Source organism: Amblyomma americanum, chromosome 4 (assembly GCF_052857255.1).
Source record: "Amblyomma americanum isolate KBUSLIRL-KWMA chromosome 4, ASM5285725v1, whole genome shotgun sequence".
Classification (NCBI taxonomy): domain Eukaryota; kingdom Metazoa; phylum Arthropoda; class Arachnida; order Ixodida; family Ixodidae; genus Amblyomma; species Amblyomma americanum.
The window spans coordinates 164,827,126-164,956,682 of NC_135500.1; the positions used below are offsets into that span (position 1 = coordinate 164,827,126).

Below are 129,557 nucleotides of genomic sequence, written 5' to 3' on the forward strand. Positions count from 1 at the left end.
AATGTGAAATTCATACTGCTGTAGGATGAATGGCAGCGAATGTAGGAAATAGCATTAAAAGCAAGGAAGGAGCAAAACTGAACAGAAAAACTGCTTCGGCTGCTGTTTTTTTGTAAGGGTTCTAAGTAAAGCAAGGGTGAATTGTATTTGATTGAGACCAGTCGGTCAATGCTGCAGATATACTGACGTCTGTGTTGCAATTTTGTACATAGCACTTGCTAGCGACTAAATTTTCGTGCTTCTAACAGATAGCGACATTGCTCTTATAGTCTTTGCATGTAAGCACAGGTGGTGTACCCCATGACACAGATATCGTCGCTGTCCTTCATTTGTTCGTTCTGAGCTTCCAAATGCTCGGTGGCAGCTCCAGATGCAAAGGATGCATCACGTGACCGCAGACGAAGGTGGAAAGCAGCCGAACCACTCGGTAACGCCGGCTAAACTCTGCGTCACGTCAGCAGGGGAGCAACGCTAAGTGTGCTTTCCAGCTTGAAAGACCAGCCAGCGAAGACGACACGTACAACAGCCAGGTGTCCTCGCAGGGTCGAGAACTGTTGCTAGCTACATCTATGAGGTACGATTTTCGAGAGGACCTAGTTTTCGTGAATCGCATACAGCTCGTGAAAAATGAGTGATGTTTTGTATTTGTAACCTGAAGTGGAAAGCGCGCAGGAAATTCCGCCCAGCGGGTTCCCTTAACGAAGAGCGAGCGCTGTAGTTTCTAAATTTGACTTTCTGCACTTCTCACGGCTGGGTGCTGAAAAATCAGCTTATATAATTTTTTTTTCCATTGCTGAGGTCCTACTGAGAGTGGAACGCAATGTAGCATGAGAGCCATATACAGTACCTGCTTTGCAGCGTATGAGTTTCACCCGTCGGGTGATTAAGAGGAGTACTAAAGTGCCTGCTTCGCGAAATATTCAGCTCGTGAAAAGTGCGCTGTTTATAGTATGAGTTGCCATTGAATTTGTTACATCATGAATTTGCTATATGCTTCTGCCTACCCTCGAGAACGAGATTAGCTGAAGTTTTTTCTGTGTGTTTGTTGTTTCACGTACCCCAGCACAAGAAGAACATGTGCGGTCGCCGGGCATCCAGGGAGACGCAATGTTTGCTTTCTTGTTTCACTGCACTCCTACTCTGCAGCGCATGATCGAGTACGGGAGCCGAGCGAGATGCTCGCCCGTCAGTTCCTGCGGACGAGGCCACGACCCCGGCCAAGGACAAGATGAAGCCAGTATTTGTACAGCTGTCGCTGCAAAAAAAAAAAAATCCTCTTCAGTCGAGTAACGTCGAACGCACGGCAAAGGCATATCCCACACTGACTCGCCATCTGCCGCCACCGTATCCCGCATGTATCTGTCGGTAACGTTTTCCTAACATTGCAACCCACATCGTCACCCGAGAAAATGGCCATGCGGTTTTTCTGATATCTCTAAAAGGCGTTCGAAATGCTTTTAACACCTCGCGACTATGCAAAGAGCAGGTGGTTAGACACCTGCTCATTTCCAAAACAAAGGGCCTCGAGCGCGTCGCCATGTTCCTTGCTGCATTATTTTGCGCACCTACGACCGTTATGTATGGGTAGACACCGAATTTTTCGCAGCGCTGTTTTTTTTTTTTTTTTGCTCGGTGTTGACTGTGTCGGTGCATATAAGGGAATGATTACAGAACGTAACAGCAGCTGACGACAGACAGTGAGGCGTAGGAAGTGCGGTTAGCGCAGATCTAGACCACAAGTATGAAAGAACCAGAATAACATTAGGGTGGAGCCATTTGGCAGTTACTTTCAAATCGTGAATGGCTGTTCACCAGTGTTCCTCACGAGAAAAGTTACAACAGCTGTATGTTACCGGTACTCTCCTATGGAGTAGGCAGAAACGTGGTGGCTAACGATAAGGATTTAACTCGTATTAAGGACAACGCGGCGAGCTATGGAAAAAAAAAATAGGTACAAGTTCAATTAAAAACCAAGAAGTAACATATCGTAACAAAAGCAACATTGTTCTCGTCGTGTGTGCGTTACTTCTTCGTTTCTGCGGCTGCTGCTGTTTTTAATTGGTCATGTACCACTAGCTTAGCAGGCCACCTTAGTAGGTACAAGGTTAAGAAACTGAGCACAGTAGGTCAAGGAATAATTGAGCGCGGGTTTATGACATCCTAATTTAAATCAAGAGGGAGAAGTGGGCTTGGGCAGGGCATGTAATGCAAAGGCAAGATAACCGATGGTCCTTAAGGGTAATCGAGTGGATTCCAAGAGAAGACAAGCATAGCAGGGTGCGGCAGAAAGTTAGGTGAGCGGATGAGATCAAGAAGTTTGCGGGGGTAAGGTGGTCGCAGCTGGCAAAGGACCGGGTTAATCGGAGAGACCTTTGTCCTGTAGTAGGCCGGCTTCTGATGACGATGATGTGAATCGGAATAAACCTGATGACTACATGAATGAAAAACAGGTAAGCGGATCTAATGAAGCCAAGGACCCAGACCGATGATGGCGCCGGATTCTCATCGTTTTCAAACCCGGCCACACCGCACAGATTAGACGTTTGTCAAACATGGAGCAGAGCGCGGAAAAATTGGGTGCCTCCACCTCCTTAACTGGAAAACAAGTATTTCACAACTGCATCGTTGATCGGACGCCAAGCTCGCACCTCAGACGCGCCGAGCCAGGATAGTTTCGCGTTCCTTCAAGTCCAAGCGAACACGACAATCCAGGTAGCATCCCGGAAGATGCATCGGATAACGCCGATGATTTAGGTTACATAGACGTATTCAAGATATCTAAAAGGAGATATATTTGCCTCCAAAATACCGTCTGGAAAGTACGACGTGTGTTATCTGCTTTCTCGTAATCGAATTTCAGGTTTTCGGTACCCGCCGCGGTGGCTCAGTGGTTAGGCGCTCGGCTACTGATCCGGAGTTCCCGGGTTCGAACCCGAACGCGGCAACTGCGTTTTTATGGAGGCAAAACGCTAAGGCGCCCGTGTGCTGTGCGATGTCAGTGCACGTTGAAGATCCCCAGTTGGTCGAAATTATTCCGGAGCCCTCCACTACGGCACCTCTTCTTTCACTCCCACCTTTATCCCACCCCTTACGGCGCGGTTCAGGTGTCCAACGATATATGAGAGATACTGCGTCATTTCCTTTCCCAAAAAACCAATTCATATTATTATTATTATGGAGGCGAAATTCTAGAGGCCCGTGTGCTGTGCGATGTCAGTGCACGTAAAAGAACCCCAGGTGGTCGAAATTTCCGGAGCCCTTCACTACGGCGTCCCTCATAGCCTGAGTCGCTTTGGGACGTTAAATCCCCCATAAACCAAAACCATATTATTATTATTATTCCCAGCTGGAAGCCACGCGTGTGTTCTTTGTTTTGTTTTATTTTCAGATACGCATGCGCAGCCCACGCTGAAGGATGTCGCCTCACTAGCGGGATGCAGAATCGGCGATGCGCTTAATGCGGTCATAGTGGAAAGGTGCGGTGTTTTGTTCACAATAAAAGGTGGATACAGATGTCCGGAAAGCAGAATTCATTTGCTCTAGACTAACTGAAAGCATCAACTAATTTTTCCAATGGCCGCAGGCGTCGTGCTGACCCGCAGTGGAGGGCTCGCGATATGCAACTGGTTAGAACAGTTTGGTGATGTCACAAGCGCGGTCTTTCAGGCTATCGAAAAAAAAAAGACTTTAAAGCTTAGAGAGGAGCTGTTGTGCGAGAAAAAAAAATCTGTGCTTCATCCCATGCTCCTCAACGAAGCGCAAATAAAAGTTTGTTTGCATCGCGACAATGCCGGCGCGGTCACGCATGTTTTTACGCGTTGGAGTGTTGGTGGGGGGTATATATAGTGACGGAGCCAAGGGATGACGGGAGCCACGCCAAAAATTTTGCCGGGCCACGGCAAAAATTAGCCGAGTGCTTTTTTCAGACCACGACTTAAGGAACGTTTCCTAACGAGTATGCGAAGCTGTTGCTGCGGCATTTTGTTCATTTCATTTAATTTCATATTTATGAGCAGCAGTGCCACGCCTATCCGTAATCTGACTCTCCCCTGCTCCTCAGTCTTTTCTTCTTTCTTTTCTGCGCTCAACCCCACTTCGAATATCCTGGCGCTGTCTCTAGTTTTGAGTACAAGATCAGCGCGTCTTTGGTGGTTCCTACAGAGATTAGCTGCTTGATGTATAGTATAAACCGAACATGTCGAATTCGAAGAGAATCGCGAAATAGCTCGATATGTAGAACAAAGCAGTAGTTAAGCTTATATGGAACGTGCAAGCAAGAATACATTGCAACCACCCTAGTGACGCGCCTGTTGCAGCGACGAGCCGCCGGCCGGCGTGCTGACAGCGCACTTCTCGCTAGGCGTTGCCAACATTGGCGTAGCTGGGTACATCCAGCTTCTCGTCGAAGCAGCTGCAGACACTATAAATAATATAAATGCTCATTATGACCTACAGCTGCGAAGCACGCCACGCGAGGGCTGTTGCCAGGCCTTAGCTTGGTTGGCCTCACCGCATGATGGCAACGTGGCGTGGCCGACGGCCATGCTCAAGCACACCGCTCGTTCCCTTCGTCACGCGGTTTCACAGTGCTGCCAGCAGTTGTCCACGGCCGCTCAGCCGTACCGTCCCATTGCGAGTAGAGTGATCGAAGCGAGCTGATCGGAGAACCTTATACTGGCAGGGCCGCGGTGCGCAGTTCGATATATCGAACGGCCTGCGAGATTTCACTTCTATATATATTTACATATTGTATACAGCGCGACTTTCCTATACTTTTACACATTTTCAAGGGGATAATTTGTATGTTCGATATAGCTAATAATTCGAAATATATAGGTTCGATATATAACGGGCTCGACTGTATACATGTGTTCCGTGTGCACTAAAATCTTTTGGCGCATACACTGAAGACAGAAACCATGTGCACTGTTCTTCGCAGACTCAGTGTGTCACTAAAAGAAGCAGCTTTCATTCCACGGTTCCAGCATTGCACGCCTCATTTTTTTTATTTTTTTGTGCAGGATGCGTGTTTTGGAGTGACTTCATGCCCTGTTTGTGTTAAATTTTTGCCTCAGAATTTCCGGTGCAGTCAGCCTGACTATGCCTACTGCAGGGCAAAGGCCTCTCCCATGTCTCTCCAATTAACCCTGTCCTTTGCCAGCTGCGCCCATAGTATGGTCGAAAACTTCTTAATCTCATCCGCCCACCTAACTTTCTGTCGCCCCCTGCTACGCTTAAATGTATTTTTAAATGTTTTTTCGTTAAATGTATTTTTAATCACAAGTGCACCACATGCTGGAATAGTATGAGGAAATTCTCATGGCCCTTCTTATATTCCTGAACAATCATGGAAGTTGAGATGCGGAAGTCATTTCTTCAGTTGGTATGTAAACCAAGGTTAGTTCCGTTGCGAGATTTTGCAAGTCTTTCTCGTATCAGTTCGCAGCCAAGAATGGTAGAGCAGGGGGCCACTCAAGCACAAATTATCCCCTTCACTGCTGAGCGCCCGGCATACCACCTGTGGCCCGTTGCGCTCGTGCGCTGCTGCCTTTAAGAGCACGTCGATGTGTGCCGCGATGCCTGCTGTCTGCCATCCAAGGAATAGAACTCTTTCCCATCATCCTTCTCTCGGCGAACGTTTCGGCGGTCCTTTCTGTTCATATCATAACCTGCGCACACGAGACGTGCACGAACAAAAAGGGTAGTTTTCGAAACTATTTTACGGACCCGCTTCCAGAGTTGCCATCCACTGAGCTTGAATGGCTGGCGCCATGGCAGTAGATATCTCTTTGCCAGTGTCAATAGGGTACATTTGCTATTCGTGTTCTTGAGTGTCTATGCAGGTCACGCACAAGGCGAATTCCTCTAGAACCAGCTACTTAGGAGAACTGCCTTGCATATATGGAGTTCTGTGCCCCACTGTCGCGTAGGGCCCGAACCCGAGCGTAGGCAGTTCTCCTGAATAGCCGGTTTTTGAGGTTCGTCTTGTGCATGCAGGCGTGCTTGCGCATGTAAAGGTGGCGCAGGAGGTGATCCGCTCACGACGTCGGCAGATCTGGCTCAGGTTCAAAGACTTCAGCCGTTTTCATGAGGTGCTGCCGGTTCCTGGGGTTCTTCTGGCCCTGCCAGACCGTGGTGCAACTCAGCCATGAAGCTTTGCTGCGGGTACCAATTGTCCTCGCATGCTCTTGCGATATCTTCGCCACTGGAGGTCTGAACATCTTCCCGGACATTTGGGCTCAGTCTGCCATGGGGAGCTCGCTGGTTGCACGTCCATATATCTCAAAGGTGCCTTTCCCGTGCCAGCTAAACGATTCCAACCAAAAGTCCTCATTTGCATACTTCGTTCTCTTCAAGCCGCTCATTTACCTGGACTTCTTTTCCTGTCGAGGTTTACATTCAACCCTGAAAATCGCAGGGTGAAAACAATGCGAACGAAGTCGCATACATGCATGAAAATATCGGACTCACGCGATGTGAACCGCTGTCCTTTCGTGAAGCGGCACCAAATGGCGTTACATGAAGGGGCGAGGGGGAGCAACACAATATACACGTATATAGTGCTACTCTCTTCACTCGAAATGCCGCGCTTGTTGGCCGTTAATAACCGTATTATTACCTGTTATGCATTATTACGTAAAATGTGCATTCGTTAAGAGTGCGCCGGGCTGCCGCCATCCGTGCGCCTCCGCGGTACTGCGGGCTTTTTTTTAGAGTGCACAGAAAAATTTTCACAAGAACGCCGTCTTTTCAGAAAAACTGGCGTATAGACTTTCTTTTGCAGCTGTAAAACTTTTTAATCGAAAACGCTCGCGTACTTCAGCTCGTAAGGGTGTACATAAATTTAAAAAAACAATGAATTTGGTAACGAAGTAAAATGTTCCTGGTAGCACTATGGGTTACCGTCAGAAATAATACCGCCGAAACAGGTGGCGGTGGCGCCATCTTTTGCTGTGCAACGCGTTGCCTCGCTCGCACTTGGTCGCAGGCTGCGCAGAACGAAAAAGAGTCAAATGCATGTAGCAAACGCGCACCGCTTTTGTGTGCCGCGCAGTCACGGAACCACTTTGGATGCCGGCCGGCCCCAGTTGCGTTAAAATGGGTCTCGGCATGCTCAGTTCCTCCGTAACCCGCGACGCGATTTTACCCCGAGGCTCAGCAGGAATAAGCGCAGAATCCATAATCGCATTAGCCCTCCCTCGTCCGCGACCGCAGGGTCAGATCAATGACTGTAAGCGGGCCGCCGGTTCAAAACCTAAATGCGCGGCAGCGTGTAAGTGTGCACGCTGTGCCTATTGATTTGGCCGCAATCGCGCCAGCGGCCACGCCTTCGGCGAGGCCGCAGGAACGTGACAAAGTCTATCGAACGCTTTCGTTCGGAGCCGTTTCTGGACCTCGGGTGCACGTACAACCGAGCGAGAACCTCGCGAGCGGAGGTCCACACTTCTTTCCCAGCAGAGGAATGGCTTACCCCGGCGGGCAGGCGGATTGGTTCTACGGCGGTGCAGTTCGCCCCCGCAAGGGTATCCACGAAGTCTGGGCGTCGCAGAGGTGAGGCACGAACGATGCTGAACTATGGACACTGAAACATTTAGGCTACACAGTGGGGAAAATGACTGTTTGGTTATGGCTAAAGTCTGACAGCCCATTGGAGCGAAGGTAGTTTGAGATTTTTTTGTAGACTGTCTCTCATCTCCATTCTCTCTCTCTTTCACTCTCCTCTCGTTTCCGTTAATTTCCTGACAATCAATAAATCAATCAGTCGCCACGGAGTTGCAGGCCAGATGCTTGCATCGAAGGCCACCTTCACTGTCTTTAGCTCAGCAGATTCTTCAACAAGATAAGAGTTTTAGGCACGTACTCCCGTTTTCGTGTTTAACTTTTTGGTGTGTCCCTTCCAACAAGAGCGCCCGGCCGCCAATATATATAGACTATGCCGCCTTTACGCGAGGGTCAGAATAATGACAGCATCGACACAAATGTACATCGCTTTGTGCCCACATTATATTTCAGAATGTGAAATAAGGCAGTTTTTCTAGTGTTGGAAAGTTTGAAATAACGTCTCATTTAAGATGTTGCGGCTTCAGTGGTGACGAAATTGATGCGGTCGTTTAACTGCAGCCGCAAAGCAATGCAACGGGAAAGTGAAGAAATGCCTCCAATAGGCTGCTGAAAGGAGTTCTTGCCTCAAAGGTGTGCGCCGACCAAACACCATCGATTACTGTCTGTCAGCGAAACTGGTCGTTTTTCAATCGTTCACGGCGACTCGGGGTCAATGCCCAAGAACAATTCTGCGTTCGGAGCGGCTACGGCTGCCGCTTTTTCTCGCGCCCGACCTTTGACCTTAATAAATACGTCTTCCACACAGCTTTCCGTACAGTCACGTGGGCTACTTGTTGTCATGCATGCACCTAGTGTTGCTGTCTCCGCGCAAAATTCCGAGCTTGTCTGCCGTCGATGACTGCTCCAGGTTTAACAATTTATACAGGTGAAATTTTAGACTTTACGTGTGTATTTGTAACGAGAGCAATTGGTAATCAAACCGGAATTGTTGTGCATGAAGTAAAAAGGCGTTATTATGACCAGCAGGGTTGGACCTTGAAGTGAGCGCACTCATGGCAGTAGATTTAAAGCCACCTGTTCACAACACGAAAAGTCAGATGTGTCCACAGCTGAGAATATATCCAGTTTGCATGTTTACGCATAGTGACCAAATATAAAGCTGTTTGCAGACAGTAAACAGAAATATATCACAGTCGGTCGATACGCGACCTCATAACTATTGTGTGATCAAATAATCGAAGTCTGTATATTTAAAATTTTTTCCAGCATTTCACTTTTGCTACTTTTTATAAAGTTGAACACGTATTTTATTTTTCTAAAACTAAACTACAATTGTAAGTAAGACTTCTATAAACGCTCTCACGCCTGGCACTCCCTCAGCAGCTACAGCTATAGTAGATCACCTTTTCAATTATTTTTTTAGAGCGAAAGCTCTACTTCACGACCGAAGCTGGTTCGTCGCTGAAGCCTTGACCTTAAATAAATGAATAAATGGGCAAGTATTGCCCCGACTGGGTTTCAAACCCTCGGCGGCGGGAACAGATCAGCTTCGCAGGCCACTGCACGAGAGCACTATGCTGTCGCCGCAACTGATCACGCATCGTGTTAAACTGCAACACACTCTCGGGCTGTGCATTGGACATCATCGTCTTCGTCAACCTTCATCTGCGACGCGAACAGATCATATCAGCTTAACCTCAATCAGAGCTTAACCTGCGTCTAATATCGTCGCCAGACGTGCTGACGACCCAGGAAAGCAAAACAATGAGCCAGGCTGTATACATGCTTTCCCACGTCTACTCGGTTTAACTGCGTTAAAACCCCACTATTTTTTTTGCTGTCCAAATTTTTATTTTTATTGCCTAGTTCCTCATTACTTACTCTCAACTGATTTACGCCCATTGTGCCATGGGTGGGGAAGGCATGGCAATTTTTATTTTTTCTTGGCTGACAGCATCTAAAGAAGTCGGACGATAACAACTTTTGTTGGGTGCGTTTCTCCAGCAGGTATTATCAAATTTGAAAGAATTAGCCGGCACTTGCTGCTGACAACATTAGCTGCCTGCCCTCGCGGAATCTCATTTAGGCAAACAGCGACGTCGCTGAAACACGGCGTACATACTATAGAGAGAGCCGCATTTTTGTTCCGTATTTAAGCGAAAATTCTCAGGTGAAAATCTTCCCGACTGCATAGAGTTCATTTCTGAGAGGCACGAAAAACTGACAACATTTACACCCTGTTCTCTGCCGACAGCAATCATTCTACTGCTATGCAAATAAGAAAGAAATTCTAAACTTTGTGGTTTTCGTCACTCAAGGGCATCATGCATATATGACGAAGAAGCAAGTCAGATTCGAACCTCCTCTGAAGACAGCAGTGTTTTCTCTCTGTTACAGACGCCCATTCACTGCTTATGCATCGAAAGAGGGAGCATGTTTTCCGAGTTCTGCAACGCCACCGTTTTTCACTGCAAGCAGCGAATACCTTGGCCATGATTTTGCTGTGTGAGAAAGCGGGGAGCAGAACTTATGAACGATACATATTGCCCTTTTGTCTGTAACAGGAGTGTCCCCACTTGGTAAAGTCACTGCCCTTACAGTCTTATTTTCTCGCAGCGTTTAGTTAAGTTATTATTGCAGGGCTATTTGTTCGCTGTTCATCGGACCGCTTATGAAAGTTTCCCCAGCAGTAGATCAACGTAGTCGAAACATTAAGAGGTGATGTGGACAAAAGTACGAAACATAAAACGCGAAAGCATGATTATTATCTTCGTTAGCTCAAATGCGCGCACTGCAGGACAATGGCCTCTCCCAGTGAGCTTCAATTAACCTTTTCCCGCGAACACGAAAGAGCGAGGACGTAAATTGTTGCTAAAAAGGATAGATATAGGTACTAAAGTATATCCCGTCCTTGTTTGTATATTCACTTACTTAACTATGAGGGAAAAATACCAGTGGACTTGGGATTAGCTGCGACCAATGGTAAACAAGAAGAGTGAACCGCGCATGATTAATCCACTTTACTCGTCATACTGAAATGAAGTTACAGTTGCACTCATTGGTCCGACTCTGGCATTCTCAGATAGACGGGGGAAACCGGCAGGGGTGTTGCGATAGCTGGTCATTGCCTTGTGTATAGCGTTTGTTACGAAACATCAAATGCCAAGGCGCCAAGCGTTGGAGGTCCCATATCTCGAACGCTGTTAATATCGCCCAGACTGCCGGGCTCTCGTATTTCAGAACGTTAGTGTGCTGCAGGCAAACAGGGACGGACACATTCCGTCACATTTCGCTACATTCTTCATACCGTCTTAATTGAGCCGCGAGTGAAAGGATAGTATTTCAATAAGCTAGCGAACCTTAATTTGGGCCTTTGTGCACGAGCTTGACGTTAACTTGACTGAGTTATCACGCCAAAGCGAAGCAAACAATTTTACGTGGAAAGTTAAAAAGAGAAATAACCGAAAGGGCTCCGTGTCCTATCCTACACATTAATCCTCATGCCATTTCCTCACCTTTTTTTTTCACATTGCTGATAGTCCTCTGCCACTTTACGCACCTGTAAGGCCGCCGATCTACTGCACCCTCTGACCGTTGCAGACCGGAGAGTAGCGAAACGAAGGTGGCCACTAACCTTGACAAGGGTGAAAAATTATGTTTAGGAGCGCGAAGACGTCATTTTTTATCCTTGAGGTTGTCCACTGGCCTTAGCTTCGTTTTCCTTCGCTTTATTTCTATTTTTATTAGAATACCTCTCTTTTAACTAATGGTATGGCATGTTGGTATGTCGGATTTAATGTCTCAAAGCAGCAAATGAGTGACGCCGTAGTGGATGGCCATCAGCCGTATTGCGGGACAGCGCTCGACCAGAGCCGCTAAGCCAGGCGGCCTATCACTTTCGGTCTGCAGCCAGTCGGTCTTTCTTTTTTACATCACTGATGATGTCAAAACGCTATTTTTTTTAATGTCTACATCCATGCGCTACATGGTGGCAGCCAAGGGAACTAGAAGCGCTTGTCCCCACTAGCTGGTAACGTTCGGGCTAATATTTAGACGCGTAGCGCAACACACGCATTTCGTCCCTATCGAAACGGGGTCGCCTTGGTTGGGATTCGACCTCTAGTCTTCGGCGCAGCAGCCGAACGCCACAGCCACTTGGCTACCGCGGCGAGCTTTTCTTAGTTGAACTGACTTCTGAATACTAGAGCTTGTTCGGGCACATTACTACCAAATATTCCATCTCTTCCCGCAAACATGAGTTGATGTTAATCAAGCTGCTTCAAGTGTTCATTCGAAGTCTGACATTCAATCGATAAATAAATATTTTCTTATTTCGATAATTCATTAAAAGACAGATTTCATAGAAGGAGGCCCCATAGTCACAGGATGCGTCGGGACCTCCTCGGGAAGTGTTCAGGAGTTCTCGAGAAGGGAGCTGTGAACCTCGTTTCGCTGCAAGCGCTTTTTCGCAGATACTTTTTAACTGCATCCCAGCTTTTTCGCTGTACAATCGATTTTGGTTGCAAGGAGTGACAGCGCTATAGTGTCAGTCTATTTTTCCGAAAGAACGGTTCGGGTGGGTAGCGACGTTGATGTGTCAGTACAGCGATCTATGGCTCTCTATACTAGATGTGAAGCGTCGGCAGCCAGTAAGAAAAACACTCTTCTGTATTCTCAGTTCGTCTCATACTGAACCTTCACAATAAACCTAGGTACTACTACCAGCTGTCATTCAATGCGTCAAAGGCGTGACATTCCGGCAATGATAGGAGACAGAATATCGTGAGCCATGGGTGAAGAATTTTATTTCCTTCAGTCTCTTTTAGTTTAGTTAGGCCGGCTTCGTCACGATGTAAATAGGAACCGTGCTTCCTCGGACAGCTATTGAGAGCTTGTTCCTTCCTGTTTTTCTTGTCTCTCCTTTATAGTTTATATAGCTGTAGTAGCACAGACAAATCGGCGGTAATGGAAAATTAATAGAGCAACGGACTGACGGTGTATACGGTGGTAAAACACGCAGCAACCAGATCCAGGCGGCCCAGCAGCGCCGCCGGCGGCTGCTCCTGCGGTTCCGGTTGGCCGCGCGGCTGTGCCGGCTCAAGGCGCAGGAAAAACAGCCCCTGGAGAAGCTCAAGGAGCTGTTCGCCGAGTCCACGACCGGCATCGACCGCCTGGTGGTCATCGAGAACCGCTGGCGCTTCTGGATCTTCTGCACCGTCTACGTCGTCTTCTTCGTCGTCACCGTCATCAGCATCGGTCTGTGCACGATCCGGCGCTGCGGTCTCCCTGGGGGCTTGTCCTCGTACTCTGCGTTATACATGTATACATTATACGCGGCGTTTATTTTTACAGCGGCAGCTGTTAAAGTGTTAAATAAACAAAGTTAGTGAAGCTCTCGTCGGCGTGACCGGAGAGTCGTAAACACTCCGGAAGGGGGAGGCTCATCATGGAAAGAGGAGAGTAAACGAAGGGTAGTTGCCATGGGAACCACCCGGATGGTTACCGTGGAAGGAGGGGAGGGGGGGGGGGGTTGTATGGCGGGAGTGGAAGAATGTAGCATGTTCCGCCTGCGGCGGCTGCTGAGAAACACGCCTCCTGAGGAGAGGATCAGCGGCCGCGGCGCCGCATGCCTGGAGAGGCAGACCGGAGAGGTGTATTCTGGATACCAGGAGTGTGCGATGGGGAGCTAGTTACTGAAACATGAAGCGTTTTATAGTCAAATAACGACAATACATGTCGTTTTCAAGTTCAATTCCTCAAACATCGCGAAATGAAATACCTCAGCAGCCGTCGCCGAATCTCGCGTTACAAAATGGTAACCGTTCTGCCAGTTTTCTTCATCCTATAAGCTCCCCAACTCCCTTCTTCCGCCCGTTCCTGCAGCTTCCTCCGAACCATCTCCTCCCCAACAAGGTCATTCCTGGAAGCAGCGCTTGTCCTGTGTACCACCGCTTTGTGAGGCGTTTCTTATCTTCCGCTCCACAGCCTATAGTCGCCTCCCGCCCTCCCTCACTTTCTCGCTGCAGTATTTCCCTAGTTCCTAAGGCGTTTGTCTTAATTCTTAATCGCTTCATGAAGCAGGAAATGGCGTTTTGTGAATTGTGAACCGTCGAAGTCAACGCCATCGTTTTATTTACTTTGCGTAACATATTTCTCTGTCATCAGTGCCCAGGCTTCGCTTTCTTTGTTTGTTTGTTTCTTTATTTCTTTCTTTCCCTATTTCCTTCCTTTGTTATTTCTCTCTTTCTTTCTTCTTTTGTTATGAACTTCTTTCCTTCTCTCTTCCTTTTCCTCTTTCTTGATTCTTTCCTTGGCTGCTTTTATTTCATTAAAACGTCTCGTTCTCGGCCCACTTCTCTAGTAGGTACGCTATCTGTAGATGTCGGACCTTGTGTTGTAATTCCGCATGCATCAAGTAAAGATACTGCGCTCCCTAGGGCGCAGTTCTCCGCGGGCACACAATCTGGTGAGGGGTCAGACGACGACCATGACAGGGATAGGTTTCGCACCGCGACCCACCCATCTATCCGCCTTTCTCTATGAAAGCGCCCATTCCCGCGCCATGTAGTCATCACGGGGCCCGGACCTGCATGCATGATCACATTGGCCGGACATGACCGCAGACGGAATGCTCACATTGGGCGGTACTCTCACCGGACACACTCCAGACGTGCATCGCAATCATTGGTCAGGGATACAGTGAGGAGTCCGTGATCTGAGTTTGACGCTGGTTGTCGGTACACTGCCAGCAAAGACGTGACACAAGACAGACGTGACACCAGCTGAAAGGTGACACAAGAAAAGTGAAAGCAATCGTTCCGTCGCTTTCGCTTGCTTACTTTCGTCTTGTAAGTGCAGGTGCTGCAGGGCCTCCCACGGTGAGCAGTTTCAGCTTTTGCTCGCAGGAGTGATCATTGTGATGCACTTTCTTCTGTCATAGTAAGCGGTGTACAAATCATCATCACATAGTTAATTTTTCCTGTTTCCGGCAGTACTCATTCCTTGTATGTTTTACATCCGAAAAGTTATTTATGTCGGTGTGCTGCTTTGCAGGAAAAACGCTGCAGAACCACTTCGAGTACCGCGACATTGTGTCCATATCGATGACGGAGGGAAACAGCCTCCAGCTGCCTGCCGTCACGTTCTGCAACCTGAACCCGCTCAAAGCATCGGCCGTGTGCTCGCCTAACACGATCGACCTGATAAACGGCACCGTAAGGAGCATTCTCTGCGACCAGACAGGCCCTATGGTAAGTTGGCGCGTGGTGAATATTTCTGGAAGTAGCCACAAGTAACTGCTGTAATTTCGCTATACACCGTACAATATTTCTTTTGAAGTTGGTGGCACTCTTCAGTACTAATCGCGACATATTTTTCGCATTTTTTTTTTTGCAACCAGCAGATGAAAGCTATAAAACAAGACTCATACCTTGCAGAACCACAATTGGCCAAAAGCCTGAAACAAAAATGTTAGGACTTTCTTTTTTTTTTCTACGATCGGCGAATTTCATATTTAGGGTCGTATTAAGAAGGCTCTGTAACGGTACCTAACTGGAACACTTATAAAGCCGTTCGTACTAAGTCCGATATATAAGTCCATGTTGCAATAGCTTTTTACACCAGGAGGGAGCATTAGGTAACGTCGCCGACCTCTGCAAGCCAAGTTTTGACGCAGTTCCCTCTTTACTCTTTCTCTCTAGGTTGCACCAAAACTGCCCCCCCCCCCCCAAAAAAAAAAATAGACAAGACCGGGCCCTGGCCAATTAAACGCGCCATGGTCTGTGGCGTTGGGCTGACTCCCCAACCCCTCCCTATTATATTTTATGGCTAGACGTTGCGTGACGCTTCCTCGAGCTTTTCTTCCTCCATGTTTTTACATGGCGTTCGCTTGCTGTCTATAATTTGCGACGTACGCAGAAACGAGTGAAAGGAATGCTGTTACACTGTAAACTAATTAAGAGGAACGCAAAGCTAAACAAAACGGTGTAACTCAGTACCAGCAACATAAAGTAGATACGCCGGAAATATGATACCAACCTGCTTCTTACTTCTCAGAATAAGCTAGTAAGCGTGTAAGAATGTAACAAAGGCTCAGCAAAGCTTGGTTTTCGGAGTTTTAACGCTTACGTTTGCTCATGCTGCCTTGGCGTGACAATAAAAAGAAAACATTCGCAAACGTTGCGCGCCTAGAATAAAAAAAAAAGGTCGCAGCAGGATGGAAGTCCGCGGCTTATTTTCTGCCGCATTATTTGTCCAGCTTCATACTGTACGGTCTTCGTCTCGCACTGTATATGCCACAACTCCGTTTCTGCATCATCTGCCTGTACACCCTGTCAGGACATCAACGCAGTTCACAACTTCACTACGGAGGAGTTGTACCCTTTTCTGAACACAGCCCGAAAAGGCAACAACAGCCAGACGCTGCTCGCGCTGGGACACACCAAGCAAAGGATGGTCCTAAACTGCACCGTGAAGGGAGAGAGTTGCCTGGATGACAGGTGGGAACGAGATCAGTGTGGTATTTGTGAAGTACTGTTGCATGTCCTTTGAGCCAGAGGGAGTTGCTTTTTACTCCTTTTTAAGGGACACTGAGGACGAATTGAAGTTGGTCTGTATCGTTAGGGTACTGCGTTCTATAATAAGCCTATATGAGAGCAAAAAGGTAATAAGCTGACCACTAGCGCACTACCTCTGAGGGGCAGGGAAGGCTGCCCAAGTCCCGGAGTAGATTTCGATCACTAAATATGCGGAATGCTTACTCTTGGCTACGGAGGTACATTCCTACTGCAAAGCATAGTAACTTGGCACAGTTAGCAATAAAAGGAGGCTTTTAAACGCGGCAGCAGAGGTCTTAAGCTTACCAAATAGAGGAGATTAAAACCTCGTGTAAAATCTTCGTAACTGCTAGAACTTCGCATGGTTTTAATTTGTTTCCGTATCCAACCGTAAATATTCCGTATTCTTAGTGATAAAAATCTACCCCACGACTTTGGCAGAATACCCTGCCCCTAAACGGGAGTGCGCTTATTCCCCGGAGCTTACTCCCCTTCTTACTCCCTTATGTTTAGCGTGTATACTCTCGCCAGAAACGCAGCTTTTGTAAGGTTGAAAAGACCACAAAACGAAATGAAGGGTCGCTATCACCGGCCGATTTCGCAAGTTAAATGTATGCGTCGACGCCGATATTTTATCGCGGATCACAGAGGCTAGGCTACGCCGCCATTCGCTTCAGAACGGCGACAATCTGTCCTATTCGGTGTGGACGCCACGAGTTTCAGTGCAGTGGCTGGACTATATTTACATCCAATTTTCTCACTCATAAGTGCGTCTTTCTATGCAGGACAAACGTAAACACACCCAGAAAGATGCAGGGAAGCATTTTTTTACTGAGAACACTAATTGGGTGAAACTGTTCGCAATGTCCCTTAACGCCTAGTCTCATTGTCGCGACATTCCGAATGTACTTCCTACGCTCATTTGCATATATACTTTTGTGTCAACATTTTCCGCCAGATACCACTTGCAGACACACTGGCTGTAGCGAATGTTGGTCAGCTAAAGTTGAAAGCAAAAGTAGATAGAGCTCGCGGGCGAAGAAAAGAAGAGGACGCGCATATAAGGATAGCAGATATATTTTCCAAAGATGCGTCGCCGTGCCTCGAGCGTTTTGTGGAAACTCTTGCTGCAAGAATGAGGCGATGTTTGCGGCATGAAAAACTGATTTGCACACGCTAGGCCTTTGAAGCTTGCGTGGTGTGCACCCAGACACTAGAAAAGCATGTTTCTGGTGAATGCCTGATTGATTTCTGGTTTGTCGCCAATTCGTGGCAACGTAAATGTGTGCTACTCTACGTCGGTTCTTGAGCAAACATGCTGCAACGCATTGTGCTGGAAAAGATGGTTGCGTTTCTTGCGACAGTTTTTCGTTCTAGAAGCCCTTACGTTCCCAGTTGGCTGAGGGCTTGTCACTCTGTCGCCACCCTGTTTCGCCTGAAGGCAAGGTGACGACAACCTCCTTAGTGCTATCAACGATGAATACCCACGTCACACGTGCGCCCATCGAAGTGCTCATATTCTCTGGATTCTTACCGTATAGCAGCGAAAGTGCGGGCGAGGAGGACAGCAAGAAAATGCAGTCGCATTCTGTGCTTGAGATTTGCTACTGCAAGTGGACTGCTCCAAAAAACGTCACGTATTACAACTGTGGCAGGACGCCAGCAACTGAACTGCACTTGCGATCGACAAGTTTCTACGGCTGCAAATGCAATGTGCCATGTTCCACGGCCTTGCCGAACAATTTCTTGAACCAATTTTATCAAGCACAGACTGATATAGGAGCTGGTCGTTACAACTTGCTCAAAATGGACCAAGTACGAACCATCGCTAATTTATGGCAAATTGATTCGCATAATTGCGATGGTACTAATAAATTCATAAAGACCGTTTCAAAGTGTCTGGGGATTCTCTTTAGGTCAGCAGCGTCGGCATCGTAGTGCGTCATTACGTAAGCGCTGCCGTATTCACCTGCTGCCTCAGGGGTCCTCCATTATGCATTCAGTATGGTTTGCGAGGCGAAGAACCTGCCTGCGGTGGAAAGTTAATTGGAAAAACAGAACGATGCGTGGTTCTGCCGCAGTTTGCAGACATTGCTGAAGATATAATTGTACCTCTTGTTACTTTTGACAAATGGTCTCGTTTTAATGAGGAAATCGACTGAGTGGACGTGTACGGTCCAATTCATGAACAGTGGAGCCTTCATTTGCTGTTCTTTTTTAATGAGACACGTTGCAGTTGTAGAGCGTTCTTTGAGGCGCAGAATGCACTTTATAAAGTCGTAGTGTTTGCTGTTGACAACCCTCGCACTGTAAGTTTCAGCCACATAATTGGTACGCTTCATTTTAGGGTAAAATAAATATCTTCCAGCTCTTTTTATGCCCTTGGACGCGTTTGGGGCAAATAGGCCTGTATTGATTTGTGCTCGAAAATTTCGCGCTATGTCAATAACTTGCCGTTAGAATACAGTTTTGAATTTGTGGGTGGTCACGCCAACACGGGCTCAAGACAATTATGTTGGATGCATGCTTGTAACGCTCAGGGCCACAGTCACAAGCACGGCAGTCATTATGGACTCAAAGCATGTCTTGCTCGCATCTGTCCTACTGAAATGACGACGCAGTGAAAGCGTGCTATCAGTCATCCGTTGTCTGGCAAGCTTTTTTCGTGCTAGCTGCTTCTGGGCTGGAGCATTCCTGCTTTTTTTCTTCCGCTCCGTCTTTAGAAATAAGGAAAATTTCTGAAAAGGTTCCACTTTTTCTCATCATCTGGGGAACTCTTTTGAAAAAGGAACAGAATTCAAACGTATAGCTGCACGAAGTGGGCTTAAACATGAAAACATAATTATCTGAAGATAAGTCACATATCCTCGCTACAGGCTAAGGCCGGTTGGGGAGCGAAGTTTGGTCGCTATCTTGTCTTTGAGGAAACGAAGCGAAGATAAACGTTGCCCTTGTGCTTTTTGTTCATCAAGCAAATAGTGTCATCGCTATCACTCGACAAATACGTTGCTCACGTGGAAGTGGGGCAGTTCCGAGGTCAGTTTTTCGATCGCGTTTGTCATTGCTTTTGCTGCCGCTTGTTCCGACGTGCAAGTGCGCTTCTCTGATTTTCGTTGCTGTGAACCACTGGAGTCGCGCAACGTCGTGGTCTGTAAGCGGCGATAAGGCTAGAATTACCGCGAAGAATAAGAGTTTCCTAAGTAAAGCTGTGAGAACAATTATTTCTAGTGTGCGAGCAAAGAAAAGAAAATTTATTTTTTGAAGTTTTCATTCTTCAGTGCACGCTGTGGGGCGGCCTGATCTGCAACTGAAGGCGGGAATATCCAATGTCTGGGCGTCTGCGTAATATGCCTATACCTTACATGCGCATGTATGATTTCATTTTAAAATTCTACTTGTTATTTTACTTCGATGCAAGAATTACTGCGCGATTGCCACTTAACAGTTTGGTGTGAAAAGAAATTTATCCGGTTATTCGTATGTTGGATAAAGAAACATACTTGATCTTTAAGTTAGGCTTTCCCGCTTTGTGCGCACTATTTCTACCAATTGACTTGGAAGCACGGTGAACATCACAAGGCTATGCAATACAGCGTCCTGCTGCTTATTTGAAATTTATTCGAAAATTGTTCAATTCGTGTTCGTAAATAAATCGGCACCTTCGCTATTCGATTTTTATTCTGTTTGGTTTCAGAAGTTTCTTCTCAAAGACCGCAAGTACTTCAACCCAAGAAAGGAAAATAAGAAAGCAGGAATTATGAAAACTCGCACTTAGTCTGAATACCAATCAGAAAATGAAGCACAATTTTTGATGGCGTACGTAGGAAAAGTAAAAAAAAAATCCAAAAACGGAGGCGGACGAATGCAGCGCCATGCTGCTGTCATGACGGAAGCGCAGTGGGAACGGGCAGCTGTAAACTTTACGTATTTGCATTAACACACGCTAAATGTTCGGAGAAGGACCGTCGATTGCGAGCGTTTTTTTTTCTCTCTTTTTAAAATATAATTCACGCCGGGCGAAAACCTTTCGTTTCCTAGGCCAACGCTGCAAGGAAGCAGAAATATTTCTGGTGCCATTTTGCGCCTCCCCAGTACTTTCGGACCTTACGGTGGCAAATTTCAGACATAGCCGGAACGTATTGAAATAAAATTAAATTATAACCTCCGCATTTGGTAACAGTTTTTGTCTTGTCTAACTGTTTTTCTTTTCATCACTGGTGGATGCTCCGGTGACGTGAGGGCCGATGCACCTCGCGAGCAGTGCCGTTCACCTGATTTGCTATTGAAACCAGAATTACCAACCGTAAAGGGCCTGAAAAAAAGAATTAGAACGAAATGAAAAGAACACGAACAAAGATTGTTCGAAAATAGAGTTCAAATGCTAGTGCTGCAACATGATGGCTGGACGCACTGTAGACTGAGCACCACATATGTCGTCGACTATTGAAAGATTAAGCGACGTTGTCACATGGCACTGCTACAAGTACTTACACGATTCAAGGCGCACCATGATCACAGCCAGCCAGACCGGTTCCGAAGAGATGTGAAAACATCTGTAGTCACGTAACGATGGCGCGCCATTGGTCGTGTAAGGAATGACATCCGCATAAACTATCACTAATCATTGAAGCATATTGCTTGAGTGCCACCCGCATCGTGCGGCTTGGCTGTCGTCACCGGGGTTGAGAAGCATAGTGAGAGAGAGAGAGAGATTTTAATGAATACAGGAGAGGTCTGCCTGCAAAAGCATAACGCGGAGGCTCAGTTTGGTTATTTAGGCAGCACCAAATGAACACGGGGAGGCCGGAGAGGCCAGCGACTAACACTAACAATTCAACTTTTATTAGAATGAACGAAGACGGTTATTGGACGTAGCAGCCAGGTCGCGTTGCCCGCAGGCAAGCAGCATCATCTCTCGCGAGTGCCTCTCGTCGTATTATGAAACCGTTCACCAAAGCAACCACGACACCAACAGCTTGTACGTATGAGTGAGCACCTATAGGCCACGGCTGCCAGCTCAGTACGGGGCCGGGCCATCGCCAAGACGGACACGAGCGAGGCGGATGCGGGCGACGCAACCAGAGGGAGAGCGATTAGCGGCAACGAAGCGCATAGCGCCTGCGCAAGAACGAAACTCATCGAACCGCAGCGCAGAGGCGCCGGCTGGAGTCGTTTAGCGCCCCGCCGGCCAAATGGACGAAGGAGAAATTGCGTCACGCGCCGACAGCAGCGGACGACGAAAGTGAAGCAACGCCGAGTTAGACCCGAGAACCAAGCGACGCAGCGAGACATTTCTTGCGGAAAGACGGGGAAGGGATTGCTCATTTATTCATTTCCAAAAGCCCCAAGGTAGAATACGTTACGTGGGGGAGGGGGCAATAGTAGTCACTGAGAAAGAAAGAATAAACAGAAATCATCAAGGCGCGAAACAGTTAAAACAAACACAAGAACGCGGTCAATGTGTCAAGAATGCGCCCCATACCAGGGACCTTGGAGCTATCAAAAAAAGAAAATTGCAGCAAAATACAGCAGCAAAGAAAAAAAAAACGAAATTGATTTAGTACAAAGGCACGTTACTGCGTTAGTGAAATCACTTTAGAAAAGAATGATAGTTTATGTTTGGTGTGGATGTCGGTGGATTGTTCCACTCCAGGGAGAAGTGCAGATGACGATAATGGCAGTTTACTAGTACCTCGACGGGGCGGTTGGGCAAAAAGAGGGAAATGTGCTTTACATGCACAAAGCTTGAAGTACACTTGCTTTCCTGCAAACAAATTCTTCTTTTCACTTCACCGGGATGCATACGCCGAAACTTGGCGTAAAAGACGCCATACATTGAACAATTGCTGCATTGTGTGTTTCGCAATGACTGTGGCATGACGTAACTTTACTACGCCTGCAGACGATTTTAGAACCTTCTTCATGTCGCATGCAAATCTTTGAGTTATGTTGGAACTATAAAGCGCCGTTATTCTTGGTGCGTAACCATGGAGGTTGCTCTGAAACAGTGACGCGCGACACAGTGGCGCATAATACTTTACTGTTCTTGTGGTGGTGGTAGTGTAAATGTACTGGCGAGATTAGCCTTACAGGTGCCCGTCGGCAGCTGCTCCGCCTGGGTCATTGATTTAGACATCGTGTCTCGAACACTGTTCCATAAGGCCAGTATCCTCTAAAAACTTCAAGAGTGAATTGGCTTTCCTGATGACAAAAGAGATGGGCATTTTTACTCGTTAGCTTCATCTGAACCAACGAGCCCGCCAGAGCGTCCTACTTCAGTATATTTCTTGATGACACCGTTACTATATGACAAGGAAAGTGCTTGACCTTACGTGCAACCGCGTCTTTTTCATGATAACATTTTTTCACGGTCACTGACACCACTTCTGTGGAAGTGGTTCCGTGGAAGAAAAAAGAATTATGTCCTCTTAAACAGAGGTCAGTGGTGCACAGTTCTCGTTACGGAAAGCCACGAAAACACAAAAAATTCGCGTACCGCGATTCAGGTGGCTCCAATGCGACGTCGCTGACTTATAACGCGAAGTGAGCTTTTGGGGCGTAAAAGGGCATTCAGCAAAACAGCCATTAAGCACTGCAGCAGAAGTGTACGCGCAGTTCTGGTTCCGAAAAAGCACTGGAATCGTGAAGGGATATAGTTGTGTACTTCGGCTTAACCAGGACCCCCTGGCGTCGTCTAACGTGCTTATACAAGCCACAACACTTGACTTTTACAGACAGAGCTGTTAAGCACCTGTTCCCTGGGTGCGTGCCTGAAACGGCGGTCTAGAGACGAGTGCTAGTCGACGAACGAGTTTGCGTAAAATAGTGCTGTGCTCAATAACGATGCACATATGCATGTCGCCGTCAAACTTTTTGTCTAGATATGTCGCGAAATGAAAATACCTCTGCAGCTGTCGCTGAATCTCGCGTTACACAGCGGCAACCGCCCAGCGGTTTTTTTTTTTATGTCTCACTTCAGCGAAACGACGCCTTTTGCTCCCAGGGTCGAAATCAAGGCATTCGGTGCATCAGCAACAGCACGCTGCAGATGCGAGCCATTGAGCGAGGGTCAAGAGGAACGCTATCAGCACTCGCGGCTGTTGAATAAAAAAAAAATATAGAGAAGAGAGAGCAAAGATAGCAAGGCACCGACATCAGCATCGAGAGCCCGTCTAGCTGAGAGCAGGCAAAATGTTCCTTTTTTTTCAATTTGGAGGAGATATGCTATGCATACGGTCCTGATGTTTGTCTGAAGGAAGCAGCAAGCACAACAAAGAGAGGAAAGAAACGCTTCCACGATGTTCTCACAACAAAGGCAGCTTCACTATTTTACTGACTTCGACCTCGAGACTACGCGGCAAATGTTTGCATCAGAGCGTACGGCTGTTGACTGTTTTTTAAACGTGCGTATTAGAAACAATTCGTCTCTCGTAATGCCTTTTCTTGTTCCTTAATTCGTTAGAAGAAAATGTCCCTGTGCTTGGAATGGCTGAATGTTTAGACTTTTTTGTGTTTTTGTCAGCTGTCATGTCTTCCAACTTTCGTAGCATTTTCTCCTTACCAAAGCGCCTCGCTTTTTGTGCTGTTTCAGCATGTACGAACCGAGTACAAGCCCCACCTTCGGCCTGTGTTACTGCATATTCTGCTCAAACTTTAACGCCTCAAAGATCTCTTACCAAGCGAGCAACTTACCTGTGGACGGTAAGCCCATAAAAACTGTTTTATTCGCAACTACAATTCTGCTTTCAGGGGAACTGTTTTGCGAGTCCAAAGCTGTGTAACGAAAACAATACGCGCAGCAACACATTGCGCGCCTGTAAATTACACCGCCCATTCTCTGTGCCATTACCATGCACATCGCTTTCTTCCCATTGGCGACGATTACAATTGCGACATTGTACGAAGCAACGAAGCACTATAAATTAGGATGGGCGAGTAAAATAAATAAGAATATTATTGCCCAGCCCGCACCGCCTAAAGCTTTGCAAGAAGCAACAGACGACATTTGATCACACTGTGCATTGCGGCAAACACATGCAATTCATTCAATGAAACAAAATGTTCTATTCTAGACACCCCTCGCTATCTGTATGTCCTAGCAGAGCATGTGATAATTGTTTTGCACGTGATATGCACAATTAAATTAGGCCTTTGCTCAGGAGCGATTGGGACACCTATAGTAGTGCAAGTAAAACTGTGCGCCGTGGTTCATAGCGAAGTGCACTGCTGGACACAGAAGTTCACGAGCATAAATTAGGTGTCAGGGGTGAGTGTCCCGACGCTACGGTCGTCGGCGCAGGAAGCCGATAGAACAGTCCTGTAGCCTTCTTGTCGTTTTGTTTGTTTTTTTCTCCAGGTCTAACGCTCGTGCTCGATATCGAGAAGGACGAGTACCTGCGCTCGAGCAGCGAGATGGGCATAATCGTAATGGTGCACAGGCGGGGTGTGAGCCCCGACCCCAACGAGGATGGCATGTACCTGTCTCCCTACATGACCACCTACATAGGCATCGAGATGGTACGTCCCACTGCGCCACTTCACTGAACCGAGGGAAGAGACTTGAAAACGCACAGAGAAAACTCGGCTAAAAATCCCGTAGTCTATAGTTCGAATGTACAGCTTTTACAGGGACACTACACGCTGAATAAATGAGGACGGGGAAGTTTTGACTCCGGAGTGGTTCAAGTCTGGACAGCGATTGTGAGACAGTTTCCGCTGCAGTCAGGAAGCACCGTGGAAAAGACCGCGGTGAATCTAGGAAACTGCGTGTCTAACGTGTCCCAAGCACGAACGTTCATGTTGATCGTTACAGTGCTGTCGAGTAACCTAAAAGTCGTGCGGCAAAGCTTACTAACAGAACATCTAATGATGCGATCGCAGTTGTTGAAAACAAACTTTCCCATAGGAACTCAGAACAGTCCTGTTAAAGATAACGTATAGTATTCGATTTTAAATCGAAGCCAACGACTGGTTTAAGCGCTTGACTCAGCGTTTTGGACGAAGTCCATCATGTTGACGGTTAAGTCTACCGACTATAAACCCCATCCTTGCGGGAACTTACATTTGTAGTTATGCGACCTGCTAAACGTTTTTGCAGGTAAGCTCGCTTTTATCGCCGCATTTATCGTTTTTCAGGTCACGCTAACATAATAATAATAATAATAATAATAATAATAATAATAATAATAATAATAATAATAATAATAATAATAATAATAATAATAATAATAATAATAATAATAATAATTGTTTTTTTGGGGAAAGGAAATGGCGCAGTATCTGTCTCATATATCGTTGGACACCTGAACCGCGCCGTTAGGGAAGGGATAAGGGAGGGAGTGAAAGAAGAAAGGAAGAAGGAGGTGCCGTAGTGGAGGGCTCCGGAATAATTTCGATCACCTGGGGATCTTTAACGTGCACTGACATCGCACAGCACACGGGCGCCTTAGCGTTTTTCCTCCATAAAAACGCAGCCGCCGCGGTCGGGTTCGAACCCTGGAACTCCGGATCAGTAGTCGAGCGCCCTAACCACTGAGCCACCGCGGCGGGTCCGCTAGCACTTGTGGCTTGCTTTCTCAGACGCCAGTTGACTCCGCTGCCCTGTCAGCTCCGTTTGGACATTGAGAAAAGAAAAATAACGAAGATGACGGACATCTCATGGCCTAGTTTTCCGGCTGAACAAACTTAAAATTCTGCCATTTTATGCAGTAACAATACTTTCAACCTTTGTCTCATCCAAGCTCCATGAATTTCATTAGGTTTTCCATATTTATTCTATTTGCTGAATATGCAGTTTATTTCAGCTGGTCACTTGATGAGCATGCATACCCTATTGTAATTGCAAAGCATACCACGTTGTGATTAAGCCATTTCTACTTGTAATCAACTGTGTACAAGAGTATATCTATGCTAGAATCCAGCGTGAGCACTCCAGACCGGCGAGCTATTCGTTGAACCTGCAGTAGTCGGTAAGCGTGGCAAATTCTTGAAGTGACGAGGCTGTTGGCTACACGTTTTGAGTGGTGACAAAATTTTACCGCATAGTTTTAAGCGGGGTGAGGCTCCAGCATACACGTCTTGCCATGCCAGGTGTTTTCCGGCGCAACACATCTGGTTAAAGTCAGTCATTAGCCGTTGACTTCGAAATATTTGACCTCCCACTCGCCTGCGTGACCTGCACCCTATTATATTCTTCTTATTGGGCTCCGTAAAGGACAGATATCTTCAGGTAAATATTTAATCACATGCCAGTCTGAAGGGTCATATCCGGAGTGGTATCGCGCGCGTGCATGAAGGCGCTTCTATAGAAGTGCGCAGCGCAGCAGACTGTTGGCCTCTTTCTTAAGGTCTTGGACACATAATGGCGACTCTTTCGACAAGTTTTGTAGCCCGCCTGGCGTAGGGAGACGAATTTTTTTACATCGGGATATTATAGTTGGCATCATAACCACTCTAATCAACAAGGCTTGTACTGCAGGACAAAGGCTTACAGTGATATCCGATTAGGCTTCCATGCCCTGATCCAGCCGTAACCTCCTTAACCCGTTTAATTCCCTTATCCCCACTCCATATACTTGATTCCCTGTCGCCATCGTCTACGTTTTATTTCACTCTGTGCCTTAACAGATAACTGTTATCTGTTTTCAGCATTACGCGTCCTATTAAAGTCCATTTTCTCTTCTTAATTCCCCCTAGAATGTAACAAAATCGCCCATCTTCCCTAAATCACGCTGCCCTCTGTCTCTAAGCGTTATACTGTTTCATTATCCTTCCCATACCTCACTCTGGTGTCCTTAATCTCAATTCAAGCTTTTTTTGCTAGCCTAAAGCCCCACCAGCAGGTTTGGTGGGATACATCAGCTTTATATACTTTCCTTCATAGCGCTGTCTGTAAGCCCCCAAATACGTGCAGGGTATCCATCAAACATTTACGGTGCCTTCGAAAGAGTGTCATCAGTTCTCTGTCAATTCTCCCCAGACGTGCTCGCATAGTGTCTCATGCTTTTCTGATCGCTACTGTTCCCTCTAGGGTGGATTAAGCAGAATAATTTTAGTTATAACGACCATGTAGGTCTTGTAGGCATAGCCCAAGTTGAATGTTTACGTGACGAAATGACCATTTCTTGTAGCTACACAGCTTCAGCAATTTCTTAGAAGCCACCTATAACTGTTGGCTCACCAGTCAGCAACCACGTGACAAGCGTACCTTCAATGCCCCGCTAACTTCCTGCTCCTTCCTGGTCGCAGAGGATGATGGAACGCCTTCCGGCTCCCTACAAAGACCGCTGTGTCACAAAATGGCCCGCGAAGTGGCAGGGCTACGTCGCCACAGACCAGACGTACTTTCAGCAGGTCAGTTCCTCGCTTACGCACCTCGATACACGATCAACAACCGTTGATCGTGCACATGTACCTTGTATGCTGTTCTCGAGAAGGTGAGTCGTATTTTGCTCAGCATATCACGTATTGTACTATATCACGATTTGTTTGATTACGCGCTGATAACATGTGCTACGAGCATTTCATACTATTTGGTTTTTGTGGTTTCAACATTTTTTGCGTATGTTTTTCTTATTTTCCTGTTGTTAGGTTTAGTACCATGTTCTTCTTTCATGTCTTCATGTAATTTTGCTGTGTGCGACATTTTCTTTTCATATCGTTCGGTCTATTCTGTTAGAAAGTGTTCTAAATGTGACGGCCCCCTTACACAATGCCTTACAGGCCTATAGGGTAATTCAAATAAAAAAAATAAATATTTTTTTTGTTTTGAGGGGGGTGGGGGCACTTGCGCGTAAGCTCCACTTTTAAGGGTATGATGCGATAGATAATTAGTCGCAGCAGCAGCTCCTCTTGCCTGCACAGACACGGACACTGTTTTCATATTATGTGAAAGACCTCTCGATATACATATACAGCCCCGCTTTAACGAAGCTGTGTGAACGTGTGTACGTGGATTATATAGCAATAAAGGAGAAAAAAAAAAGCCTGCGTGGGCTATGGGCATAGCGTGTCTGGCTCACAAGGGCCAGGGGTTCGACTCTCGACTAATTACGTTAATTTTCCCTTCAACGCGATTCATTTACTTAGTATGCTTGCATGTCCTAATGACATTTGAGTCATGTTGCGACCTTCTAATAACCAGTTTTCTAATATTTTAATATCTTTTAAAATCCGCTGCTTCCAAGTCTGATGTTCGCATTTTTAGCTCGCAACAAACCACGCCGGATTTCCTGCAGAACGACACCCTTAAAGCTCTCGCTTTAAATGTAGACAATAATAATAATAATAATAATAATAATAATAATAATAATAATAATAATAATAATAATAATAATAATAATAATAATAATAATAATAATAATAATAATAATAATAATAATAATAATTGGTTTTGGGGGAAAGGAAATGGCGCAGTATCTGTCTCATATATCGTTGGACACCTGAACCGCGCCGTAAGGGAAGGGTAAAGGAGGGAGTGAAAGAAGAGAGGAAGAAAGGGGCGCCGTAGTGGAGGGCTCCGGAATAATTTCGACCACCTGGGGATCTTTAACGTGCACTGACATCGCACAGCACACGGGCGCCTTAGCGTTTTTCCTCCATCAAACAACGTTTCCAAGTACATAAAAGGGGGTACAAAAACTCCGTAATTTTCCTGACCCGTTACCAGAAGAGAGGAATCTGACGTAAATAATTTACTGTTTTTTAATCACTATATGTCCATGTTTTTATATTAATTTCACCAGGTACTTTCACCGAGCGTATGCCGTTAATCTCCCAATTCCAGAAACGGTTAGCCTGATATTAATTTTGTTAGAACATCCTGCAGTGTATATCGCTCTGATTGAAGTAAGTTACAGTCAGTCATGTAGGGGCTTTATGAGTCCAGTGTCATCTCGTTGGTGCATATGCCACTGGAACAAAAATAAAGAACTGAGCTTAGCTCTGCGCAAGTTGCCTATGAGCGTCACAGCCGCGGAGTGTATGCGTAAACGGGAAGAAGTACAGGTGGCATAGCACAGATAAACAGCCAAGCCTAGTCTAGACAAATTAGAAAAGAATGGGTCATCAGTAGGAGTTTAAGACTCGAATAAGCGTGATACTCGGATCACAGTTCCTGATATCTTCGTCTTCCCGAAGCACGTACCAGAAAACCATTGTCGCTACAACGGTTTATTCACCAGTTTGTGGTAACATGGATGTCGATAATAAAATTTCAAATTACAACTTTTTACTGACCATAGATTGCGGTTGCGCCTACCACAACTGGTTGATATGACTGACTGTCAGTCGATCAGTCAGTCATTAGTCAGTCAGGCAGTCGACTGATCGATCATCTAAGTGATTGATTGATTGATTGATTGATTGATTGATTGATTGATTGATTGATTGATTGGTCCATCCATTCATTCATGTACAGATTGACTGATGAGAGTTTGCTTCCTTTTCCAGATGTGCTTCTCAATATGCTCACAGGTTTTCATAATGAGCTCCTGCGGCTGCGTCAGCGAGGAGCTGCCGCAGGTTCGCAACGTCTCGGGTTCGCCGGACATGTGCAGGAATAGCGACAGCAGTAAGCGCCACGACTTAGGCGCTCGCCATATCCGCTATGCAAAGGGGTGCGCGCCCCCATCTGCACGTAACTAAAACACCGGAAACGTTGCATTCTTTCAGGAACCTGTGTTTTGTGCCTTCAATCGCGATGAGCCGGTTCTTTATTATCGCTGACTTGTTAAATTAAGATTAGACAGGGGAAGCAAAATACACAAAGGTTTAGTTTCTCTCGTCCAGTGTCAATAACGCTGGCTGTTTAATTTTTACAATCAGGTAAAACAGCTGAATATGATGGCAGCAGGGATGCACGCAGCCGCCTGTCTCATAAAAAGCGGTTAATAGTTAATTGGTTATTACGTGCCAAGGAAGCACTGATGACTAGCACGCACGTCGAGTATGGAACGGCTCCGGATTAATTTACACCAGATAATGTTGTTTAGATTTCATAGAGATTTCACCACGCTGGCGCTTTTGTGTTTCCGCCTCCATCGAAATGCGCGCCCGCCGCGGCCGGGAATCTGTCCCGCGTCCCTGGGCTAAACGGCCGAACGCTTCTCACAGAGCTACTGCGAAGTGAATATTAAGAGTAAAAAAATTGTACATTCGGGAGTTTAACGTCCCGAAGCGACACATGGGTTATGGGGACTCCGTAGTATAGGGCTCCGGATTAATTTAAACCACCTGGGGTTCTTTGCGCTTACATTGCACAGCACACGGCCGTTTTTGTATGTCGTCCCCATCGAAATACGGCCGCCGCTGCAGGGATCGAACCCGCGACCTCGGGATAAGCAAGTCGAACGCCAAACCCATTGAGAGAACGCAGCGGGTCGAAGATTAGAAATGCTTTCCAGAGAAATCGCTTTATCAAATGCTTCCCGCTACCATATAATATTTCGGCCCTGTTTTATCGATACATAGCTTGAAATGGAGAGATATTGTTCTCTTGCTGGAGTTTTGAGGACAGTGGAGAGGCACGATATATGGCTTCCCCCTTAGCAGGAAAAGTTCTTGGCTCATTTCCCAGCGCCGTTTTTCCTCTTCGATATAATGAGAGCTCTAATGAAACCGACTCAGATGAAGTGTCATGTACTCTGCTTAGTGTCAGCGACGAGAAATGTAGGCGAGCCGCTGTCCCATTAATGCAGGGGCTACTCTCGTCGAGGGGGGTTAACGAGAGGGGAGGGGGCAGTCTTTTTGGCACATGCATTTCTTGGACTTGTTTCGTCGTACATATAGGGTTCAGCGTGATTTTCCTATGGAATATATTTCACCTGGAGGGGAAGCGGTCTTAGCAGTGTCTCAGCTGGTCGTACAGTCGGTCGTACAGTTTGTAGCCAACCAAAAAGGTTGACTACTATGTTGCAGACAGCCAAAAGAACTACGTTAGGGTGAATACGGAACTGATCTTCTCTTTATTATTAAGCATACGCACATTTATTTGCCTCTTGAGGTAAAAAGTCGCCGTTTGAGCAGTCACTGTCACACGCAACTTTTTTGGTCTTCATTTGTGGCTACTGAACGGTAATTATGCACTTTATTCCATTTCCTGCCCTCGCGAACAGCTAGGGAATGCTCGGAAGCTATTCTAGCGGACACATCGTACAGAAGCCTCAAGAAATGCGACTGCCCTTTAAAGTGCAGGTGACGTCAGCAGCTTCACTTCTCAAGCTTGCTTCCCTTCTTCATGTTTGCCTGCTTCCTGTCTGCCTAACTGGTTGTATGGAGTTGTTTTGCCCAAATCGGGTGCGCACGACGCTTTTTGTTTCTTTTTTCTTATTTGAACTGCATATGTTCAGTGGTGGTTCTGATAAACTTTACTTTGTTGCTCATCTATATAACCTACCTACCTCCATAGTCGACAGAGACTGCGAAACTAAAACAAGTTACAACATCCGAAGACCTTGGAACCCATCTTGTTACCCAAAAAGTTCACTGAAATGTAATGAGAAATTATTCACCATCAACGTTCACCTGAGCAGAGTCTCTGGCATCGAGGAAAGCTACAAAAGGTTTTTGGTATGCATGTAGTTGAAAAAAAACTGCGTTTAACTGCTCTCAAAGTGATGTTTAAGGTAATTATTCTGCCGAAAGAACCATATAACACCTTGTAAGATCCCTTTCACTAAACTGGAGTAGCAGTTTCGTCTAAGAAAAGTGCGTCCACTTGAAGCCCACTTAATCCAGCCACCAGATATTCTACGCACCTCTTCTGGTGTAGCAGTCTTTGTCAAAGGTTTAGAGCCCAGGAGCGTTTTCTACAAAGCCGAGTGATGGGGCTCGTATAGCATCCGTTGAAGTCGTAACCTTCGGAGGCGGGAGGAGCACAGTTTCAACAGATATGGAACGCTGAGGATGCATAACGAACCACACAGCATATGGCCCAAAAGCAAATTCCCTGGGTTCTAAACTACTGACAAAGGATGTGCCTGTTCGTACGCTAAGGGGACGGAAATTCCTTCATCTATGCGCCTGTCAATGGTGAATTATCCAGCGTATTTCGCCTTCGATCGAACCCCGATCTATGTAACAGAAATGGCACGCGCTGATAATTACTTTGTGTAATCGGAATACTGTTAGACCGAAAATCACCATGAAAAATTTAGTTGCAAGATCTTTTCGCTGAAAACCTGCTTCGCGTTCACATGCTTGTCGCCGCCTACAAAGGTGGTGACACTTGTGCTCAGCAACAAAATTATCCGAAAACTTCGAGTGCCGACACCGTCGTTGTGGGCAGTTTTATTAAAACCATCGGGGTTCCTAGAAGTGTGCGTTGCCGCTCACGACAGCAGAAGAAAAAAAAACGTGATAATATTAACAGGAACACTTTGTGATGGGATCGTATTCGGAATTTCTTTTTCGGGTGAAAACGTCCTTGAAATCCGGACGGCAGTGGGAAAAGAGGGGGAGGAATTCAGATCGTCTTTATGAGATTACAAAGGCGTTAAGAACCTCTGAAAAAAAGTGCGCTAAAAAGTGCCTAAACCAAAACTTCACGAAATCAGTTTTCTTCATATCTAAATTGCATAGAACTTTCCTTTAACCCACAGTTGCTGCGCGGCGATATGCTCACAAAGTGCTTCCATTTCTGTTTTATCTTGGCAAACACATATGCTCTTATCGGGTGACCTCGTGCTGACCGCCCCATGTCGTCTGACCTGACTTTTTTCTGTTGCTCTCGCACAGTCAAGAAATTTACAAGACATCGATCTCGAGAACGGGATGGGCTCAGCGCCTTGTAAGTCTCTTCTTTGTCAGATTATACGTGCACACAACATTAGAGACTGCACGCATGATTTTCAGCTCGATCTGAGGGCCTTCACATTGCGCCCATATCATGTAGTCTCCTGTCATGTGATTTATCTCACTGATTATGCACGGTAATCAGCAAGCTGCAAACGCGAGAGATCAGCTCCTCTTCCTACGCACGACAGAATGATCTCAACCGGCTGAGGATGTGTATACTTTTTGTTATCCCGTCCTCCTTTTGAGTGCGAAAGCATTTTCCGATGGGTAAACCCCGAGCAAGATTTTGCGATATTTGTGGGTATGTGCCAAGTATATGAATAACTAAAAATGAATCAAATATATATATATATCGGGGACTGAGATTCGAACCCGTGGCGGCGCGAACAGATCAGCTCCACTGGCCACTGCTCCAGAGCACTAGGCTACCGCCGAAGCTAAGCACGCTTTGTGTTAAACTGCAACGCACTCTCACGCTGTGCATTTCAAATTATCTTCTTCATCAACTAATACTACTATCAAACTAATATTCGCGTTTTGAGCTATGTGGCGGCAGTGACAGAGAGACGTGCGGTGTGGCAGAAACACGGCACTAGAACAATACGCGTTGGAGTTTACAACATTGCTGCAGAAACGCGGCACTGAAGCATACGCTTCCGGCTTACATTGAGTAAATTGGCATTGACGATGAAAATGTTGAAGACGCGCGTAACTGCCTCCCTTTATGAGTGGACACCTCAACCGCGCTTTCAAGTACGTGGCGGTTGTGTCCATGCAAAAAACTGTGTTTTCGCACAATACTTCGTGCTTAGCCATGCTAAGCCCGCAGCCATTTTTGGTCCTTTTTTTTTCTTTAGAGAAGAATAAGGGGGAGGACGGCCTTCTCTAGAGCCGCTGCAAGCATTCAGGTCGTGCTCATTGCTATGGCGACGCACCGCGGGCTTGTCAAATTCACCTAGACCAAGGAATCTGGGCGCCGCCGTAATGCTCGCTTGACTGCTGTCTGCACCTGACGCTACCACTTCCATTGTGCTTATGCGCCAGATGCACACAGCAACTCAGCGAGCAGTAAGTTGCGCTTTGTAGCGCCAGACAGACTTAAACCAATTACCATCGCAACCTCCAATGAAAATATTGATCTTTTCGCTGCCTGCATGGTTTCGCGACCACTTCTGTTATATGTAGCGGTGTATAGCTCTCAGAAATGCAAGACAATAGCATACGTGACACGGTCTCTTCCATTATTTTTCAGAGGCCTGGACATCGTAAAGACAACATACAAAACAGGTAGGAAACATAAGACCTGGAATAAATGTAGGCCTAAATAACTATTTATATATCCCACAGTGATGTAATGCGTAATGCGCACAACGTTATATGCATATGTAATGCGTTCAACTGTTCCTTCTCTTGTCCCATTGTTGCCAGGGCACTTGTCAAGGCCGTCATCTACTTCGAGTCCATAATCGTGGAGAAAATCACGCAAGTTCCGGAGCTCAGCGTAAGTCTACGGCACAGCAGACTCTGGAATTCCGGCCGGGACAAGACCTCACTCTCTTCGCCTAATTGTGACAAGAGTACGGTACTTTAGCGTAGCGCGCTCATATGCGTGCTCTGTCGGGAGGAAAAGTGGCGCGTACAATTCAGCTTCGGTCAGACTTCACTGCCATGCAGCTTCCCTGCAGAACTTACAAGGAAGGTCACCGCGTTTATATAGAAAGATGTGAGGTTGCTCATTCATATTCTATTTGGAACACTCGTCGAAAAGCGATGAAGGAGCAGCTAGCCGTGCAACAGGGAGCTGTAGATGCCACCCAATAGATATTAAAACTCTATGGGCGTTCTGCGGACGTTCAGGACGTCTGCAGGACGTCCAGGGGAGTTCCAGAGCACACGCGCTAAAGTATATGTTGATGGACGCACTGTACTTTACAGCGCTCATCGTGACTTGCAACGCGTGTGCAGCGGTAGTTTCGTAGCGCCGTCTCGCGATGCGCCTCATCTAGCCTCTAAGACATCTGAGAGTGAAAAGGAGAGGGTTCTGCCATTCCACAATGAGCGTACGTGTCATATCCTGAGCTTTCTGTGTCGCCTCCTACTTTCATCTGAGGTGGACTTTGGCACACCCATGATCGTGCTGGTCGAGCTAATTCCTTTTGACTTGTGCTGAAAATCTGCATCTCGCTTTTGAAGTACCTTAATCGGTGGATTCGTCTCGTTGCAATGAAAAAAAAGAAAGCAAACATGCGACTACGTTGCCACGTTGCAGTAGAAAAGGATCGGCGAATGAAGCCGCACGCAGCGTCTTCTAATGCAGCAATGTGATCTAAAGAACGAACGTGCGAGAATTGCTGAACACTGCTTCAATTAGTTCTTGCACCTCGATATTGTCAGTATGGCTGGAGGATCTACGGAGATGCTGTACCCCCAAATGCATGTTTGCAGGAATGAAAGGTCGCTTTGCTATGGTCCTCAATATTGGGCCCGCGCTGGGCCAAAATTTTTACAGACCATGAGCAAAACTATGGCTCTCGTTGCGCTTCGCGCTGCATATAGCCTGATGTGCGCTTTGGCCTCCCTGACTGCAGCACCTGTCATCCCATCGACCCACCATTTCTTAGCCACGAAAAAAAAACTAAGTTTAATGAACGCGTAACTCATTATGTGCGCTTAGTAAAGGGTGTCAGAAGAGCTTCGCGTAGTAAACAAGTGATAGTATAACATTATCGGCTAGTTGGCTCACAAGTGACCTCGACGCAAGTGACCCGGCGCTGCGGTATAAGTGGCTCTTAGCTGTTTTACTCGTGTTTCCGTGACCTGCTAATTATTACCTATCCTGCTGAGATCATGCGCTAAAGTAAATAGCGGTGCTCAATTGGGCTGAATTACACGGGGAAACTTTTGTTAGAATTGCGACTGAGGAAAATATTAACGACGAGCATAAAGTTTGCGGCCTTGCTACAGGATAATATTTTATTTTATTTATCTTCAGCGGCCAGTAACAGCTGTGCAACAGTTCTCATCCGTTTGCTGCATTGGCCTAATGCAGTGACCTGGGTACGGCTTCTATCAATGATGCATTTCTCGCGGACCATTTTCTATCCTATTACGTTGTAGCTACTGCGTCGTTGCCTTGTATTTCCCCTTATCTTTCCGCTGCAAGGAAGCAAAGTCAGCTATTGACGTGCTTGAAAGTCGAGGAGCAGACCGGCCGTTATAACAAATCAAGACGCCGCGTCAACTCGACGTACGTATAGAAGCGTTGCAAGTGAAGCTGAGCGCGATAGTGTAATACGTATATGTACGCTTGTGTTTGGTGTGGCATAAAAGTAAATCTCAAGTTTTATCGGAACGCAAATTAATATACCTGCATGCCCACGTAAAGCATTATGCGCATGCGCAACACTCCCTTATATATTGGATTATTCCTTACGTTTCATTACAGCCACCTGAGAACATTTCGTGCACAAAAAAAAAAAAAAAACACTATTGTGAACTTTGCTTCAAGTTCCTATTTTTGTCTTCCGTCGATGCGTTTTTCGTAACCTTTTCTGCTGTCCGCTCCAGTGCTTCCTTCGTCGATAAGAGCCTCAAACTGTTAAAATTAACAGCAGCATCGCACCGAGCAGCAGCAAACTTTTCGTGTATAATCACAAAAAGTATATATGTGCTGTTCGTAGCACAGCGGGCCGCGAGCCGCTTGGTGTTGGCTGCTGTTGTGGTGTCTTGAGTGAGGTTCCTTCACGTCTGCCATTTCGCAGCGAACGTGCTGAAAGATAAGTACTGCACGCTTAGGCTTGCATGGATATCAGCAGTCGCACTGGGCGCGACCGCGCTTCGAAGTGACGGTCAAGAAAACGGAAGCAAGCATGCAATCCTTTATCTTCCATTTATCTCTCAGCGCCTCTCCTTCGACAAAACGAGGTTATGCGGAGGTCATTTGGTGTTTCCGTCTGGCCGCTATGGCCCTTTGCGTTTTGTCATGGTTGACTGTAGGCAGGTGTGTTGTAGGCAAAAGTAACGCTTTTGATTTGGCGCACTTTTTAGTACGCTAGCACTGGGACTTTGAATATATAAAAAAAAAAACGTTGTTGGAGTATCTGAAGCCAGCTAGGTCGGCAAGAAAATGGTAGCGACTGCACCACGCCTGGGTTCCGAACCTGCGGCGGCGCAAACAGGTCAGCTTCGCTGGCCACTGCACGAGAGCACTAGGCTATCGCCGTAACCGACTACCCCTCCTGTTAACTGCCACTAGCTTGTTGTTGTTGTTGTTAGCCTATCAAAAGATGGCACATACCCACACTGGGGGATCGGCCAAGAATCGGGTGGCTATTCACCTGAACGCAGTTAATAAAAAGGAAAAGCACGTGGGAGCGCAACACCGGTGAATTCTTCCTCATGAACAGAGAAGGGATGGGAGTTTTGATTTCAAAATTATAAGAATAATAATAAAGAGAAAGATTAAATAATAATGATTAAGTCAAAATGTAATAATTGATAGAAAAGAAAAATTTTGGAACACTTAGCAAGGCAGTCGGTGAGATTCTATCAGGAAATTTAGAACAGCGGTATATACAGATGTGTGGCTGAACCCAAATGTGGTGGCGCCAAATGATAGCAAGAGCGGGCTGCTCAAACTAAGGCCAAGATGCTGCAAGGGCTCCTCCAGCAACCTTTTTCTGAGAGAGTTGAATCGGCGACAATACAGCCAAAAATGTTCTAATTCGCTGTGCATTGCGCGTCGTCGTCTTCATCGACTTTCATCTTTGTGCAACGGATCCAGAATATATCGCTATCGCAGTGCTCTGTTAAGGGGCGTTAAGCGGTCCCAAAATTTTATAGTGCGCTGCCACTAAGGTCCCCAATAATCTATTTCGCCTATCTTTGTCTGAAATCTGACCTTGAAACTCTAGCCCCGTACAGAAAGCGAAGCGAAACGCGGCGTGCTTGGCCAAGTAAGCTAAATCGGCTTTAATTTTTTACCTACCTCTGGCATTTTGCTTATTTTTTCAGGCGTTACGTTTTGTCGCGTAAACGGGCGCACTCTTTAAACACTCTTAACGAGCACTGCCATAAGTAAAAAGCAATGTTTTCAGCGAAGTTAATCCGCTCAAACAGCGTGTCAGTCAAATCGAGCTCTGCTCCGGTCATTGCAGTGAGAAAGCAGACAGATACTCTAGAAAAAAACCCCCGCTTTGCGCCCTCCCATAACCAAGAAAAGAATAGAGCGAATGAGCTTTAAGAGACGTTCAGTGGCAAGGAATAAATTACGGCAAGAAGTTTCTGGCACGTCTTCTTAACGACACCATATTCGCATATTGGTAATTCAGGGCGGTCTTAGTAGCTCATAGAAAGTGCCTCTCACCCCCAGTTTCCTAAATGATCAATTATTAAACGCCCATTAAACCGCGTACTCATATTCCGTTCCATTAGGGCGGTGCGCCTAAGCGCGGGCTTTGCCTTCACCTTACTTCCCCTCGTACAAGCTTATATTTCTTTAATAACCAGTGAAACCACTTGATTATCTGGCCATCCATACAGTTTTTCACTCGGACTAATATCGGCTTCGCTCGGGACTCGGGTCAACGTACACGGCTGTCTTAGATTACTCAGATTAAGTGCCTCGAATGATGACGTTGTAGCTAGGGGCTCGAGTTTTCGATGTTTATATTTGTTAAAATTTGGCGACAGCTCAGTTCTCGTTTTTTTTCTTTTCAGCGAGTAATATTTTCTACGGGCGTATGACTGTTTTTTTCTTTTCTTTCGGTGATACAGTGTGGCATTCCTATGCGGTTAAGAGTCACCTTATCTCTGCCAGCACCAGCAGTCGACTTACATGTAAACAACGCACGTATGGTCGTACTTAATGGGCTTTTTCATGTAATTTCAGCAGAAAGTTAATCGCTAAGGGGCGGGCGCCCCCCACTTCCGTGTACGGTATATATAGCAGCAATTCCTCAAAACGCAAAACTACGCTAATCGTACGGTACCACCGTATCATCCCGCCCTAGCTTCGCAATTTGTTATTTTTCGCCTTTGATTGTAATGGCTACTCATTAGTCAATTAGCTGTGGCGAGGATGTCAATGATACTTATGTTTTTCGGTTAGAAGCGAATTTCTAAAATTGAATTCGGCGCATTTTGGTTACTTTTTTTTTCCTTTTCGTTTTAAACTGGGAAGTCCAATTTAGCTTAGAGGCTGGTCTTAGTTTTCTGTCGCTGTCGGCGTTCGCTTCGCGTGTTACTTGATTACCACGCTGAATTTACCTTTGTTGTGCGAATCTTACCGCCTATATGAACTATACTGCGGCAGTCAGATAAGCTGAGGTCGGGATACTGGCATAGGACAGGCAGTCAGGTATCGTGGAGACAAATAATTTCAGGTTGTGTAGAGTATGTGAGCCGTGGACAGAAAACGCACATAAAAGCAACGTGGAAATTGCCCCTTTCGGGGTGGACGTACCATCTTGATGCCAGTTGCTACAACGACGTGCAGCGTTAGCCGCGATGTTGGCAAACCATCAAGCTCAGCTTCTAAGTTTAGGATTGTTGGACATCAATTAAAAGTGTAAGGTGATCATCATGAGCCTGACTACGCTCACTGAAGGGCAAATGCCTCTCCTATGTCTCTCCAATTAACCCTATCCTTTGCCAGCTGCGGCCACCCTATCTCTGCAAACTTCTTCTCACCCACCCACCTAACTATCTGCCGACCCCTGCTTCCCTTGCCTTCTGGTGGAATCCACTCCGTTACCCTTAAGGACCAGCGGTTATCTTGCCTTCGCATTACACGCCCTGCCCAAGCCCATTTCTTCCTCTTGATTTCCACTGGGATGTCACTAACACGCGTTAGTTCCTTGGCCCATTCCACCCCCTTCCTATCATTTCTCATTTCTTGTAAGGTGCTGTTATGGAAATATGTGCTGTTAATGTTCCACTCTTTCGATGCGTAGTAAAATCTTTCTTTCTGAAGTTTGTCCATCGCTCGCACCGAAAAGTCTAGACTGCCACAGAAAACTAACGGGGAACGTTTTGACGACAGCAAAAACCTTAATAGAAAAAAAAGAAATGCAAGCCTGCCGAAGGAAGGTCTAGGGATATATTGTTTTATTGGAATCTTACGATATATGAAACAACTGCGTTCATAAACGACTTCCCGTTGAAAAATGCACTTGTTCAGGATTTCTGGGCATAACACCAACCTTTCGATTAAAGAGTAGAGGTGGTGGGAGGATCACTGTGATACGGTCTTACCCCCCTTAAACAATCATTACTGCTTGTAAAACACGACAGACGAGAGGGGGAATAGGCTGGAAACTGTCACCGTATGAGTCTCAATTCGCTTTCCAGCCTACCCCAGGACGGAACTTACATAAAAAAGGCGGCCTAAAGATAAGTTAGATTATTTATATTTTCATCTCGGCCTATCTCTTCGCTCAATAGCCAAGCACATTTCCATTACCGCTCGTTTCCGGCCGAAAACAATTCCAGCTAAACACCGCTGACCAGGACAGAGAACGTTTTTGCGTGCAGACAGCTCAGTGTTGAGAAACTGATTTAAGCAGCTCGGAATCGACCGCACCATTGCCTTGCACTTTCTTGCGTTGGGCAGAAGTCTGGTGGCACACAATGAAACGTGAGCCACATTATCTCGAGTAACGTTTAGGAAGGGACGCCGTATGGATTGAGCGTCGTTGGCGAATGTATGCCACATGGAGTACCACGTACCACACTTGTGCGTTGAGCGCGTGCAGCCTATACCTTCCAGCTTGCTGTCTCCGGCCAGCTTGCTGGTGCAGCTATAGCTTTAGGAACGAACATAAGCAGACCGCGCATTTTTCATGAACAGCTGAAGACATAATGGGCGAATAGATATAGGCGCTTGAAGCAGTTTATATATACCATCGTAATGAGCTGGTAATAGTAGACCTTATGCCCTCACTGTCGTATGAAGCACATTCATTGCTAACTGTCCACAGCCGCATAACACGCATGTCTCCTTATAACCACTTCTGACGCAGGATGCAACCACGCTGAGCAACGTCGGGGGCTTCATGGGAATGTACCTGGGCCTCTCATTCCTAGTCATCTTCGAGATCCTGGAGATATTCGTGCGGTGGTTCATCTACCTCTACCACAGGCGCCACGCCTCGGTAGCGCCGCAGCAAGAACACACGGAGCCAGCGCCATCCACGTGGCAGAGGCACATTGACAAGGCCGTCGAGGCCGCCCGAGGCTCCGGCCGCCAGGGTTGGCTCAGGCATCAGAAGCAACAGCAGCGGTCCTGCTGGGAGGTCATGAAGGACCCTCGAGCGAGCGGTGCCGGACTCGTGGCCGTCAAGAGGCACCCCGGTCCGCCGCAGTACGGCTACTTCGACTCTTCCGACTGGAAGAGCGCGGCCGAGGAGGTCCTCGGACCGTTAAACCCCACTTTCCTGCATCGAGGCCTCCGGCCGAGAGCGTTCTACTAATGAGCTGTGGTCTAGCGCGCCCAGCCTCAATTCGCAGCGCTCTTTGATATCGTTCTGATCATACCAGTTACACGGAACCTTCGTATGAAGATACGGCTGTCTGATTGGTCATAAACTTCGAGGTTACGATTGGATGGATGGAAGATAGGAGCGCGCTCCCTTTGAAACAGGGTAAAGGTAGTTGCCACCGCGCTAGTTGTTTTTCTTTACATTCTAGTTCTTTTAACTATATTTTAATTATCTGACTGTCCTGCCATCTTGCGGTGTTCAGATAACAGCTCGGCGCTGCTCAAAACATGGTTATGGTGACGAAAGGAAAGTGCAGGGAGCCATCAAAAAGCTAACTGACTCAATTCTCCCCTGCTCTGAAGTTGCTCAGAGCCACTGTATTCTGCGAGAGAACTGCTTAACACAGCATCAGTTCCTCCTCACTTACTAGGAATTATGGGGCCTTGGCTGCATGACAACGGGCTTGATGTTTTCCCTTTATAAAAGCTATAGCCACGACTTGTGGCCGGATTGTGATTCGTAGATTTGTCATTTTAATTATTTAAGAGCTATGCTGTTCTCACTCCGGCTGGCACCAAGATGGTTCTACCTGTTCTACGTTTGTGGATGGGCTGTAAGTTCAGCCTGCACATGCACAGTCCGGTGAGCATGCAAAGACCTGTGCGCACCACATCTAATTGGGCGAAAAGGAGGCTGTGCACCGGGCGCTAGTGCGCAAGCCTGGAACATAGTACAGAAAACGCGAAAACAGCACAGTCCGACATACAATATTGTATGTGGGTGTTGGTTCCGACAGCGTTTAGGGTTTCCAAAAATGGCTACTTTTGCAGTGCCCGGCATTGATGAGACACTAATACGAAGGCAGGCGATGAAAAAAAAAAAACCAACTGCACTGAAGGCGTATCGCAGCTCTTCTGAATCTTCCCTATGAAGAGCACCACTGTTGCCGAAAACAAAGTTGTATGTAAAGCTAACTCTTCATTAACTCCTGTGGTGGTGCATGTGGACATCTACCGCTCAAACCACCGCAAGACTGAGAATGTTGTGAAATGCTACACAAACATTTTTTTTGCTGCCACATGAATATGATCGTTTGCTGAGCAATTGCTTGCACATTGTCTCGTACTGCGCTAGCATATCAACCATTGCGTTGAGATGTCATTTATTTGGCGTGTCCATATATCAAGACCTGAAATCAGTGATGGTTAACCCTTGCAAGCTTGAACCAATCAACATGCAAATTTGCATGAGGTATGTGACGATATATCACTGAGCAAATGACTAGAGCACAATCGTGGACTGTTCATTTCTCCCTCACCTCATAAAGCGCGCCTCGATTTTGACCCATCTCAGGACACATTCTACAGGGTGCATGTAGCTCCATGACGCCGTCACTGTTGTTGGCAGTCATAAGTAAAAAACTCCAATTAAAAACCATACATTCTCTGTGAAGTCGTACTGAGATCCTCTTGAATATCAGTAAACTGTTTTTGTGAAAGCTGGAGTCCAGTCGTGTATGCACCACTGCAGCATGCATGATTTTGCAATGTATCTTTCCTCACAAACATTTCCACTTATTTATGGCGGAGACTTGAACATATTGGTACCGTTGTGTTCTTATGTATGATATGTAGCTGTCCTCCTTGGTAGAACAAGAAAACAAACAAGAAAGACGGTTGTCTCATTGTGCGTTGCGAAGAGATGAGATAAACGGAAGTGTTGTGAAAGGCACCCTCTGTACGCAGCAAATTATTCTCATGAGAAATTGTCGCCTTTCTTAGCGAACTAATACAGTGTCAGTTACTAGATTTTAAGCATTGACCCCACATTGGATGAAACCTGCATAGAAGGACGAAAAACCGAACTTTGTAGTTTCCCTAAAGGTGCCACCATTTTAAATATGCTCTTCTGCCATCTAAACAACGCAAAAACAATGGTATATCGTTGTCTCCACTTTCTAGCCATGTGTTGCTACTGTCATTGTTCAACTTTCCATTGTGCTCAGGTTGTCCTCCGCCGAGGCCACGTAGTACAATGCGATACTGTACACGAAATTGCTGCTGCACTCCGAACGCTGTTAGCGCGACCACTGGGACGAGCCCCCAAGTGATCTGTATAGCAGATGTCCCTGGGACATATCAGAGAGCGGCTATAGGTGAAAGGGAGAACTTTCACAGAGGAGAGAACAACAATCTTGTATCTCACTGAAACTCGCCGTTACAGAGAGTTGTGGAAGTGAACCAGGAAATCGGTATCGATGGTATATCCCAGAAATGTCGCACGGATATCGAAAGTTGGATTTCCAAGGCGCCGAGAAGAAATTTACATGGTTCAATACTGCTGCTGCTGTTGCTGATAGGAAGAAAGAAGAGGAAAGTGCATGGGCCTGCCTACTGGCTCAAGCCAAGCCACGCTCGCTGCCGCGTGCTGAAAGTGGGAGAGTTAAAGGATAGGAGAGCAAAGATAGAAAGAAAAGGCACGCGTTAATATGCCCCGGACCGATCCCGGAGGCAGTGCAATACCGGGCTGACCCGTGCCAGAGTGCTTCAAGCCGAGCACTCCGCATATTCCAAAAATAAGTTTAATATCTTGGGTCCAAGGACCCGCCGCAGAATAAGGCACAGGAAGGTACTGCTGCAGAACGGCGCACACAGCATTAAAGCGTGTAACTCCGGTATCGCCAGTGCAAAGAAGTCGAAGCTGTTTTCGCGACTGCACTGCACATCCACACTCGACTGTTCTGCACTTATCCGCAGCTTTTTTACCTCTCAAGTACATTCAACCCTAAAGACAACTTGTGAATCATTTCAACAGTGTAACTAGCACAAAATGAGGTAGAATTAATCTTTAACACAACTATCTAAGAGGAAACAAACGGCTCAAAAACGCCCGGTGAGAACCCGCTGCCAGCTCTCAGATGTCCTAAATTGATCATATAGCTCGGCTGACGCTTGCTTCAAACTGTGATGCAGAGTCCATAGTTTAGACGGTGTCAAAAAACGCCTAGTAATGGGCTACAGCAAGACTTTAGTAATATCCGAATACCGATAGTTCAGTATCTGCATTTAGGACGTCTAGCCGTCGCGGTGGCTCAGTGGTCATGGCGCTCGGCTTCTGACCCGAAAGACGCGGGTTTGATCTCGGCCGCGGTGGTCGAATTTCGATGCAGGCGAAATTCTAGAGGCCCGCGTACTAGTGCGATGTCAGTGAGCCGGCTGCAGGATGTCCTCTACGTCGACGCCGCAGAAGACGCGGAGAACCAGAACAAGTACTCTGTATCCGGAGTTACACACCCCAGTATTCAACCAGCAAGACTGGCTACGGAGGAGACGGTTTTCACCTCTGGACCGCTAGTCGCTGAGGAGGCCGCCATCGACGCGGCCATCGCCTTTACAGACGCTACTACCACAGTAAGCGGCTCGAGGTTGGAGATCAGCAACTTCGCTAGGGGTAGGATCTCTGGTCTCGCCGCGCATATACTCACAGAAATAGGAGACTCTCGTCTCTTGAGAGATATTGAACTCATATGGACCCCAACTAATAATAATAATTGGTTTTTGGGGAAAGGAAATGGCACACTATCTGTCTCGTATACCATTGGACACCTGAACCATGCCATAAGGGAAGGGATAAAGGAGGGAGTGAAAGAAGAAAGGAAGAAAGAGATGCCGTACTGGAGGGCTCCGGAATAACTTCGACCACCTGGGGATCTTTCACGTTCGCACAGCACATGGGCGCCTTAGCGTTTTTCCTCCATAAAGACACAGCCGCTGCGGTCGGGTTTGAACCCGGGAACTCCGGATCAGTAGCCGAGCGCCCTAACCACTGAGCCACCGTGGCGGGTTAAAAAAAAGACGTGGACCCCAACTCAAGCGGGGAATGAGGGAAATGAGGCTGCCCACCAACAAACTCAAGAATTAGCCGGCCAAGCGGTGGCGCAAAGTCAGGAACCGGAACCTTTCGGTGAGCCACTCATATCATACCACGAACTCAGCACATTACAAAGCATTGAGAAAAACACTCCCACCACCCAATAAAACACTGACCAGACAACAACAGGTCATGTGCAGACAACCACAGACGGGGACCCTCCCAAACCCAAACTACACATCTAAATTCATAAATAAGGATACTAATCCCTCCGGCCGCTTTTGTGGTGACAAAGATGACTTCGACCATATGATCTGGGCATGCCAAGTCCATAAGCCTCCCCCAGAACTCTTGCCTGATAACTCCAAAGAAGCATGGGATAAGCTAAGGTCCAGCGATGACGAGGACGGTTCAGTGATGACGAGATGAAGATCCGGCTGCCGGCCAGAACGGGCATTCCCCATGGGGCGGAGCTTCCAGGCCCATAGGGTTTGGGTTATAGGGGTTTAACGTCCCAAAGTGACTCAGGCTATGAGAGACGCAGTAGTGAAGGGCTCCGGAAATTTCGACCACCTGCGGTTGTTTAACGTGCACTGATATCACACAGTACACGGGCCTCTAGAATTTCGCCTCCAACGAAATTCGACCGCCGCGGCCGGGATCGAACCCGCGTCTTTCGGGCCAGCAGCCGAGCGCCATAACCACTCAGCCACCGCGGCGGCTTACAGGCCCATAGGAGCGACGCTGCTGACTGGCCACGATCACAGCTGCTGAGTGATATCTGAAGGAATCTAACCAATAGCCGCCTCTTAGCTGACATACGCAGACACGTGACATAGAGGAGACCAAGTTTCAAAATGTCACCGGAAAGGGCTCACCAACATTCACGTGGGATAGTGGGTTCTTCATATGTGTAGAAGTGTATTATTTGGCTCAGGTGTTCATGACAACACAAAGTAGTGTTTCAGCGAGTTTAAAGACTCTTCTGAGAAAATGTTTCGGGCGCCTTTAACATGCACTATTTGATTCATTAAGCGAATCGAGTAGAAAGATATTCGATTCGCTATTAAAAAATTCTGGATATTTACAAACTCCTAATTAAGAGAAAAATGCGCTAGGAAATGTGCCTAATATGCTTTGCATCATTTGCCGAATGCAAGCCCTGCCTGGCGTGCAACCTATGGCCATGTCCGGTCGTAAGAAAAAGTAGCCGACGCTTTCATTTCAGCTCTGGTCGAATAATGCTGTAATGCTAGAAGTCCATTTACTGCGAACTTCACGGTTGCAACTAACACAATCCCCATCAGCCACAGGTTCGTTTTTTTATTTCTTTTGTGCCGTTCTCAGAGATATCCTTCGCGGCCTCACCCACAAGGCTTCTGAGCTGCGAGGAAACGCCAACCTCTTGATGAGCCAAAGCGCTTGCCAGGCAAGAAAGGGTGTTTTGCAGACGTGGAGAGAAAACAGTGTGGTCCGTTGAAAACGAAGAGAAGGCAGTGACAGAGCCGTGGGGAATACGAAGGAGAAAAAAAAGGCCGAACGGGCACATAAATGTGCAGCACGGAACATGGAAACAGCGAGGCAAGAAGCCGGCATGGCGACAGCTGTTGCACTAAATGTCGCATGTGCTAAAGTGAGGGAGTTTCTCGCGGAATACTGCAGATTTTTTGTTTTCAGTTGGCGAAATTTAAAGGTTTCAGCCAAAGAAAACTAGGTGCCTTGAATATGGCTATAATGTTTAGCACCGCACCATAGTGCAAAACGACCAGTGGCAAAGCATAATCTGCTCAACATTACTCATGATTATGAGACAAGTGTGGAACTTTGACCCAAAATGGTTTTACCTAAGCATGGTTTACATAGTTTACTTGGGCTAAGCAGTTGAATGCACTGACAAATGTTGTATACAGCCAGCCGCCGTGGAACTACTGTCGTGCCTCTACACTAATAGAGCATTCCACTGTCTGTATCCAGTTACTGGCGAGCTCTCAGCTCCAATAAATGTGTGTTCACAGTAGCTCAAAGCACCCACACGTTTACTGTAAGCACATACATTAGCCCAAATCATGTAAGACAATAAGTGTAATAAAATGTCAACACATCAAAACTCTTTGCACGTGCAAAGAGCAACAACACACTACACTGGCAAACACCTAGTCAAAAAAGTAGCACTTTCAGTGAAAAATGGGCAAGGCACATGCCAGCATTTGCAATACTGAGAGGCAAAAAGCAATGCAACTCCTGGGTAAAACAGTACCTAATTTGCATTCCAAGTTTCCACATGGGTGGCACTTGGTGCCAAGCTTTAATACTTTATTTTTGAGCGGCATTTGTAGTGTTTCTCCAATATAGAACGAAGTATGCTGTTTACACTTACAGTGGCCCTAATAAAAGGTGCAGCATTTCAGATGAAGGGATGATGGCACCATCTCTAGTTAGGAATACCAAAGTACAGTCAGCAAGTTAGATGTGATTTACTTGCATCGTGACGACATGACATTGCACTACTACTGCTCCTCCCACAAAATTCTGCTTCTTTGGCTCAGCAATGCTGTAGAAAATACTTTAGTTTTAGTTAACTTAAAAACAAAGTAACTACATGTTTTAACCATAGTATAAATAAAAGCCATTACCAAATGCCACATCCATGTGAAACTTCAGTGTAAACAAGGCAGTGGTTTTGCCATGAGAAGTTCAACCAGCAGAAGTATATTTGTTGCGTAAACGCCACGCGGTAACCAAAGGCCAGCCACACTCAATGTTCTTATGGTACAAGGTCTTTGTCGAGTTGAGGTTTCGCACAATGACTGTCAAGCGCATAGGTGATGTCACATTCTGTAAATCACTCACGACCACAACAGAGCTTGAGTGACGCAACAAACTGGCACCAGAACACTCTGCTACTTGCAAGTCTACATGTATGTTGGGTGTGCAAGGTACAACAGCTGCGACTACCACCATGCTGTTGCAGAAAACTTCTTTCTCGCAAGAATATTCAATACGTAGGGTGTGCTCTGTGTCACCAATTGGAAATTCCGAGTTGGGTGGCAGACTGCTGATGAACCGCCAGAGCTCGTTGTTTTGGTCGTATACTTCGCTGTCCAAAATTGGATCGCTAAGGGAATGGTCACCTGGAATGTCGTACTTGACTACTGGGACTTGCATGCTAGCAAGCTTGTGCCTTTCAAAATCCTTCAAGCTCTGGAGAATCACCTCGTGAACACTGGCAGACTTGCCGACATGCTTGCTCAGGTGCTCCATAAAAAGACCGTTATGATGACCGGCCACTTCGACAGCAGAAGTGCTGGGCGACGTTGCGTAGACGACAATCGTGCTTCTTCGAACATGCTGCACTTTGCTTCCGTCGGTGCGAGACGGCGCCACTGTAGGCGCATTTGATTGTTCCCTGGTGTCCCTGCACGCATCCAGCATGATAAGGTTGAGGCTACACGGCGCAGCCCTTATTTCTTCTACAATCTCCTGGAAACACACGCACTCTCCCGCAGCAGCGCCGTCGTCGCAATCGACTGGTTGAATATAGTCCCTGCCTGCTTCCTTAAATCCGTGACCCGCGTAGTAGAACACGCTGTACGAGCCAGCTTTCAAGAACTGGCGGAAGATGTTCAAGGCGTACAGAGTGTCCTTTTTACGCAAATTCTTGAATGCTATAATGCGAAAGTTGAGCGCAGCAAGTGCCTTGCCCAAGCTCTCAGCGTCATTTTCTGTTAGAGGCAGTGTTTCGTCGTGCGGATAGCTAGAATTGCTGATGAGCAGGGCGACCTTATCGTGCGCGGAGAGGGGGGCTAGTTCTTTAGAAGCACTGTCGTGGGTGGCCGGAGACTTCACGATGACTTTACAAGGTTTAGAGAATGCTTCCGAGCCCCTTATGTTCCAGGCACGGCAGGTGTAGCTTCCCGAATGTGCAGGAGTCAAGCGGTGAATCTCTAGAACAGGACCAGTGCAAACCGAATGCTTGCTACTGAGCGGCTGACCATCGAGGAACCAGTGGTAATTTGGTGGAGGAAAAGACGACGCACGACACGTCAGCCGGAGCACCGCATCGGCACTAGCTTCCAATTCTAGTCGCGGCTGCGGATGCTCCTCAATGACGACAGGCTCATCAGGTTTGAGAAGAAGCAATGCGTCGAATGCGTTGACAAGTTCTAACCACCTTATAAGGTCAGCGACTGACACAAAACTGCTTTGCAAAGCAAGGACGAGGTCGTCAGGCGACGTTGGCGAGAACGTTGCGCTGAGGTAGTCTTCCGGAATAACTGATCGCAGGCTTCTCCACAGTTCGTTGGAACTTAACGCTCGTATAAGTTGGTACGTTAAAGGCTGGTTCAAAGACAGAACGTGACTCAGCAGAGATGACATGGTTTACAATACCACCAACACATGCATTTCTGAACTGATTTACCTGTGTCCACGAAAGGGACTCGAAATGCAGAGTGGGAAAACACGCAAAACCAAAACCACGCCTTGTCTTGCTTGTTGGCCTGGCTCGAGTTGGTTTCTGACACCAAATAGCGTTGGGGGCTTTAATTGCGGTAAATTTGGCTGTAACCTTCCTGCTTTCGTATATTATAGTAGAAAAAGTAGTACACAATAAATTGTGCAGACCGCGTTGAGAAGCACTTTTTACTGCTTCGAAAAGCATAGTTTCTTCGAAAAGTACTGATCCACTGATCTCCGACGTCCTGCCAATGACGAGCGACGCTATTCGCGGGAAAGCATTGTCGGTTTCGTTTGGTGGCGGGGTTTGGGCGCTTTGGTGACTTCGAGTTAGCAGAATGTCTGGCGACGTTGTTGGAGACTTTCTCGACTCAGGTGATCGAGATGATTCTTCGAAAGATCACAAAGAAGTGTTTCTTGACGAACTAGGAGTCTTTGGAGTGGAGGAAATCTCTCCGAGTTGTATATCGAAAAGTGAGTGCATGGCATCGTGGTCCTTATTCAGTCATCCCCCCCGCAGACTGTTGAATACGTTTTGTGTATATTATGCACTTTGTTTATTTCATACATTTCGCCTTCGCAGTGAGCGAGTTCTGCTTAGTTTATCAAGCCGCCCCGGAGACAATCGCGTCGTCATGGATTGCTTTCAGCATTAAAAAAGGCATCCACGTCGGTGACATTACTGTGCCCCTGCTGGAGCAAATGGAACAGGAGGTAGACAAATTTTAGTTACTATTTGGCACCTTTTCTACTTCGGTAGTTAAACAGCGTTGGCCGTTTTGTACGATTCAACATTTTCTTTGCACTGCATATTAGGTTTTGGCCAAGGACAGCTCGAAGTCTTCTGCTAAGACACCTGTTTCGAAAAAGACTGCACCAAGAATATTTTCTGCGAACTCAAGCAAGTATGTGCCTTGATAATTGTAACTAGGCATGCCTTTGAAACCGGTGAAACATTTCAGTACAATGAAACTATCCAGTATATACTAACCGTAGCGATTGAGTGTGTAAATAGTATGGTATCCAGTCGCTCATGTGCACTTCGGAGTGACAAGCGAACGTACCACACGAGAGCTTGCGGGAAACTACCCATTGTTCGCAACCTGGCTGTTGCAGCTGATAGGGAAATGTTGTGGTTGTGTTGGAATATGTGTAATTAATTCTGGCCCTGTGGCCATTTCCGTCAGCTAGATATTTCGATGGTGGTCAAAAGGGCGAAATAAATGCATGAGTGTGCGTATAAAAGAGTGCATACTACCCGAATAATGTTCCCTGATCCATAGTCCAACTCCAGCCTAGCTGTTTCTAGCTGCATTGCCATTCTCAGTCCCCTCTACATGCAAAGAAGCTGGTATGGTCACAACAGCACATACAGGACCGGAAGGAATTAAGAACAATTTCTCTCATAAGCTTTGGGGTTATGTTCGCAGCATGATATTCTGTATTTCCTCTGTAAATTCCCCAGAGAATAACTCCCTAGGAATATTGCACATCATTTTAAAATTCCCATGAAATAACTGTGCGAGCATTTGCAAGAGATCATCTGTTAGTAGACATCCACTTCACTTGAATTTTGGTGCATGATCAGAATGTTACATTGGGCACATTAGTGAGACGGCAACAGGTGACTCTGTAAACGTTTACAATTAAACAAATTAGGCAGGCTTGCTGTACGATCACAAGGATAGAATTATTCATCTGCATGTGGCTCGTAAATCTATTCAAATAACGTGTGCGGCAGGGAATGTATCAAAGAAGCTCCTTGAATGCAAAGGCACATCCCTCAGAAGCACAATCATTACTACCCAATGCATCTGCATAATGTTTGTGCAAAGACAGTTGGGTGGACTAATATGGTTTTTCTAATAAATGGTATTGCCAACATGATGCGCTCACTTGGATTTCTTGTTTTTGCTGTTACAGGCTCAATTGAACCAAATAATTTTGTTCAACAGGCCAAGCATCACTAGTACTAACTGGAGGACCTCATCTATGGGATATATAAGCTTGGCGATAGTCACTGTTTTGTGGGTGCAGAATTAGCGTGTAGATATTGCACGGCCTCTTTTACTTCATGGTGTTGCTGTAACATAGTGTGTTGCGAGTGTTGATCATTTCACTTTGCTACTGTGCTAATTGTCTCCACTTTAGTCACCAGTTATAAAAAAATATTTTGCTTCACCTTTGCAGAAGATGTAAATAAGGTTTTAAAATATTTGTCGCATGTTTGTGTGTAGCATATTTGCCGACAGGATTCCCGTGTGAAAAAACTGACTGAGTGATATTCTGTAGATGTCCATTCTGAGGCAATGGAGATATCCACTTTGCATAGAATGGATGAAATGTGGGTATATGCAGAGATATCTCCTATACACTAAATATTTCGGGAGGTACATTCTGTAAATATCTCCTGGATGTAAAGTGGTTGTGTGCTTCATAACACGTCTATGAGAGAGAGACAAATGCATGGATGTTGGTCCCTTGTTTCTTGGAGAAGCGGGCAGTCCTATCCAATAGGTAATGATTATTATTATTATCTGAACTACCTTCAGAAGATTTACTTCTGAAGAACACCATAAAAAAACAGCGCAATCCTATTAAAGCTGTCTTGAAATAAAATGCCTTTAAACAATGGTGTAAATGCACCTTAGAACCGTAAGGAAACGGGAGATCTTTTTGTTCTTAAATGCATGCATTCACACACTTCTTATTTCTTGCTGTGAGCTATTTGCTTCTCAAGCTTGCGATTCTCAGACTTTAGTGGAGGACCATAACTGTGTCCTTCTCACTCTTTTTCATCCATAGCTATGATGCTGGGGACGATATTTTGGAGAGCTATGGTGCCAAGAAAGAGGTTCGTGAGTAGCTCCGCCTGACTTGTGTAATAAGTTGTGCAACAATACGCACAAATTTGAATGGGCCCACGTGCACTTCTTTACAGGGCTTGAAGAAACAGCAAACTACTCCCGAACTTCCAGCTAGCAAGCGCTTTGTGTCATCGAAGGGAAGTCCCTCGGTCGTCTTCTCGCCATCATCATTCTCCCCCAAATGGTGACCTACTTATTATGCTGTTAAACGTGCTAACTACTTGAGAAATTTAGAAAATTGGATTTAAAGAAATAAAGCTGTTTGCTTGGTTGCACATGTCATGTTATGTGCATGCCACTTATGTTCCTAGGAAAAGATTATGGGGCATTTAAGGTGATAAACCGGAAAAATTGAAGCTGGCCTCTATCGGATGATTACAAGATTCTAAGGATAAAAAGGCCATTTTACTGAAAGTAGAGCTTTTATACGCTAGAAACAGGCAAAAATTGAAGCTGATATCGCATCCACCATAATTTCTCAAGCAAACTGCAATGATGTCAATGCCAATTTTTGGTTGTGGATCTCTGATGCTAGGCTGCACCATCATTTACTGTGAAATGTTGATCATGGAGTCCTTTTCATTATTGACATTATAAACCTGATTCAACTAGTGAGAAAAAAAAAATTCCATCTTTAAATCTTATTTTCAGCAACAAATGCAACTTTGGCTGGTGAACAGAGATCAACATAGGCACAAAGAGCCATAGTATCAATTTTTACTGAGCTCGAATATTAGATGAAGTTGTCCTCTCAGTGCATGCTGTCTCATTACAACTTTACATGACTCTGACAGGATTTGGTTGAGTTTACAAAACAGTTTGCATGCAAGAATGACCATGAAAATTTGTCTCATGAATAGCTGACACTGCATGTGTCAGTCATAAGTTTCTGTAATACAAAGGCAAGTGAAGAAGAATGATGAGAAGGCTTCATCAAACCTGATTCTCTTCTATATATAAAAAAGCCATCATTCACTGAGACCAAGGAAATTAGAATGGAATATAACTTCCTTTCCTGGTGGTTTCATAGGATGGGGAATTAATTGCACAGTCATTTAGGCAGCAGATAATTTCATAGAAAGAAAAGACAACCATGCCGGTGGTGGTGTCTATGAAACTTCTCTCAAATTATTTTCTGTCAACGATTATTTGCTCAAAATAACTTCTTACCCTAATCAATGCCACTATGAAAAAATAATGTTCCCCTTTGCCTTCCTTGGTTTTAATGACTATTGACTTCACTATGTAATATCCTAAGGAGCGAGCCACTGCGGCAGCTCAGTGGTTTGGTGCTCGGCTGCTGACCCGAAAGACGCAGGTTCGACCCCAGCCGCGGCGGTCACATTTCAATGGAGGCGAAATGCTAGAGGCCTGTATAATCTGCGATGACCGTGCATATTAAAAAACCCCAGGTGGTTGAAATTATCCAGAGCCCTCCACTACTGTGTCCCTCATAGCCTGAGTCTCTTTGGGATGTTGAACCCTGATAAAACCAAAACCAGCATCCTAAGAAGGTCCTTAGGATAGAAACGTAGCTCCTTGCCTGATTCTGATAAAAGCACTTGCATCGCTCCAGGAAATATGCAGACTCCATGCCAAAGTTTGATTCCTTTTCTTTTTTTTTTCCCTACAGCATAAACCAGTCTGCAAAATACTCCTCACGTTCTACTTCTGGTGACGTCATTGCGCACTTGAGAAACCAGGAGAACCCAGTCTGGACGTGCAGCAGTGATCTTGACTTGCGAGTTGGTCTGGCCCACACTGGTTCTGTCTGCAAGCCTGACGTTATGTACATGTTTGAAAAGCTCCAGGTCAAAGCTGGTTGCCTGCTTGATTCAGCCACAGATCTGGCTGAATACTACCAGAAAGAGGAGATGGACGAAAACGAAGCTTTTGTTAACATTTCTGAGCTGATTTTGGTAAGTCCATCTAGCCATGCCAGTAAATTGCTGTAATGTTGCGAGCTGAAATGGCAACTCCAAAAGATTTTTGCACATTTTCAGTTAATGGTCAAATCATATTTGTTGGACCTCCTTCTTTGAGTTGCGATCGATAAATGTTCTTTCTATTCTGGAAGCCCATTTGGGGCTTAATAAAAAAGCCCAAAGCTGTTTCAAGTAGAAATAGCCCACTGATGGGCTGCTTTGGGCCTTCTATTTTCTCATTATTTTATTAGTAAAACACTTGTAGAAGAAAAGCAGGAACCCAAAACCAAAACAGGCTTTTGATCAACACATGACATCACGAATGACTAGCAAATGATATTACAGATAGTGTCAAGAAAGCTACTGTGTGAACATTGAAGGCCTTAACTGGTGACTGTAAGTGATAAATACATTCATTAGATCTGTGAAATAGCCAAACACAAGCTTGAAATTTTTTTACTCATCAAACAGAGCAAATACCAGTGGGTGGGTAGCCCACAATGCCACAAATACAAGGTTGCCCATGCGAATCGCCCCACATAATGGGGAATTTAAAATTAAATTTTATATGCTTCCAGGCTTCAAAATTTTATACAGAAGGCCAGAAGACTGTGGAGAACTTAAGTAAAAGTTTTCGTAAAATGTGTGGACCTTGGAAAAAACCTGCAGTTGCCCTTTAACCCCTTATAAAATGCTAGCTGTATGCATGTCTCACTTGCATACATATGGTAGAATTACACTAAGATTGACATCACATTCAACTTGTTTCACCGGTAAGTTTTGTAGAAAAAAAAAAAAGACTTCTTAAGAAGACCTGAAATGTGGTATGGTATATGTGTCTTAGTCCTTTCTGCACATCAAAAAAGTTGTATTAGCATTGAAAATTGCTTCAGTAAGTATATTGAAGCAGTTGTCTAAAGGAAAGGGCTCAAAAGCTCAATAATTTTTCAAATTTATTTTTCCTTCCAAACTTGGCTGTGTTGAACTGTACACCCGCGTTTCTAAAAACACCAACACCAAGCAGGCCTAATAGCGAAAGATAAAAACATGCTGAACGGTTTGTTTGATAGTCTGTTAGTATTCAGCACACAAAAATATGGTACCCAGGCGCACTATTTTCCATTTGTTGGCACTTGAAGCAAGTGGGATCACATGCATCCCGCTGTCCTAAAAAGGGTTAAGTGATTTCTTTCTTTTCACATCATTGACACTCAAACCATAAGGCTGCTAACTTAAAATCTTTGTGCAATTGACTCTCGTTGATTTGAATTCGTTTGATTTGAATGACAAGTTTATCCAAACTAGCACTTCAAACCAGTCAACATCAAATGTTTTTGAAAGGCTGGCTTTAATTTCAACTAGGTATAATTTGAACAAATTTCATTTCTTGTTAAAGTTATCGAAAGTTGACTACATTTTATAGCAATTATCCCTTGATATGATGGTCTGCCCCAGGGCCCTTTGTTTCCAGCTATTGCTATTGTTTTCTTTCAAAATTTGGGGAATAAAAATAGGGCTGTATTTTTTAGTTGAATATCGGGTACAAATTAGGCTCTCCTAAAAACCCTTTTGTAATCTGTTTTTCTGGATTATTTTTGCCTGTGGGAATTAATAACCAGATTGTTTATTATAGGGCAGGATATAAAATTCTTTATTCATTGTTGGTTACGCTCATTAAAAATGCTATTAATCTCAGATCACACATTAGAGATATTTGTCAAAGTGCACTGCCTCCTTTCTTTTCGTTGATTGGAGTCATTTTGTCATAGAATTATTCTTTATCTGTGCTATGGTACATATTCTCACCTTTGCCTTTGCTTTGAAAAAATATTCTAACACCACAGCTGCTACGCAAAAAACAGCAATAAATTGGGGCATTGTTAGTTGGGTAGAACTTGGTACAAACGTAATGGTGTCAGAAAGATGATGGATTAGTACCTGTGTGTTATGTTTTTCATTCTAACCAGTATATGTACCTTTCAAATTTATGCTGAAGTGAAACCGTGTTGTTGATGACACATCTCGAATGAATCAAATACATATGCTAGCCTTTGCATGATACTTTGTGCTGTTTACACTGCTAAGCTACATTTTCATGAAGGTGGCTATACATAGGTCGTCCTTAACGCAGTCTTTTACAAAATCTGCTTAGAGAGCAAATATCAGGGGAAGGTAGGTTTTGCCCGATAGCACAGGACCCTATGTATGCCCAACTGGCAAGATTCTGTGTCTGCTAAGCTACTGCCCACCTGACTCTCTGTCGCCCTCTGCTATGTTTGCCTTCTCTTGGAATCTGCTCCGTTACCCCAAAGGACCGTCGGCCATTTCTTCTCTCATGTTCATCTCTTCTTGTTTTCAGCTAGGATATCATTAATCCACATTTTTTTCCTAACCCATTCTGCTCTCTTCCTCTCTCCTAATTTTTCCCCTATCATTTTCTTTTTATAGCTCGCTGAGCTACACTCAATTTAATTTGGAGCCTTTTTTGTCAACCACCAATTTAATAAAGAGGGTCGAATTTAAACAGACTAGCAAATTGTATGTATCAACAAATTTCTGAACACATTGAGTTGATGCTCTTTCTTTACAAAAAGAAAAGCATGCAGTCATCTCGCAATCTGACGCTTGTTCCTGCATGTTTCAGGAGGATAGCTTTGTCACTGGACGGGTCCTCTGTGACAGCTGTGGGAAGATGAATGCGAGCTCACTGATCCTTGAAGGTAGCGAGAGCAGTGGTGGCCAATCGGTCAAGCTGGACGTCTCCAAGCTCAAGCAGTACTCTCTGTTCCCTGGCCAGGTAATGCGGAGATCTTGTGTTGTGCTGAAAAACTGCGGTCTTGTAAACAGGTGGCAGTTTAAGAGGACACTGAGTACTGTGTACAATTTTTGTTCTTGGTAAAAATTCATTCTTTGGCTCTTTGTGACTATGTTGGATGTTCATTCAGCAGTAATAGAAGCATTTACTGCCGAGAAAGTTGGACTGAAAAATGGAGCTTTATTTTTTTTCTTGCCACTAGATTCAAACTTATTACGTCAATAATGAAAATGACTCTGGGATCACTATCTGGAGTAGTGGAATTTTGGGTGAATGGCTAACTTCGAATATCTGTAGCCAAACTAAATACTATTGACGTCTTTGCAGTTTCCTTGTGGAAATGGCTGTCGGTAATAATACTGTTATTTCGTTTTTTGCCCTTTTCTGGCTCATAAACCTCCAGTAGTCTTTTTGTCATTAGACTATGGTAATCTAATGGTGCAGGCCAACTTGCAGATTGCCCTCAATGATCCTTTAAGACACAACCTGACAGTGCAGGTGCTTTTTAGTGTAGGGTAAAAAAATTCACTTGCAAGGACATGACTGTGAATTTGATGCTGGGCATCTTAGACCTAGGAATTTAGCTGGGGCAGACATTTTTATTTAAGAAGAAATTCTCGTGAAGAGAGATTGAACAGTATTGATTTCTTGTGATCTTTGCAAAGGAAAAACAAATGGAAGATGCTTAGATATTGCATTGCTAGAGCTAAAGGTTTGTGCATGCAGTGTAATGTAGCATAATGACACTGACGTTATGCAAAGAACTTAAGAGATGCTCTTGTTGGCACAGTCCCATCAGAGTTATATTACTGCAGGACGCTGGTATCGTTGGGTGATACTTGTGGGATTGTTCCTGGAATCTTGGGCGCAGTTATTTTTGTTTTGCAGTGTGGGCCAGACATTTCCTTAATGCGGGGTCATTTAGTTTAATTAAATTTACTTCTAGAAGTCTGCAGAGCAATATTTCATGCTTGAAGGCTACATATGTTTTTATTCTGCTTCATTTGTTTATTTGTCTTTGTGTTAATATATGGCTGCGCATTATTTCTGCATTTATGTTAATATATGGCTGCGCATTATTTCTGCAGGTCATTGTTGGCAAGGGGACAAATCCAACCCAGGAAACAGTTGTTTTGAAGGAACTCCTTGATGTAAGCTTCTTCAGAATTACAAAAAGTGTGGCATTATTTTATGCAGCTGACTAATGACTCATTGTTTTTTTGGGGGAGGTTTGTGTGTTTTGTTCTGATGTTATTCATACGTTTATCTCTTCCGAAGGGAAAAATGTTGCCGTTCCCGAGCCAGTCACCCAACCTAAAAGGTACGCATCTCTCCTATTTAGTCTCGTGATCATCAGAATTCCTTCCATGGTAAACGGGACTCGAAATAATCTGTACTGGAAGGGAATTTGTGGTTTCTCGATGGGCAGAGGTCACTAGCTACTGTAGGTTCAAGCTTCTTGCGGGCTGAAGGCCCCGACCAGCTGTGGCATTCAAAATTTGTTTCAATTTTATGCAACTCGAATAAACTAGGGCCTTTTTGATGCTTTTGACATTGATGGGGCCAAAGCGTCACTTCGAATAAACAGGATGTTCAAATTTAATGGGCCAGTGTTAACGAAGTTTCACTGTAATAGTCATCAGTGTAGAATGTATATAAAAGAAGCCAATAGTCGCTGAAACCAGTGGAAGCATAAGGGAATATTTTTGTATGTGTTGGTGTTAATTAGAGGGAGAAAATTATTGCATGATCATTTTATACAGGACATAATTTTTCAGAAGTTCTGTGTGACATTTATGGCATAACAGGATGTTTTAACTCCTTTGTCTACTGTAAAGACCTGTACTCTTGTAAAATACACTAATCCTTTTCTACTGTAAAAAATTATAGCCTTAAAATGCGGCGACATCTGTGCTAGATAATGCTTAGGTGCAATTTATTGCAAAGGAAGCTTTTGATCTGTTGAATGAAGCTTGAATTTTTATATTTATTTCAGAGCCTCTTCATCTGGTAGTTGCTGCAGGGCCATACACTACGTCTGACACGCTAAGCTTTGAGCCATTGGCTGATTTCACAGCCTACATCATGAAACATCAACCTCACGTTTGCATTATGGTACGCAAAGTTTGGAATGAACCACTGTTTGTGCCAAATAGTAGTACTAAATAGTGAAACTTGTTCACATAAATGCTAAATGGTTAACATTGTAAAAAATAGTTGCATATAGCCCATATTCTGCAAAACAGTGTTAAACAGGGAGAGTTATGTGCTATCACAACAAATGAAATGTGAACAGGATATAGGTCCTGGTAGCGCGAGCACAAGGATACAAAAGTATTAGCTGCCGGAGAAGAAATACAGACAGGCTGCGTTAACGCTTCACGAAGTGGTCTTCGCGTCATTGAAGTGAAAATAAAGTGCACTAGCATTCAGAGTCCCTGATCTAAAATCGTATCGTTTTGCTGTTTTGTTTCAGTTGTCTTGTTCACGCTTCATTTGTTGCTGATAGTACATCCACCTTCAAAATTTATGGAATACAAATTTGGTGAAGAAATTCAGCTCCTTTTGATTAAGAATGCATTGCCTGAGGTTTAATTGTGCAGTGTGTGTAACTTGCATTCGTAGAATTATTTGGCATATGTTAATTACAAGCTGTGTGCAAGCATAGTGATGATACTAGTAATTTTCTTCTCTAACATTGCGTTCCAGAAACTTGACTATGGGGACTATGGGTGTACAAGTTGCAAAAATTGTATTTAAAAAACGCTCTGAAGGGGAAAGTTTTTGGTTAGCACTTAATTAAAAAAAGAGAACGTAGGGTATGCATTTTTTGTTTTAATTAATGCTTGGTTTTGTTTTATTTTCAATTTGATCCACACAGGTGATGGGTAAACATTGCACATAAGCAACTAAAGGTGTTGTGCACCAAACGAAGGGTGAACACTTACGTTCTGTCGTAATATATATTTTTTATTTTTGTTGTTCCTGTGTGTTCATGGCAGAGCGCTGAGTTTTTTATGTTTATGGATGAGAACTTTCAAAGAGCTTTGTGGCGTTCGTCTTGGCCTTGCTTTCTCTTGACTTTTTTTTTTTATCAAGGTACGAAGGCTGGAGTGTTTTTCCAAACTTTTTGGCCATTAGGGACTCGCCAGTGTTTAAAAAGTGCTGAGCCCTGGCATCTTTGGCGCCAGGCACATGTAGATTATGCATGGCTCTTAAGAAATCAATCAAATCATTGTTGGTGTTCGACCAGTACTTATCCCGCAGCATTAAAATAATCACTTGTACTGAAATGCAGAAACAGACTGCAATGTCAGCTGCAAGGATCCGTGAGCGCTTTGCCTGCATTTTGCTTTATGGGGTGCTGGGTCAGCGTGGGCTTATAGAAGGGAATGGGAAAGTGCATTAATTGCTACAGTGCATTAAAGGGACACTGCTGACAAATTGAAGTAGGCCTGCATCGATAATTACTATGCTCCAATGACAGAGGCAACTTTCACTGAAAACGGAGTTCTGATAAGCTAAAAAAGGTGCAAAAATTGAAACACCAGTATTGCTGCCGCCAGCCATTTTGTGCAGGCAAACTGCAATGGCGTCAAAAGCAATTTGTGGATGCCAATCTCTGAGGCTGGCATATGCTGCCGTTCACTCCGAAATGGCAATTACATAGTCGTTTTTCAGTCTTGATGCCATGAATTTGGAACAACAGGGGGGAATTCTGTTTTAAGTGCAATTTTCTTAGCAATAAATGCATCTTTTGCTGCCCAAACAAACATCAACATAGCCACAAAGAGCCGGACAATTTATTTTTACTAAAAAAAAAATTGGGTTCTCAGTGTCCCCCGAAATAGCAAGATAGTTCACACAAGTAATTTGGTACTGAAAGGCATTCCAACATGCTTTTTGACAGCCTTCATTGCTGTGCTAGTTATTTTTTCAATTGCTGTAAGCTGCAGAGCGCATCTGCTAAGTTGTAGCAGATGTCATCAGCTTCTTGTAATTATTCTGTTACATTCTTTATTTCCTGTAACTACTAAACTATTGCATAGTTGAATCTTCAGATTCTTTATATTAACTTTCAGATGGGACCATTTGTGGACTGCCGTCATGAACTGATTCAGGTTGGTATACTTGCCCATGATGGGCTGTCCTCGACTTTCTCCTTTCTATTATTTTACATTACCAGCCATTATGCAAGCACAACCTGTGTGTTGATATGTACCTGAACAGCTTCTAGATTCCTCTTGCATATTATACTCATATACTGCACAGGAGTTCTTAAACTGGGTTCTGGGGAACCTTTGGGTTCCTTGGAATGCTTTTTGTGTTCCCTAAGCACCTAAATCCATGCATGCCTCAGCCCCTACCTTTCCTTTACCCACTTTGTTTTGGGACTAATCATACTGTAATTGCCAAGAGCAGATTGGTTCTGTGTAAAACTTCCGATTTGAATGCAGTAATGATGTCGTTAGTCAAGAATTCAACATAAATCATATAATTCAATTGATCTGTAAAATAAGGTGGACTGAATTGGATTAATGGATAAACCACCTGCCTGTATGGCTGTGAGATATTTAACCATTTGATTAAACTGTTCCAATTAACTGAGAAATTTTTTAAACTGGGCTTTGTTATATATGGTGGTTTAAGCTTAGCTTGGCAGTTGGTTGAGTTAGAGACATGCTTATTAGTGAATTTCTGTTTTAGTGTTTTACTGTGCCATTTTAAAACCATTGCTTTTCATCTTTTTCCCATCTTGTTCATTTCAGAAAGGGAACCTTCCTGATACATATGAAACAATATTCCAAAACCAAATTGATGCCCTAGCTAATGCATTACAAAAGTAAGTAACTTTGTTTGTGCGCTTGGAGCATTTTAAGCATGAAATGTTCTTAGCTCCTATTCGCTGCAAACTCAGGCGAACGTTATCCAGAAACTGGGCAGCAGAGTGCTCAGCAAGAAAAGCAGTAGCCAAATATGGTGGCGCATAAGGCACCAAAAGCGGTGAGGAAAGCTGAGCATGTTGTCCAGCTAAGGGAAAGCGGCTAATGGTGGTATCTCTTCAAGTCGTGAAAGCAGCCAGTGAGAAGTGGGGGGCTACCATCGTTAATGATCAATCTTAAAATATGCTATGCCATTCCTGCAAAGCATTTCGTGGTTCATGTAAGCTTGATGACGATATAGACTACAAATTTTTGTCTACACGTAAGCAGGATAGTCCACAGTATTAGCTTTCGGTGTGTCCTTCTCTTTTTATGCTATTGTGTAAAGGTTCCATGTCCAAGAAAACCTGGCATTGGTGACGTGAGCAAAAATCCTCTTTGCTTGACATAGCATCGTGACGACGACATGTGGCAGTCATCGGAAAAGCCCCGCGATTTGATGTACACTGCTGTCTCAACAGATGGCATGCGAGCAGTATAAAGTCTTCGTTTGATCTAGATGTGGAACCTGCAAAGTGTGGTTACTGTGTCATTGTGAATAAAGAAGAGTTTCCGTGTCTATGTGTCTGTGAGCAGTGTCTATGCATGCAGTGTTAATGTTATTCCATCATGCCATTGACGGCGGAGCTTAAGTGCCACCAATTTTTTGTGTTTTTGCAGATGTGTATTTTTTATGTTCACGTACTGAACAGCTGTGTTGCAATCAAGCAATTATGCTACAAAGAACCTGTCTAATTCCTCTTTGTCGTTGCATGAAAGGGGATGGAAAAAGAGAGAGAAAGTATGGGGAAGGCTGCTGGAAACCATAGAACCATAGATTTTCTTAAAGAGTGTTCTGTTATTTACTTTTGAATTTTTGTTTACAGAGCAAGAACACAGGTTGTTCTGGTGCCTTCAAACCAAGATGTGCACCATGACTATGTTTACCCGACTCCGCCATTCAGGCTCGGAAAAAAATATGAGGTATGCACACAAGTTCTGCTAGCATATTCATTGCGTGTTCATGTCTCCTGCATAAAAATGGAGATACTAATTGGAGGCGCTAATGGAAAAGCACTTTTCCAGTTCAGTTGCATTTCTAGCGGGAGTGGCTGGAAGCAGTGTTTCTCTTTCCACCTCCAGCTGGAAGTGTAAATTTTCCTGTTGAAGGCATGAAACCTTCCTGCTGGACATGATTCCCGGCTCCATAACCCAGCCGGAAATACTAGTAGTATTTTTCAGCTGGAAGCAGAAGACATTCAAGCTGGGATTTAATGGTTTCCCAATGGAAGGGAATGATTTCCAGTTCCATAATGCAGCTGGAAATTGAAACTTTTTTCATTTGTCTTGTCATATTAAGCACTGTGCAGCACTGAATATGCCATGTTACGCAGGCAATTTAAATTCGACAGTCAAGTTGAGGGCTTTCTAGATTCTAAACAGATATCAAACTATTTACTTATGCAGCTGCTAGACGGCAAACAGTCAGCCTGCAAATGTAACCTACCAAGTTTAAAACAAAATGCTTGTTTTTAAAAATCTCAGTTGCTTCAACGACAACTCTATTGTTTTGACTAGCATTAGTGCATTATTCATCGAGCACTGCCAGGGGTTTGTGTATGTCTGGCAGCATTAAAATTCTGCATGCTGAAGCGGTTTTGTTGCCAGGCCTTTTTTTAATTTCTACAGAATGGGCATATTTCTCAGTTCATTAATTTTTCAGCCATTACCTACTGCTATATCTTTTTTCATCAGTATGTACCGTATTTACACACTTATAATTCGACTCGAATGTAACTCGACCCCCCCACATCACATTTCTGGAAAAAACAAAACAACTTTGATGTCGTTTACACATGGTCATTCATAGCAGAACGCAATAGCACTATCCTGTGGTCTCCGCTTATTGCCAGCCGCTATCGGCTGCCGTGCGCGGGCGCGCCCATGGGCACATTCTAAAACGAAAATGTATTAGTCACTGGACTACTCGTCCTCGCTTGCGCCATAGTCCTCACTAGCGCTGCCGTCGTGATCGCTGCTGCGGTCCCTCAGCTCGTCGTTCTAACATCGTCGTGCAGCGAAATCCCGCACTTCGCAAACAGCCACATCGCGTGGAATAGCTGAAAATTTTGCCCAGCTGCAGCTGCCACACCTGTATCACCCGTTGGGAACGTCGAACTTGCGGCCCGGCGTGCAGTTGTTCGTTTCTTCGGCGTAAAGAACGACAGCAATCCTGCATGTAGCCATGAACAAGCACTTGTCGCTTACCGGACCTGGAGCACAAATGATGCACATTAAAAACTTGTGAAACGTAGCCGGCAGTAGTCAAATGCATCAGAGCCAAAAAGAAACTACGCGTGAGCGGCGTCGGCTCTTCCGTCAGCTATCGACACTCCCTGGCACGCTGCAGTTACGAGTGGGGGTGCTGCCACGATTGAAACAGCGGCCCTTCCATCAACTATTGACGCTCCCTAAGCACTGAGTGCGTGGCTGAAAGTAAAAAAAAAAGCTTGGACGGCACCAATTAAGAGTAGACTGCGAATGCATTATAGGGCCGCCGTCGCTTATCAGTACCCGCAATCTGCGGCCATGCCACGTGTGGAGAGTGGGCTGGTGCCGTGGTTTGCAGCTTATCGACAGCCACCATTGGCCGCCGCGCGCGGGGTGGGAATGGTGGTTTTGCTCGCTGACATAGCAGCTGCTAAAGGCCAGCACCAAGAGCGATGCGACGGAGCCGTGCAGCAAAAAATTGGCGGTGGTTTAGCTCTGGTTAAACCTAGAGTGACGCGATAGCTACAGCTGGCCGAGTGGAACTTGGTCACATGACCAACCACGTGATCAGCCATGGCGCTGCGCCGCTGGCAGCTGCTCCGCACCACGTGACAGCGTGGCGGCGCAGCCACAGTATGGCGGGGCCGCCATGCTGAAGGCTCGAAATGCTACTGTAATGTAGCTATCACTACAAAATGCAACCACGCTGTAGCATACTTGATATCTTGTTTGTCTTGCCTTTATTTATGGTGCGATGCTTTGGTTTCAATTTTAAGTTGACCCCCCACTTCGGATTTTCAAATTTTGAAAAATAGGTTGACTTACAATCGTGTAAACACGATAGCTACTACGACACCATGTTCTGAGAGTGCAGGCTGCCACCACTCAAAGGCTGTGCACCTCAAAATAGAGTTTTGAACTATGCCATTGACTCGATAGAAACATGATTCACATATGGATTGTTCACATATAATGCGACTGATTAATGGCTACACATCTATATAACACGACTAATCTGCTGTGCCTAATGCCATATAGCACAAAGCTTTGTTATTCTGTATTTAATATGCTTACTCTCTGCAGTGAGGCTTTTGCTGAAACTCTGGAAAGATGACCCTGTTGCATTTCTTCATGCTGTTTCTTCTTCCTCATTGCCGTTATTACTTTTTTCAGAACATAACTTGTGCTCCAGACCCTTGCCTTCTTGACATTGGTGGCTACATTGTCGGCGCTACCAGCGTAGATGTCCTCATGCACCTGGGCAGAGAAGAGATATCTTTGTAAGTTGTGCCATATAGTTAAGGCTTACTATACACAGTTATACTATGTATACATAGTTGGTACTGGAAGGAATATTACTTATACTCGTCACGGTGGCTCAGTGGTGAGAGCGTTCGGCTGCTGAGCAAGGATGCAGGATCAAAGTCTGGCCGCAGTGGCTATGTTTCGATATGGTGAAACGCTTAAGACGCATGTGTGTCAGGGCAAGGGCACGTTAACCTTTAAAATTAAGTTTGCGATATATATTGTTTGCACACTGTGTACTCATTACTACTTGGAGCTTGCATGCAAAGTTTGATGTCAAAGTTTGATTTTCTCAGCAGCCATTGCTTTCTGAACAAAATGTTTGGCATCACTGTGAGGAAGGTGTGTGAAGAAAATAGGGGCACGAATGTACGGTTGCCAGCCAGTGTTCTACAGCTCCTTGGTTTTCATTTTCTGACAATTTTTGCAAGTAAAATAAAAAGACATTTGTTGGATGAGAAATTGTCTATTGTCCCTGGCCCGTCAAATTAGTTCAAGGCCTTTGAGTTGGTTATTTACTAGGGGCGTGTGAATATTCGATAATTTCTGACGTTTGGTCGAATAGTAAAGTATTTGGTATTCAAATTGATGAATCTTCGGCATTTGAAGTCTCAAAGTATTTGACTCGAGCGAATAACGTTTGTGGAACACTTGTTTTGAGTGTTTTCGGTTCGGTGTAATTCCTCAGAGATGCTATTGTGGCATGCAAACAGCCAAAGCCCTGACTCCATGGACACCTGCCATGCATATGCACCACGTGCCTGCGCATCCGTACGTATGCCGGGGTCGGTCTGCACATGCGCATGGCAGCAGATGCGAGCAGGCTTCAGTGCAGCGCCCACATCTGCACCTGCCAGGTGTCTGCGCTCGTGTTACCCACATCAAGTGGAAGACGCGTGGCTCCCTCATCTTCCACGGGACGAGTCTGAGTTGACTGTAGCTGCTGCAACAGTCAACAGTCAGTTGCTGCAGCTGCCCTTTTCTGCGTGAAATTTGCTAATCAAGCGAGATGGTATGAGCACCAAAGGGGAACTAGCATGAGACACATGGAGATGGGCATTGGGCGCACGGTACGCCTAACGTTGTCCATGGAGTCACTGCTAAAACGCAACAGCTGCGCAACGGCGCAGTTGCAGTCAAGAGCAGCAGTTGGAGGTCCCGTAATAGGTCTCACATCCCACAAAGACACTGCACGTTGGTCAACTCCCTCAATTTCCGATGGCCATTTTGCAGAAAGTTAGCACAGCTTCACTGTACTCTCTCTTTTCATTTAATGGCCCTGTGTGTTAGAAAAAAACTTGATTTTAAAAATTCTTATTGTGCCGTTCAATCTTTCTTGTGTGGCAGAAGTATTTGAACCTATATTTACACAACTCGGAGCAGCTGCACAAAATGGACACAATACCCATTTTTTTGAATTTGGAACATACCAGTTTCTCACATTTTATCAGCATTGAGAAATTTTTGGTGCTACTAGTATTAGCTTTTGAATGTGGGTGCATTGTTAACCTAATATGGAGGTAATAATTCTTTACTTAGATTCCTTCATAATTTGGGCATTGAAGCATTAAAAGAAACCTAGGAACTTGAAATTATTCCAGAGCGCTGTACTACACTGCCTGTTTCTCTCTTCCTTTTTCCACTCCCTTCATCCTTTCCCTCATGGTCTTTTTCAGGTGTCTACTGAGACAGTTACTGCACCTTCCCTTTCCTCATAACCAGTTAATATTATTATTATGTTGAAATTATACTTTGTGTTAGGTTTTAACTAGGGGACCCCTTTCTTCTTTCACTCCCTGCTTTATCCCTTCCCTTACAGCACAGTTCAGGTGTCCCCCCATATGTGAGACAGATACTGGGCCATTTCTTTTCCTCAAAAAACCAATTTACCAATTTTTGGCTTTCTACTGGGAGCTGAGTAGCAGTTTCCAAGAGTTGTTGCAACTGACAAGTTGCAGGTTTGGACTGTTTTTCAGGTGCTCTAAGTGGATACTCGAGAAAAAGCCTCCCCTTAATTCAGATTCCGCATTCATATTGAACAAATCTTCAGTCTGCTTTGAATTCGAATCATCGATGGTCGACTATACTAGTAATGGCTGTGTTTACTTTCTCGGATGAAATGTCTGTGCTGCAACCATTAATGACGAGAGTTTGGAATAGTAATTATTCTTGCACTTCCTTCGCATGAGATATGTATGTTTGAAATCCTGTTCATGTTACGGTGTTCACTTTTCAGCTCTCCAAAGTTGACTGACCGGCTGTCTCGTCTCGCAAAGCACGTCCTAACCCATCACAGGTGAGAAAGCTTTAATGATTTGGAATGAGGAGTTGGCGAACTAAACCAGTCAGATGATTAATTTTATGATTATGAGTTGGGCGTCTGTTTGCTGTGTGCTTTATAGCCTCATTTATTCATGGGTGAATACATGCATTGTTTAGTCTAACTAGACATGACTAGAAGCTGTGGATTATATTTCTTTTTAGGATAGCTGTTTAATTTTGTTGAGGCAGTAGTTCTCGTGTGGCTGTCTACAAAAGGATAGGATTTGCTGACCGCTACTCTTTGAAAATTTAGAATGTCGAATTGCATATTCTCTTATTTGATCATTCAAATGAACCAAACAGTGTACATGTCAAAATCAATTGATTGTGTGCTCAACTTTTTGAATATTTACAGATTACATGCATGAAGTTTGAATAAGGCCCACTGTATTTTTCTTCTATAACTGTCCCAAACAGGCTGACACTGATGCCGCGTACCATCTTGCTGCGATCAATATGTGCAGGATGAAGGGTTCAGTGCCACGATGCAGTCCATCTTTGTGGCAGCGTTCATATATAATGCTCATACATGGCCTATAAGACTGGATAGTGCGGCAGGGCTCAGGCAAGTTTAGCAAACCCTGTCTCGATGTCCGATCTCGGAGGCCATGGCTCATACGTAGCTGTCACCCGCCGCGTGTCTTCGATTGTGGTTCTAATTCATTCTCTTTTGTCATCAATAGCCAAAGGTAAATTTCCTGTACGTATAACTTGAGGGCCATGGCATTGATATACTGACTTCGTGTTGCGACCCCTTAGTGGAGATTAGTGTTGTGTCTTTTAACAGCTTTAGCGTTAACTCCATTAGTTATAGGCCCGTCTAATGTGCGATGTCAGTGCACGTTAAAGAACCCCAGCAGGTCAAAATTTCCAGAGCCCTCAACTGAGGCGTCCCTCATAGCCTGGGTCGCTTTGGGACTTTAAACCTCCATAAACCATAAACCAGTTACAGCCCCATACCCCAGCGCCACCGCTGGTGCTTCAGTGTTTTGCATCATTGCTCATTTGTACGAATATTCACACAAGTGGCAAATATTAGCGCAAATATCTGATTCGTATTCTTCTATTCATATTCAATCCGGTTTGGAAAAAGCACTATTCGCACACCCCTACAAATGAATGGTATGAATTGTACATGAGTTCGTGAAGCCAGGTTTAGTAAGTTTGAGGTCTAGCCATTTACATACTAATACAGTTTGACACAGTAAATGTGTCCAGTCACTTTTGCATAGGACACGAAAAGTCTTTCAAGTTTGCACAGCATTCATTTCCGAAGCTTGGATGCATGGTGTGCTATAACTGTGGATTGGCTCAGTGATTATCAATTGTTAAAAAAACTCGCAGCACATTTACCAGGCAGTAATGCGAGTGTCCAGCTCTAGATTGTGCAGGGGAAGGCAGGAATTTTAAAAAATGGGGTTTAGTTTGAGAAAGGTTTTGTTTTGGGACATGGCGATGGTTCGTCTGGGCGGGTGGCTCTTGCGAGTGTGGGGAAGAGAATCTGTTTGTCTGTGGATAACCACCATAAAACCAGCATAAGAGCTAATAACAGCTAATGGTGTAAAAAGAAAGAAAGAAACAACACGAAGTTTTAAGACTGCGGCTGGAAATGCCTCAAAACCAACTGGAACTTTCATGTTCTCAGTCTGTTTTATATCTCCAGTTCCAGTTGCTTCTTGAATTGTGGGTGACATTATTCAGCATGCATAGTAACGAGAACGTTCCCCTAAGTTCGAGTCACTTGTTTCTCACACAGCTTTTACCCGCTGTACCCTCCATCCGAGGACATCAATGCCGACCTGTCTCACCTCGATGACAGCGGCCGTCTGACCATGACTCCACACCTTCTCGTGCTACCTTCCGACCTCCGGGGCTTTGTCAAGGTAAGTATGAAAAGTAGAGCCCTCGATGCAATCTTCATAAAAACTGTGAAGCTGCTACTTACTGTGCGTCATGTGTGTCAGGCTGCTAGCATCGAGATTGTATGCTGCAGAGAAAGCTGCCCGCCTTGGCGATCCCAAGCCTTGGAAGTTATCAACTGATAATGTTGTCAACTAACACAACTGACAAGGATTGTAAATACTCTCAAACTCCATACCTCTGTCACATTTCTTTTTTTACTCTCTCTGACATCCATCCGCTGCTCCAAAAGCTGTAACTATGAAAATTCCACTAAGCAGAGAAAACATATTTCTGCCTGTTGATATTGTATTGTATACAGTAAAATGTCCTTAAGTACCTTGTGGGACCATGAAAAAAAGTGGCAGTACACCCTAACCGAAAACAGCTGAAATAAATCCACTGACCTGGCAAAGGATGATACATGAGGTATTCCGTGGAGGAAGGAGCACACAAAGCTTTTATTCGTGTAAGACTACAGAAATCCGTTCAATAAGTCAACTGTTGAGGTGGCCTCACAGCTACTAGTGCACCCTCAAAAGCACTTAAACTAAGTCCAAACTGCTTTGTAAGGCTCCATATCTGGGCACACAGGCAAAGCACGTTTAGCTTGCACGCAGTTTCGCCAACAGTTGGGCCTAGGCTGTCTATTGCTTCCTTGCTGGAATCGCTTGCACTGGATGATGTTTTGCCATTGATAGAGGCAAGAATGTTACTATACGACCAAGCAGGAGAAGTCTCAATTGCACTGTCTATGTCTTCAAACTTGCAAAAGGGGAGTTTCCACAGTGCCTTCCCGCTGCAAAACTCCTGTGAAGAGCCCTTCACAGGCGGCGTTGTTGGCAGTGGTCAATACTTGGAGCTTCGCTTTGATGCTAAAATGCGTTGGGTAGTGATGCCACTTGGCAAGCACCCGATGCATGATACCATCAATAATGCAACAATGCAGTGAAGTGGGCCCAAATCACAGCTATGTAATGACATTGGTCAGCCAGCAATGTAGCTGTGGCGGCTACGGCTCATGGAGGAAAATGAAAGCTTGCTGGGGCCAGCTTAAATTGGAGGGCAACCAGGGCAAATGTGTTCCAGATAGGCCCAAATCACATGACAATAAATGACGGCCATGGCGATGGGCACGTGCTTGCAGCTCAGATCGTGACTCGGGCACCGGTGACGGAGAAGCGGGTGCTGTCTCCGAGCGTGTCAGCAGCTGCAGGGGCACTCATCGCATGTGCGCTGTACAAGTATCAACGAGCCGCCGTGATATAGAAGTTAGGAGTAGCATTGAAGTTACTTTGCAGTTGCGCAGCATAGTTCATGCCTGCTTTACAAGATACCCCTTCAGCCTCGTATTCAATGATAGGTATGTGCTAACCGAGACGTTCGTGATATGCCACTAAGCCAGGCACCAAATGTATCTGGTTCAATGGAAGCCGAGTTGGGGATTTCATGCAACTGTGTCCTAAGAGGAAGAGCCGTTTAAGCGAGTAAGCCATAATGACGTTTCATTGTACATTGTGCTGCCTTCATTATGGTCACAGTGACAGCAATCAACATTTGCTCAATTCAAGCTTTCAAGCTTTTGAAACCTGTTAGCCGATTATTGCAGGAATTGATCCAGTCTTTTGTAGCAACATACCTCCTATGTGGTCCTTTTTTTCGGCACTTAAAGAAAGCCTGTGAAATATGAAAAAAAAAAAAAACTACATGACAGAGCTCATACGCTACTATATTCCAGTGCTCCCAACCGTGTTTTGAATGAACGAAACATGCGTGTTGAGCGTGCCCAAGTGAGCAGTTGCCGCTCAGTTCGATAGGCTGCAAAATGATAATAATAGTAATAATACTAATAATAATAATAATAAAAAGGATGCTACTTTGAAATTTGCGAATTCACTGCTTTCCCTTCCTTTTTTGTTTTGTCTATGCAATGGCCCGATAGAAGCTCCATCTGAGTTGGCAGTCAGTGGCCTGCTTCTCTCTTATTGCAGATCACAGCGCGAGGTTTCCATGTTCAGGAACAATGTGCTGACGCACTTTCAAGACTATGCTAGGAGTGGCATCGGCCACTCACTTCGAGGAGGTTAAAGGGACACTGAGGAGAAATTGAAGTTGGCTTGTATCGATAGAATACCAGCTCCCAATCACAAAAACGCCACTCTTACTGAAAACAAAGCTCTTGTAAGGTAGAAAATAGCAAGAACCAAAATACAGGTATCGCCGCCACAGGCCAATCTCGCAAGTACAAGCGTGGTGACACCATAGGACAAGAGGCTCCACCTTGGAGGAATTTTCCTTCCTACATGGATGCATGAATCTCTGAGGCTGACAAAGGACGGTTGCGCGGTTCAATATTGAAGTAAGTTTTGTTTTAAAACCGATAGTGCACTTTTGTCACACAAGGAAGGCAGACAAAAGACAACCTGAATATTGGAAGCAAAGAAAACCGATGCTTGGCGGCGCCATAGGCGGCCAGGAGAGTTTCGGTTTGTTATGGCGCTTCGCGTCTATGAGCTTAGCGTGCCCCGTGGTTTTGTTTTTGACGCGCCTCGATTTACAAGCGCCGAACAGCAGAGGAACTCCAAGTGCCGCTTCAAGTGCTAGTTAACCTTTGGAGGAGCCTGTTAAGCCTTGTCAGATGATCGCCACGGTCGATGAAAAACTATGATGGCACGACGGTCGGTGATAGTACAAGGCAGCACTTGTGTATTGGCACGCTCGCCCGGCGAAACATTCCCGGCTGTGCCAGTCAACTTCAAACTAACGGAAATCGTTTATTAGGGACGGGAGACAAGGTAGAAGGCAGTTCAGAAAAATTGCTGATGGCCTAGCTCTGTTAGGCCAGGATATACCTAGCGAAAGCGTAGAGATTTCTGCATCCGAAGAGTGCATTCATTAGATGCGCCTTCATTGGTGGTTGCAACTTGAGCCGTCGTGGCGGAATGGTAGCGTCTCCGCCTCAAACGCCAAAGGCCCTGGTTCGATTCTGAACCTTGGCACAGGATTTCTTTTTTTATTAGTGAGTGGGTTGGGGGTTTCAGTGGCTCCCATAGATGCCGCCACCGAATACGTTGGTTAGCGATTAAGCGCAGGCTCTGTTAAGGCGCGTTTATGCTCCGGCGTAACGCGCACGCGCTGCACGGCAACGTCATGTCGGCCAAATTGACCGCCGACGCGTTCGGCGGCTTCGGCGCACTCTGACCCCACTGGCGGGGAGACTTAGAGCATGTCTCTATTTCGCGCAGAGTGCACCAGCCGCCGCTGGCCCGGCCAGACTGATTCGGCTCCGCGGCGAGGTGCGCGTTGTGTTGTAATTCAATAGCTGCGGCAGTTGGGCGGAGCTGTTCTTTTCGAGCTCGGCTAATTTAATCCATTCATAGTACATATCTAAAGGTACATGCAAGTGGGCGAGGGAGCCCGATCCAGTGGACCCGTTGGACCTAGCGGAAACCGTTGAAGCGTCGTGCGCCGGCTTTAGTTTCAAGCCGCCAACTTTAAACGAGACCGCTCTTGAGCACCCATCCGTTTTTTGTGGCAAGAAAATAAATAAATAACTTGGCCCTTGCAACCGTGGGAGACCTCGACGCCGCCTGCTGCGCCGTGCAACCGCGTCGTTCAAGGAATCACAATCCGTTGGCTCCAAAGCCCCGGCCAGCCTCCGATGGGCGCAAGGCGCCGACCTTGTCCTGGCCCCTCGCGACTCCCCGCACTGGGGTTATGATATTTAGTTTGCAACGGCTGCTCATTGAGGAAGGCGGAACGACCCACCGGCGCCTAACCTAATCCTACTCTCTCAAAAGCATCGCACGCTCTGTGGGGCTGAGGTTGCTGAAATGCAGGCTGGAGTTTTTGCGAGAACTACGTCGTCGGGTTTGGGAACGGGATCCATCGTAACGCTGGCAAGACGCCGGTGCAAACGTAAATGAAGCAACGGTAGCGACCCCCGATAGATGCCTTCAACGTGAGGCGGCGGTAGCTTTCATTTCGGCAGCTGCTAGACCGCACCGCTAGCTGCCAGAAATCACGGAGTTCTCGTTTACGTCATGTTTCACGTCACTCCGTCCTGTGACATCATAAGAGTTCTCCGTGACGTCATAAGATTTCTTGAGTTTGAATCGGAGCGGCGGGAAAAACTTTTTAAACTTCGAATCCAAATTTCTTTGAAATAAATGCATCTTTCGCTCCCGGACAAGCGGCAACAAAGCCATAAAATGCCGAACTATCAGATTTTGCTAATAAAAAAAATTTGATAAGGTTCTCCTCAGTGTCCCTTTAACACGCACGCTTCGTTCACTCACGACGTGCTTGGCAGCACTAAAATATGGTAGTGCGAGTGTGCAATCACTTTTTTTTCATATTTTGCTGGCTTTTTTTAATGCTGGAAAAATGACCACGCAGAAGATACATCGCTACAAAAAATATATCAGTTGTTTCGCAACACCTTTACAACATAACGAAATGCACGTGGTCCTAAAGTGAATATTAAAATCTGTGCATAATTAATTTAGGCTAATTAATTAGGCTTTTAAAAAATAATCTGAGCAACGGCACACGACGGGAAACAATATGCCGTTGGTTTCACCCAGCTACAATGTGCCACTTTTTTTCCCTTCATTCAAGTTACTTGAAACGCTCTGTCTATATAAGTACCTAGTGTCTGTGGAGATTAATTTGGTATTCCATCTTTTCACCATTTATATTTGTGCGGTGAACACTTGCTAGCCTGGCGGCATTGCTTACCTTGAAGCTTTTCTTTTTTTATGACCGTTTGAATATAAGAAAAGCAATGAAAGACCCAATTTGGCAGAGCATGAAGCCAATCACGTGTGACCTTCCTCTCATTCTTTCAGGACGTGGAAGGCTGCATCTGCGTTAACCCCGAGCACCTGACAAAAGGTGTTGTAGGTGGTTGCTTTGCCCGTATCCTGGTGCAACCAGTTGACCAAGAGGCATACACGGGAAGCATGGCAGCAAAGACGACGGTGGAAGTGGTTCGGATATGAAGCTCCTATTGGTTTATTCCCCTCTCAAAACATGTTTTACAAACGATTTTGAAAAAAAAAAACTGCTTTTGCACATAGTTTGTGTATTTTGGTACAGAACACGTGGTCACATCACTAGATCAGCAGCAGCTTTAAGAAGCATGCAATCAGTGGGACAGAAATAAGCAAAGAGAAGGGAATAAGTTTTTTTGTGCTGTTTGCAATAGGTGATTCTTGTAGACTTCCTCTGTCTTGCATTTTACTGGATTAGGTTACATTAATAAAGTAAGATTGTTAATTCCACTCGCAATCATATTTTCTTGCTTTCTCTATTACCACACATACTGCTCGAAACCTCGTCTCAGTCTGCTGAAATCGCCACTTCGTCTGCACTGATTGCATGTGAACCAGATATTGTACTATAGCAGGACACAACTTAAAAAAAAACAGCAGTTGCTAACACTTGGCCACGGTCCACGACGTCTTGTATTACTCCGCTAGCCAATCACAGCAGTAAACAAAATCGGCTTTTAATGTTTGACTTTATTAAACGAGGCAGGTATCAAAATCCTAGAGCTTTTAATTTTTCTTCTGATTAGTTTTTGTTTAGGTAACGAGAAAAGTTTTAACTACAGACTACTTTTTTTTGTCATGGAAGAGTTCTGTGCGGAGGTCCAGAATGTGGGCGGAGCTTCACTGCAGAGTTAAGTTGTATCCGACTATAGTTCAAAGCGTATGCTACCAGACAGAAGCAGGAATCAAAAGATTTGGCAATGTAGAAGATATGAAGCTTGATAGTAACCAATTTTCAACTGCCAATCTTAAATGGTGCTTTGGAGGCTCACATTTGCAACATGTGGCCTGTATACACTATCATGGACAAAAGTAACCGGCCCCCTCCAAGTTCTGAACCATGCCACACTGCATACGGGCGCCATGCGCCAATCTCGACACCAGGAGTGCATTGTCAGGAGGCACCCGAATGCAGTGTGGCATGGTTCGGGGAGTTGGTGGGGGGTCAGTTACTCTTGTTATCGGCAGTACACTTGCCTCTCGCCCTACTTTAAGGACTTAATTGCAAATGGACCAAAATATGTGCCTTCCAAGCTTCCAAGTTGCACTTTCCTGCTTTGAAGAGTTAATTTTACACCACTTCGATATGGCTAGTTTTTGCTACAATGAGGTAAGAGCGAAGAGCTTAACCTCCTGTCCTAGTTGTAACGAGTCTGGCCCACACAACAGCCAAACATACTGGGCCAATGAATGATTTATTACACAGTTTTAACATGTACTCCAAGACTAAGTTAACATGTACTACGTGAAATTGTTGCGAAGCACAGTTTAGCTTGGTAAAGTTTGGTTAATTTTCGCTTGTGTACCAGGATGAATGAAAGGAATTGTCTATTTAGAGGCAGTGAGATGGGCTTTAGTGTTCACGAGGGACATATGCAAGAGTAGGACAAACTTGTGTTTAACCACTAAGCATCCTGGTACAAACACTGGCTACGAGACTAGAGCTTGTGGGATGGACTAGCTGGTTTTTAAACAGTGAAGCTTCGCTGCATAGGTTCTACAAACAACGAAAAATGGGCAAGACATGCAGCCACAAGCACAATAAAGCATCATGTTAGCTTTATTGTTTACTGACTGAATGTTATGTTCCTGTGCTTCGTTCTATGTTTTTCACAAAGTAATGAATTCAAATCGTGAAAATGGAAATTGAAACACAGTTTTGGTTTCGATTAGCACCGGTCCTCTTTGATGAGAGATGTTTGTCTGCTTGTGCCACCCGTATGTGCCGGCAAGCAGGCTGTCGGCTTCTGCATCACAGTCTTTGGTAGACAGACACATAGACGACACTTTTTTTGTTCTGCTCGAACTACATGTCACTCAGTGTTGATTTCTGTACAGATGGAAACTTCAAGGCAGCTCACTGGCAAACATTTAAAATCAGACTAAATGACTTTCCAATCAATGCCTGTATTGAGACTTGCTGGGTGGCATCCCTATATGCTGAAGAAACAAATTACCGTATTTGCTTGAATGTAACAAGAGTTTATTTTACTGAAAATAGAAATGAAAAGTCACCTCCCGGGTTATGGTCGAATATTCATATTAAAATTGAATATTACACGGTGACAAAACCACGATATGCTGTATTTACTCAAATATTGGTTGATGCATTGTGCAGGCCGGCCCCCTAACTTCGGGAAACGTAAAAAACATAGTGAGAAGGCCACATTAGTTGACTAATGAAAGCTCCGAGCCGAAAGTATCGATCAACACATATCAGAGTAGCAGCCAAGCAGTCGGAAACTCCTCGCTGGAGATGATGTGTTTGCGTAATGAGCACGGATTTCATCCCTATTTTTTTAAATTTGAAAATCCGAAGTGGGGGGTCGAATTACAATCGAAACGAAAACATCGCACCATAATAAAGGACGAGACAAACGAGATGTCAGGCATGCTACAGCGTGGTTGCATCGCTCTTGGTGCTGGCCTTGAGCAGCTGCTATGTCAACGCGCAGAACTGCATCCCCTCCCCGCGCGCGGGCGGTGGCCGATGGCGGCTATCGATAAGCAGCAAAACTGGCACCCCATTCTCCCCACACCTGGCTGCTGACTGCGGTTGCTGATAAGCGACGGCGGCCCGATAACGCAATCGCAATCTAAGGGAAGCTCAAGCGTCCAACAAGTTTTCTTTTAACTTTCAAATGCGCGCTCGGCGCTCAAGGGAGTGTTGATAGTTAATGGAAGGGCCGCTGTTCCAACTGAGGCGGCACCCCCACTTGGAACGGCAGCGGTGCCGAGGAGTGTTGGTAGCCGACGGAAGAGCCGACGCCATTCACGCGTAGTTTCTCTTTGGCTCTGACCAGCGCCTCCTATAGAAAGTATAGAGGAGACGCTGCTCTGGCGCATTTGACTACTGCCGGCCGCGTACCGGCGGCCTCCGATCTAGAGTTCTCATGGGAGCGCATTGCATTCATGCATTCACGCTCGCGCTATCATCAAGTTCACACAAACCCCTCCTGTACCCTCTGCCACCACCCCAAAGCCACTCTCAGTCATATCCTTTTCCTCTGCCCGGTGGATTCTCCCCCGCGGGGCCTGGAGCACCTTACCACTTGGGAGGCATGGGAGACCACACTGCGCTCCGAGGACCCGGCCAAGCAAGCAATCGCCACAGGCTGGGCTGCCAGCATCATGAGCCTTCAGGAAATGTACATTTGAGTGCAGTGGGGCCGTGTGGGGGCCCAAGGACCTGCGTGTCCTAAACTCCCCTGTGTCTATTAAAGTTTTCACCACCACCACCATCGCATTTCACAAGTTTTTAATGTAGTGCTTCGTCAGTCATCATTTGTGCTCCAGGTCTGGCAAGCGACCAGCGCTCGTTCACGGCTACATTCAAGATGGCTGCCACTTTTTACGCCGAAGAAACGAACAGCCGTGCGCCGGGCCGCAAGTTCGACTTTCACAATGGGTGATAGAGGTGTGGCAGCTGCAGCAAGGAAATTTTCAGCTGTTCCACGCGATGTCGTGATGTGGCTATTTGCGAACTGCGGGATTTCGCTGGACGACAACATTAGAACGAAGTGCTGCGAGACCGCAGCAGCGATCATGACGGCAGCGCTAGCGATGGCGCAAGTGTGCACGAGTAGTCCAGTGACATACATTTCAGTCTTGGAACGTGGCTGCGGGCGGCAGCCGATAGCGGCTGATGATAAGCAGTGGCGGCCGGATAATGCTATCGCGTTCTACTGTTAAAGGTCAAGCTTAAACAACCTCGGAAGTCTGTCGCTACTTTCCTTGGTATCACTATCTGACGCACCTTTAATGCAACAGCATTAAGGGTCCTGTTCAATGGCAAACCTGGCGTTGGTAGGGTGTCGAGAAAGCAGGTGGCTCACCTTCCACCCAAGTCATGTGACCTCGTGACATCATCACAACCTGCCCGTGAAGTTCTGAGCAAACTGCCCACCGTGGCAGGTGGCAGTTAAATTAATGATTGGTCGTGACAGGTTGCTCGGGAAATGCAATCTGGCTCTCCCAAGCCCCACGGCGGTGGTGTATTTGAAATAGCCACCTGCTGGGGCCGTGGCTCGTCACTTAACTGCTGCATCACTGCACCAGGTGTGGTATGAGAACGCGCCACGATCCATGAATGTAGAGTAGAGAATGACCAATTTCGCATATATGGGCTAGCTGGCAGAACCTAGGCAAAAGATAGAGAGTACTTGCATGGGAGGGATCTCTGACGCTATTGCAATGTACTCTTAAGGGTATGTTAAGCATGAGGTGATGGTGAAAGAAAGAACAATGTCCATGTCTGTGAAGTGACAAGCAAAGAGGACCGCAGGCCACTGAAGGAACCCATTAACACTATCACATCATAACCTTTAGGCGTAGCTTAAGTGTGCTCTCAGTCTTTCAGCGACATCAAAGCGTCTGAATTTCCCAACGGCTCCGTGCAAAACAACGACTCATTTAAATGCTGCTGAGGACGCCCATAGACTTTCGAGAGGCATGACATGCTGCTCGGTTCAGCGACTGGGTTCAGCGACCAACTATCTTAAAGTGCACATTCAACGTGGTCATGGTGCGGTGGGACTCCATGCTTATCTTTGCATCGATCTTATCTGATAATCTCTTGTGCAGCTCCTTTGAAACAGAAAGGGCACCTGAAAGCCATTTGTTTAGACAATTTTGTTCATAAACTTTTACTCATCTTTGCTGCAAGGTTCCTCAAGTTACATTTATTATCTTTAGATTTTTTCCTTTACGCACTCATAGAATTACACCTCGCGTTACGGTCATCCCTTATGGTACATCCTTTGCCGGCCTTTGAAATTTCGTGTGCCTACCACCTCCATGGTGGCTTCACACACTGCAACACATCACGTGTGATCTTCAAAGTTCCATGCATAGAATGAAGACAGTCAATCTTTTACAAACTTTTTAACATGCCTAGAAGGACATACACAGATGCACATCAAGGAAGCAGATGGAGACAACTGCGATTCGGATCAAGCAATGCACAAAGATAATGTAAAAAAATACAAAGAACATGGATGTGTGTGTGTAGCAGGCAGTGATTTACAAAGCCATCATGCTCGTGACAAAGCTGAGATCTATCTTTGAAAACATATGTATACAAAAAAATGAAAATCCAGTGCATGGATGTAAACAAGACTGACTCAGCAAATCAAAAATTTCACTTGTGATAGCCACATACAAACTTGCATACAAAAACAAAAAACAACTGTGTTGCCTCACTACCTTTTCACGCTGCTCCTATTAAGTTATGAGTTGCTGTATAAAGGTGCTGTTTGCCATTTTTTCAAGTAGTAAATTACGGTTCATGCGCAGCCTTGCAACACATAAGCCTCAAATTAGATCACTAAAGGTCGGTCAGATATAAAGTCAGTGAAGTCAAGAGAATGAAATGGCGAGTGTTCGGTAATTTTTATTAAAAAAAAAAACTGATGCAAAAAGCAGTCATTCTCATGAACAAGTCTCTAGGGTGGTGAGGATCACTTCATAAGCGTTTGCACAGGGCCAGAGACACGCACTACCAGCACTCAAGCGAAAATGCTAGCGAATCATGCCGCGGTGGCGGAAAAACCTGTTCAGTGTTGTCGTGGCAAAGAGCGGCGAGGTTCCAACAAGTTAGAAATTTTCGCTGCGACGCACCGCTCAATCGCTTAGTCGCTTGCATGTGAACCAGCGTTCAGAAGGAAACTGAGGAAAACTCTGCCCAGTTTTCATTCTCAGCAAAATCTATTTTTTTTTTCTCTTTGTGGCTATGCTGACATTTGTTCGGCAGGAAGATGCATTTATAGCCGAGAAAATTGGATTTAAATAGGGCACATACCCCCCCCCCCCCCTCCCCCGGTGCCTGTTAAATACTTCCAAGAAGTTTAGTGCAAGTATAGGCAGCACAGGGTACAAAACATTTCTGTACTGAACCACTGCTTTGGTTAAAATCGTTGTAAAACTTTGGCTCAGCAAACGACACAGGGTGCTTGAAACTGTGCTGAATAAGAAAAACAAACAGAGAACTATCCTCATTCAGCCGTCCACTATGTGGAAGCCTAGTCATGCAATCTTCACAGTGAGAACAGCACAATATCATTATTCACGAAGTTGTACACAAATGCGATTCCTTGTGTCATTCCTATTACTGAGGAAGCCAAACACTTCTCTTACAGGCATGCGTTTTTTAAAGCACAACTGTGCTTTCACATTAAAAGCACTAAACTTAATATCACTCCCCTTGCACTTCATTCAAGCACATGCCATAACAGTACCTGCAGGCGAGTCTCACAGAACAGCTACAGAGAGGAAAAGGACTGGGTTGGGGGTGAGGGGATTGCTCAACCCAGTTTGCTCATTAAGTAAAACCATGAAATAAGAACATCAAATGAGCATTTCACTCATCTTGCCTTCGCAGAGCTGACCCTACCACTTCTAGCAGCTGTGGTTTTATCGCACTGCATTTGAACAATTGCCAACAAAATACAAAACGTAAAAGTGGTAAAAGCAGCATTTGCACTCAACACATTGATAATGCTAAATACAGAGTGCTGTCATTGCATGTGAGCACATACATCTGAGTTCCCAAGTTCAGCAGCATCTACAACAACCTAGCACCTCTCGTCATGGCTACATGGGCACATTAACAGCTATTTGCAGGTCTGCATCGCTGACAAGCTTCTTCAGCTTCTCTCTGCATGGGCTGACGTATGTGGAGAGCCACTCTTCGACCGTGCTCTGATAGTAGATGTCGGACAGTTCCTTTGTGATGTCTCGGTAGAGGGACTCGATGTTGCCTAGAAGCCTGAGAGTTTGCACGGAGAAAAACCTAGCAGGTTTCCACTGGAACCAAAACTACCCTATCCAATCGCACTTTGCTAGAGTGTAGTGAAATACGTACTTTCGACTTGTGTTGACAAACTGGTCGACGTGAAGCGGGTTTGTCCTGTTGTGAGCCACCAAAAACTCGTGGAATCCACCCTGAACACTAGGTGAAGAAAAATGTTACTGATGATTTGCTTGAACAAACTAGACAGTAATTCATGTCGGACATCAATGTGGCAGTGATATGTTTTGGTTCTTGAGAATATGGCTTAACGTGCACTAAATTTGTGCCCGTGCCTGTTTCAAATTAAGATGGGTGCAAGACTGCACAGTACTATTACAGTTTATCAAATCCCTTTTGCCGCTTATTAAATAAAGTCCCTGTTTTACTAAGAACTGTGTAGCTAGTGCAATAGTAATGCATCTTTAAATGCTTAATTCTCTGCACTTCTTTGTCGAGCATCTGATGAACCTCATCATCACCACCAGTGTTACTACACGGTTACCAAGTGAACAGATGCGTCTTACAGACTGTCACCCGAAAATATGGTAAGTAAATGTTGAAATTTCATTCATATTTCTTTCCTTTTTCCGCAATCTTCATCTATATAAAGCTCGTAGCTTTTACTTTATAGGCAGTGCAGTTGCCTTACAGCTAGAGAGCCCTTTTAACGTTTGCATGCATTCGGATTGTCCTCTTTGATAATTTAAAAATAACAAAGTGGCAGTGCGCAATTCTCTAGTATCTGCAAATATGTTGTTCGTAATCTTGTATTTTTGGCTGCTTTATTTCTGTATAACCCGTCAGAAATGCCAGCAGTGAAAAGTGGTGAGGGTGAGTGACAAGTGTTATAACCATGGCAAACGCACAAAGAATCGAGTGAACTGCGTCTGTCAGCATCGGTGCAATAGCAGTGCACCTCAGCCTCAATGATTCGCAGCAGCATGTTGCTGATAACTAAAGTGCAGAGGCTTGAAGTGAGAGAATTGCCATGCTTGTGGGTAAGGATTGAAGCACATGCACTGAGTGCAGGTCTCAATACAAGGTGCCCTGCTGCGAGAGCACACGACCAAGTGCACTCAGGCCTGCTCCGGCCATCGTGCACCATGGTCCAGAGACTTTTGTCCCTGCCAGTATAACAGTTAAGGGGAGTCACCAGCAGCATAAACTGTGAGTGTGGAAAGGATAACGTGTAAAGGATAAAAGTGACCTAGTGATATAAGTAATGCATGAATATTATGCTAATTTGCATGAACAAACCAAGACTTGACTTACCTTGGATTTAACAGCACCTGCTCCAGTTCGGCTATCACATTTGTCAAGTGTAACACAGACACGTACAACTTGCCCCCGGGGAAGTTTGGAACTGGAGGCACTGACTGCGGTCTGGAAATTAATCGATGTACTATTCTGTAGCCGTTGCCTTCATAACAAGGCTACTTTAATGTTACCAGATGAATAATTTTAATATTACCAGACAATCATTTTGAACTTGTAACAGTACGGCAGAAAAGCGTAATAGTACTTCGGCTATCAGCGCTGGGAGAGAACAGGGGAAATAAGCAAAACGAATTGAGATGCCCTTGAAGTAGATGTGTGGAAATAGTTTTAAAATACGAATTGAATAAATTTGTTATTTGGTTCACAGTCATTTGAAAAATTGATATTCAAGAATTTACCAATATTTGGCAGTGATCGAACACTGTGCCAACTTTTATACATCAGACCGTGGCAAGACCACAATATCCATGCAAATTATCCAGGGAATGAGTTTAAAAAACTCTGAAAATATGTCCCCTTTGGACTGGTCCCTTCCAACTGCTGATAGGCTTGGACTTGTGCGAAATTCCGCAGGTGTGCTTTCCCACATATCACACGTGATGAGAACGATTAAGATGGCTGCCCACCTGCTTTGAACAATCACTACATGAAAGTGCACATTTTTTTTTCTGTTTGATCCTTCCATAATGTGCTATATACTTAAGGTCCACACCCATGGCACTTGTCCTGTCACCTTTACAACTCTTCTAATGTGAGCTTCGCCACATCGTTTTGATCAACTATGATATGTGGGAAAGCAAGCCCATTTGCGGAATTTCGCATGGGGCTTCCTAAGTGTCTAGTGCCAAGGTAAGCAACAAGTAAAAATCCTGCCTACTGCATGGGCACCTCTGACATGGTAGGCGTGATGATGATATGAGGGCCCTGGTCACTAGGCCAAAAGTCAACTTCGCCGCATAGTTTTGGTTGCCGAGCTTCTCCGCCAACCCATAGGCGAGGTGGCTATCGGTCACCAGCCATTTGAATACAGCTGCGCGCCGCTTTCAGATGCCGACTGGTGCGTCACCAGTTACTTCGGTTTCTCTTTAAAAGCAGTCTTGCCATTCCGATGCCGATATGTGCTCTACTCGCTTACGCCTGGGTTGTTCTTCCAGCACCCCGAAACTGTGCACATGTTACGGCCTTTCTGCTGTATGTATGATGGAACCTCCTCGCAAGGCTTCACTGCATTTTCAAATTTTTGGCATTTCTTTTTTCGGGGACAGGCATATAATAACTCGCCCTCGGATAAATCGGATAAAGGGGGATCTCTTCTGGTCCCTTCAAGCCATAATTAAAGAGGCTTTACTACCCATCATGTTTTTAGTTGACGGACATTTATCATTGATGAATTTCATTTTGTTCCTCATTTTGCATGACCACAGTACGGGCTGCATACTGCTGTGCTGTCTAATAAAAAAGTACACATTTCTGTGTAAGTTGCGTTTTTTTCTTCTATGATTCCAAGTCAGTCTAGGTCTGTTTATTTTGGTTATAAGGACCATATACAATAGATTGAAAAAAAAAAAATAAGGACAACATCTGCCTATTATCTTTTCCTGAATTTTTTTGTTTCAATTGAATATTCAGTCATTTTTATTCATATTCGTTTTAGAAAATTTTAATATTTGCATACCCCTGTCTTGAACTAATAAAAAATATGCCAATAAATGCGTGAAAGAAAACGTGGGAAAAATTTCGCAATTTTAATCGTATAGTTATTCTCTGACCTTTGCAACAGCACATAACTCGAGAAACAAATCAAGTAGCATGATATTGCATGGTACCATAGTATAATAGTGGTAAATATCGGCGGTTGGCTCGAGAGGTGCGCTCGGGCTAGGCCTAGCTCTAGGATTAAAAGGACCAACCTCATTCTTGGGTTCTCTCCTACGCCTACCTGCACGGCTCTCCTTGGTTGTGACTATATATACTACTGTATATGAAAATAGAAAAACAACAAACAACATAAACCAGAAGTATGCTAAATTATGTAGCATGATATTGCATTTCTATACTGCATAACTGACCCTGACACAGGCATGCTCATGTTGAAGTAGTATGATGGCATGAAGTTTTGGCGATGTAAAGAAAACGCCGACATTTTGAGATTGGCAGAGTGAACCAAGCTTTCTAGAGTACTAATAATTTACAGTAAAGGCGCAATGTTCTGCATGATGGACTACTACACTCGGAATCTACTAAAAGCTACGCCTTGAAGCCAGCCTTGAAGCTACGCCTTGAAGCAAGAGAAGCCACAACACCTTGGGAAGACTTCCATTTCAATGTTGCCAAAATAGCCTATCGATTGGGACACCTCTGCATGGGCTTCAGATGTCAGACCTGAAACGGAAAAAAAGAATGGCACTAGCTCTAAGAGCATGGACAAGGCCTGCGGTAGTATGGCATACATAGCCCTACATTTGTGTATGCCACGAGAGGCCATCATTTTCGCTACGCAAGCCTATATTTAGATAGTCGGCAGCAAAAGTTTGTGGGACGTGCGTGCTCAGTAACAAATTAATTGCAGTTATTCCTTGCGACCCAGTTGTCTTGTAGTAATACAAACAGATGGAGCATGCAAATGCTCCTGCACCCCCCATAAACAATTTTTTTTTTGTGTGTGCTAACTATGAAAATGAGCTGTTTGGTTATTTGAAGCACACAAAAGAAGCTTGAACATAAAAAAAGGGGCAGAGACAGGCTTCAAATGGACATTAAAAAATTAGCAATATTTAAGCTATGTCACATAGGGCACTAAACTTAGCAAGAGCTGTGTAGATTTTTGTGTGAATTTATGAGCACAGACTGAATTTATGAGCACAGACTTGCAGATATTTTTGGTCAACATCCTAGCGCGTGCTCCCTGTGTTCATCCTGCCGAATGTTTGCGGGATCTCGCCTCCCGGATGCATGCAGCGTCTGAGAGTCGTTTCCGAGCATTTCGCAGCATCTTTTGACCATGTGTCCCGCCTGATAATGACAAATGTTGCACAAAGTATGAGGTTCAGAGTGTGTGTCGTGGCGGTGATGTTACATAAAGATGGGTGGGTGTGTGCATCGGTTGAAGACGACAAATACTGCTCTAAGCTTCCACCCTCATCCATTTTCCATGGGCAGACTTTTACGCACATTCCAGAGGATGTCATGCCTATACAGATCTCGCTGAAAAAGTCACTGTTAAGATGCAGCTGAGTCATGTTCCTAAAATGGCAATAACACAAGACGCCATTTCTTCACATACCATTCTTCTGGTTCTTTTTGATCACTGGCACAGTGTATTTAGTTTTGAAAAGGATTATGCTTATTTACTGCCTGCCATGGCAAGATGGAATCCCTAAAATCTCTACCTACTCATGTTTTAGTACGTTCAAACCCTGCAGCTTTATTTGAAATTTGTGGGGTACACATGTACCCCGTTTCTTGCACCAGCTAGTGGTGAGTATGGATGCCGCAAGGCGACATGCTCGAGACTTCCAGGTTCGGAGAAGGGCATGTCTGCTTCTCCCATTTCTAGATGCTACTGCAACTTTGGTGCACTGTTCCAGGGAAGAGCAAACAACTGCCATCCCAAGCGGTGATCAGCAAAGAGCTAAATATGCCGACTGCCCTGAAAGATAAACAAACAAACCGCGATGTTATCAGCAGTGGGCAACATCTTGGCACGTTGCCAAGGTCTTTCTGCAGAGGGCGCAAAAACTGGGGAACCTGCTGCAAAAAGCTAGAGGCTGAAAAAAAACAACAACTAAATTCTGACCGACAAAAGTGGGGGGGGCGGGTTCATTATGCAAGTGGGTTCATTACGCGAGTATATATACAGTATCTTATTAAATAACAGTTAAAATAGGCTGTAAACAGGTTCAATTTGTGAAAGCTACATTCAACCAGAATCTGCTAGGTTGGCACAAAATTTTTCAACTTCAGGACACTGTACCATAGACGCTGAACTTCATACTCACAAATGCAGAAAAGAATCTTGCAAGTACTGCTAAGTGATTATGTTTGGAAACCATTCATTATGTTTCCCAATTCAACTTATCTGGCATTGCTACCACATGCAACCTGCCCTTTGATGCCAGCTTTGCTCTTTGACAAATATACATTACTGCCTGTGAAAAACAAGGAAACCGATGTATACATGCTGTCAAAAGTTTATGGAACAGAGCCTGCACAAAAAACTTAATTCAATTAAAATTTGTTGCTGGGCTAGTTGGTGCATGGTTTTGGTAATAAGAAAGCGCAACATGAAACGGACATAAGAGCACGTCGTCCTGTACACCTCTCTTGTGTCTTATGTTTCACTTTCTTGTTGCCAAAAGAATGCATAGCCTAGCTATAATTTAATTATGCTCTGAGTAATTAGCAAACTCAAAATTAGGCTACATATAGCTATTCCAGGCTGCATGCAAGGATGGTGATGAAATCAGTTTTCTTTCATTGATACTGTGTTCCACAAACTTGACAGCGACGTACAAGTCACATGAGATTTCCTGGAAAACAGCAGTTTTCATAAGTCAAATGCTAATAGCAACTCTGGTAACTGCCCTGTGCTTAAGGCAGGGCAGCAGGCATGAAGATGTTGCTTTCATAGTTCTTTTTTTCCAGTGCTAAGAGGCAGCATTCTGCAGATTTCAGAGGGTTAATTTACTAATTAAAAGGACACTAAAAACAACTCCATGCAAGTTTTGTTCTTAGTAAAAATAGATGGTTTGTCTCTTTTGGTGTTTATTAGACAGCAAAAGATGCATTTATTGCTAAAAAAATTTAAGTTAAGAAGGGGACATAAGTAATTTTCTCCTTCCGCTTGGTCCAAGCTCGTGATATAATGATTGCTATATGCGAGTGAACGGCAAGCCTAGTCTCGGAGATCCGTGTGGAAGAAAAGCTGTCTTGACTTCAATGCAGTTTGTTTGTGAAAACAGCCATCGGTGGCAATACCTGTATTTCATTTTCCGGTCTTTTCCAGCTTAAAAAAAAGATCCGTTTTCAGCAAAAGTAGGCTCTGTTATCATTAAAACCCAACAGCCTCTCAATCCTAATGTTAACAGTGCAGAACATATACAGGACACGAGAACAGAAGCACACACATTCTGCGCTGTTAACATCAGGATGGAAAACCAACAAGCCCAAGCTGCTGTCCAGCCTCTCGGTACAGGCCAACTTCAATTTGACTGACTTCTGTGTCCCTTTAAACAGATGTGCACAGTTCACCACATTGGCAAATAGTGTTAGGTTGCTGGTTAGCGGAGACAATTTAATGACCCAAAACTCCATGTGGGCCATGAGAGACACTTTAGTGACGGCGCTGGAAAAATTCCGGCCTCTTTGGATTCTTCAACATGCACTGACATCGCACAGCACACGGGTGTGCTATCGAAGACAGACTGGCATTTTTTTCTTTATTTAAAGTTATTTTTTACCTTTACCCTGAATTTTCCAGGAGCTTCGGAGCAACAATTCCCAAAGTTACTCACAGTCACGAACTATACATTTCTAGGCTAAAAAAAAGGCATACAAAGGCGTGTACTGCTATACAAGAAAGAGTTGAAAATGCAAGGGTCGCACTTGGTCAGCTCATGTTGCCCCGAAGTTTGGTTTGGTTCATTCAGGTGGGTCGACGAGGCTAGAAAGATTGCATGGATAGGGTGGCTGCAGCCGGGATAGGAAAAAGTTAACTGCAGGTTAATGGAAGGAAGAGGCCTTTGTCCTGCAGTGTATGTAGTTCAGCTGATGATGGTGATAAGTCAACACTTGCCTGTTTTTGCCATGATAGTCTGGAGGCAGAGTGCCAAGCAAGGTAGAGCCACTGGCAATAGCTCACACAGGACAGTGAAGTGATCAAACCTAGAGAGAAAGAGAGAGTGAAAGATGTGAAATTGTGCCTTAGTCAGATTGCACATGCACAGTAAGCCAAGAATTAAATAAGGCCCCGCTCAACAGTTTAACGCTTTTGTTGAACCTGCAGTTCCCATGCAGGTTTTCCATTGTGAAGTCTGCGGTCACTGCAACGTAAAAGAGGGGCACTGAAGACAACTTCGTCCAATTTTTGTTCCCGGTAAAGATCAATCCTGTGGTTCTTTCTAGCCATGTTGATGTTTGGCAGCAAAAAATGCATTGAATAAAATTGGGTTTGAAAATTTTTCTGCTCATTGTTTTAGGTGCATTTTAGTAGCCTTCACATCACAAGCAGAAAGACTGTGAATGGAAACTAGTAAATGTTGTAAATAATATTTTAGAAAACTGTGATTTTATAGCACACGTCGTGCATTTTCATGCAGATTGATTTGCGACCAGCAATAATATCAATATTTTTTCTGAATTTCTAGTCACAAGCATCTTTGAAACAGAAAGTATTCCACGACTCCTACATGTTTATTTGACACATACTGGCCTTTCCATGTTACAATTTTCAACCATTGTGGCACTTTGTACGAAATTTTGTACTTGCTGTAAATAAGCTACCGTTGGCATCTTGCATTGTAAAACTAGCCAATTAGCTTTTAATTAGCTCTGGAGGCCCCATCATGAAAAAAAACTGTCTGGTGTAGGCACTGTTCTCCGGCAGGAGTGAGAGAGGAGATGCGGTGGACAGGGGTGGGCGCAGCGGGGAAGGGGGAGAGGGTAAAGAGCAGAGCGCAGTGGCCAAGGAGAGAGGCAGAGAGGAGGCAAAGGGCATGACGGACGCGTACCTGCAGCGATGCAGCGCCTGCTTAGCGGCTTTTCTTTGCAAAGACGATAACAGGATCATGCAGCATGCTGTAGAAAACTAATGCTAACACACAATGCCATATGAATCTCATTGGTCACCAGTAAATTTCTTATAAGCTTGGATATACTATTTATGTGAAAAAATGTTTGTTCTGAACTGAAATAGCAAGCTGCAGCTCAAATTCATAAAAACTACGTGCGTGTAACAGACGAGCGGGAGGAATCTGCACCTTCAGTACAATCAAAGCTCCTGTTTAGAGAGCACAAATTTTTCCTCTGGGCGCAAAACAGAAGGCACCAGTTTGCAGGTAGAAACACAGGATGCTATGGGTATGTTAGGTTGAAGTTGGAAGAAAAGCAACTATCAAACAATAAGTCTAGAGGAGGCATTCTTAATCTTAGCCTCAAGGAACTCCCAACAGCTTTCGAAAGGTGCTGAGGAACTCCATGTCTCTTGGCTTCCATCCTTTCTTGCCTCACATGGATGCAAAAAAAAAAGATTATGCAGATGGAGAGACCTTAAAAATAAACCCAAATAAATTAATAATGACTAGCTGCATAGTTAAATAACCTGTTGTAACTGTATTCCTAATTAACCCCATGAAAAATGAAGTAAAAGAAAGGTTGGGGTCGAGGCATGCGTGGATTGAAGTATTTTGGGAACGCAGAAAGCACACTCCAAGGAACCCATTGATTTCACAGAATCTACAACCTTTGTCCGTAAAGTTCCAAGACTGAGTCCATTGAAAAAAAAATGCGTTTAACATTGAAATTATTTGTGCAGTGCCCCTCCGAAATAGTCTCTCTTGCAGTCTATACACAGCTTCCAATGCTTCTTGAGGTCTTGGAAACAGTTGGAAAACGCTCCTTCTAGCAGGGCTGTCAGCTCCTTTGTCGAGGCGTTTTGAATAGCCTCCACGCTCCACTTCCAGCGGCCTTTTAGAGCTCTCTTCACACGAGGAAACAGGAGAAAATCGCATGGGGAGAGGTCAGGTGAGTATGGCGGATGGGGAAGTACAGTAATGCTATGCTTGGCGAGAAATTTTGTCACGCTGAGAGCAGTGTGTGGCCTTGCATTATCGTGAAGAAGGCTCCATTATCCAGATGCCCACAAGTCAAGGCAATGGCGTCGCAGTGCATCACACGTGTTGGAGCACGCGGATATAAAACTCCTGATTCACCGTCCGCCCTTGCGAGACGAACTCGTGGTGTATGACACCTCTGGCATCGAAAAAAACTATCAGCATCGTCTTTGTTTTGGTCCTCTGTCGCCGCACCTTTCTCGATGCCAGAGAGCTTGTGGACCGCCATTCGGCGCTCTGCCTCTCTGTTTGAGGATCGTATTGAAAACACCATGTTTTGTCTTCAGCAATGATGCAGTCGACGAATGCAGGATCCTTCTCTGCCTCGGAGAGCAAATCAGCGCTCATTGATGTCCGCGTATCCTTCTGGCCCTGTGTGAGGGAGTGCGGCCCAACTCTGGCATTCAGCTTTCGTTTCCCCAAGTTCTCACACAAAATTTGGTGGCATGTTGTCGTATTAATGTCAAGAGCATCTGATAGCATGCGGACTGTAATGGTGCGGTCTTGCTGTACGATTTCCCAGACGTTGTTTTCATTCCGTGATGTTGAAGGGCGCCCCTGCCTTGTGTCGTCTTCCACCGACATTCTCTTCGGAACAAACCTCTTGTGCCACCCGGAAACTCGCGTCCACGACAATGTCTCATTGCCGTAAGCGTCACGAAGGAGCTCATACGTCTGTGTGGCTGTCTTGCGAAGCTTCACATAGAATTTTATGTTTACACGCTGTTCGAGGCGGACGCCCATCTCTCCACATTCAGTCACAGTAGAATGTGCAGACGACTAGTGACACCGTATTTTTTTACATGTAGTGCCATCTAGCGGCCGCCACAGAAATTAACATAAATAGCTCAGGTTAGCCCGAAAAGACGGCACTACACACACGTACCATTTGTTTCGGAGAATCATTTCTAGAGAACAAAATAAATCAGTCTTGAAACTTTACGGACAAAGGTTGTAGAAAGCTTGGCCTGGACAGTTGTTAACCTGAAGAGGCACTCAGCCGTTACAGTTTGCTCAATAGTAAAAAAACAGTCCCATCATTACGAATGTAAACCAAGCTAATATACCACTGTAGGGCAAAGGCCTCTCCCATTTTATTCACCTCCAATCAGCCTTATCTTCAGCTTTTTTTTACATGTCAATGAGAATACTGCTATAAAGTATTGCTTGCTCGAAGGCTTCAGTAGCTTCCTTCTTTCTCTGCTGTGTTTCATTATGCCTATTGCTGTCTTCCAAGCACTCCTTCTAGCTTTTATTAAATTTCTGCATAACTTCATCTTTAATGATCTCACTAAAATGATAAAGTTAGCTGAAATTAATGCTTTTTCATCTCTGAAGAGAGAGCATTATTGCCACAAGCAAAACAAAATATCTGCTGTTTCTCTCCAGCTCAGTCATTATTTCTGTCGCCATGCCACCACGCAGATACCATGCCACACACAGCATGCAGTGTGCGACTGGTGACTAGGGCTCAACATGCTGCTGTGAGGGATAAAGGGCAGCGTGGGGTGGCTTAAGGGTGACCTGCCCTGAAGGAGAGGTGCAGACATCAAGGCACCCTAGAGGTGTACATGTTGCTGCACCATTTGTGGAAAGACAGATGACCTAACAGGAACTCTGGCACATTCCGGCCTCGGCTCTTTCTTTAATCACGGAGGCGGGCAGTACACATTTGCCGGCTAGTTCCCAAAAAACAGTTGTATTGCAAAATAAACTCTGCTAATAGTATGTGGTTTCACAGCGATGAGAGACAAGGCCTCACCGCTGCCAGCCAGTGAGTGCAATGCCTCTGAAGGAGCTCGCGTGCTGAATGTTGTCCATGAGAACCTTGTTCCAGGCCTCATGGTTGCTGATGTGGAAAGACGTGGGCGTTAGCACCTGGTTGATCTTGGTGGCTCCCTTGAAGGCACTCGCAATCCACACATTTGGGAATATTGACAGGTACTTGTCCCACATGCCTGGAATGGGATAGAGCCTACACTGGCGAGAGCACAGCATCTTTCAGCGGTCCAAGAAAGTGCGCACCTGCCATTATCCTAATTTTGCACTCTTGGTCTGCCTGGATATGCAATGTGCTTTTCCTTCACAAGTAGCAGAATGAGGCAATTACTTGCCAAGTATGGTTTAGTTTATGGGGCTTAACATTCCAAAGCAACTCGGGCTATGAGGGACACTGTAGTGGAGGATACCGGAAATTTCGACCAACTGGGATTCTTTAACATGCAATGACATCGCACAGTACACAAGCCTCTAGCATTTCGCCTCCATCGAAATGTGACCCCCTGCAGTCTGCGTCCTTCGGGTCAGCAGCCGAGCGCCATAACCACTGAGCCACAGCAATGGCTCCTTGCCAAGTATGAATGAGAAACATAAACCGATGTTATTTTTTCTTAGTAGTTTAGAACTAGAATTCCTTTGATGACTTTTTAGGTCTTATACAAACGTTAAGATAAGTATGGCTCAACACATAGAACACCACATTTAGCTTCAATGCAGACTTGCAGATATTCTTCTAGGTTATGCACTTAATTTTCCAGCTATACTAGACAAGCAGCAACACTTTATCAGGCATGAAACCAATACATAATAGAGAACGAAAGTCCCACCCGCAATTTTTTTTATTCATATAAGAAATCATCTAGATCTACGACAATATGCAAGAATGGCCTATAATCTGTTAATTAAGATTGAAAACTTTTACAACCAAGATTTGTAGGTAGTAGTACTGTTTCGTTTTATATTATGATGTATACAGTCAGTGACACACATAATGTACATCATAGACAATGACATCATGAGAAGCTATTCACTAAATTGCCCAAGCTGCTAAAATTTTATTATGCCTCACATCAACCAGCCTAATCTGCTATGCTGATATAATGTGTTGCCTGTCTACGACCAAGAGAAAGAAGTTCACTGCAGCTGCCCGCCACTACTAAAGAGCACTTATGTTACCAGAGGAAAGGCCCAACATTCCAATTTTTGAATAATATAGCGCAGTATGTAAATAAGCAAGCATTCATAAATAGTTAGGATCTTAGAAAAGTGTTGACATTCAGGGTAGATGACACTTACAGGTTAATATAATGTTAGTTTCTTTGCTGCACAAATCGCAAATGATTCTTGAGATATCCAACTTTTCTTGTGATGTCTTTAACAGGTATTAGATTGGAGCCAACAAATGCTATAGAAGTACTTCTTAGAATGAATACTTCAAGGGGGCCAATTTGTAGTGACAAGGTGTCAAACACTTATTCCTGCTTGCACGACTCAGGGTCATGTACCACAGCAAGCTTGAAAACTGGTTTCTGGTTTCACTTGTTGATACTAAAAAATAGCATCAACACTTGATATTGCAACACCCTTTTCCCGACTACATCAAATCTATCCTTTTTCCATAAACATAACCAAATTTTCCACATGCTCATAGACAATCTCCTTTTAAATAACCAGTAGAAAATAGCTATTATTTGCCCTTTCGTGCATATGTATGACCATGGAACACCCTTGTATTCCCTTCCCCCTTATTCAATGTCCCTGAGGGGACCTTTAGGGGTTAATAAACGATGATGATTTGTGACAGATAAGAACTTGAAAGGACCAAGAAAATTGGTTCATCTTAACAGAAGTGCCCCCAAAAAAAATATGTGAGCATGCAAAATATATGTTACATGAGAAGAATGAATAAAATTACCTTGCAGTGCTAAGACAATGGTAAGGTTTGGTTTATGGGGGTTTAACGTCCCAAAGCGACTCAGGCTATGAGGGACGCCGTAGTGAAGGGCTCCGGAAATTTCGACCACCTGGGGTTCTTTAACGTGCACTGACATCGCACAGTACACGGGCCTCTTGAATTTCGCCTCCATCGAAATTCGACCGCCGCGGTCGGGATCGAACCCACGTCTTTCGGGCCAGCAGCCGAGCGCCACAACCATTCAGCCACCGCGGCGGCCAAGACAATGGTAAGGAAAGAATTAGGTATGAGGTGAGCTCTCTGAAGAGTGAGTGTATAAAAAAAATCTCACCCCATCCTGCTCACACCATCCTTCTTGAAAACAGCACTAGTCTAGTTTCTTTTTTTTTTTGTTCTCTTTCTTTCCCTTCTGCAGTGACCATTATTTGTGTCTTTTGCTGTTTTTTTGTTTTCCCAATGGCTTCAAGCATACTCTGAAAGCTTATGATCATATATTTTTATTAGGATTGTGAGCATTGTACGTCTTCCAAACCAAACCGATACGAATTGAATATTTGTGCTAATATTCACTACTTCAGGGAATATTTGTACAAAAAATAGGAATCGTGTGAAACATTGGAGCACTAGCAGTGGTGCTGCAGTAAGATGCTATAACTTATGGAGTTAAAGTTATAGCTAATAAAAACTCAACACTAATTTCCACTAGGGGTCGTAACATGAAGTCAGTATATTAACTCTATGACTGTTATACATATGAGAAAATGACCTTTTGCTATTGCCGACAAAAGAGAATAAACTATAGAGCCACATCTAAGGACATGAGGCAGGTGACAGCTATGTATTTGCCATGGCCTCTGATATCAGGTGTCAAGATAAGGTTTGCTGAACTTTACAGGACAGGGTCCCTGCAAAAGGTTTTTTTTTTTGGCAGGGCTCAAGTTAAAAATTCCTGAGCTCTGAGAGTGCGTCGTGACGTTGAACCCTTCACCCAGCACTTACAAGTCGTGGCAGGGTGATATACGCGGCATTGGTGTTGGCAATCGTTTTGGAACAGTCGCCAAAGAAAAATGTGGCACGCTTTATTCAATGCTCGTGCCAATTATTCGTAAAGCATATGAACAATTGAGAACACATTTGATTCGCTGAAACAATCGAATAGGAGAATATTCGATTGGTTACTGGAACTTTTCAAACATTCGCACACCTCTATCTCTCATCCCACTCCTTTTGCAGGGAGGCTGTTATCAAGAATATGAGCAGGTGCGCTTCACGTATTTCCATCCGCCACAGGCGATGTGGACTTGGCACTGACAACTGGCCATGTGATAACTCTGTGCCATGAAAACACTGGTTGTAACAGTGCGTCAGTTTAAAATTTGGCTTCCATCTTGTTGCGTAAGCGCGAAGTCAACTAGTAGGTGTACTCTGTGCCTACACGCCTTTTCGCCCTGAGTATGCAACTTGCATTAAGCGATGTGCACACGATGCCGAGGTCCATGCAGGATCGCTTCACTGCGTGCAGACAGGCGTGAAGGAACCTTGCCTTCCATACCTGCACCTGATGGAACGCTTCCTTGCTTTTTTATGTGAAGGCACAGGGAAGCTACCTTGTTAGGGGGAGTTAAAGACGCAGAGAAGCTCTCTTGCGGGGTACGTTTTTCTGGCAAGGAAACATTAATTTTTTTTTCCCCAAGCTTGCCTTAAGAGTGCCTTGCAAACGTTCTGCGAGTACAGTTGCATGAAGCTGCCAAGAGGCACGGCCGCTGCGAAAGTTCGTCTTAACCGAGGAACACACGAAACAGTTCATCCCGAGTGGATTTTTTGTATATTGAGTCTATGGGAACCAAACATAATGTTCTCGCACTGTTCACCTTGTAAGGGAATTCATTCTGACCAAGTTCTTCATAACAAGAGTCTACTATACTGCTCTTCACGCTTGTCAGTGGCGCAAATGCCTCATGCGCGAATATTTTTCTTTCTTTATTACTTCGCTACTTTCTCTCCTTCTTTCTTTCTTTTTTTCCTACTTATTGTCTTGAGCACCCCACCGATGTCATGCCATCATATAAGCAAGCTTTCTTGTGCTGATGAAGACTCCATCCACAAATTATATTCCTCTCTCCTAAACTACTACTGCACAAGCCTTGTAATAACACTACTCACAGCTCATTCCCAAAAGCAGTAACACAAATAGTCTGCATCTGAAACAAGGTACACATACTGCACTGCAATAAATAACAGGTAACAGAGATAACTGTTCCTGGCACTGGCAAACAAAGGGCCTCTCTTCCTATGCGGTGGAATATAATCCCGAACTGCAGTTATTAGTTTTCTTCTAAAGCATGGTACAGTGGTAGTACTAGCGATTTAAGGCATATGTCTAATATAACTACCAACTTTTAACATTGCAGAGTTAAGGCAAAAATGGTTTCCTTGATTACAACAAATCTGCTAGGCACGTCTTTTTACAGGAATCTTCCATAGATGATGCCGGCTACCTAGGGAGCAAAGCAACCACATACGGACTGATGCACCAGGTGGACAAACTATTTGGCAGAGTGAGACGGTCCACAGACATACCGCCTCTTTAGCCTTCCCTACATGGCCCAGAAAAGTTGTCACCACGTGTACCTCCCGTTTATAAAAAAGAAGCTCAACGGCCCACTACACTAAAGTTCTAATCATTAAAAAGTCAATATACATCACATTAAGAAGGCAGGCAAGAAGAAAAGCATCAGTCTAGTAAGGATCACACGCTAGCCTTATTCAGTGTGTCTGAATGCACAATAACAAGAACATCCACATATGAAAACACATGTAAGCACATGTAACTGTCAAAAATTTCATTCTTAACAGCATAACTTACTTTGCTTTAGCCGAAACTCGGACTGGGGAAAGTAATGCCAAACCATCGGCTCCACAAGGAGATGCAATCCTGCACCTTAGAATGGGAAAAACAACAGTGCTTGGCATCCTGATCTGGTAATTCCAGTACAATTCACTGTCAGAGGTCTCATGAAAAATGTCTGTGTATTAGTTATAAGCATATCACAAAGTACACGAAATGGCATGGAAAAAATGCCAGAGTTTGGCATCCTTATCTGGTAATTTTGGCATAGCCCACTTTTAGCTCACTGTCCATGTATTAGTTATAAGCAGAGCACAATTTCTTAAAAATTTAGCAACAACAAAAATGAACAAAAAATAAAAAAAACATCTGCAACAAGGGCAATATAAAAGTAACAGAAACACATTCAGACAAGCTTTTCTTTTAATATAAAAGTAACAGAAACACATTCAGACAAGCTTTTCTTTTAAGCGACGTTTATTTCCTCATGGCATAAAGGGGCTACGTAATGATCGATGAAAGAAAAGGATGTTTAAATTAATGAAAAAAGGTTGGCCGATATAATGAAGTCAATGAAGTCGAGGAGTGAGCAGTGATGGAGTAAGTCCATGAACACAATGCTTTAGGTTAAGGAGGATTTTAGAGTACAGTTGGGGGAGAATGATAGTCAAATTTTTTTATCTCATGATAAGATAAATGAAATGAAAAGGAAGAAACAAGTGGAAAGGCGGCACAGTTCGGCTCAGGGGAAACTGTGCACGAACCAGTGATTACTTGCGGGTCCATATCACGCATCATGTCGTCCCAGATGATGAACTTGAGCAGTGGGTACTTTTTGTGTAGGTTGCTCACAATGCGTGATAGGTAGTCCACGAACAGGTGGTCCTTGCCCCACTGCTTGTCCACCATGATTGAACGGCAGCGGTTGCACTGGCCCAGGTGCCACACCTGGACAGACACGGCCACGACGTAATGCCACCACCAAGACAGCTAATGCGGTCTGCTGCAACCTGCTGTGCTCATCATCGTCGTCAGCCTAGCTATGTCTACTAACAGGACAAAGTCCTTTCCCACTAATCATCCCTTGGTCCTGTCCTGTGCCAGCTCAAGCCACCATATCCCCACAAATTCCCTGCTCTTACCCACCCATCCGACTCCCTGCTGCCCCCTGCTAAATTTACCCTCAGAATCCAATTTGTTATCATAAGGGCCATTGCCTACCTGTTCTCTACATTATATGCCCTGCTTATGATTATTTCCTACCAATTTCTACAAGGACATCATGAATTTGCGTTTGCTCTCTAATCCACATACTCTGCTCTCTTCCAGTCTCTCAATTCTACCCATATCAGTTTCCTATCTGTAGCTTGCTGCATTGCCTTAAAATTAACTTCAGGCCTTTTTTTCAAGAGCTTCCAGGTTTCAGCCCCACAGGTTGGCACTGGAAAGATATAATTGTTTCATAGTGTCCCTCTATATATACATATCTTCTATGGCTGGGCAATTTTCTTGAAAGCACAGGCGTTTTCATTTAGGACATACTGTGATGCCAACACTGTTTAATTACTCTGTGTATGCTTCATGTGGCAACTATTGCTGCAAAAAAAAATTAAACATACGCGTGTTGCACAGAAATAGGCGTAGTACTATCTATAAATAGGAAGCCGAATAATACGAGAAAAAATCGCACCTTTACGGAAGAACAAGAGATATCCACGTACCTCGTCAGCGCCCAAGTGAAACCACTGTGCGTCTGAATGAAGCTGCATAACTTGCGAAACCATTTCTTCGATTAAAGACAATGACCCTGGAAGGAGGTGAGAGTACGTGCACGATATTTGAGACTGGTCGTCAGTGAGCATTACAAAAGAGAAAACCTGTCGACACAGGCTTCCTTACCTGGGTGAGATGGGCAGAGCACATTGGGATACCGGGCGATTTCTCTGAATTCGAAGAACTTCGAGCGCTTTAAAACAAACTGAAAAACGATGCTAAGGGTGTGAGCAGTACTTTCGTAACAAGGTTACAGCATGAACACAAAGCATTTCTGAAAGCGTCACGAAGAGACGCAACACAAAACAGCTTGCTTTAGTGACACTCGTAATTATTTGCACTCACACATCACTGAATCAATTAATTAAACACGCAGGTTCCTGCTGCAAATCCGAAAGGAGGATATAAATAAAAAAATATTTAAAACGACCTAATCCTTCTGCGTTATGAGTATACATACCTCTAAGTGGCCGAACGTCTGGACTAGAGGTACGACTAAAAGGTTTGAAAGCTTGGCTATTTGCGCTATCTGCATGATGCATTCTTGAGAATACGCTTCTGGGTGCTTCAGGTCTGCGAGGTCGCCAGCATAAGGGAATGTGTCCTCGTACTCGATCACGACCCCAGTGGCTCCAATCCTGGCAATGAGCGGTAGCAACTGCGGAGTAAGTACAAGTACGTGAGTAAACATCTTTCCAGCAGCGGGATTCTAGGCTCACTACTGAGTAACCGACCGCAATGCTGACCTGCTCATAGTATGAGACCTTGAAGGCAGCACCTTTGAGATCGAGGTGAACGAACCTGAAAAGCGTCACCGACGAGAGTTATGCGCCAGGAGCGATAACAGGATCGCCCGATCAGCGAGTTTTTTAAGAAGATGCGAATGAGGCTCAGAAGGCAGAAAAGTAGAAGTGCATACCTGTGGAAAAATGCTTTACGTTCGTCCATTTTCGTTCTTCCCTGTGCTCAACGGAGCGTAGAGAACGAGACCACTTAATCAACAAGCGTAGTGGTCTGCTGACTGCTGTTTGTAAACAGCACGACGTGAAGACTGGCTTGGCTGGCCTTGGTTGTGTCCTGGCTGCTAAAGGTTTCCGCAGCTGACTTGAAATCCGGTGACAGTTACCTGTCAGGCGCTTAATAAGGCTTCAAAAAAACTTTTTTCAATGTTAGTGTGAAAATTAATTTTGTGTTCTATAAGTAAAATATAAATTTGTTGAAATTCTAGCTGCTATTTGAACGTTGAAGAAGCGCGCCAGATTCAAACTTCACAGCACTGTGCTTCAGCGACCTGCAGCCACTGTACTGACTGTATCATGCTGTGCCATCACTATATTGAGCCAGAATATATTATAATTCAATATAACCACCACTCTGTAGGATACTACTTACTCCACTGACCAATCACAACATTAAAGGAAATTCACAGGCATCAGCATTACTGAGCTTATAATTTCGTCGTCGCGGAGGAATTTTGTGAGGCGGTCTAAATGTTGGCCGAGCTGCACTGCATACTTGCGTTATATCCGATTGCATACCGGTCTATTTCTCATTTGTCTATTGTCAGTGTTGCTGCCTAGAAGAGGTAAGTGCCATGTAGGCAAGGTAACTCAGGAGAGAGCGTTACTGCATGTTAGCGGCTTCCTCATGAGGAGCTCTTCCCCGTGGAAGGAGGAGGCTTTCGCGAGAGCGGAGGAATTCTCAACCGGAGAATGGTCACCGTGGATGGAGGAGGGTATGGTGAGAGCGTAGGAATGTATAACTGAAGAGTGGTTCCCGTGGCAACCACCCTCCAGCACGGTAACAACTCCGGTAACCACCCCCCGGAGGGTAGCTACAATGGAAGAGGGTTAGAACCACGGGGACCGTTGGGAAGGAATTACCGTGAAAAGAGGAGGGCGTGGTGTGAGAATACACAACCGGAGGGTGGCTTCCACGGAAACCATGTGCCCTCCGGGTGGTAACCGGTGAAAAGGGGAGGGGGGGGGGGGCATGTCGAGAGCGTAAAAATTACCACGGGAACCACCCGGAGGATGGTTACTTCAGAAGAAGGAGTGTTACCATGGAAGTGGAGTATGGTGAAAGCGGAGTGCGTAACTGGAATAAAAATGAACATTGTCTTGCGACGAAATGAAATAGCGCAGTATCTGTCCCACGTCTCGGTGGACACCTGAACCGCGCCGTAAGGGAAGGGGTGAAGGAGAGAGTGAGAGAAGAAAGGAAGAAAGAGGTGCCGTAGTGTAGGGCTCCGGATTAATTTCGACCGCCTGGGGATCTTTAACGTGCAGTGACATCGCACAGCACACGAGCAGGGTCGGTTTTGAGGCGTCCCCGAGTCGAGGATCAGCGGCTCTGTCCCCGCGCGCCTACAGCGGCGAACTGGAGAGGAGCGCTATAGTCGAAGAACGAGCAAGTGTGGAAAACTAAAAGGAGTGTTACGTATATATATATATATATATATATATATATATATATATATATATATATATATATATATATATATATATATATATATATATATATATATATATATATATATATATATATATATATATATATATATATATATATATATATATATATATATATATATATATATTAACAGCTGCCGCTGCATTCGGTGCATGGCAGTGGCGACCTTCTTGCGAGCTTTTATTACTAAGCTTCAAAACTGTCAAGCGATGCAGCCTCCTTGGTTTTTCTTGGTCCGTGGTTTTGACGGTCCTGGTTACCAATAAAACGCCCACAGTCTCCCTGAGATGCATGGGATGCATGATCACGGCGCCCATGGTGTCTGGAGCCGGTGGTGACCGAATATGTTAATAAATAATAATGGTGAATTCTCAGAGAATACCCCTCAAGCAGTACTGCTGCCGTTCACCAGGCTGGCGTATCGTTTTCTTCTTCCCTAATTTGCTAATGCTCATTACTGAACTGGTGAAGCAGTGAAGATGCGTCAGAATTTTTATTTACAAGAGCGCCAGATGCAAGGTAAGAAAAAATAAACGAAGAAGCTGTAAAGCGAGCATTTTTCAACAAATTTTTTCACGACCTGAACAAATTTAGCATGGCAATCTATACAAACGACGTCCTGACGTATAGGGCAATCGCTTGCGTGAGCTGACGGCAGCTACTGTGTAGGGTGCTCAGAATGTGTTATACATTATATCTCATGCACTATGAGATTTGGTGTGCCGTGGCAACGGCAAGAAAACGCAAACTGTCCAGCGCCGTATTTTAAGAGCAAGCGCTTTTGATCATACACGTTTGAGTTTTAATGCACTTTCTTGCAAACGTATTTTTTTTTATTTTGTAGAATAATATTGCCTGTAAACAAATAACGAGAACTTTTGATTTCAACCTCGCTTCTCTGACTCGGGGCGTTTTCAATAGCCGATAAAAAGAAAAGAAAGGCGTTACAAAAAACGCAGCGGTACGCGTTCGTTTCCAAGCCCAACGGGCCTGAAAAGATCGAGCAGGAAATTTAGCTCCAGACATCTCTTAGAAAACTGTAACAGTTTAATCGTAAAAGTTTCCTTTCGAAGAATAAGGTTGGTTTATTGGCTTATTGCGGTGTAACTTCACAAAGCGACTCAGGCTATGAGGGGCGCTTTAGTGAAAGGCTCCGGAAATTTCGACCCCCTGGTGTTCTTTAAGGTTCACTGACACCGCACAGTACACGGGCCTCTAGAATTTCGGCTCCATCTAAATTCGACCACCGTGGCCGGGATCGAACCCATGTCTTTCGGGCCAGCAGCTGAGCGCCATAACCATTGAGCCACAACGGCGGCCTCTCCCTAAGAATAAGGCAGCAAAGACTGCACCGCCAACTAGCGCAAGCGGTAGTTTTATTGAGCACGATGGGCCGCAAAAAAAAAGATTACTCTCTCGAAGGTTATGAATCCTGTACTGGAAATTGGGAAGATGGCTGGGCGAGAGGCTGGATACGTGATCATCACAAACTTGCTAAAAAGAGGAGAGGGTACAATCCACCACGGCGCTGCAAGTGCTGCGCGTGTGCGTCATATGTGACCGGTATAGAGGCCAATGCGCTCGGGAGATTATCAATGATGTTGCGATACAATCTAAAAAGTACAAAGAACCATGCTAGAACGTGTCCTGTGTTCATCATATACCAGGTGTCCCAGCTAAAAGTAACCAAGCTTTTAAAAAACACGGAATGTCCTAGCCGCGTGAGACCAATTAAGGGTTGTTTAGAGTCGCGTGACCTAATCTGACGTATTTATTGCGTTCTTCAAAGTTAACTTATTAGTTAAGCCTAATTAGCTAACCTTTATTTATTACCCTGGGTAACAAAGTGTCAATGGAAAAATTGTAGATCACTTTGAAAAGCAGTTGACTGATAACTTTTGCACCAAGATACCGTTAACGTGAAGTAGTTTTTTTTTTCTGGCCTTAAACTCAAGCTCGCAAAATATAAAAAAGCGTCTGCGTGACAATGGTGCCATTTAAACATACCAAGACGCGTCTTACAGAACAAGATACACTGTTACTGAAGTGCTCTCCCCGATGAGCCTTTGCGTGTACATTGGGGCAGAGATGTGCCCCAGCAGCTGGTCATGTGATAGCTTTCTTTTAAGGCCAATAAGTAAATCGTACCTTGATGGAAAAAGCGCTGCGAGCTACTTTTTGAGACGATATACAACTTTTACATTAACACTTTGTTCCTCAATTCAATGATTAATAAGTTAGCTAATTAGACGTAACTAATTAATTAACTTCGAAGAAAGAAAAAATACTGCAGTCTAGGTCACGCCACTCTAACAACCCTCAGTTGGTCTCACGCCGCTAAGACATTGGGTGTTTTTTGAAAGCTTGGTAACATTTAGTTGGGACACCTTGTATATTGTCCAGCGCGACGAAGACAGGAGACAAAAAGAAATACGTCACGGGCGCTGTCATGCTTTCTCTCTGTATACCTTGTCTTCGTCGCGCTGGAACAATTTGATACGGACGCAAGCCAACTCGCCAAATACTTCATTTGTGTTTTTATACTGCAAATAACTCATGTTCTTAGCTTTGTGCGCATTTGAGTTCGATCTGACATGCTCAGCTCTAGCATATTTCTGCTATGTGGTCGCTAATTCTTAATTTCATGCTCTTTCGTAAATCGGGGACTTTTGCAGTGCTTTTTTGAGGAAATTTCAGTTGCACGCGAGAGCCTTATGTACGTGCTTGGTTGCCCAGATTGTAAGCGCCGATCAATGTACTGAGCTTTCGTTTGGGTCGTCTCTTTACAGCCGTCCGTATCGCTAATACTCAACATAATTTTTGTTTGCAATGCGGGAGTAATTGCCCACTGGCATCCACTGAAGCGCAGCCATACGGTTGCAAAGGAAAGCTATGAATTTATTCAGGGGGATTCCCCTAAACATTTGACCAATAGCTCCTGTTTATTGATTGGCTGACAGCAGATCGTAAGCAGATTACGCACAAGACACCAAGCCATAGAAAATAATGTGTTTTTTTTTCTTATTTGTTGCTCAGTAACGACAGGTAAAAGTTGAGTTTTAACTCGTGTAGAAAAGTTCCATGAACTCAAGGTTGTAACGCAAAAGCGACTCTGGAGATAGTTCTTAGCCATCGTCGGCGAACGTCTGTTCACATGCTTAAAAAGTGTGTTCGCGGGAAGACGAAGACTACGTAGTTAAACGAATTGAAAAAAAAAAAGGGACCTTTGAGGCAAAATAAACGCTCCTTCGCGATTATGGTGGCGGTGGTATTGGACGTAAGAAAACGATTTAAATGTTAATTATTAGGGTAATTGACCAAAAACTTGTAAGATTTTAATTATAGCTGGTATGTGTTTGATTGTACTTAGAAATCTATGCGTCCAATACGAGTGAATAAATGTGGGATGATGCGGCTGACTTCGGCGCTAAGCACTGGGAATTTCATCTTTCCGGTCGCATGACACATCCGTTTGGCTGCTATATGGACGCCCCTAAACAAGCCCACTGCCGTTTCATCTGTCCGGAGTGCCTCAATTCTCAGCGCCTCAGCTTCGAAAGCAATTACGCTTTTTCCATGCGTAATAATTATTACCAGACGCATTGATGGTTGACGTTTTCGCCATTGCCTATTTATTTCTTGCTGCGTTACTTTTTACAGTATGCTTGTGTGAAATATGCTGGCAAAATACTTGTAGGCTTGTGTGTTACCTTCCGTATCTGTTCGAAGCTTTAGAATCAGCATTATCATTCGTATAGGCTGCATATTATCTTGAGAAGGACATCGAACTAGTCTCTTCAAGGAATATTTATTTTAGTTCCTTAGTTTGCATCACCAGTACAAAAATAAAAACAAAACAAAACGAAGCAAAAAGCACGACTCTTTTGTTTATTCCCCTGCTACCCGCACATATTCATTCTCCTCATTGAACCAACAAAGTCAAAGTAAATTAAGTGAGAAGAGAAGTAACGTCAGATCACATCAAACCTGGAGAAATGTCCGAGCGTTCTTTACACCATCGGTGATAGAGTTAAATTATACCAGGAGTATCTTATAACTATCATGCGAAACGAAACGTTGCCTTTTCTACTGTGGCCGGCTGGTCATCAACACACAAGGGTACACATACTTCATCGCAGTATTCAGGCGCATAATAGAGAACATAAATTCCGACATTTGCGTCAAATGCCCACTCACCGGCAGAAATTGGAAATAGACAAAATAATGAAATAAGACATCAAGAGAAGATAAATAGAAATAAGGGGAACATACACAGGGACCCGGAGCAAATAGACCTCCTGGGTATATTCTCTCTCCTGTGCAGCAGGGTCGGTTAAATATACCGTGTTTACTTGCGTAATGGACGTGCTCGCGTAGTGAATGCACCCCCTACTTCGGCTCTCAAGAAGCACATCTTTTTTTTTTTTTTACAGTGCTCTCTAGCACAGGGACCGCGCTGAGAGTGTTTTATTTTATTTTGAAGAAGTATTTACGGATGAAGCATTTGTTCCACCAGCCTACTTTTGCCCCATTTCTACCGCTTCAGCATTCTCTGAATATTTTGCCCGTTGCGCAATGAGCACATATTCAAAATTTTCTGAGAATTCTGCGAGAAAAAATGGCGTCCATTATCGTGTTAGTAGTGCAATGTTTCCTTCCTGAATCGATTTTATGTTTGAGTTTCCCGCCCTTCGCCATTGACGCAACCGATACCAGTTCTATATACTTCAGTCAATACCGAAGAACGAACACGGGGCGTGGCATCGCTCTAGGCAATGGCAAATGGCGGGAAATGCAAAATTTGATTCGATTCGGGATGGAATCGTTATATTATGCCCGCCCACTGTCGCGCCATCCTTCCTTTCAAAGTGTGCGGGTTACGAAAGCCGCTGTTCTTTTCTGAAGGAATCACTGCTCGGCGAAACGCTGCCACTGAACTCTTGTTCAATTTGCATTGGCTTTGATATCCCAACCCGCTGTCTCGCAAACAAAGTGAACACGCCTATTACAGCAGGAAACCTTTTTTTCCCCCATTACTGTAGAGCTCAGTAGCTATAAAAGACGAGTAATATTTTGAACAGTCTCATACTGGCTCGCCTACTCGATCGCGCATAGAATACATAGAAACAGACCATTTATGAGCAGTTTAGGCTTTGTGGGACATTAACGTGTAATTCTTGTGGCGCTACTTACTCGTTTGTTCCATCTAAGATAAAATATACAGTCATGTGCAGCGAAGAGCAACGCTCCGATTCTCGTCATGTGAGTGCGGTGGAGCCGTTAGCCGGTAGTGCCGCTATTCTTGCTGAAACTGTCTTTTTGACGCTAAAAGATGCTTCATGAATAGAAGTGTGCGCTCTGGCCGGGAAATTGCTTTTAGCTGAAATCACGCAATTAGATAAAAAAAAAAGAAGCCGCGAGGCTACAAGAGAAAGAGAGAGAAAGACGAACGGAAAGGCAGGGAGGTTAAAAAAAGATGTACCTCTTACAGTGTACCTCTTTCCTCTCCAATAACCTTCGTCAGCATCTTGATGCGCTGCAATGACCACAACGATGCGAAACCAGCACAGCAAAGTGCATTTCTACACAAAAACAATAACTGTATCAACAGGCTTCTGGCAGCAACCGAGTGGCAAGTGCTGAGAAGACATGGTTACATGTGGTGCGCGGATCGTTTCGGTCACGTTCGGCAAATAGAAGCGCATTCAACGCGTGGAAACCAAATGCGCAACTCTGCTAGGCCTGAAGGCACATGAAGGGTATCACGCGCTGAGCGCTCAAAGCCGCGCTTCATATGCATTTTAGTTCCCGATCGACAGCCAAGGCCTGTATTCATGCAGAAGAGAAAGAGCCCCCTTCCCACGGCTTGCTGAGTGCACCATGTTATTAAGCGCATCCTGCCTTCCTGAGGCGCCGCAGTGATGTCAAACTTACTTTGGGGAGGAGGGCTGTTACGTACTTTACGCTCGACAGGAGGGACCAGCTCACGACGATTGCCAAGGCCCCCAGGGCGAGAGCGGGCGACGTTCGCAAAGGAGGTGGCGGCTAGGGGGAGAGGATCGCTGGCGCCTACATAGTGATTATGCCACAGCTGGCAAATTTCCCAATGAACAACGCATCGTTCGCACTTGTATGAGCGTACAGATTTGCGTGAAGTACAAAGGCCACTTATCGCGCTACCAAAGCTGTTGCCGGAGTGTCAACCGGGGCTCTTGACCAGGAACATCTCTTGCTGCGCGCCCGGGTCCTCGGGAGGCTGAGCTCTATTCGAACAGCGACTCCTACTCCTGCTTGCGGCTGATAGACAATGAGTACACTCGTAGTTTGTGCCTTTATTTGCACCAAACTGCATTGCCACCCCATGGCTACTTGTTACTCTTCTCTCAAAAGCGTCCGTATTGTTTTAACTCCGTATGCCTTCTGACATACAGTGCCGGGAAAAAAAAGGTAAAATATCTACACCAAATTTTCTCGAAAACAAGGGCCCCATGTTGACCAGATAGAGCTCCACCTTCAAGAGACTAACAAAAATGGCTCTCTGACGCTTTGCTACGTCGAACTCACGGGTGAGGCTCCATGCTTTTGGAAATTATATGGGGCTAGCGGTGCGTTATAAAATATATTTAATAGCAGACGCGTGATCAGACAAATGCTTTTCGAAATTAGGGCTAGCGATGCGTTATAGTATATATTTAAGTGAAGACTCGTGATCGGACGGATACTCTGAGGAATCACATCAGTGCTCGCATGGGCTCTACCCATAGTTGGCCTCATAATGCACTGCAAGCTTTACAGGCGCACATTGGGCAGCCTCGTATCACACGACCGTAGTGAATGCAAAGCCATCCACACCTTTAAACCGAGCAAGCAAAACATGCTCCCGAAGGTCTTGTGAAGTAAAGGCACTGATCCACCGTAGCTGTCAGGTGCGAGCAGAAAGAGTGCCCTCCTAAGTACTAATTGCTAACGGAAAGGAAACTTTAAGTTAGAGCAAATGCGTACTGCGGCGTCGTCGGGCTCAAATTCTGTCTGCAGGAGGAACGTGAAGCCACTTAATGCGTGTTAAGTTTGTGCAAGGTTTTAAGCGGAACGGCATCAGGAGCGCAGTGTTCTCGACATTTGCATAACGCCAAGTCGTTCCGCACGAGGAACTCTTTGTGACTACGGCTCTTTGACATTCCCAGGAGCTTCAGAGGAGGTCTTGGGGCCTTCTGTGGACACGGCCTGCTTGGCCGATGGCTCCTGTTGGTTGGACTCGGCAGTGGGCTTGGGCTCTTCCGGGGCTGGCGGTGGCGGGGGCGGGGGAGGAGGCGATGGGGGAGCTGGCGTGGAGGACGGCGTTGGCCTGTGCGGCCTCCAAACGGGTCTGCCGTCCAGCGGAATCCAGAGTGGCCTCCAGCCGCCTCCGCCTCCCGCGCCGCCGGGCACGGGGCCCGCGTACCACGGCTGCACTCGACGAACGACGAAGCCGGGGTGGTTCCAGCCGGGCTGTGCCCACGAAGACGGTCCAGCTGGCAGGGAGCGGCCCTGGACGCTGTTGACCCAGGCGTCGGGCACTTCCTCTGTCCGACGGATGATGATGATCTGGGATTGCAGCGAAGGCGCCGCGAGTGCCGCCACCAGGCACGCGTACAGCGCTGCACCAAAGGGTACGCGCCGTGCTGTAGCTCGTTTTTTGGTTCTCAAGAATGCTGCGCGAATCAGAAGACTACAGGAGGATACCATATTAGATACCTTCCAGGATATTACGTCCTCGAAACTATGCTTACCGAAATGAGAGAGTCGACATGAGTCGAGCTCGGAATGCTAGCTTGATACCTGAACGTCAGCAGCGGGACTCCACAGTGAAAGAGGATGTGTTAACGCGTTGCCCACTTACAAATCGTCTCTACACCAGTGCGCTCAAATGTATGTACCACTGTTGAACTTCGTTTTAACGAAACTGAAGCGGCCAGGCGATTACTTCGTTATAGTCCGTGTTGACCGAACTGCCAAGAGGAATCGTCATTCCTTCTTTACATCCATTATTTAGTTATAAACTGTTTCGTTATAACAAGGTTCGATTGTACTTGTGCTCTCAGATTTTATTCCGTAGCTGCACGGGAAACAGCGGCTTCTATTCCTGGACACTCATGTGGGTGGATTCGACGGCGATGAAATTAAGACGCGCCGCACACTGACGTTTTGGCTCGCATTGCAGAGACAATAAGCCAGCTATAGGCGACCAGCCGAAAACACTGGAAGGACATACGTTACATGCGTTTCTGGTTACAAGCAGAGAGACAAAAGACAGGAAGAATAGCAGAGCTGCATTGACCGCCAGTGAACCCTAGCCTTACCCCAGCCGGGTGGCGACAGCAGAAAGGCCATGCGCGTGTCCCGCAGTCCTCTGCAGGCCTGGGTTGAGTCCTGCGTGCTGACTAATTCCAAAGTCGGCTTCGGGCGCACCCGTAGGGTCGTTTTTATATAAGCGTCCCCAATGACCACGGCGGCGCGAACAAAAACCTCCCCCGAGGACCCCGATACGCAACGCCACTCCACGCTTCCTCGAATTACGCAGCGTATAAACATCTTGGGGCACGCGATCGGCGCTCCTCAGTTCAGGCTTCCCTGCTCGTCCAGGCGGGACCGAGCGCTGCAGTGCAGTGGCGGGCCGCTACGCGCACGCGGTGTCTGAATGCTACTTCCTCCTCGAAGCGGCGCTCAGATTGAAAAAAAAAATGTAGAGGAAGCAAGCCACGCACGCACGCGAAGGCGAAAGGACCTCGGCCAGAGGGAAAGCTAGAAGGCAAGGTGTTCAAGACCTGGCGTGCCAACACAGGCCCCGCACATAAGTGCGTGAGGAAGCGCGTAGGATCGAGGTGTGATGGAAATGTTTTTGCGCAAGTGCAAGGGTTGTTTGTCGTTCTAAGTGAGAGTGAAAGGGGGCTCTGAACTGGTTCGCATTGCTGGTGGGCTGAATGCGAACATTTTTTCTTGTGATTGCATTATTTTGATTAAATCCGGCCATTTTTACTCTTAGCATTAGTTTTTCAGATGCGTGGTTTATGGGGATTTAACGTGCCAAAAGCGACTCGGGCTATGAGGGACGTCGTAGTGAAGGGCTCCGGAAATTTCGACCACCTGGAGTTTTTTAACGTGCATTGACATCGCACAGCACACGGGCCTCTAGAATTTCGCCTGATAGGACTGATTGCAGATGAACTTCATGCACTGAACAGTGCCTGAATAAAGCGCTTGTTAAACGAAACTACGCTACTAACCCCTACGCTCAGATCAAATGGGGTCATAGGAGCAGGAGCGACTCATGAGATTTATGAATACAGGGGGATCGCGCAGATTTTTTTTTTTCATAACACTATGTTGCACATAAGCTATAAGGACTAGCATATATGACTTAACGCAAACATTGCAGAGGTGTGGGAAAATGCCGCGGTACAAAATGAATCTTCTGTCCACTTGCTCATATCTCCTCTTAGTTTTATACTAATACATCTTCACTGACTCCGCCCAGAGCGCCACTGATTCCGCTCTATAGTGCTGTGGCATCAGTATGATCTGACTAGAACACACCATTACTCCGGCAGCATGGGCGACCAGGATATGGGACCATCCATTACAATGAATTCGCCTAAAACTATCCTCTGTATGCATCAACAAATATCATTATTTCACTGAGACGGAGTCATTCAGAATAATGAAGGTATAATTTTACGCTGGTAGTTCGCCAACCGTGGCAAAAGTAAAGCTCTTCGAGGAAAAGGCAGCGATAAGGTTTTAATACGAGCAATACGCTGATCTCGGTATCCCCTCCATGTGCCAGCGTCAAAGGAGAGTTACGAACATTCAAAATTGTTACGTTTCCAGTTTAGACCATCCCGAGCATATGAAAGCTGAATTAAGCTCAGAACCGCCCTTAGTCAGTACATAGCTTTCTGGCAACTGCGTACGAGGACGTCAGTTGGTAGCTCTGGAAAGGAGAGCACGACTTGCAGTTTTGGTTACAGGTACATTAGCATTCTGTGTGCGCCTAACAGGAGTCTTACTTTGGGTGATCTCATCCGTGTAGCCCTCGATTAACGGAGGTTTTTTTTTTTGGTTCAGTTTCTTTTATGGGGCTTTAACGTCCCAAAGCAACTCAGGCCATGAGGGCCGGCATAGTGAAGGGCCCCGGAAATTTAGACCACCTCGGGTTCCACCATTCTTTAATGTGCACTGACATAACACAGTACACGGGCCTCTAGAATTTCGCCTAAATCGAAATTCGACCGCCACGGCCGGGATCGGGTCAGCAGCCGAGCGCCATAACCACTGAGCCACCGCAGCTGCCCTAGAATTTTTGCTGTGCACTCCATGCGAAAGTTGGCAGCTCAGCATATTCGGGCTCTTAAACAGCACATGGCGGGGCACTACTCTGATGTTTGGCGTTTCCCATAGGGCTCTGAGAGTTTGTATTCCAATATTTAACAGTCGTCTAAATAGTCCATTATGGTTCCCTTCCCTCCTCTACCCTAAACAGTCTTGGTAACGTAACTGATGAATGAATTCCTCGAAATTGCAGTGCGCGCTAGTTTCCGGTTCTGCAGTGCAGTCGTTAAAGCAGGATTTTTAGGCAGCAGTCACGTATACAAGGTCCCTGCTTTCCGATAAAATTTTCTGTCTACGTGCTTGGTAAGCAGCAATGTTGAATGGGAAGAAAATAATAAAGTTCATTTACGAATTGCTGAAAACAGGACGTTGCTTTACGTGGTTAGTAAAACATTATTCACAAGAGATACATTTTTTAACTAGCTTGTCTTATCCATTCGGGGAACTATGCAAAATATAGCTCACTGGCTGAGGGAAACGAGCAACCATCCGTAATGTGTTGTGTTGTGGTGTGTTATGTTTTATGGCACATAGGCAGCTAAGGCCATCATGCGCCAAACTCAAGGTATAGAAAATTGCCTTGTGCTGGATTTTATAAAAACAATACAAAAATAAACCGGTGGCGTAAAGGACCTAAAAGGTATTATTTTAATGTTGCCTGTGAAGGTAAAGAGCAAATTTTTTAAATGGCTATTAGTAAAAGATTTAAATAAGGTCAAGTAACCTTAGCAGCCATCCTTTGCAGGGCAAGGATATCGAGGCCCCGAACCAATGAAATAGACACCTTAGCCTTCTTCTCAGGAGTGAGATACTTGCTGAGGCGTGTATCAAAGAATAGCGAGGCATTCACAGTGCATTAAGACAACCAGCCTCTCGTAAAAAGTTAAAACCATCAGAAATATCAACAATTGCATTATAACTCAAGAGTATCGCTGGTTGAAATGGAATGGATTGATTGTAAAATTCAGTAAAATACTTTTCCTTAGTTTTTCTAGGTTTCAACATGCGAATAAGATATGGTTTAGTGTGAGCTCGTCTCCGCATCTTTCACAAACAGGTTTGTCTTTTTTTTTGTAAGTAAGTAGTTGTGTGTCAGGTGTGTGTGTGTGTCCTATGCGAAGCCGACATAAGATTACTTTAGTGAAACGCTCCTGGTGTCTGCATGACTTCCATTCCCCCAAGGTGGGCTTTATGAAATGTAGTTTGTTGTTGAATTCATTATCCCACTTTTTCTGCCATTTGTTCTTCAAATTGTTATGGATCAACGTCATGCAGTCTTTAAAAGGTATGTCCACATTTTTGATTTCACCATTTTGAGCTCGTACTGCTGCTGAGCCTGCTCTCTCGTTACCCTCTATGCCGACGTGGCTCGGGACCCAGCAGAACCTTATCATATGTCCTTTTGTTGTGAAATTTTCTATGTTGTGTATGATGCTACCTACTAAGGGTTCAACTGAATTTCTTGACTGCAGCGTTGTGAGTAGGCTCACGAAATCTGTGTGTATCATACTGTTTTTGATGTTGTCATGTACTATTTTGTCCACAGCCATACACACTGCATAACATTCGGTAGTAAAGACAGTACTACGGCACTTCCAACGTACATCGCTGTTTTCGAGCCATCTGTGTAAAACTCCATGCAGCTTAAATATTTCTCTTTCAAAGCCAAGTATTCTTGTAGTAGGTGTTCATGTGGTGTTTGATTTTACGAAACTGTGTTAGTGTGAAGTCGCACGCAGCGGGAAGGCAGTACCATGGCGGCTATCGATCGTGTCTCGGGGCAATTTTAGGTGGGGAATCTAGTATTCCGAGTTCATGACATGCATCTTCAAAGCGTAATAACAAAGGTGTGATTGGTTGTGGTTTATTACTTAACAGTCTTCTAGATGTGCACTTGGTAACTATGGGGTAACAAAGGTGTTTTGGTAAGGATCTTATTTTTCAGTACATATTCACAGGTAAGCATTGCTCTTCTGTTTGCAAGAGATGGTTCATTGGTTTCTACATATAGACTGTTTATGGGGGATATTAAGTATGCACCGGTTGATAGATGGAAGCCCAGGTTTTGTACAGAATCCAGTTTTTGAAGATATGATGGTCTTGCAGACCCATGCACAATGCATCCATAGTCCAAAGTGAACCGTACTACGCAGCTGTAGATCTGTAGAAGGCATAACCTATCGTACTCCCCGCGTTTCCTTGAGAGTATCTTCAGTATATTTAGAGATCGGTAAGCTTTCTTTTTGAGGGTGTTTATGTGGGGTAAGAATGTGAGCTTTCTGTCAAAAGTTATGCCTAGGAATTTATGGTCTTGTTTTACCTGTAGAACAATCTCATTCAAGTGCAGGGTGGGATCAGTCTGAACGCCTCTTTTCAGTGAGAAAAGGACGGCAACTGTTTTGTTTTTTTGTTTTTTTTGTGGAGAGAACTTAAATCTGTTTTGGTCTGCTCAAGTCGCTAGTTTATTCAGTGTAAGCTGCATGTGTCTTTCGCATCTTGATAAGCTGGAAGATGTGCATGAAATTTGAAGGTCGTAAACATATACGGAATGCATGATGTACTTCGGAATTATTTACGATATTGAGCTCATTTTTATAATAAAGAGCGTGGTACTTAGAATACACCCCTGCGGTATGCCATTTTCTTGGATGACTTTTTTCGAAAGCGTGCAACCTAGACGCGCACAAAATGAACGGTCAGAAAGAAAGCCTTTTACACAGTTCAGCATCTTGCCACGGATACCTAGATCCGCGAGGTCACGAAGAATCCCAAACCTCCAGGTGGTATCATAAGTACTCAGGACCCATATAAGGCATCTAGCCAGGAATCCTCGTCACCATTTAGCCTCTCTACCAGCGGACAGGCCACACACATCTTTCAGCCAAACGATAACTGCATATGATGAATCATCGCCAGCTTGTTTCACTCCGGCTGCGAGACCTTCGATCCCTCCATGGTGCCTCGCTCAGCCAAAAATCAACCTCGCAATACCTGGTATCTCGAAAAAAGCTTATCTGTCATCACCAGCGCTTAGACAGCTCACGCTACTACATTTGTACGAGAACTACCGTGACTTAACGCATATTTACACTGATGGATCTGTCCTTCCAAGCAGCTCAGCGGCGGCAATCGTCATTCCAGCGAAAGCTACAACAATCAAATTTAAGACGACCCACGCGACAACATCGACGGCAGCAGAGCTCGCAGCGCTCTTAACTGCCCTTCATCAGATTGGTGATGAACCGCCACACAAATGGACAATATTCTGCGATTCGAAGGCGGCACTGTAGTCTCTACTGTCACCTCTACGACGCGGACCGCACGAACAACTAATCTTCCATATTACAGAGACGTTACACCATATAAGTGATGCCGGCCATGAAATAACGTTCCAGTGGCTTCCAAGTCACTGCGGGATTATCGGCAATGAACGGGCGGATCACGCTGCCCGCTCAGCCCATACTGAGGAGCGCCACGTCCCAATTCCTCTTTCTAGAACTGACGCGGCACGGAAGCTCCGTCTACTTGCTCGGCAGCGCACCGAGTCGCAATGGAATGAGCCACATTTAAGAAATACGCGACTGTACTCACTTGATCCAACATTAAGTCTTCGAGCGCCATCACAGCTTCGCCGTAGAGACGCCAGGCTTTTATATCGACTTTGGTTGGGTGTTGCCTTTACTAAAGCCTATGCCTTCCACATAGGGATGACCGACACCCCAACCTGTGACCACTGCGGCCATGAAGAATCAATTGGCCATATATTGTGCTCCTGCCCGCAGTACAGTCCACAGAGGGCATGCCTTTGCCACGAACATGACCGACTGGACGACCAACCGCTATCCGAAAAAAGAATTCTACAACATCGAAAGGACCTACCGTCGCAGAAGAAGGCCGTGCAAGCGCTTTTGCGCTTTTTACAATCTACCGGCCTGTGTGAAAGAGTTTAACTGGAACGCCTTGTGTGTGTGTGTCTCCATGTGTGCACGTTCCTTTTTTTTGCGTTTTCCTCTCTGTCATCTTTCTAACCCCTATCCCCCATCCCCAGTGTAGGGTAGCAAACCGGAGACTCACATCTGGTTAACCTCCCTGAGTTTCCTTTCCATTCTCTCTCTTTTCCAAGTAAAAAAATACTGCCAGACAGTGCTGTTTGTGTATGAATGCTTCACGGACTGTGTTTTCAAGACGGACGAGATTGTCATTTGTACAGCATGCTTTCTTAAATCCGCATTGGTGGATATCAAGAAGTTTGCACGATTCAAGGATGAAAATTAACCTAATATTTAGTACACTTTCAATACATTTAGCAAGAAAGCTCGTAAGTGCTATTGGCCTGTAAATACCAGCCAAAGTTGGCGGCTTTCGAGATTTCAGGAATGGCGCAACCACAGTGTTTTTCCCCGCCTCTTGCATTTTTCCAGACTGCCATAATTTATACAAAAATTTCAGAAGAGCTTCTACAGCATCTTCGGAGAGGTGTGCAAGCATTTCATAATGGATTTCATCTAGGCCTGGAGCTGTCTGTTTGCCGGCCGAAAGTACTGTACGTATTTCTTGTAGTGTAATTAATTTATAGTAATGTTCATTTGCACTGCCACTGGTCGGCAGTCGTTGTTTTTCAGTTGTGTTCTTGTACTTTAAAAATGATTGTGTGTAGTGTGAGGAGCTCGAAACTGTGGCGAACTGTTCCCCTAGAAGTTTGTCGGCCTGTTCGCTAATGCTTGTTTGTCTATCCGGAGGTGTTAGGAAAGAAATTGTCAAAGGAGAAAAGCTGCCATTAAATTTGCCGACTTGTTCCCACATTTGTTTTGATGTAACTGAACTATTTATGAACGACACATAGTTTTCCTTTGAACTTTTCTGCATTGCGACGGATATGTCGTGCTTTTGCTCTCGCCTTTCTAAAATCTATGAGGTTGCCGTGTGTGGGGTATCTACGTTAAGTTCCCCAGGCTTTGTTTTTTTTTCTTCTCTGCAATCTTGGTTATTCCAAACCTTGTAGCTTTGGCGTACTACTGATGACGACTGCGGAATAGCTAGACGTGCAGCCACAATGATACATGTTGTAAAAATTTCATTTATTTAGTCAATGCTACGATCATCCGAAAATATTTTCTCCAGACAGGCCTTTTCTTGAAACAGTGGCCAGTCCGCTAAGTGCAGCTTCCAACAGCGTGGTTTATTTGGAATGATGGGTGGTAGTGATGAAAAGTTAATTAATACTAGAAGGTGATCACTTCCGTACCGGTTATCAAGAACATCCCCCTTAAAATCGGTAAAAACGGATAGACAGCTAAAACACAAGTCTATGCAACTCATCTTATCTGAGGATTAAGAGCAATATGTGAGTTTGCCTGTATTGAGCAAGCAGACGTTGTTGCACAGAATAAAATCTTCTAAAATCCGACCTCTAGTCTCTGTCTGTTCGCTCCCCCAAAACGGGGAGTGCGCATTAAAATCTCCGACTACCAGATATGGCTCTGGTAGCTGCCTAAAAGCTCCTCTAGATCTTGTAGTGTTACAGTGAGATCTGGTGGAAGATATATAGAGCATACGGTAACTGTTTTGAGCTTAAGACGGTGACTTCAACGGCTTCATAATTCGTCTGGAGCTTTGCTTCATGGGTTGCAACGCCACTCTGAACTACAACAGCAACGCCTCCATTTGCCTGCTCACGGTCATGGCGAAAGACTACTTTTTAAAAATATTTTTATGAGAAGGTCCCAAGTTGGTCTCCTGCAGACACAGTGCTACAGGAGATTGAGAATTTAAGATATCTGTTGCATCACTATAGTTATTTAGAATTCCACGGTAGTTCCAGTGGATAGGGAACGCAATGATGATTGGGGGGGGGGGGGGGATGTATAGAAACCTTAGGTCCCTCCTTGTTGAGGGCCTGTTATTAAGGTTTTTTTTCTTTTTTGCGATCAAGAGAGTTCCGCCTCCGCGGCGGCGCAGGTGAGCTCTGACTTGTACCCATCGCCTCACTGGAGGCGTTGGAGAGTTCCGCGGGGAGCCCGCGGGCAGGAGGGTTGTGGGCTTCTCCCGAAAGGGGAAGCCTTGCGGGCTGCCGACTTGGTGGCCGGCGGGCCCTTTTTGGGGGGTGGCATGGCAGCTCTCGCTGCATCTGCCGGAGGCGCGGATGGCCCTGCCTCAGCCTCACTATGTGTGAGCTGGGCAGGTGCCTGAGACCGATGTGATGCGCCGCGCCCGCGCACCTCATCGGCGAAGTTTGTGATGGGTGTGAAGGAGAAAGTGCCATGTGACATTGCATAACACCTTCTTGTCTCTTTAAATGTGATATTATCCTTTGTCTTTATTGTAATTATTTCCTTTTCTTTTTTCCAGGCAGGACAAGACCTTGAATAATCAGCGTGGTTGCCTTCGTAGTTTGCACAGCGTGGCGCGGAATCGTAGTCGTCTGATTGGTGGTCATTTGAGGCACATTCAGCACTGATGTTAAGGCCGCGACAGCTTTGTCAGCCGGGACTGAACTTCTGGCATTTGAAACAGCGTCTAGGGTTGGGCATATACGGGCGAACGGAGATTTTTGCATAGCCTACCTCGATTGACTCGGGTAGGGTGCAAGCGGCAAACGTGATGACCAGGTGCTTTGTTGAAATTTCTTTGTTGTCTTTGCGGATTGTAACTCTATGGACGTTGGTTACATTTAGAGGAGAAAGTCCTTCAAGCATCTCTTCCTCTGTTAGGTGCAGAAAGTCATTGTCTGAGATGACACCACGTACTGTGTTCAATGATCCGTGTGGTGTGACAGAGACAGGAATATCGCCAAAAGTTTCAATGTTTGCAAGCTTTGATATTTAGGTAATGTCAAGCAGTTCGAGTTGGAGGTCACTACTAACCAACTTTGTGACTTTGTACTGACGGCCCAAGGAATCTGTAAGAACTCCTGAAACAAGGAACGGGGATATTTGTCTGGCTGGCTTTCCTGTTTCTTTACTGTGGACGATGTGATACTTCGGCAAAGTTGTCTTCTTTTTGTTGAAAAACTGAGATGTGAGATCGGTCCGCCCTCTTTTCAGAGGGCTATCTTTAATAAGCAGGGAGGAAGTCATAAAAATTATGTTCTTCGGCCATGGTGCCAGCCACCCACCATAGAGCCCATCAAGGGGACGGGACAGGAACTTGAAAACAAGCCCTGTCCACGCCAGCTGTACACCACTGCTATAACCAAATATGACGAAACACAGGGTAGTTCGCCACACAAGGTTAACCCTAGCCGCCAGGAAAAAAGGACAAACCAAGGCAGGAGCAGGAGATAGGAGAGTTATAAGAAAGCGATAGGAAAGTGAAAGATGGAGGGAAGGACAAGAAAAGGCGACTGCCGATTTCACCCGGTCGGGTCAGGCTGGAGGTGCCGTCTACAGGAAGCTGGGGCCAAAGTGGTGTGTTGCCTCCGCCGAGGGACCTACAAGGTCCAAACGCTCGGCATCGGCTCAACCACCAGGATCCCCTTTTCCCCGGACACGGCGATGCCACGCACGGCTACGCGCGAGCGCTCGGGTCGGTGGTGATGCACTGCTCACCATCATCCCCTTGCAGGGATGTCCCTGCGGATGCTCGGGAACCCGTGGTGTCACCACTCACCAACGCATGCACGCTGCAGACGCCCCAATGCGGAGATATCCGTAACTTAACCAGATATAAAAACATCCGCTGTATATGTTCGGCGTTTTTTTTTTTGCGCACGTTTTGACAGATGTTGCTTCGGAAAGCCAGACACGTGTGCCTTTATCCGGTACTCTGCTATATTTAATGCTGCGAGTTTACTTTGAACCCTGATGCTAAAGGTTGCTTACGTTAGTGACGCACAGCTTTCGAAGTCAAGAGCAGGGTACGTACATCAAATCTAAGCGGTATGGTAGCCGCGATTACGACGAATCTAGGAGAAAAAGATATTAGGACTCTTCGCCAGAGAGCTGTGAGTGTTAGCGACATTGAAGCCTAAAACTTAGTTTTCCTATACATACAAAAATATGTCATTTCGGCTTGAGTCTCTGTTCTGGTTGGAACCGCTGCGTTTCTCCAAAGCGCACCAAGATCTCATCGAAAAGACGTCAATACTCTTAAGGTTGTATTCGTTGTGTTTCTGTCGGTTAGATTAAAAGAAAGATATTTTGCGCTTCTAGGGGGTTAGGCGGGAAGAGCGCAGACCGTTAATGGCATCGCAATAGTGCGCTACGGGAGGAAAGACAACAAAAATAGGGCTGGCGGTTTATGAAACCAAATCAAATCAGTTTATTCAAACATCCTGAGATGCTTAGGGGCACGGACAAAAAGCCAAAGGTGGCTTGACGAGGTCCGTGCTCTTTACAAGGCATACAGTGGAAAATGCGGAATGTTTTGAAATACAGGCAGTGAATTAGCAAAAAACGCATCTGTCCACAAGGCAGAAAGGTGCACAAAAAAAAACAAAAAATGCAGACAACAAAAGGCAAACGAAATTGAGGTTTCCAGATCATGAAAAATGGAGTGTACAGAAGTGGCTAAGAAAAAAAAATGCACGTCAAGAAAGTGAAGTGAAGAAAAAACGAGAACAAAATAACACACATCGCTGTAACTGCGCTTATTTCACAACCAAAACAAAGCATAGCTAAGCCCAAAGTATTGTGTACAAGCACAGTTTTTTTTTCAGGTGGACGCCACAACCGCGCTCCTGAACGCGCGATTGAAGTGTCCACTGACCCAGGGAGCCAGTTATGCGTGTCTTCAACTTTTTCCTCGTCAATGCCAATTTACCCAATGCACGCGTCGGTGGCTTATGCTCCAGTGCAGCGTTTCTGCGACAATGTTGCCAACGTGTATTGCTCTAGTGCTGTGTTTCTGCCACAACGTTGTCCACGACAACGCATTCAGGGCACATATCTCCGTCACTACCGCTACGCTGCTCAAACCGCGAATATTAGTATGAGAGTAGTATTACTTGATGCAGAAGGGAATGTGCAATGCACAGTGAGAGAGTGAGTTGCAGTTTAACACGAGGCGTGTTAGGCTGCGGCGATAGCCTAGGGCTCTCGCGTCGCGGCCAGTGAAGCTTATCTGTTCGCGCCGCCGCGGGTATGAATCCCAGGGACGAATATTTATTTTAATTATTTATTTCACTTGGCCCAAACCCATAAACACCGTGAGCGTACAAACGTCGAAAGATCTTGCTCGGGGTTTACCTACCAAAAAATACTTTCGCGCTTATATCACACCACCTTGTCGAGTTCGAGGCAAAGTGCTCGTAGCCTTGAAACTTGTCACTACATCTTGGTGCACTTGAGCGGCCATGCATTGTGCGTAAAAGGGAGTGGTTATTGTCTCATGGTTTTTTTTATTTTGCTTCAGGCGTCCTGTGTACCTAAAAAAAAATATCAACTGCATGGTACCTTACAAAAAGGTGCTTATATATACGAGAAGTTCCTGCTAAATGTAACCAAGCTTTTAAAAAACACGGCATGTCCTAGCTGCCTGAAATCTACTGGGGGTTGTTCAGAGGCGCGTGACCTTGTCTGCAGTATTTTTCGTTCTTCAAAGGTAATTAACCCGTTAAGATGAATTATCTAACTTTTTAATTATATATCTCAAGTGTAAAGTGTTAATAGAAAAGTTGTACATCACTTTGATAAACCGGTGACAAAAACGTTTGCAAGCTCCGAGTTCGGAGGAATTGTACTGGAAACGCATGGCGCTCAATTAATTCCGACATGTGCAATTTACATGCTCATAATTAGTCATGTATGCCTCAGTACAGATCTCGAAGATACGTTTCTCGAAGATACAGATCTCTAAGATACGAAGATACCCGTTCAAACGTCGTTCAAACGTCGAGCCGTCGTGGCGGAGTGGAAGCGCCCCGTCTCGAATGCCGAAGGCTTTGGTTCTATTCGCGCCTAGATGCCAGTTTTTTTTATTTATTGAGCGCGCGTGCCCTCTGATTTTTACGCAGCCCCCGAATATTTCGCACATGCGCAGTAGAATGCTATGCCAAGCAAAGCGAAATCGGCTTTTCATGGCGTAGTGAAGCTATCGCTTCAATAGCTAATTTGAACTAAATAATCATTTAACTCTGAAGAAAAAAAACATACTGCAGACTACTTCACGCGACTCTGAACAGCCCTGAGCTTGTTTCACGCGGCTAGGAAAATTCGTCTGCTTTAAAATATTGGTTATATTTAGCTGGGAAACCTGGAATTTAAATGCTTAGATATGTAGCTATAAACGTGTGCTTTATATTCCTCGACTATCGAGCAAATCTTGTTACGTGGCAATATCGAGGCGCCTCAAAAGGTACTTACTGTAGTTTAGTATGTGCTCTGCTTCTGAAGCTATTCAATTTTCCTCGTAAACTTCACCGTTCTTGAAAGCAGCAGGGGAAAAAAAAACTCTCGACACTCTTATCACATTTATTCAAAGAAGAAACGATGCTGAGGCTACATTTACGAAACCTCAGAACCGACTGGCGGAGAGGGGGCACGCAAGTTGCGATTATTTGTTTTCTTCAGTCAAATACGGCGCTAGGCAATGCGGCTTGCCAGTTGCAAATCGTATGGGTTTAAAAGAAATAAAAATTGTGCACGAAGAGATAAAGAAATTGTTTGTGCTCAAGGAGGCGATAAAAGTAACAAAAAGGCAACAGAAGACACCAAGGCCAAAGTCATTGATCTTGAAGCGACCACGTCAATTAACCTTCACAATTTTCCTTCACTAGGTAGCAGCGGCCAAGCGCAAACCAGTTGAGCTCATCGTCTTCGCCCGTACATTTCAGGTTGGTCTTTGCTTCTCCTTCGAAGCACATTTTGTACCTCTGCGCTCATTCCATTGCCATGTATGCTAGTAGATGTTGTATAGTGTGTATTTTGTAGGTATTCAGTTTGTTTTTTCCGTGGATACAGCAAATGACATTCACAAAATGTTTTAAGAATTTGGACGACGGAGGAGGGAGTGAACAGTAATTTTGAAAATCAAAGAAGGTATTGAGAGAGATAAAAGGAAGAACATGAAACAGGCAAAAACAGTTTTGCTGTTATCAGTGAAGACTATGAAGAGATCGAAAGTTACTACACCGCATTGAGGCCGAAAATGGAGAGATGAGAAAAGCTTAGGAAATGCTGAATATTGAAGTGTTTTGCGCGAGCAGCTGAAAGGCAAGAAGAAACAGTTAAGCACAGCGACCAGTACTCTTGGCGCCACAATGGTGACGTCATGTGTGCCGCATACTGGCCAGAAGCTTCTATGCAGATTGTGAGGAAGCTGCGGATACTGATACTAAGTTGTGCAATACAGTTCGTGCTGGTTACAGTGTTCTTTTGTTATAATATACAGTTAGTCTGCAGAGAAACGTAACAATCTTTTCTTGAAAAGGAGAAGAATAACGGGGTAAAGTCGGAGGGTTATAGGCTTTAACGAAATGGTCTTATTTCAGTCAACGAGCATTTGTGTTAAAACACGAAGAGATTGTTTGGGGTGCATTCTAGTGTCTTCAATGACCCATGTGTTTGTGCATAGAGACGATTCCTGTTTTCGCTTGTTTCACGTTACGCTCCGAGTATGGGCATTTGGTCATCTTAAAACGAAAATTCCGCGCACACGGACGAAGGAGAGAGCAAGAATAGGCACTACAATCGCTTGTAGTGTGCACTCTTCTTGTGTCCAACGTCCGCGTGCGCCGAACTTTTGCTTGACCCGCCGCGGTGGCTCAGTGGTTAGGGCGCTCGACTACTGATCCGGAGTTCCCGGGTTCGAACCCGACCGCGGCGGCTGCGTTTTTATGGAGGAAAAACGCTAAGGCGCCCGTGTGCTGCGTGATGTCAGTGCACGTTAAAGATCCCCAGGTGGTCGAAATTATTCGGGAGCCCTCCACTACGGCACCTCTTCTTCCTTTCTTCTTTCACTCCCTCCTTTATCCCTTCCCTTACGGCGCGGTTCAGGTGTCCAACGATATATGAGACAGATACTGCGCCATTTCCTTTCCCCCAAAACCAATTATTATTATTATTATTATTATTATTATTATTATTATTATTATTATTATTATTATTATTATTATTATTATTATTATTATTAATATTATTACTACTACTACTACTACTATTAACTTTTGCTTTAAGACGAACAACAACCAACTAGCTCAACCCGCTATTCTTCTGCGTTTGATCATCTAGGGATCTATAGTCAAACACCTAACGCTTTCCAAGAATGTCCGCTTTACCAATTTATTCATCTCGTCGCCCTTTCCCTGTCGCATAAGGATGACCGGTCAGATTAAATAGTGGTCGCTACAACTGTCATTACTCAAACGTGGTATGTAAAGAATATAATGCATCAAATATGCCCTGTACTACTGGCCAACGGCGCTTTTTCTGCCACTGAGATGATCAGCGGGGTGGTAGCCTGCACGCATTATCGAAGACATTATCGCTTGTGAAGTAAAGGACAAGTTCAGTGTACCGACTCCTGGCTAAGAACGCTGAAGGTGAGTGGGTTGTCATCGTGGTTGTGTTATGCCAATTTATTTTCTGCATAAATATGTCTTTAAATAATTCGCTGGAACGAAATATGAATTTCCTTCATGGGATGAGGGTAGTGCTAACTCTCGCAAAAAGGAATTTTGTTTCCTTTTTTTACGTTATTATGATCAGTGGGCGTAGTTTGGTTGGTGATGATGATTATTATTATTACGAATCCAGCGCGCGTTACTCCAAACAGTTCTTTACGAGGTGTTCTTAGTACAAATATTTGCGCCGACCCAGTAACTGTCGGTGGCGTTTATTTTCATATTAGTGACCATCTTTGTATGTTTTTATTAATTTTTATGCGTTGAATACCTGCACCACTTTGGTCGCACTACATCACGGGGGAAGCAACGCAGTCTACAAATGAGCATAATAAACCAAAGCATAAAAAGTAGATGCACACACTTTAATAAATTCAGCACTCAAAATTCGGAAAAACTCGATCTTTGCTTGATGTATTTGAAACAATCACAGGTTACAGAGCATTCCAGTGGCGGATTGATGCTATATAAACGACTGTTTCAGAGCGTCACTCCTAACCAGAAACTACTTGATATTTAAAACCTGTTCCCTTGTTTGTTATGCGTATGTATATGGATTCATATACTTATAGCGATCCATACCGGTTTGATAATGATAAATATGACAAAAGTACTTTTTTATTGCAGCCATTTTATTGCGATACTATTGTTTACAAAGACAGATACAAACTGGACTCTGGAAGGAAGTCTGAAGCGAAGATGTTTTTGGCGTTCCTCTAAATCAAGCCAAAATCAAGTGCACGTTTAGCATTATTCATGCTTAAGTGTCTTCCGTGATTACCAACTTCGAAATGAACTGTCCTGTTTTGTACTTTTTTTGGTACGCTAATATGTTATTTTGTGTACGGGTCAGAGGAAACGAATGCACATTCATGTTGTCATCACACGGTATGCAAAACCTAATTTCGATTCCAGGTCACATCGGAAATGTTTGAAATTGAGCCGTAGAAAACGGAGAACAGCTGCTGCTTTATTTGCAGTATAATTTTTGTGCTGTCCATAGTAGGTAAAAAGTCAGAAATGCACCTCAGAGTTTTTAATCCGCGTGGCTTCATCTTGGTAATTTAGATTGACAGAATGAGTAGTATTGTCACCTAGTTGTGAAGATAGTCGGGCAGTCAGCAGATCAGCAAAAAGACTTCCAACAGATACTCTTTATATGCCGTACTCACGCCCACAAAGAACTTAATTACTCTGCGGCGGCGTAGCAACAAGCGTGCTCGGGGGTCGTCGAACAGAATGCCTACCACTGGTGGCCGCGCTCAATTTAAAGCTTGCAAGGAAACGTAGAGGTAAAGCCGCAAAGCAACAACAGCAATCTGGAAAAAAGTGGAAGCAATTGCGCGTGGCTGAGATCATTTGAAATAAGTCGGGCCACATCACGCGTCACAAGAGAGCTCAAATACAGGTTCATCAAGCTATTACCACACTGCCGCACTAGTAAAGGTACATTCGGTCTAAACATTTATAGTCGCCCATGGCAAATGAATATCACATTTGCTGAAATATTTCTGAAGGCTCTCCAAACTGCCCGAACGTCGCCACACCTCATAGTAGGACACTTCAACGACAGTAGTCCCTCTGGGGGGACAACAAAGAAAACGGGAAAGGCAGGAAACTAGCCACAGCCATCACAGACATGGCTTTTAAATCTCGGAAGGACCCGCGGTATCGGAATGGAATGAGCAATAGCCTCTCTAGAGAAACAACTCCGGACCTCACCCTAATAAGGAACGCCAGAAACTACGAGTTGTGTAATACCGGAGAGAAATCTTGCGAATGTCCATTACATTCTTCGAATTAGTCTGGAATGCAACAAGTCGCGCACACCCAGGGGCCAAACTTAATTAACAGATTGGCAGAAATTCTGAAAAGATAGTGCAGAGGCACCGTCCCCCATCAGAAATAACTATCACGACTGGGCCTCCTCTCTGTATAACGATCTTGCGGGCTAGTTGGTTCATTGCAGAAAAAAAGTTAGTGCTGCGCGAATGAGGGAAGACAGGAGGACAGGAACAAAAACGACAACACAGGCGCTGTTTGCCTTGTCTCATTCGCGCAGCACTAACCTTTTTCCTCCTCTCTGCTTCAATGTAAGGACCAGCTAACCGAAACCCTGAAGACCTCAGAAGAACAAACAGGTGTCGACGACTATCTGATCCACCCTTCGGAGGCGATGAGAAGCCTCACCAGGAAGTGGTAACCCAGAAGCTAATAGAAGATTAAAAATTAGGACAGCACAGCTCACAAAAAAAACTGACAAATATTCATTGCAGCTCGCTCGTAATAACTGGCTCGGCAAGTGCGAATCCCTCAAGGGCAAGCTAGACGCTAAAACGACATGGAATCTTCTCAGATGCCTTACTACTCCCCCCCCCCCACCCCCCCACCCCCCAGAAAAAAAAAACCTAAAGGGGAACAAAGCAAAGACTTCTGGTGGGCATTACACGACTTTCGAGGGTCCAACCAAGAAATCTCGTCGGAGCTCGCTAAACAATACGTCTGTAATTTACAAGACACACTTTCTAACACAGAATTCCAGGGAAAAAACAAACAATAGCTCGATGAACAGTTCACGTTAGAGCAAGTGCAGGCAGCACTCACACAACTGCGCCGAAGAAGAGCTCCCGGCTTAGACAAGGTGACGGTGGGATTCCTTGCCAGTCAGGATTCCCTGACAGTACTGCAACAACTCACGGACTACTGCAGCGAATGTTGGCGTACAGGCAACAATCCGCAAGCTTGGAAGATGGTCAGTGTGAATTTCATTCGTAAACAAGGCAAAGAGGTCAACATATAGCCAATCTGCGCCCAATATCTCTTACAACATGCCTGAAAACTCATGGAAAACGTGGTTCAGGGCCACTTGTCAAACTAGCTAAAAGATTACTGGCTCCTACCGCACGCCATGTTCGGTTTTCGGGCTCATCTATCAACGCAGGACGTCTTCCTTCAAGTCAAGAAAGTATTTGCCGACCCACAAAGGAAAACCAGCAACAAAATATTCTGTCATTAGACCGGAAGGAGCATTTAATAACGTGAAACACTTCACAATATTTTACAATCTGTGCAAATAACGGTGGGTCTCGAACATATGCCTACATCCGCATCTCCTCACTGAAAAGGAGGTATGAGTCAATATCGGAGCGCAGTACACTCATCAGGTGAACACGAGAACAAGAGGTACCTAGCAAGGAGCAGTGCTCTCTCCCCGTCTCTTCAACATATGATCGATATCCACTCCCAACTAAATCAGGTTCCGGACATCAACAATTCCTTATACGCAGATGACAATATAGACCATGACGCGCAACATGGACAGAATGGAGTATTCCCTCCAGGAAGCGGCAGCGACTCTCCAGACCTGAGCAGACGGCCGTGGACTCGCATGTATTCCATAAAAATCGCAAGACATGATAAAAATCGAGGTCGACCGCACCTCCATACATGAGGTTGAAACACTAAAAATTCTCGGGCTTCACACCAACAGGAACAATAATTCACTGACACTACAATAGCTCCGTGACATGGGTTTACAAGTTGCACCAAGGATTGTCCGGATCACATCCAAGATACCCGGTATGAAGGAAAAGGAAAATGACACAGGCATTCGTGATCGGCCGCATTCGCATATGTTGTCACCGTTGCGAAAATTTTGCGTGTTTCACGAACTCCGTCAGTCGAGTTATGCCGGGCGATATCACCTTCTTTGCGGCGCCAGTCACAGTTACTTTGGCGTCGTGTTTCTTCATATGTTAGGGATCTCGGTGCAGTGACAAGGGGAGTTCGATTTTGTGCTCGTGACTTCCGAAATTACGAAAGAGTGCAGCGAGACCCACAAGGATACGACACGAACCGCTAACTGCGCTCGCTCTCTCGGGAGCCATCGCTAATTTCGGCGCCGTTGATGATGTACTATGATCTAATAACGCCTGTTGACGAAGGAGTCATCGTTTTTGGTGCTCGGAAGAATCGGCATATCGTGGGAAACGATTATGCAACTGTATGCTAACTGAATTCTTGTTTTATCGCTTATATTAGTATGCACAGGGAAGTCCATTGCGTGATAGTGGTTTGCTTTGGCGTGTTTGCATAAATGCTAAACAATTTTTCGCAATTATCACGACTGTAAGGTACATCGTGGATGCATTGCATTGCGTGCACTCCCTGTGCACGGAATGATCACGTATGTATTGCGTGAATTGCGCATGAAATGCTGCACTGAGAATGTCAGCTACGCCGTTGGAGCAAAGCCTAACACCTCCGGTGCATCGACGTACACCACCTGTATTGTGAGGAAATTCTGTAAAATAGAGATATTGTGTTTTTTGAGAAGTAAAATCTATTTTCTACTGAAATTATCGGGAAGGATATGTCATTAAAAACGTGCAACCTATGTTCTCGGTTCTCTCAATATTGGCCCAGCGCTGCGGTTACCGCTGTTGACCAGCAGTGCGACCAGTTTTAACATTCCACAACAGTAAAGAAAGGGTGCCCGGAAATCGATGTAAAGCGCGGCGCGCGGCCGTGTGCAGAGCAGCCTGACAACGATACATCCGCCCACCTCCTATAGCGGACTCGATTTTGGACCAGACCGCGCGTGATGCAAATGCATCCATGCGAACACCCCCGGCACCCGCGTATTTCGGTCGTCCGTTGTCATGGCGATTAATACGTGGTTATTTCGCTCCCGCTTGCTAAGGACGTAACGAAAAGGGGGCTGGATAAAGGAAGCAGGCAGACAAAACGCAAAACAAGATGAGAAAGGCAAATACCCTACGAAAACCGTTGGCGGCCTCTGGCCTTTGGCTACAAAGCTTAAATCTTCTTCGAGGTGGCTAGAAGTGTG

At 45.0% G+C, this 129,557-nt stretch overlaps 5 protein-coding genes across 7 annotated transcripts; 2 read left to right on the top strand and 3 right to left on the bottom strand.

Moving 5' to 3' along the window:
* Nucleotides 1–2,435: 2,435 nt before the first annotated feature.
* LOC144129902 (acid-sensing ion channel 2-like) lies at nucleotides 2,436–41,449 on the top strand. Its single transcript, XM_077663961.1, has 13 exons — nucleotides 2,436–2,450; nucleotides 12,510–12,819; nucleotides 14,617–14,813; nucleotides 15,901–16,061; nucleotides 23,710–23,819; nucleotides 24,475–24,635; nucleotides 27,366–27,470; nucleotides 29,568–29,688; nucleotides 31,232–31,310; nucleotides 32,853–32,904; nucleotides 34,165–34,199; nucleotides 34,341–34,413; nucleotides 40,934–41,449. The coding sequence occupies exons 1-13, from the start codon at nucleotides 2,436–2,438 to the stop codon at nucleotides 41,381–41,383; spliced, it is 1,869 nt and encodes a 622-aa protein (XP_077520087.1). The 3' UTR covers nucleotides 41,384–41,449.
* A 5,832-nt stretch (nucleotides 41,450–47,281) lies between these two features.
* LOC144128619 (mucosa-associated lymphoid tissue lymphoma translocation protein 1 homolog) lies at nucleotides 47,282–49,824 on the bottom strand. Its single transcript, XM_077662156.1, has one exon. It carries the CDS (start codon nucleotides 49,637–49,639, stop codon nucleotides 47,957–47,959), a length of 1,683 nt encoding a protein of 560 aa, XP_077518282.1. The 5' UTR covers nucleotides 49,640–49,824; the 3' UTR covers nucleotides 47,282–47,956.
* A 111-nt stretch (nucleotides 49,825–49,935) lies between these two features.
* On the top strand, nucleotides 49,936–75,329 carry PolA2 (DNA polymerase alpha subunit B). The gene is made up of 17 exons (XM_077662155.1): nucleotides 49,936–50,191; nucleotides 50,301–50,431; nucleotides 50,534–50,622; nucleotides 52,523–52,571; nucleotides 52,659–52,768; nucleotides 54,218–54,503; nucleotides 57,154–57,306; nucleotides 58,413–58,475; nucleotides 58,603–58,645; nucleotides 59,321–59,439; nucleotides 61,407–61,445; nucleotides 62,094–62,167; nucleotides 63,134–63,230; nucleotides 65,691–65,797; nucleotides 68,059–68,118; nucleotides 69,901–70,027; nucleotides 74,894–75,329. Exons 1-17 carry the CDS (start codon nucleotides 50,056–50,058, stop codon nucleotides 75,044–75,046), a joined length of 1,836 nt encoding a protein of 611 aa, XP_077518281.1. The 5' UTR covers nucleotides 49,936–50,055; the 3' UTR covers nucleotides 75,047–75,329.
* On the bottom strand, nucleotides 65,636–100,383 carry LOC144128620 (hexosaminidase D-like). Of its 3 annotated transcripts, none has more exons than XM_077662158.1 (13): nucleotides 100,229–100,383; nucleotides 100,056–100,110; nucleotides 99,770–99,967; nucleotides 99,436–99,514; nucleotides 99,258–99,343; nucleotides 98,301–98,484; nucleotides 97,555–97,629; nucleotides 92,757–92,952; nucleotides 88,960–89,048; nucleotides 85,469–85,547; nucleotides 83,160–83,270; nucleotides 81,960–82,046; nucleotides 65,636–65,774 (listed from the first exon to the last, which is right to left on the bottom strand). In XM_077662158.1, exons 1-13 carry the CDS (start codon nucleotides 100,255–100,257, stop codon nucleotides 65,735–65,737), a joined length of 1,308 nt encoding a protein of 435 aa, XP_077518284.1. In that variant the 5' UTR covers nucleotides 100,258–100,383; the 3' UTR covers nucleotides 65,636–65,734. The 3 variants fall into 3 exon arrangements, with proteins under 3 accessions (XP_077518284.1, XP_077518285.1, XP_077518283.1); XM_077662157.1 differs by lacking the exon at nucleotides 65,636–65,774 and adding an exon at nucleotides 75,471–81,863; XM_077662159.1 differs by lacking the exon at nucleotides 81,960–82,046 and having other exon boundaries at nucleotides 65,640–65,774.
* A 6,429-nt stretch (nucleotides 100,384–106,812) lies between these two features.
* On the bottom strand, nucleotides 106,813–110,187 carry LOC144128621 (uncharacterized). Its single transcript, XM_077662160.1, has 2 exons — nucleotides 110,121–110,187; nucleotides 106,813–109,418 (listed from the first exon to the last, which is right to left on the bottom strand). Exons 1-2 carry the CDS (start codon nucleotides 110,149–110,151, stop codon nucleotides 108,943–108,945), a joined length of 507 nt encoding a protein of 168 aa, XP_077518286.1. The 5' UTR covers nucleotides 110,152–110,187; the 3' UTR covers nucleotides 106,813–108,942.
* Nucleotides 110,188–129,557: the final 19,370 nt, after the last annotated feature.

Coding starts and splice junctions, on each gene's coding strand:
- LOC144128620 (XM_077662157.1), bottom strand. CDS start 100,257: ATGGACGAACGTAAAGCATTTTTCCACAG. Junction 100,111..100,228: donor CGTAAAGCATTTTTCCACAG/GTATGCACTTCT, acceptor GACGCTTTTCAG/GTTCGTTCACCTCGATCTCA. Junction 97,630..98,300: donor GGACCCGCAAGTAATCACTG/GTTCGTGCACAG, acceptor TCCCATTCTAAG/GTGCAGGATTGCATCTCCTT.
- LOC144128621 (XM_077662160.1), bottom strand. CDS start 110,151: ATGGCCTTTCTGCTGTCGCCACCCGGCTGGG. Junction 109,419..110,120: donor GCTGTCGCCACCCGGCTGGG/GTAAGGCTAGGG, acceptor CCTTTGGTGCAG/CGCTGTACGCGTGCCTGGTG.
- LOC144128619 (XM_077662156.1), bottom strand. CDS start 49,639: ATGTCATCTCTGCTGAGTCACGTTCTGTCTTTGAACCAGCCTTTAACG.
- LOC144129902 (XM_077663961.1), top strand. Junction 32,905..34,164: donor CGGGATGGGCTCAGCGCCTT/GTAAGTCTCTTC, acceptor ATTATTTTTCAG/AGGCCTGGACATCGTAAAGA. Junction 34,414..40,933: donor CGCAAGTTCCGGAGCTCAGC/GTAAGTCTACGG, acceptor CTTCTGACGCAG/GATGCAACCACGCTGAGCAA.
- PolA2 (XM_077662155.1), top strand. CDS start 50,056: ATGTCTGGCGACGTTGTTGGAGACTTTCTCGACTCAGGTGATCGAGAT. Junction 50,623..52,522: donor TTTTCTGCGAACTCAAGCAA/GTATGTGCCTTG, acceptor TTTCATCCATAG/CTATGATGCTGGGGACGATA. Junction 70,028..74,893: donor ACCTCCGGGGCTTTGTCAAG/GTAAGTATGAAA, acceptor TCATTCTTTCAG/GACGTGGAAGGCTGCATCTG.